Source organism: Myxine glutinosa, chromosome 1 (assembly GCF_964187855.1).
Source record: "Myxine glutinosa chromosome 1, kmMyxGlut1.1, whole genome shotgun sequence".
NCBI classification, from domain to species: Eukaryota; Metazoa; Chordata; class Myxini; order Myxiniformes; family Myxinidae; genus Myxine; species Myxine glutinosa.
This window is the reverse complement of record NC_136261.1, coordinates 163,365,670-163,488,066: the sequence shown is the minus strand read 5'-3', so window position 1 is coordinate 163,488,066 and position 122,397 is coordinate 163,365,670. Positions and strand designations below refer to the sequence as shown.

The window sequence follows — 122,397 nt, the reverse complement described above, 5'->3', positions numbered from 1 at the left end:
TAAGAGAGGATTGACTGTGACATCTTCATTTTTAAGCTTATATTCCATATGTTTTTCTTCATCGTCGTTTCTAATTCCGCTTCCACACTTCCTCTTTCTTTGTCATCGACTTTGAGAAAGCCAGTTCCATTCCAACTCGTTTGGTTCAGTTTTTTTCCTTCCAAACACATCTGGAAAAAATTCAAGTAAGTCATTATTTTCCTGTCTCCATCCTCAAAAAATGTTCTGTAAACTATGAATTCGTGAATATCACCTGCAAGGACCGAAAGGGAATAGTTCTGTAAGGTGAGGAGAAGTGGCCACATGCGGATTTGTGTGTCGTTGATGCATTCACACGTATGCCAACCTGTCGTGAAAACAAAATACTGACACCTGCATAACATTGTCAACCACAGTGTAACAAAACACGATGACAGTACGTTTTGGAAATATCAACCATTCTCAAGAAATGTTTAACAAGCTGCCAAACACGATTCCCTCCTTATTACTTGTTCTCAATATGTACAATCATACCTTTGTTTCATCCTTGTCCAATCGCAGCTGGCATTCTGCTCCAAAGTTAATATCAAGTCCGAGTGGTTTGTCAAAAAATATCTCGGCTTTAATACTGGAGAATGATGGTGCTTTTATCTGTGAAAACAAAAGAATGTCAGGCATGGAAATAATGGTCGATCTCAAGGCTCATCATTTAGTTTCACAAATGATTAAAAACGAGCAGGAGTGCCCGGCGTTGCCCAGTGATGTAGTAATCCTGTTGGCATTTTGAAGAAATCAATTTGTTTTTTTTCTATTTTTTGTAGGTGCCAAAAACACTACACCCAATAAGGAAATGTATATTTAATATATTACACACACACACACACACACACACACACACACACACACACACACACACACACACACACACACACACACACACACACACACACACTAATCGGGGATAATTTAATACTACCTTTCACATAGCTACAAAAGCTCAGGAACTATAAGTATAAAGCGATTTTTCAAAAATCCCCCAAAAACCGAACTTTTTAAAAATAACAATAGTAAGAAAAGTTTTTTGCCTAAAAAACACTCCTCGGGAATCACTGATGAACCTCTTAAAGTTTAATGAAGATCCGTTCAGCCCTGAGAAAGATGGCGACATAAAGACACGCAAAGACACAGACACGCACACACACAAACACACAGACAGACAAATCTTATCGTATAAATGAAAAACAAACACGCACTTAAGGACCAGTGCAATATGAAGCAAAAGTATTTTTAAGCTGAAAAAAGTAATTATTTTCTTCCTTATAAACGCGATCAGTATAAGGGACATCATGAGGGGCGACACGTTTTAGCTACCGCTCCATCTCATCTCTGGAGAGGTCTCGGTAAGGTTACAAAGGTCAAATTGACTAACCCCGAAGGAATTATGTACCGTGTCCCCAAAGGTGCAAAAGTGATCACTCAAATCACAAGGATTAGGCGAGCGATGATAGAAAATGTACTTTACATGAGCTCAACAGCTTCAATGGACATGAGAGGCAACCGTTTACAAAGAATAAACTAATTGTTCCATGATTGCATATATATTTACAACAATGTTCATATAAACACAAATGGCATCGTTATGTGTGCTTACACAGATCAACAAAAGTCATCTATGTAATAAGGAACTTCATCAGAAAATGATTTCACTTTTCTCTGGGTGTCTGCACAGATAAATATAAAGGTAAACAATGAAGACTGAAAGGGGCAAGTGCACACCAAAGTTAACGTTGAGGGTTCCCTTCAAATATTAACTACTATCCACACCTGGACCAAGTTGATCAACTGCAGCTTCAATTCCAATGTGTAAACTGAATTTTTTGTTTTGTTTTGTTTTTTGTTTTTTTGTATACAAGATCGAGGCTCGTGTGAGAGCTAACATTAATCACAAAAAGACAAACCGACACATAAAACATAAGATAAAGGGAACGGGAGACAAGATTGGGAGAGAGAGGGAAGCACACAAGTACAACAGCAGAGAACAGGGACAACGAAAGATCTGTGGGAGGGAGAGGGCTTGGGGAGAGGAGGCACGGGAAGGGGGGGGGGGGGTGGTGGTTGAGGTGTAAAACACTTGGACACTGCTAGGACTTCCAGGAAAGAAGTCGGAATTTCAAAAAAGTGGATCTGGGGTGAATTAACGGGGGTAGAAAAGATCAAGGTTTTGCATGGGGGGAGATAAGAGATGGTGGTGAACAGCTGTTTTATAGACCTGGAGGGAGGAGTGGGATTGAATAGAGTGAGGGAATTTGTTCCAGAGAAATGTTCCAGATTGATGGAAGAGAATGGAGAAGCACGTCTAACATTTGATTTGTATCTGTATTAACATTATCAGTCTGCTCGACGCCCGCCAACCGTCCACAACAAAAAACCAGTGACCTTCATCACATTTTACCACCGTGCCATTGACAGCAGTACCTGTATGTGGCGAAACAACATGACAACTACTAGTGAGGTACCTTATTAACAAAAATGCCAAGGACCGTTACACTGTGGACAAAAGCACAATTTTTTCACCAAAGCTTTGCCCATGTATAAGGATCAAAAAGAGGGTAAGCTCCAAAAAATCTGATGACAGGAAGTGTATTTAATGACGTCACAATAGACTAACAAGATATTAGCGCAAATTAATGTATAACATAAGGTTGTGAAGTACTGTGCCGAGATTTTGAGTCATTAATCTAATATTTCAAGAAACAGGTAATTGATATATAAGCCTTTTTAAGCTCACTATGTTGCAGTGATGTCATTACTCAAATGTGTAAACAAAAAAAAAAAAAAAAAAAAAATGAAAATAAAACATAAGAATTAGGGGATAAATGCAAGGGTGCCCGGTCTCAAATGTGATTTAAGACCATGTTCAAACAATACATTCCCTGGAATATACGTGATCTTAGTCTAGCTATTCAAATTTAGAAATGCAAGAAACCAATAAAAGTATTTATGAATTTTCTATCAAATTACAGCATTGGAACGTGTAATATTGGTTTGGATATTGTACTTTTTATGCTTATATGGACTATTTCCTTTCAATTTCAGGTCATCATGGATTGGAGTGCTTGCATAATCTGCAAGAAAACTACACCGGAAAAACTATCTTGTCCACAGAAAGGATTTAAACGTAATGCCAGAGGCGACAGATGGCAACTGATACGCTGCATTCCTGGGAAATGTTGAGGAGTTAAGAAAAATAAATGCACTGCCAGTTGATGTAGAATATGTAACAGAAGGAACAGTAGAAACTTTTGTGAAGAATAATGCCTCATGGCATCGTTCTTGCCATCAGAAATTCAACAATTCCAAACTCAACAGACAAGTAATGAGGGAAAAAACATGAAGCCGAAGCTCTTGAGATGCGACGGTCAAAGCGGCAGTCAGTATTTGATGCCAAGTGTGTGTGCATCCTCTGTGAAAAAACAGGCGAACAAAAATTACACAACTTCCAAACATTTGGCGCTGATCAGTCCCTCAGAAAGATGGCAACTGATATGCAGGATGACCAACCAAGTCTCTACCACTATTTCAAGAGAAGGCAGACTTACCAGCCATGATCAAGCACGCCATGAACATATTGAAGTCCATCACAGAGTTCCTCAACCCTGACCAGATTCCATCCAGTACTCACTTGTGACTGTCCAATTTTTGCAAACTGCAAGTATATTCAATGGACCTGGCCTGCAACTCACGGTGAAAATGAATTCCTGATCATGTTTGGCGGGTTCCATTTGGAGAAGGCCTTGTGGAATGCACTGGGAGATTTCCTAGATCAGAGTGGCTGGACTGTAGCTCTAACTGATTCAGGTGTAGCAACATCTGGTACAGCTAACTCTTTCATCAATGCCGCTCATGTGACATGGACACGACATGCCCACCAAGTGACTGCCTTAGCTCTATCACGGTTACAACAATAAGCATATGAGCAAGCTGCTGTGTCCAGTGAGACATTTGAGGCCTGGAGACTGGCTATGGCAAAGAAGAGTCCGACTTTCCAGTACTGGGACATAGTGCTGTGAACAGAGACCTTGATCATGATATTCATTCGTGTGCACAGAGAGAAAGACTTTCTTCTCTATGTTGAGTCTCTTCAAAGTCTCATGTTTCTATTTTTTGCACTGGACCACTACAACTACTGCTGTTGGGTTTCCGTCCACCTCCGAGACATGCAATCCTTGCCAGCCACTCTAACAAAGGACTTCCAGAAGCACTGGGTTGTGAACAAAACACAAAAGAGGTTTTCCGCGCTTCCCATCGATCAAGTCCACGAACAAGAGAATGCCAAAGTAAAAGGCAAGGGTGGAGACCTTAACGGACAAGGAGAACCATTGGCACGATTTGACTGTAAGATCTTTGATGGTGCCGCTCTGGTCCATGGATTGCCTACGTCCTCTGCGTCTACATTTGATGACTGTGCCAGAACAATTTTTCAGCCCTTTCTTCACCGTGAACTGCAAGGAGTGAAGAGACTGGATTTGGTGTGGGACAGGTATCTGCACAGCAGCATCAAGGAGTCCACTCGACAAAAGCGTGGCTGTGGTGTGCGCAGGAAGGTAGCACCTAAGACCAGAATGCCAACCAAATGGAAAGACTTCCTCCGAGACAGCACTAACAAAGAGGAGCTATTCTCATTCCTTTCGCAGATAGTGATTACAGAAGAGTGTCCTCATGACAAGGAGCTGTATGTCACCTCAGGTACTAATCATTTTCTAATCTATTCTCTGTTTAATTTGTTCATTATGATTGTGGTACTTATAATTCTAATAATTATTCATTTTAAGAAATAATAGACAAACAGATGATTTAAAATAATATAATAACTCAATACTTTACTCGTGTATAATTCGCAGGTACATCAGTGATTTCCAGAGGCGATTGTGAGCCCATGATGGACTGCACACATGAAGAAGCGGATACCCGAATCATTGTTCATCTTCATCATGCAGTGGACAGAGAAGCAGAGAAGATTCTGATCCGAACAGCAGACACAGATGTTGTAGTCCTTCTCGTCGGTCAGCTTCCAGCTTTGCTCCATGATCATCCCGACATTGATGTGTGGGTGGCTTTTGGTATGGGCAGGAATTTCTGCCATTACAATATCAACACTATCTGTCAGAATCTTGGAGAAGACAAATCCCGAGCCCTACCCCTTTTCCATGCGTTCACAGGATGTGACACTAATTCTTGCTTCCTTGATAAAGGGAAAATAAGTGCTTGGAAGGTCTGGAAATCTCATCCCGATGTGACAGGTGCATTCCTTCACATTGTAGAAAATCCATTTCAACCGGTCGACGTCTCATCAGCACACATCCAGTGTCTTGAACGATTTACAGTGCTTATGTATGACGTGACAAGCAATCTTGTCTCTGTCAACGATGCACGCAGAGAGCTCTTCTGCAAGAAAAAGAGAAGTTTGGAGAAGATCCCCCCGACTCAGATATCTATTAGGCTTACCCTCCTCTATTCATTTTTCTATTTATAAAGAAATCGACCTTTACTTTTCATGAAGTTATACACCAGTTTTCAAAGGCAATATTCAGTAACATAACCATCCTTGAACTGTGATTCTTGGTTAGTTGTATTCATTAATTGGTATGTAGGTAATATTCTCAGAAATTTAAATGAAAACTATGAACATTCCAACTGTAACATTTTAACGAAAATAAAATGTTTGAAACTTCAACAATTTTGTACATGACTGCAACAGCAGAACTGACAAGTGAATTCATTTTTATTCACTTAGGATGCCTTGCTCCAAAATATCAAGAGGGTGGTATACCAAGGTGGCATCTGGACCACAAGTCGTCAGGCACAGCCGACGGTTCCCTCCCCGGAGGTGTGGGGATGGACAATGCAGCATGTCCACTGGGTCCCTGTTTGGATGACCATCCCGGAAGCAGCTAAAGCATGCAAAGAGCTCATCAAATGTGTTTGCAAGTCAGAAGCCGGATGTGTCAGTCGTTGCAAGTGCACGAAAGCTGGTCTACCCTGCACAGAACTTTGTAGTTGTAACTGTCAGAAATAACTTGCTTGCAGCTACAGCTCATCACCGACACTATAGCTGTCACACTTATTCCAGTTCTGTATGTTTCTATTTTGAAGAATGAATTACTTGCGTGAGGAAGGGGGAGCTGTCACTGGGTTTTTAACAAGGTAATAAAAATAATGACAGAAGAAACAACATGTAGGCCGATATGCTAATATTCTTTCGCATATCAAGGAATCACTGCTACAAAATGGGACAGAATCACGAGTATTTGTATTTTTTATTTTTTTTAAATTTTTTTTATTACTGAATCGAGGCTCGTGAAAGAGCTAACATTTATTTCACAAACAAATCAACCAGACAAACAAAATATATAAAAAGAGGGAGCAGAAGACAAGATGGGGAGAGAAGGGGAAGCACACAAACACAACATTTGAGAGCAGGGAGAAGTGTGGGAGGGAGAGGGCTTGGGGGGAGGAGGCGTGGGAAAGGGGGGGGGGGGGAGAGGTATAAAACACAAGGAGACCAAGGACTTCCAGGACAGAAGTTGGTATTTCAAAAAAGTGTAGGATTTGGGTTGAAATTAGCGGGGGTAGAAAAGATCAAGGTTTTGGATGGGGGAAGGTAAGAGATGGTGGTGAACAGCTGTTTTAAAGACCTTGAGGGTGGAGTGGGATTGAAGAGAGTGAGGGAGTTTGTTCCAGAGGCGGGAGAAAAGAGGAATGAAGGAGTGAAGGTGAGCAGAAAGTCTTGATTTTGGCAGTTTAACCATCAGAGGGTTGCAGGCAGATCTTGTGCGACCTGTAGGAATATTTGGGGGACAGAGCCCAGAGAGAGAGCTGGGGGGGGGGGCAAGGCCGGAGAGGAGTCGGTAGAAGACGGAAAGACCACCAACCTGCCTGCGGTGAGTGAGTGAAAGGCCCTTGGAGTTATCTTCATCGCGGGAGATTCCAATGATTCTGAACGCTTTGGTTTCAACAGCGTGAAGACGAGCTAGGTCTGAGGCAGGAGCACCAGACCAGAGGGGAGAGCAGTATTCCATAGAGCTGCGGATGAAAGCCTTGTATGTGGTGAGGAGCTCAGGTGTGCCAAGGAAGGACTTCGCACGACTGAGGATGCCCAGTCGGCAACTGGCTTTGGAGGCCAGATTTGAAATGTGGTTTTCCCAGGAAAGATCATTGCAGATAGTGAGACCCAAAAGCTTGAATGACAGAACTTCTTGGAGAGGATTATTCAGAAAGTGGATGGGAGGGTTGTCCAGTCAGTCTTTTCGGAGAGACATCGTAAGAGTGTGAGATTTGTCAGGATTGAAAGACATGTTCCACTTGTTTGCTCAGTCTGTGATTTTGTCCAGGTCTGCAGAGAGTGAGGAGGCTGCAAACTGCCGATCTGAGGGATGAGGAATAGAGCGACAGAGAGTAGAGTCGTCAGCAAAGAGATAGAGAGGATTTTCAAGAGAGTCAGAGAGATCATTGTTGAAGACCAGAAAAAGCACAGGGCCCAGAACACTGCCTTGGGGAACTCCAGCCTGAACAGAAAGAGGAGATGAGAGAAACCCATTCAGGGCCACACGTTGACTACGACTAGAGAGGAAGTCCGCCAGCCATGCGTGGAGATTTCCATGGATACCAAAGGAGGAGAGTTTGGTGAGCAGAGCGGGGTGCCAGACCGTATCAACGGTATACATTTGATGCAACATATATAATTTTGTGTCATTTACCCCTTTATTAAACCAGCTCACGACATAATGATGAAGTGTAACTAATAATAGCTCAGTCTAAATTACTGAAAAAAATTCTCTAGTGGTGTTTTAAATTCTGTAACTCAACGGGAAGATTATTATGAACTCTAGATATGTGGATGTTAACTAATCAAACGAATTTGTGTGCAGACGAATCTAAGTTTTTTTTTTTGCTGGATGACGTCAGAATGATGTCATAAATCTTTTAAACATTGTCTAAGAAGAAAAATGACAATTGCGGTGAATTCCTTGACCTCGGAAACATATATTTCGATGTCAAAATACACTTAATAGCCTAGTTCTAACTAATTCATTTTTTAATTATGATTGCAAAATAATTCGCTTATGACGTCATAATGACATCATAAATCTTTTAAAGATTGTCTAAAATAAAAAATGAAAAGTGCATTGAAATCCTTGACCTCGGAAACATATATTTTGATGTTAAAATGCACTTAACACCTTAGTTCTAAGTCATTGATTTTTTTTAAATATATGATTACATAATTAGCTGATGACGTCATAATGACGTCAGATATTACACTTCCCATCATCATTATTTTTTGGAGCTTACTTTTTTTCTCGAAGGTATACCATGGAGATGCTTTGGTGAAAATATTGTGCTTTTGTCCACCGTGTAACGACATTTTCACTATGGTACCCCACTATACAGGGTGAATCATTTGCACCATTTTCCTTGCACCATGTGTGAATATTCAGTCTTCACTTCAACAATGAACACACTGGAGTCTGGAGATGAGGGAGAAGCGATTCGCTAATTGTGCAATGAGAAGTATAATCTGTTTGGTGTGGTGTTTAATCTGTCTCAATTGGCATTCAATTGTCCAAAAAAACGATCTTGTCATCATTTGGAGAGGTGCTTTGGCGAGTGTTAGTATCAGAGATGAGAACATTTTGTCAGATTGTCATGAAGCTGGCCCAACAGCAAGGTCCTAACTTCATCTTCATGGATGACAACATCTGTCCACATTGTGCATATGTTGTCATTGCTGTACCACAGGGCCCACAACATCACTTACATGGATACATGTGCAAGATATCCAGACGAAATATTAATTTAACATCCTTGGGCAACTTAGGGAGAAGTATTTGTGGTCACCAAGTACATCAATGGTCGCTTGATCAACTAGGAGTGCATGATCGAAGAATGTTGCAACGTTCCACAGTGAGAACTGGATTGTCTAATTTGGTCAAGGATAAGATGTGTACGAGCTTGTATTGGGGTCAATCCTACTATAATGGAGCCAATATGGATGTCACCGAAACTACAAAATTGGCATTTAACAGTTCACAATATCTGTTGCATAGAGGCCTTGGTGGAGGCTCCAAACCAAGTTCTACCTCTGCTTCCAACTCCAATTCTGGACTCACGTGGCCACCCAATACCAGCAGACGAGCATGTACTTTAGCCTTACTCCGGTGCATGTTCTCCAGCAAGTACTCCGGCCTGAGCTTTAATAAATTGAGAAAGGTGCGGGAATGCCCCCTAGTGGTGGTAATACACATTATTTGAACATTTCTACTGATGCTGGCATGTTTATAATCATTTATTCATAAACTTGTCGATGATCAAAAACAATATAAGCCTCAAAACCTTTCTTGCTTCATTTTTTGTGAAGAGGAAATACGTTAGTATATTTTTGTAAATATGCTGGCTTTGTTCCCACTCCCATGTGCAACCTTTGGTAAATGGTTGAACTTATGTGAAATAAACTTTTTGTCACAATTACAGGGTCCTAACACTTGGCTAATCCTTGTGAATGGATAACCACAAGGTATTTTGGACCACCTGGGCTGCAGTGGACAACTCCTATGAGATAGTCAATTGGATCTCTGGGTCTGTATGGAAACCCAAGAGTGCAACACGATCCATTTTGGCAGACAGGTCATAGTAAAGTGGTCAGGCAGACAACACATTATTCTTCAAGTAATAAATAAAATTCCACAACACGAAGGTACCTCCCAACTTCCAAAAGAAACATGGTGTACATGACCGTTATTTTCATTTTCTTGACCAATGTTAATCTTTCAACTCAAACAATGAGGCCTCCACTTCATTTTACCTTTATGGGGCCTGAGACATGTACAAGTACATGTATAACATGTACGTGTGTGTGTGTGTGTGTGTGTGTGTGTGTGTGTGTGTGTGTGTGTGTGTGTGTGTGTGTGTGTAACAAAAGAACCACCTTTAGAAGCCATTTTTCCCCGCAGAGCAGGGGTTGGCCTTTTTCGGGGACCTTGGTCCCATTTTTGAAGCAATGTTTTATGGCCGGATGCCCTTCCTGCCACCAACCCTGTCAGTCGCCTCTTGCGACATGCAGGGAATTACCAGCGAGCTGGTACTCAATTTGCCGACCTCGGAGGGATGACAGGCTGAGTCAACCCCCCTGGTGGTAATTCAGCAATCAACCGGGTTTCGAACCCAGGATCCTAGGATCCCAAGCCAGCACCCTAACCGCTAAGCCAACACCAGGCTGTGTGTGTGTTAAACTATTTTTCATCCTTGTTTGTCATAAAGTCTAAACATTGCTGAGTGTGCACCTACTTGTACTTAAATGTGAACACAGTGTTACCTTGTAAGTGTGATTTAAATTCAAAAATAAAAAATGCTTCCCGCTGTTTAATGGTCCATGGTATTTTCCTGACAATCGTAATTCTCCAGTGTTTTCCAGCTTCAGATTCGCACTTCCAGAGTACTTGAACTGTTGGAAAAATGTTCATTATCAACCAAAGTACAACAATAATTCGAAAGTGTACATCACCATTTCCAGTTACTACAACCAAGTCAACATTAAGATTTGATTAGTGGTATGTGTGGGGTATCAGGAACATTCAATATGACACAGATTTAGAGCGATCCTTGTCATTATCAGCAAGGTGAAAATTAAAGTGTCTTCAAGCAGTGAATTTACCACGACAATGAGTTGCACAGTTGAGGAGCATGGATGAAGAATGCTCAATAATCAAATGTCCTAATCATAATGCAAGGAACGAGACGTGATTGCTAGACTGTAGTATTCCTAAAACAACAAAGTATGATCAGATCAGAAATGGTGAAAGTTACTTTGCAATGTTGTATAATTTCCAATGCCTGCACAGCAGAGATTTCTGCACCCTGTGATGGAGTGGCTACTTGGAAAACGGGGTTGGTTCTTAGCTACAGAAACGATCGGGAGTTGTCATGAACTTTCCGACAATGCGACAAGAGAATTGGGACGTCCAGCAATACCTTGGTGAAGGTGAATGGTGTGAAGTACCAACATTATGGTGCAGGTGCATCTTACTATAATTCACCAAATATCCGTCCGTCCGTTCGAAGGTACCGCAAAAACGGCTCAAGCGATCGCAACGATATTTTGGGTAGGTATTCCTGGGACCCCAGGGAATAAAATAGGCTATATTGTTTTTCCAATTTTTCCAAGTTTTCCAATTTTCCAGTTTTTCCAAACACGATGGAATAATATTTACCGATATGAACAGTGATGTGGCTTTTGTTGAAATTCTACAAATACTGTTTATTCTACGTACCTGGAGAGAGTAGATCGACTCCTTCCTATATAAACGTGCGGCTCCGATGTAACATGGCAGCGTGTGCAAAGCGACTGAGAAACAGGTGTAGCGGCACTTCCGTGTTACAGATTCGGCGCGCACTCTTCACACATAAACGTGCGACTGAGAAAGACGTGTAGCGGCCGCTTCCGTTTTGCAAAATTCAATCTTTTTTCAAAATGTGCACCATGTACTGTTTAGATTTTGATGATTTGCATGTGATATGTTTCAACGGATGTTTATATGAATCGTTTAAAATAAAAGCCTTCAATTTCTGATATTTTGCCTTTTCATTTGGGCTTCCCAATTGAAGCGCCGCCCATAGGGCGGGTACGTTGCTAGTAATAGTCAATTGAAGGTTGTATGTTTAAGTATGCAGAAGTCCCATTAGCTAGTCAAAGAAAATAGTTGTATTCTCATCTCTTTTTCAGCTATATATTGTGGATCACGTTGTTACCTTCGCCACCAAAGGTGGATGTAGGCTGTGTTTTCACCCCTGTCTGTCTGTGTGTTTGTCTGTGAGCAGGATATCTCCAAAAGTTATGGGCGGATTTGGACGAAACTTGGTAGGCAGGTTCGGTGTGTGACAAGAACGAATTAATTTGATTTTGGTGAAGATCCAGATCCTACAATTTTTTAGTGGTTAATTCAAGTTCATAATGTATTTGCTCCTCATGCAATTTACAGAAAGTTATGAATCTTAGTCAAAGCAGGATTATTCACATTATCCTCATTCTTCATTTCTATCACCGTCTTTCATCAATAATATGCATTTAATTCATGCAGTTCATTACTTCAGTCATTCTCTCTCGGTAAGCAATGTTCTTTGTATGGCATTTTTGAACATTCTTCAATTTAATTTCACCTCCACCCTGTGCCTAATGTTTTTTAAAGCAATAAAACCCACCTGAGATTGCATTTTTCCTTTCAGGCAGAATTTGGAATTTTGAGGTAAAAAGTGCACTTGGAAAGGTTGCTTCATTACCAGACAAATCTGTGGGAAAAAACACATCATTAGTATAATCTTCATGGAAACAAATATTTATACCGATTCTTAAGTAGAATAGACAAGGGAATCAGCCTTTGGATGAGTATTACTCAAAGATTACCCTGTAACATAATCACCATATTTCGTTTGAACGAATTCCAGAAATTTTATTTTAATGTCAGAAATATTTAGCTTAATATGAGAAATCTTTGAACAGAAATCTTTGTTTGTTTTTGTCGAATAAATATACAGGATTAGTTACATTTTGGTTTATCATAATGATAAATGCTTCAATAATCAATAAGGAGCGATATCATTAGTAGTCGATGAAGTGCTTAATCCAAGCATCGCACCTCTGGATGACAGTTGCCACACGGACAATGAAGTTGGCGATGACTCGGCGAGGAACTAGAGCTGGTATGCATCTGATTTCCTGTCTGATGTTATTTTTCAACTTCTGCATTGTGTGGGTTGTTTTGTAGATTCTGGCTTTGAGGGACCCCGAGTAGTTGGGGGAGACAGAGCTGAAGAGTAGTGAGGTCATGGGTTGTCAATCCATCAATAAATTAGTCAATCATCTGAAACATGTCATCTCAAAAACTCAAAAGCACCATTAGATGTATGCGGTGTTGCACCATCTTGCTGGAAGATGACTGAACACATAGTGATGTCTTGCTTTCTTCCTCAGTGCCAGAATTGATCTTCCCTGCAGCACGTCCACATATCTATCTGGGTTGACTGTGGATGTTTGTCTGGCATCCTTCTCAAAGAAGAAAGATTCTATTATACTACTCCATCTGATAACACACCAAACCATTTTTTGTTTCATTTTTGTTTTTTGTTTTTTTTTCTATACAAGATCGAGGCTCGTGTAAGAGCTAACATCAATGACAAAAAAAAACGGACACGCAAAACATACAATAAAGGGAGCGGGAGACAAGATGGGAGAGAGAGAGGGAAGCAACAAGTATAACAGCAGGGAACAGGGACATCGGAAGATCTGTGGGAGGGAGAGGGCTTGGAGGGAGGAGGCATGGGAAGGCGGGGGGTGGGGGAGGAGGTGGGAGAGGTAAAAAAAAAACACATGGACACTGCTAGAATTTCCAGGAAAGAAGTCGGTATTTCAAAAAAAGTGGATCTGGGGTGAATTAACGGGAGTAGAAGAGATCAAGGTTTTGGATGGGGTAAGATAAGAGATGGTGGTGAACAGCTGTTTTAAAGACCTGGAGGGAGGAGTGGGATTGAAGAGAGTGAGGGAGTTTGTTCCAGAGGCGGAAGAAAAGAGGAATGAAGGAGTAAAGGTGAGCAGAGAGTCTTGATTTTGGCAATTTCACCAGAAGAGGGTGGCAGGCAGATCTTGTGCGACCCGTAGGAATACTTGGGGGACAGAGCGCAGATAAAGCTGGGGGAGCTAGGCCGGATAGGAGTCGGTAAAAGACAGAAAGACCACCAGTGAGTGAAAGGCCCTCGGAGTTAGCTTAATCGCAGGAGATTCCAATGATTCTGAAAGCTTTGGTTTCAACAGCGTGAAGACAAGCTAGGTGTGAGGCAGGAGCACCAGCCCAGAGGGGAGAGCAGTACTCCATTGAGCTGCGGACAAAAGCCTTGTATGTGGCGAGGAGTTCAGGTGTGCCAAGGAAGGACTTCACATGACAGAGGATGCCCAGTCGGCAACTGGCTTTGGAAGCCAGCTTGGACATGTGGTTTTCCCAGGAAAGATCATGGCAGATAGTGAGACACAAAAGCTTGAGTGACAGAACTTCTTGGAGAAGATTGTTCAGAAAGTAGATGGGAGGGTTGTCCAGTCAGTCTTTTCTGAGAGACATAGTGAGAGTGTGAGATTTGTTAGGATTGAAAGACATGTTCCACTTGGTTGACCAGTCTGTGATTTTGATTTTGATTGCTTTTGATTGATTTTGATTGATTTTGATTTTGATTACTTTTCCTACAGAAACTACTTGTTCTATATGTTTGCGTGGTTAGTAATCAGCCTAAGATTGCATTTTCTGTTTGTTCACGTGGCCACTGAGCAGGAAGTGGGCCTCATCACTAAAGACGATGTCTCAAAAATTTGGATCTTGTATGATCCGCTGGGCAATAGCGGCGTAAAATTTGAACCTCTCCCTCTTATTTATTTTGGTCTGGTGCTGCAGTAACTTTATATTGTAATGGACACAGTTTCAAATCGTCATGTATGATTGTCAACGGTCATGGGAGAAGTTCCCACCAGCTCGGCAAAGTCGGCGTGTCGACTTTTTTCGGAGAAGCCTGCAAAGCTTCTCTTACAGCCTCTATCTTGTTCGGTGTTCGCACTGAAGGTTTTTGACCACTATGTCCTTTAATTTGGTATTTCACACTTTCATCATCCCAAATCTTTTCAACAACAGGTTTTATGGTTTTGTATTGTGAAATTCTTGCAAATGGATAGAAACTACACAACTACCTTTCTGAAGAGAAATGTTTGACTTTGTTGCAAAAAAATCATAAAAACTATAGATAAAAAGCGACTCTGGAGCACATTGCTCAAAATGGATTGAATCTCTCTCAATCTCTCAATCTCTCTCTCTCTCTGGACCGTCTGCCAAACGTTTCCATCTACTTGCTTCACAATAATCTCAAAGAAGTTCAGTCACAACAACTTTTGGGTCTCACTATCAGCCATGATTTTTCTTGGGGAAACCACGTTTCAAAGTTGGCCTCCAAAGCCAGCCAAGGCCAGCCGACTAGACATCCTCAGTCGTTCAAAGTTCTTCCTTGGCACACCTGAACTCCTGTCCAAATACAAGGCTTTCATCCACAGCTTGATATAGTACTACTCTCCCCTCTGGGCTGGATCCCCTGCCTTACATCTTGCTCAGCTTCACACCGTGGAAGCGAAGGCATTCAATATTATTGGAATCTCCCATTGTGGAGCTGAGTCTCTCTGAATCTGAGCTGATTGTGGAACTATCACTTCGCCATCGCAGATAGGTCGGTGGTCTCTGTCTTCTACCACCACCTTTCTGGTCTTGTACCTTCTGCTCTTTCCATGCTTGGTCCACCTAGGTTTTTTCGGGCCACACATGGTCCACCATCAACCCCCCTTCTGGTGAAACTATCTAAATCCAGGATCACTGCTCACCTCCACTCATTTGTTCCGATTTTCTCATGCCTGTGGAACAAACTTCCACATTTCTTCATTCTAACCCTTCCCTCCAGGTCTTCAAGACAGCTGTTCACCACTATCTCAAATAGTCTCCAATCCAAAACCATGATATTTTCTACCATCGTTAACCCCCCTATCTCTCCCTAACCCCTCCTTCCAAGTATCCGGTTTCCCCTCCTGAGAGTCTCCTTTTGTATCCATGTTGTCCATCCAATGCATCCTCTCCTATCCCCCCATTCCTCCCCACATCCATCGTTAATCTGCCTCCCTCTGTCTTGGGCTTCAGCTCTGCTGCTGCCTCCCTTTTTTCTGCTGTTCCTTTTGTCCTGTTGCATCCCGGTCCATTCAGTGCACTAGTATTAGCTCTTCCACAAGCTTCGACTATGTATACAAAAAAATAAAAAATAATAAACCTCTTTATTGGAATGACAACAGTGAACCCCTGTGCCACACCACCACTTGCCACAAAGATCCTGAGCAATAGTGGGTGCCTGCCACACATCCATCCTGTCAAAATTATAGCATGTACACTATTTAACACACACACACACACACACACACACACACACACACACACTTAAGATATGTTATTAGCTCAATAACCAAATGCAATAAAGAAATATGATGTGCAAGAATCAAACACTTGTTGGTTCTCAAAATAAATAACCTTTCTTATGATCAAGCTCGGGGTTTTTGGATTGAGCTATTTACCTCGGGGTTTTTTGGTGAGGAGCCTAAGCTTAGGGTCGTGACAATTTTATTTTTATCAATATTTCCTTTTATGTCCAGTCTATACAACTTCTTCTTGTGGTCCACAGAGAATATCTGCTGCAGTTTGAAGTCCTTTGGCCCTGCAAATGGGTGACTGAAAAACAAAACAAGGTTTGTTAGAGTTTATTTTTTGTGATATTTCAATCACAAGACAGTAAATGAGCTGCAGAAATTTAAGCATCCATCAAGTAAAGGAAAATTGGTATATTTTAATGTCTTCAAAATTCTAAACCAACATCGTTAAACTTGACTTTCGGAAACAACACAATATGAGGATACCGTAAAAAATATATCCTCAAAAACAAGAAAATTTAAACTTTAAAGTGGTTCAAATGAAGTATCGTAATTAGAAATGGAATACAAAATAAATTTTCCAATAGAGAATTAAAAAAATTAATGGGATTCCATCCTGAATTAAAAATTATTTTACCGAGCTTGACCACCTGTCAGGTGCATCTCGTCATGTTAATTAATGGTCCAACTGCCTGCAGTGTTCTATGAGCCCAACAATGAGTCATCGTCAGTCATTGTTCAGTTAGGTTCTCATGAAGTGTAAAGAAGCATCTCAGGAGAAACTGACTTAAAAAGAGTTTAAAGAAGTCTTCCTGTGCTACAAGCTTGGAGTTCCTCTATAAGGCAGTCAATGAAATACGTATATATTGTTTCTTGTGCATATCTAATAGATTAGACCTTGTAACTGCAGACTTTGTGATTATTTGTTGAAGGTATTATACTAACTTAGGCCAAACAAACTAGAGTGACAACACAGTATTCACATATCACCTGAAGAGCAGAGTCGCACTATTTTGATAAGAGGTTTTCATTGCTTTCCTCCGTGCCCGCAGCAATGGCCGCTTTAAGTGATGATCTCTTTGTTTTTGGCGATCATCGAACTGAACACCCAGTTGAATAACTCTCTGCTGGCTTCCTTTGTGTGTCCAATCAACCCGGAGAGTGACATTCTTAAAAACCACCTTGAGTAAGACAGAGCACATCATTATATCACACAAACTTGCAACATGCACAATGGCAAGCTGCTACCTTTGTTGAAAAAGAATAAGCAAACTTTACGCATTAAATAAATGAATAATAGCAGGCTAAGTTGATTATTATTAGACTATGCCAGTGAAACATTGTCTCTTACAAACAAGTCTATATTTTTGTATACAAAATTTAGGCTCCACCTCCGAAGCAGAAATTGATTATAGTCACCATGCAGAAAGTCACAAAAATGTCATCTCAGCATTGCAAAAAGAGACAAGAAAAGCCGGAAAAAATCAGACGCAAAACGAAATTCAACAACATGTTTGTCACAAATAAAAAATATACTCAAGGCACGAATTTGAAAAGTCGTAGCTGAGATCAAAAAAAATAATAACGACAACGGCACTCAGTGGAGATCATACCTCTGCCTGTTTGGCCATATCACTCAATGGTGAAGAATCACTTTAAAAATTATACGAGCCGGATCCGGATCTTCACCTACATTGAATCGATTCTTCCTTGTCACACACACAACCTGTCCACCAAGTTTCGTCCAAATACGTCGATAAGTTTTTGAGATATCCTGTCATGTATCGTTTTTGGCCCTATCTCCCAATGGTGAAGTATCACTTAAAAAATCAAATAATTCTCATATCCGAATACATATTCAGATCTTCACTAAAATCGAACAGAATCGTCCTTGTCAGACACCCAACCGGTCCATCAAATTTCGTCCAAATCCATCCATAACTTTTTGAGATATCCTGTCATGTATCGTTTCAGGCCCCATCTCCCAATGGTGAAGAATCACTTAAAAATTCTAGTAGCCGGATCCGAATCCGGATCTTCACAAAAATCTAATCATTTCGTCCTTGTCACGTACACTACATCTCCGACAAATTTCGTCCGAATCCCCCCACAACTTTTTGAGATATCTTGTTCACAAACGGACAAACAGACCGACAGACAGGGGTGAAACATAACCTCCAGGCTCCATCCCATCCACCTTTGGTGGCTGAGGTAATAAATGCCCTCAAAGCTAAACTACTGTGGTACCTAAATTGTAGTGAATGATCATGTTACACAAAAAATTATCCACATAAAATAAACATTTGCCTTGAGGTATCAATCAGTCAAATATGTCAGTGAAAAAAAAATCAGTAAAAAAAAAATATATAAATTATTCTGTGCAGATATTATTTTGGCCACACAGCAGAGGGAACTATGTGAGAAGGAAAACATCAGGTGCTCTCGATAAGAGTGGTTACCCCAGTTGGTCTTTTTTAAAAGCGGAAAGTAGTAAGAACATCATCACATCCGGTGAACAACAACAGGACATGGATCAAGAAAACTTGACACGAGTGACCATTCTGTATGTAGCTGGGCTGTCTGAAAAAGTGAGTATGGAATCAGATGTGGAGACCCATCATGTACTGAGACCTACATAGGAGAAACTCGGCAAACTCTTAAGGCCCATGTGAACCAACACCGTCGTTCAGCTCATGAAGAGGCTTTGAACTCTGCTGTATATACTCACTTCAACCTGCATGGTCACAACTTGGATAACAATGAAGTGGTCATCTTAGAGAGAAAAAAGTGGTATGCTCATGGTGTAAGGAATCCATTTTGGGAAGAGTTGAATCACCATTTCTCAACAAAAGAAGCAGTTTGCGATTTAATTTGTCACAGATGTGGAACAAGGCTATAACATCTTTCCCATGTTATCTCCAATCATCACATGACGCCCAGATTGGTCTACAGACCAATTCATCCTCCCAACGGTAGAGGTCACGTGGGCGAATCTCAAGCTTCTTCTTCACTTCCACATCTGCCATGACCCATGCGAGTGCATTCTCACTGAAAAGTCAGCTCGACTGACTAGTCGGTCCAGCTTTTTAAAATTATAAACTTTTACTGAATAAATAAACTCATACTATCTGCAATGCTCATATTCCCCCAGAGTGCCAAACTGTTACATGGCTCATACTAATTTGTTGCATCACATTTTTTTTTTTTGTGGAAGATCGAGGCTCGTGTGAGAGCTAACATCAATCACTAAAAAAAACAAAAAAACAAATGGACACACAAAACATACAATAAAGGGAGCGGGAGACAAGATGGGGAGAGAGAGGGAAGCACACAAGTACAACAGCAGAGAACAAGGACAACTGAAGATCTGTGGGAGGGAGAGAGCTTGGAGGGAGGAGGCATGGGAAGGTGGGGAGGTGGGGTGGGGAGGGGTATAAAACACATGGACACTGCTAGAACTTCCAGGAAAGAAAGAAGTCGGGATTTCAAAAAAAAGTGTATCTGGGGTGAATTAACGGGGGTGTAAAAGATCAAGGTTTTGGATGGGGGAAGATAAGAGATGGTGGTGAACAGCTGTTTTAAAGACCTGGAGGGAGGAGTGGGATTGAAGATTGAACTACATTGTACTCTATAACACACACAGCATTTGCACTTACATTATCTGCATCAAAGTATCGAGCCACCACATTACTTTGAACTTTTGGGTGCTTCACAGAAAAGAGGAGCTTTTTTATCGGATAATTTTGCATCATCCAGTCAACAGTCAAAGGATGGGTACACCATGTTAAGAGCTTGTTTTGACTCTTGAGCAATGAAACGTCTTCATCCACTTTTGTTTTGGAATGCATCTGTAGAACAAAATAATTGCACAATAATACTGTTACCGGCCAATTGGTTCATAAAACAATGTGTTATAATGTTTACTTCATCTCTTGGCCTTGTTGTGTTTTAATTTGTTGGGTGTCGTGACTAAGGTAGTGTAGTAGCTGGTGGTACCTCATGAGGTGGTTCATATATCTTAGGATTTTTAATAGAGAGCTTCGTAAGCGAACCTCTATGGCAATTGCATGTATATGTAAATCCATTCAAAATTTCACTGTCATTCTCCATTCCCTAAGTAATAAAATTTCATGTTGTCATTTCAAATGTCCCTTCCATGATCCGCCATCTTGCTCACGTGATCTTGCTTTGCTGGCCGATCTCTCAAGCGTTAAACGAAGGCCACACGAAGAACGTGACGTATTTCCGTTTTATTTTCCTACTTCCGGCTTTCTTCAAATTGAGGCTTAATTTCCGTTACGTAATGACAGGAAACAATGCTGAATACACTTTAACTACCTTTAGAGTCGACACCACCACGGAGCTCACATCTCTCAACTAAACAATATAAAAAAGCGATCCTTATTTTGCGAAGGCTGCGTACTCGATCGACTGACCATTGTCGACAAAGCTCTCACTCTACGCAATGCATATTTTCATATTAATGAGCATATTTGTTTGATGCGTTTATTGCTGGTTAACTTTAAAATGATCCTTACCTTCAAAAGCGTCTTCTTGGGTGTTTTGCAATCTAGTAATATTTCCTTCACATCCTCCAGGTTTTTCAGAATGGCAGTAATTTCATAATCCTTATTCACTTGTGAGGTCTCCACGTGCAAGCGCGAGTAACTCGAGAAAAGCTCCTTCTCCTTGTGTTTCAATTTGAGATACCCCTGCGTGTTGAGCCACGGAGAGTCTACTCTCAAAGTACCTGCATAAACAAAGGTGCAAACATCATAATCATCACTACATCCACATGACGATATTATTGTTGCTGCTGTTATTGCTACTACTTCTAATAAGACCCTACTGCAAAGCTGCAATGAACCAGTCGAAGCCAAAGCCAAAGGATCCAGAAAAATCTGGCTTTTCAACATAATACGCGTTCATTCACAACACCGGCTTCGCCGGCTAAAATATTTTACAAATTCACTCAACAAAGTCACTCCATCATGTCTCAAAGTATTTTCATTACAAATTAGAGGTGCATAAGATTGTGAATCAATTTTGACAAATTCACTCAACAAAGTCACTCCATCATGTCTCAAAGTATTTTAATTACAAATTAGAGGTGCATTAGATTGTGAATCAAAAAAAGACGGGTGAAACAAACTCCTATTGAACTTTTTCGCGATTGTTTATGCATACTTCCGCATCCGCAAGATGGCGGCCTCCATGGAGCGATTTGGAGCGTCAAAGCTTTGAAATTCTCAAAGGATCCAGCAAAATCAGGCTTTTCAATATAATACGCGTTCATTCACAACACCGGCTTTGCCGGCTAATATGACGCTACTGCAAAGCCGCAATGATCCGGCGAAGCCAAAGCCTCAAAGTATTTTAATTACACATTAGAGGTGCATAACATTGTGAATCAAAAAAAGACGGGTGAAACAAACTCCTATTGAACTTTTTCGCAATTGTTTATGCATACTTCCGCATCCGCAAGATGGCGGCCTCCATGGAGCGATTTGTTGGGTCAAAGCTTCGAAATTCTCAAGGGATCCAGCAAAATCTGGCTTTTCAACATAATACGTACGCGTTCATTCACAACACCGGCTTCGCCGGCTCTCATTAGTCGTTAGGGCATTGGAGCTGCCATAGCAATATCAAGGAAAGGAACAAACAAAGTAGTTTGCTTTTACCTTTACAGTGGTCGGAGTGAGCACAGGAATTGTAGTTTTGGCCAGGTTACTGGCACACAATGGTATACCCTTTGTGAAAGACACTGTGGGATCTTCATAAGCCTCCAGCAATAATACTGGCAGACAGAACTTCAGCTTAATATGGCATCTGGTAGCTGTGACACTCACTCATACAAAAAAACAAAACTCCCTACCTTCAAAACACGTGGGTAACAGTTAATATACTGGGGAAGGGAATCAAACTGAGACGATATCTGTGAGCTGTCTCTACTACTACTACTACTACTACTACTACTACCACTACTACCACCACGACTACTACCACCACTACTTCTTCTACTACCACCTCTACCACTACTACTACCACAACTACTACCTCTACTACTTGTCCAAGATCAATTTTGGAAAATTAATGTGTAAATATTACCAATGGCCTATCAATATAAGGGTCAGTCGATTTATTTACATTTACAGTGAGAGTTTGGACTGGTGCTCAAGTAGTGAATATGCTGGAAGCAAGACAGCGGCTTAGATGAGTAGCTTTGGTATGCATTTCAGTCGTTATAAAGCATTAATTATTATGCCATGTGGATGACAAGATGGAGGAACCACTCTTTTGTGATATGTATGTTCTCTCCCACTCTCCTTGTCTATCTCTATCTCTCCCCTCATCATCCATCCTCCTGCCCCTCTCTCTCAACCCAGCCAACTCAATGCAAGCATTAATGTATAGTGCCTCCAGAAAGTATTGTCGCGTGAATGCCCTCGGTTAATACCGTGGGATCGCGGATGGCCAAACAAACGGGCTTTAACACCGAGGCGACGATCAATTGCGGATTTGACTAACAAGCACGGATGGAAGAAGGAAGAAGAAGAAGCAGCGAAAGCTCTTACCTGCAGCGATCTCACCGGCAGCTCCGATCCTGTAGGAAATGAACTCAAACGAACACGGGGGTAAAATGTACAAAAATAAACGATTTATTATGAGGTGGAGGATGAGGTGGAGGAGGAGGTGTAGGAGGAGGTGGAGGTGGAGGTGGAGGAGGAGGAGGTGGAGGTGGAGGTGGAGGTGGACGAGGAGAAGGTGGAGGAGGAGGAGGGGGAGGTGGAGGAGGAGGTGGAGGTGGAGGAGGGGGTGGAGGAGGTGGAGGAGGAGGGGGAGGAGGTGGAGGAGGAGGAGGAGGTGTAGGAGAGGGAGGAGGTGGAGGAGGAGGAAGAGGAGGAGGGGTGGATGAGGAGGTGGAGGAGGAGGAGGAGGAGGAGGAGTAGTAGTAGTAGTAGTAGTAGTAGTAGTAGTAGTAGTAGTAGTAGTAGTTTAACAAAAGTAGTAGTAGTAGTAGTAGTAGTAGTAGTAATAACAATAATAACTAGCCGAAACCCGTGGAACATCCACGAAAGGGAGGATGTGGTGTAGGGATAGAGTGTACCATTATGGATGGCATCGGGGAGCGCTCATGTGATCTTCTTCTTCTGTTAAGCTCCAATTTTTTCTCTTTAAGTTAAGTCCAATCAGTCCTCTCTGCTCGAAGTGCTCAGGCCATGCCTTCCCGCTCTCATACTTTTATTTCCGTTCGGTGTAGAAAGAGATTGACATATCGTTCGTCTGTTTTCAGCTCGTTATCTTTAAGCTTCCTTACGTCTCGCCACCTGCTACACCTCTCTGAGTTACGAGGATTTATGCAACGCACCCCGAGTATCGCAACGTCACTCCATTTAACTTTATTAAAATGACGATAAAGACGTTTCCTTATATATCCTAATTTAAAATGTTCAAGGGAATAAAAAGACCATTTGGTTCACACCACCCATGTTCACACCACTCGCAATCAGCGGACGGCTCGCTTCGCCTTCGCCCAGCAGACGCCAATACGATGGCGTCGTAAGATGGCGTCGTATCGGTAGTTAATCGGATGCTTTTGGGCCCCAACGTCGGCTAATTCAGATTTTTCGAGTATGGCTGTACGTGATAAACAAAGAGCGCGGTTCGTAGATCGTAAATCCATGAGAGCCGTGGGCATCGGGTCACCGGGTGCGGCGTAAAAGGGATAACAAAATCGAGTCCTTACGGTATTATTATATAGATAATAATAATAATAATAATAATAATAATAATAATAATAATAATAATTGCATTTCCTTGCCATTCCTCATAGTAATAGTATTTCCTTGCCATTCCTGGTAGTAATAGTATTTCCTTGCCATTCCTCGTAGTAATAGTATTTCCTTGCCATTCCTCGTAGTAATAGTATTTCCTTGCCATTCCTAGTAGTAATAGTATTTCCTTGCCATTCCTAGTAGTAATAGTATTTCCTTGCTGTTTCCATACCCAACTTCATTTCTTACAGATCCGTGGTCATTGTAGGGAGGAAACTCTTATCACAATTTTGAATTGTATATGTTCTGTGTTTATCTTCCATTAGGGCCAATTGGATTTACAAAATATTTGTTCAATATAACCAGTACGTCTTAATCCCTATGTTGAGTTGCAACTGATTCACATACAAATATCAACAATTGCTTTGGATGATTAATTGAAGGAACAGTCTTAATTACACAACTGGATGCTAAATGGCAAAGTGCTCCAGAAGACAGGGATGTTTCCTCTGAAAAAATATACTCAAAAAATATTTTACTTGCCACTATAAAATCGCTCATCACATATTTCTCGACAACTAAGCCAAATTTCATTCTTGTTTCACCAAATGCATGATTCCTCTGCTTATATGGCACCCACTATGTGTTTGACTTTGACCTAACTAATTGAAAGCAGGAAGTCAGTCATTTTTATTTCTGTCATTTATTACCCTGCACTTGCGAAGCGAAAAGCGGGGTTAAGCATTCAGTGCGTACGTGTGCAGTGTGCCGTGTGCCGTGTGCCATGCGTGTCTGCATTTTAAAAATTCATTTTCTCGGCAACCGGTCCGATTGGAATGAAATTTTCACCATAGGAGGGCCTCCTCCTGTAGAATATTGTAATGATTATTATGACGTCAAAGGACACGTCGTGCAGGCGCCATCTTGGAAAAAAATTCACACCTCTATCTCTGAAACTACTCCATCGAAAAATTTGAGACCTGGCTCATTGTCAACTACTCCCAATGGGGAATAAGATATGTTAATGATGATGTCATCGGTGCCTTCGTTTTGACGTCATAATTTGACAAACACAACACTTATACATCCGATCATTATTTTAAAAAATTCAGCAACTGTTGGTCTGATAGACACGAAATTTTCGCCAAAGGAGTGACTCCTCCTTTAGAATATTTTAATGATAATCATGACGTCATAGGTCATGTGGTACAGGCGCCATCTTGGAAAAACCAAAAAATGTTGCACCTCTATATCTCCAAAACCGCTGCATGGAAAAAATTGAAACATGGCTCATTGTAAAGAACTCCATATGGGGAATAGGTGTTGTTAATGATGACGTCATTAGTGCCATAATTATGACGTCATAATTCGACAGGGAAAACGCTTAGTCTGATCAGTTTGAAATGTATTGAGCGTGATCTATGCAATAATTATATTAGAGAATATAAATTTATGATGTCATCACTCACGTGATCTGGCAGCCATATTGGATCAAAGGAAAAAAATGTTCAAAAACAGAAGAGTTGGCTCGCAATAAGTTGACTGCGCAGGGTAAGTATTTTATGAATACCATCTCGTTCTCCCCAAGTTTTCATTTCGTGCTACCTCCCCACACCAAACATTATAAAACTACTTATTCTTCTACTGGATTATAGGAAAATTGCTTGCCCTCAACCACGTTATTTGTCGTCTCGTGAGATGGAATCAAGCTTACCCGATCATTCATGATAATAACGTGTTTTTCTACACTTTGCACACCAACAACAATGTCCATGGTGTTACATCCTTTTTTTTCCCCCCTTTTTTTTTTGTACACAAGATCGAGGCTCGTGAAAGAGCTAACATTAATCACACAGAAAGACAAACCAACACATAAAACATATAACATGGGGAGCGGTAGACAAGATTGGGAGAGAGGGGAAAGGACACAAACACAACATTTGAGAGCAGGGACATCGAGAGATCTGTGGGAGGGAGAAGGCTTTGGGAGGGGTCCGGGGGCTGGGGGGGGGGGGGGGGAAGAAGGCATGGGAAGGGGAGGTAGGAGAGGTATAAAACATATGGACACTGCAAGGACTTGCAGGAAATAAGTTGGAATTTCAAACAAAGTGGATCTGGGGTGAATTAGCGGGGGTAGAAAAGATCAAGGTTTTGGATGGGGGAAGATAAGAGATGATGGTGAACAGCTGTTTTAAAGATCTGATCCTTTGCTTTATTTATCGAAATTAAACAAACTTTTTCTGACCCTATCGCTTGACCTCCGAGTAAATCTCCTTGTTCATTGTTCTTGCAAGCATTTTATTTTAAATCTTTGTTAATTCAACTATTCAATATCACTCATGCAGGTTGTTTGTAAATAGGAAGGACTTGATATCAGCAGCAGTGATGAATTTCCTAAGTACTTATAATTGGAAGTGAGCTCATTGATCTGTAGTTGATATGAACTATTTTTACTCCTTTCTTTTGGAACGTTGTGGTCTTTGCTGACTTCCAGACAGATGTTAGGCAGCTAAAGGAAAATAACAGGCTGAAAAGTGCAGACAGAGCAGAAGAACGAGCAGCAGCATGGGATTCAAGAATATGGGCACTGATGCCATGTGGATCAAAACTGGCAAAATGTTATCTGACCATCTTTAGTGAGGAGAAAAAGTTTAATATTAAGTGGATGTAAAGGGCATTAAAGTGTGGACAGAAAGAAATGGGCTGAGAACATAGAAAGCGTATTTCTCCAAATAAAGTTCAAACTTTACCTTACCATATCAGTAATTAAATAACTCTCATTGGTACTAACAGAACCACTTGCTCAACATCACTTAGCATATATTAATGGTACAGGGGATGACAATCACAGACAAACAACACACTGTGTGTCTCGTTTTCAATTTTACTGAAAATAAGTTATTAGTTGGGAATTTCGGTTATGGTTAACTGTGTTACAGCAATTAAGCTTTTTATTGATTTTATATGTAGGTAAAAGTAAGAGCATTAAAAGTAAACTTTGATGAGTTAAAGCACAATTAACAGTGAGATTATTATAAAATATTAACAGCTTTGCTGATATAATGTGTAAGTTTCAGTAATTACCGTTCCAGAACCACATTGGATTCGAAGACGTCTCGTCCACTTGCAGTGATGCATTAAACACATTCTTGGAATTGAAAACAGCTTTTATAGATGTGTTAACACTGTATGACTTTCCCAGGGCATGAGCGTGTTTCAGTGAGGTGTGAACATCCAGATTTCTTGGTGGATAACGCAGGTGCCACTGGAAAAAAAAAGTTTCACAATATTTTTTAAAACTCCAATAGCTACAGGTAACATTTGCTTATCATTGACAAAACTAATATAATGTTACCTGTATAATGTAATCTGTATCTCCATTAAAACTGGTTCGATTTTTGAATTTTTGATTGAAAGAAAGGCGATATTTGTTTCCTTTCTCTTTCCACTTCTCACCATAGCTGAACTCCATTTTAGTAGATGTGCTGATCCCTTTGGTGTTTTGCTGAATGTTAAGCTTGAAGACGATAAAAATGGAAAAGTATTAAATGCAACATAGTCCAGCGACACCTTAATCTAAAACCTTTTCATTTATATTAAAGTCAAAAACATGTTCGAAATGAAGAGCAATCAAAATGTTTATAATCACTGAGTTTCTGAAATAAAATGATTGGACCTTGAATTAGAGAACAATGAATACCAATGTATGTTGCACTGACTACATTTTAATTGGTATTCATGACATACCTCACCCCAATATATATATTGAAAATAATTCTGGCGAACTTGCAATTTGTTTTACTGGATCATAATTGTGTAAATTATTCTGCATGCAAATATTGTTTAAATGAGTATTGGAAAGTGATTGATCAATGACAGAGATTTAAAGTTTTAACAATTGCTAAAATAGTGGGGGGGCCAATGTAGCAGATTGAAATGCCCGGTGAAATTGCTTGTTAATTTTTGGACACTGGTTGGGCTGTCTTTAGGGATGATATAAGTTCTAGAAAAAATATGTCTCCAATTGTTTCAAGTTCTTTATGGCGGCCATTTTGGATTTTCAAAACGGCGGATGTCGAAAACGTAAAATTCCATTATCTTGGCTTCTAAATGACCTAGAGTTTCGATTCTGGTGTCCAGTTGTACATTTTTGGGGATAGAGAATTGAATGAAACCTTCTTTAATAACCTACAAGGGATAAAAATAGGTTTTTATGGCACAGCCGAACCAGTGTCCAAAATCTAACTTAATGCACATCTATCTTAATTGTTATTTGTTATTTGTATGTTCCAGATTCGTGACCCTGAGCTATGATGGAGCCAAAAAGCAAGAAAACCAAGAAAGAAACTGATTTCACACTTTGCATTCAGTGCCAGGATCCCCAAGGTGCACTAGTGACTGAGCCAGCACTGGGCTCATATGCAAAGTTTCTCCAGTTCATCCAGGAGAGGGCACGATATGGTGATGCCGACTTCAAACAGATCAGCGAACGATTAAGCTGTTTCACTGCCACTGACTTGAGGAACAATAAAGCAAAGTGGCACCGGGCATGTTATGGATCTACATGCAACACTGCTCACCTGGAGCGTGCTAGAGTTCGCCACCAGAAAGCCTGCGAACATGGCGACACCCAGCATCTTCATAAGAGGTGTGGACGTCCTTCTTCTGCACCTGCCGCTGCAAGTACCTCAGGTTCTACGCAAGACGAGACTCTTCGCTTCACACGTTCATCATCAACTCCATTCAACAGAGACCTTTGTTTCTTCTGTCAAGAGGTCACTAAGGAAAGTGTACATGTTGTATGCACGTTCAACGCAGGTAAACAGCTGAAGAAAGCTGTTGAAGAAGGCAGCAACCACAAGTGGAAAGTTCAGCTGAGTGCTGCCATCAGTGCACATGATGCTCATGCGATCGACGTCAAGTATCATCTCCCATGCTGGGTGCAGAATGTCCAACGTGCTCCCAAGAGTGGGACATCAAGTGATGACAAAGAACACATACTGCAAGAAACTAATGTTATCAAAATAGCCGCAGACATTGAGTTTGTCAGCCTTGTTCGCTCTCTACTCCAAGCTGGTGAAATTCTCAACATGTCTGACCTGAAGTCGGTTTACTCCAGGATTCTTGACAATAATGGTGTGCACAATGTCCCATCACCTACTACCCAAGGCATGAAGGAGAAAATCAACTCTCACATTGATGACGTTCACTTCATGAAACCAAAACGTCGAAACGAGTCAGACTGTGTATTCTCCACTGCCGTGCGTGATGCAGCTGTCGAAGATGCAATGACGAAGACAAATGAAAAAAACATCGAACAACTGTTTGAGAGTGCCTCTGTTCTCCGCAGTGCCATTGCTTGTCAGAACAAGCACCCATGGCAATTTGAAGGAGAAATGAACACTGATGATGCTGAAAAGCATGTACCCAAAGTACTCTATGCTTTCCTCCGCTGGCTACTGGAAGGACCAGCCACGAGCATTGAGCCAGAGACTATGCACTCAGCCACTATTCATCGAGATGTTATAACCATCAGTCAGAACATCATGTACGGCTACAAGTCAAAACGCCAAGTCACGTACAAGCCCAAAGAGCCAGATGCACCATTCCGCCATCGCTTAGAATGGCCACAGCAGCTTGCCGTTGCCATTGTAGTCCATCAGTCCACCAGAAACAAGAAGCTTCTGGATTTCCTGCATGGGTTCGGTCTGTCTGTTGATTATAGTCGGATCTTGCGGTTGGAGACACAGCTGGCCAACTCAGTCATAGAGTCTACGACAGAACAGGGTGTATACTTTCCAAGAACCATGCGCATAGGGACGTTTGTCTTCTTTGCAGTGGACAACAGTGACTTCAATGAAGACACACCTGATGGGAAGCGGACACTCCATGCTACAGCCTGGGCACTCTACCAACGACGGGAACATGCACCCTCCACAGATGAACATAGAACACTGACACTACATGACCGAAAGGCCAGACACCGCTCACTCAAGGTTCTGACTGCTCCAGACTTTGTTCCTTGCCAAGCACCAAACAAACAATCTGCCACAGGTACCACGTATAGCTTCAAGACACGGTCAAACCCAGATGTCACCAAGCCGTACTCTGCGACGGACACAGTGTGGCTACTTTCACGCACAATCATGCGAACAGCTGAAGCTGAGGACGTACAAGACGACATCATCCCACCAGATGACCAGCTGCAAGCTGCAGAACCCCAGCATGCTGACCCTGTTGGGTCACTCGTCCACGATCCAAAACAACCACCTGGCAGTAGGATCAAGCATCACGATATCCCAACTTGGACAGCCTACAACTCACTGCTCTCCTCTTCGAAGCCTCTGACAGAGGTCAACGCCCTGCCATTGGTAGCAGCACCAGCCCATGAATGGCAAATACTGATAACAGTCTTGAAACAGACACAGCAAATCAACTGCTGAAGACGTAGAGCTGAAAGACGACAGGTCACTGTTTGCGCGCATGCTGATCGTGGCCCGCTCACGACCAGAGATCAACTTGAAGGATGCCATAGGTCAATATGAATTCACCGCGCTTCCACGAACCCTCTTTGCAATGGCTGGGACACTACTACCATGCACAGACAAAAGCAAGCTCATGGGCATCCTAGAAGATCTACCCAAGAAGTCAACTGGCACTGGTCAGCAGCCAGACGACGACAATCCTGAACATACTCCACCCCCTCCCAAGAAGGTGACTGTCATAGACGGCATGGCATTAGTGCAAGCAATGGGTAAGCCACAATGGGTCAAAACATGTGCCCAGTGGGCTGGCCATTTCAATGCAACACTGGACTGCAAGACCAACGGGTATGATGAAGTCCACCTCGTGTTTGACCGATATGATCTGCCAAATTCACTGAAAGAGGCCACACGGGAGAGGCGCCAAGGTGGCAAGCCGCCCACTGCTTACCACGTTCAAGACAGCACCCCGATTGGGAAACTGACAGCAAAACAGTTCCTGTCGCACACCAACACCAAAGATGAGCTAACTGTCTATCTGGCAAAGAAAGCTCTGTGTCACTTTGAGGGGACTACCAAGGTCTTCATCGTCACTTCAAGGCAGGATGTCTTCTCCAACTGCATGGATGTACAGCATCTCCGTAGCTCCCAGGAGGAGGCTGATACGAGGATCTTTCTTCACAGTCTAGATGCCGTCCGAAGAGGTGCAACACAGCTGTACATTCAGTCACCTGATACTGATGTATTCATCCTAGCACTCCACCGGTACCATGAACTATGCAAAGACACATACTTCATCACGGGTGTGGGGAACAAGAAGAGGCAAATCTCACTGGAACCAATAGTACATGAACTTGGTGTCAGGAAGGCTGCAGCCCTACCAGGATTCCATGCATTCACGGGAGCAGACCAGACTGGTCGGTTTGCCGGCAAGGGAAAGCTCACATGTTGGCAAGCCCTCAATAGGTGCTCTGTTGAGGTGGTATCTGCGTTTCATGACCTTGGGGCCTCTGAGGAGCTGAGAGCTGACACAGAAAGTGACATTGAGGCATTTGTATGCCAGCTGTATGAGCCTCGTACTACAGTTGTGGATGTGGGCAAGCTGAGGTGGAGACTGTTTACCAAGAAACAGCTAGAGGCACAGAAGCTGCCACCAACACGGGGAGCTTTACATGAAGCCATTGCTCGTGCACATTTCCAGGCCATGGTGTGGCATCAGGCTGATGTACCGGACCCCCAGCTTCCACAACCAACAGAACATGGATGGAGAGCAGAAGGAGATCAGCTGGTGCCCATCACAACCAAGGACCCTCCAGCCCCAGCTGCCATCACACATCTAATCAAATGTAACTGCAAGAAGACCCAATGCATGTCTCACTGCTCATGCAGGTCTCAGCATCTCAACTGTTCTGAGATGTGTATGTGTGGGGCAGATGAAGAGGTGTGTGGTAACACGGGTCAGGAGCGCCCCATGGGAATCGATAACACTGATGATGAGGAGGATGGAGATCCTTCAATGTAACAATGAACACTGCCAACTAAAAATATTGCACAAAGACATTATAAGTGTACATTTGAACACTAAAGTCCAGCCTTTATGTGATTTAGAAGTGAAAATGATGGAAAAAAATATATATATGTGTTGGCATAAGTGCGTGAAAATCCAAGATGGCTGCCATAAGAACCCTTTTGATCATATGTAGGTGTATAAATGTGTGTTTATTGGATTAAGTATCCGCAAATATGTACATTTGGACACCAAAATTAACACTCTAGGTCATTTAGAAGCCAAGATAATGACAATTTCGGTTTTCAACAAACGCCATTTTGATAATCCAAAATGGCCGCTATAAAGAACTTGAAAAAAATGGAGACATATTTTTTCTACAACTTCTATCATCCCTAAAGACAACCCAACCAGTGTCCACAAATTAACATTTGAATTCAACGGGAAAACATTGGCCCCCCCACTAAAAAGCAATAATAAAGCAATAGACCTGGGAGCCTAAAAGTAGAGAGGCACCAATTTTAAAGAATTTTACAAAGGTAAACAAATTTATCGAAATACATCGATAAATTTGTTTACCTTTGTAAGCAACCACATACATATAATTGCTATCTTCAATATTTTTGCATTTTGCTTTGGAATGCTATGTATATAACTACATGATCAGATGTGTGAGATAAATCATTACAATAAGCTTAAAAGCATAAACTAAACACAACTGGACCAGCATTGTTTAGTTAACAAGGATTTACTTGAAATGGCAGCAAAATAATTCAGCAGCTTAAATAGATTCTGCAAATAAGAATATAAAACTATTACTAGAAAGCACATGAAAATGCAAAGCCGATCCATGTCTGCTTTCTATTCAGACTTCTTCTTCTGCTTCCATATGCTAAATATGACGAAAACAGCAACAAAAAAAAACATACCAAAAAATAGACGATTTTAGGCAACCTTGACCTTTTCACATCAAAAGCAATAGGCTCTGTGCAAACAAACAAATGCAAACCCTAATCAAGTCAATCGGATGAAAATTGACGATTTTATGCAACGTTGACCTTCAACCTTTTAATCTAAAAATAAACAAAGCAATCGGCTTCTACCTTTTGATTGGTGAACCAATTCAGTGATCCAATATGCAAAATTCTTTAAATTTCAGGTTAATTGGATAAAAATTGACGATTTTATGTGATGTTGACCTTTGACCTTTTGACAAGTTTATTAATTTTTCTTCTCCATATTCTCATAATAAGGCTTTGTTGAAAATTTGATGACAAAATCTCAAATTATAAAAATGTTATGGCCTGGACAGACACACACAGACACACAGATGTGACTGCAAAACCATGTCTCCCGCTATGCTACGCGGGAGACGGGCTAGTAAGCAGCCCCACAATGTATTACCCCAAAACCAAACAATTCTTACATATTACCAATGTGCATTTGAGCATTTTTAAGCAAACTTTTTTCACTCGCCTGTTTTTATTTTTGTTTTTAAGATTCAATGACATCACTCAAATTCTCAATACTTTTCAATAGCATTTGTTCTGACACATTTTGGTTGCATATACATGATTTATTGGGAGCTTTGGGAGGATTGATCCATGGCAGATCGAGAAATTAAGGAGATGGTGGGAGCTTGAATTTGAAATAGTATCCAAATCAAGCAGTTACATTGCATAAATTCAGGAATTATAATTTATTTAAACAATACAGTTTTTATCAACAAATGCTATTTCGTTTCCTGGTTCCATCTGGAGTTCTGATCCATGGACAAATGCATCGGTTCCCATTTCACCCAAAATTCAGACCTGGTGTGGAAGCAATTTACTTGAAGTCCAAAGTAATAAAACAGGAGTTGAATTATTACAAGTCGAGTTGTTGGAAAATGCCACAAGTTGTTATATATTTTTTACAAAGCCACTTGCTGTGCTCGAAGCAGGAAATGCCAGGCACCTTGAACGCTGGTGTGACAATGCGCTAGCTCGCTGTTAAATAAACAGGAAATAGTGTTTATTGCTTTTAAACAATGAGTATAAAACCACACATGCATTTAAGCTCTATATTAAATCATATGAATGGAATTAGTACTTACTAGTGAGCTACCCGTGCTATGCACGGGTGGGAGGCCAGATGTAAACAGACAATGCAGAAACGGTGAATGCTAAACCATGAAACCAATAAATTCCACATTCCTGTTGCACCTTCAGTTGCACGTCAGACATGGACAGCAAGTTCGTGAAGGACTTCCATGAAAAACATACCCGTTCACAAACAAACGGGTACGTTTGTTCTATACTCAGTCAATGGCGAATCTGCATATGGCGATCCGCGAATTTCATGTTTAGAAAGTAGAAACCATCACGGCATTCCGTCATTCACTTGAACTCGATATCTCTTTTTTCATTCCAAACAGCACAACTCCAATCACAAATTAAATAGCATTAATATAAAAAATAAACTTTTAACAACATTCATGACATAAACAAATATTTAAATCCTGATGTGAAGTTCCGTACGGTTGGGTGAATACAATTACGAATTCAAAATCGTAATTGTATTCACTCAATTCCAATCATCAATTGATACTTTAACAAAACGATTAACACGATTAATGTTTAACGATTTAACATTACGATTGAATGACGGTTGTATTGGGATATTTTCAAACCCACGCATTGCCGTCATCTGTCCACTTCTGCATTCACGGCAGATTCATAATTCTCATCAAAATCTAAACAGTATTTGTAGAATTTCAATAAAAGCCACATCACTGTTCATAATCGGTAAATATTATTCCATCGTGTTTGGAAAAACTGGAAAATTGCAAAAATTGCAAAAACAATATAGCCTATTTTACTCCAAGGGGGTCCCAGGATTACCCACCCAAAATATCGTTGCGATCGGTTCAGCCGTTTTTGCGGTACCTGGGAACGAAAGGATGGACGGACATTTGGTGAATTATAGTAGGATAACTACAATAATTAAGGACTTATATTCTTTATAAACTAAGGTTACATATGTAGGCCAAGGGGAACAGAACAAAATGGATTAATACACAGGACATAGAGTCTCGAAGGAGAGACAAAATAATGTTGATTGACCTTAGGACAAGGACACCACCACACAATGCTCACAGCCATCTGTGCTGACAAAAGTTGAACAGACCTCTGGCCCAGTGGATGATTTGTGCAGGAATTCAGGAGTAAGACACAATAAATCAGGGGTGGTTCTGATTTCTGACAAGACTCCCCTCTCTCTGACGTCTTGCCCCATCCTTGCATTCTCACACGAGTTCCTACAATTATTTCTGATACCGGGCTGACGGAGATCACCACCTTGAAATAGATAGAGTAACTTGTGCCCGACATCCACCCGCCCTCACACCTGCACGTCCACATCCATCCCATTGTGTTGGAGTCCTGTAAAAGGCTGAACTCAAGAGCATTACTTCAGAGATTTCTGAGATTTATCTATTGTGCTGGTTGTCGTATTCTTGTGCTGCTTCTTTTATAATTGTGTTTCTTTTGTAATTGCTGCTGGTTTTCTTGTGATTGCTTTGATTTCTGGGTCTCTCCAATTAAACACTTCAACCCAACCCAGAGTGGACATTGAATTTGTCTCACCTCAGTTGGTGCCCAACGTGGGGCATACTTCACCCTAGTGCGGGTGAGGGAGGCTGCAGTACCCATGACTGTGAACCCAAAAGAGCTTGATTCTTAATAACAGGTGAGGATACCTTTCGAAAACCCAATTAAACAGTTTTCACTATCACGTGCTGTGCACCCCTCCTTCTGCCCAAACGGGTAACGTATGCCGAGATGGGTTGGGGTGTTTCATTGCTTGTAGATATATGTGCTGGTATATGTACTGAAGCTGGTATGTGTCGTGAATTTACTGCGGTGCAGTTGCGGTGGTTTTAATTGTTGAAGTATTGTCCTAATCAGACAAGCTAGGTGCTGCTGACTCCTCACAAAGTGGTGAGAAGAGTGTATGAGTTGATTGTGTGTTGCTTGAAGTTGTTAGCCGGAAATTATAATAGAGTATTGATTGATTCAATTGAGGATTGATGCTCCGCCCAGAAGCCGGAACAGAAACGTATTGAAATTTGATGTTCTTGAAGCGGAAGTAATTAGAGGTTGTGTACTCGTTGCTTGAATAGTGTTTCCCTGTATCTTGAAAATTTTTATCTTGTGGTCATTGTTTGGTATTTGTGCGTGAAGGTGTATTTTTTTAATTGCATTAATTTGCATCTTGGATCTAGTGTCGTATTGTGAAGTTGTTTTTGCCTGCATGAAGTGACATGGGTAACCGTCTGGGAAAGGAGAATGGAATAGGTAGGCCGGTGAGAGGTACAGTACCTGTGTGCAATTCATGTATGAGAATTTTGCCGAGTAATCCATCCGGGATGTCCAGAAATGGTGTCAGTGGACAGCGGAGCACAAAAAGGGTTTTCCCAGAGATGGTACTTTTGAAAAAGCTAGATTTGAGAGGTTAAAACAGGAATTGGAGCGGAGAGAAAAGCAGGATAAATGGCGTAAAGAGGTGTATTGGAAGCCATTTTTGATGTGGGTTACAGAATCTAGGAATCAAGAGTAAAAGGCCAAATTGGCTTATTTACAATATTATTTGGAAGAAGTTCAGAATCGATTGAAGAAAGTAACCACTCAAATGCCCCTCAACATGGGAGTGACGGTGCCATCAGCACCCCCATGCCCCAGGATTCCAAAGATGTACCCCCCTGCTGATGTATTTGAGATAAGTTGTGAAGAAGACACTCCACCTGGCAGACGGCAGGGGCCTCCCCTTGGTTATGATGCATTAGAGGGTCCGCAAGGGCCCCCTGGTCCCCAGGGGCCTCCTGGGGCACTGGCGGTTGCGCCTGATGGCCAGGGCGCAGCTGGAGGTGCACCTGGTCAGGTGCGGCTGCTTCCAATGAGGTACAGGTTAAGCGTGAGGACGAGGAGACAGGGGAGTCAGACAGTGCGGAAGGAGAGGTAGGTGCAACTGGACAACAGGTAGTGAGACCAAGTGAAGAGGGCAGCCATGATGCAATAGCAGGATCATCTGGTGTGGCACCGGCTAAATTCCCGTGGGCAAAGCAGCTTACAGTCGAGGATGTCCCATTGCCTCCGAGAAGGCAAACAAAAAAGAAAGAACAGGTTGTGACTCTTGACACGGAAGCAGGAGACAATGACGATACCCCACCCGATGTGGCTAATTATCCCATGAAAACGTATGCAGGGAGCGATCCGCAAAACCCGGAGAGAATGTATGGACCATGGATGCACTGGGACATACAGGATTTAAAGAATTGGTTACCGTCAATTAAAATTGATGCACATAAATTTGCAAGCGAATTGCAGCTGATTGTTGAAACTCAGAAACCGACCATATGGGATTTAGATATACAGTGTTGCTGATTTTTGAGATTGTGGGTCCCATCGGACTGCTCGCAAGTTTAAAAGCGAAAGCAAATTGTGTGTCCCCGTGAGGGGGAGAAGTAGATCTGGTGGACGCGGATAGAGATACACAGATAGGAGGAATGAGAACCACAATCGATAACCTACTCCCGGTGACTGATTGGACAAAGGTGACTAGTTGCAGGCAGAAAGTAGGCGAGGACCCGATGGACTATTTGGACAGATTGCGAGAGGTTTTCCGACTACATTCTGAATACAGGAGGAGCAGACAGGATTAGAATTAAAACTGCTACTTATGGAAGCATTGCTGCAGAAATTGCAGACTGAAGTGGGAAAACTGTGCATTGGTTGGGAAACAAAGCCCATAGAGGAATTAGTCAGTTATGCCGTCCACTGTACACGAGGATTGGAAAAGAAAAATACAGTGGCTGCTACAAAATTTATGCAATTGCAGACTCATGCGTTAATTGCTGCTGACGAGCACAACAGGTTTTCCTATGACCCAAGGGATGCACGGAGGCTGCTTCGCAAGGGAGAGAGATGGGTGGCACAGTGATGCCGATGCCTCGGGCCCTGTTAATGCTGACACCTCAGGTAAATGATGAACGATGTTTTAAGAGTGGTGAGCAGGGACATTGGAGTAGGCAGTGCTCTTATGTCTGCAGACGACAGGCGGCAGGCCGAGATCGACAGTTCCAGCATTTCCAGCCTGGACCTCAAACTCATCAGTACCAGCGATTTCAACTAGGACCTCATGCTCAGAGACAGGTATTTTCATCTTACCCTTTATGACAAGGCCGAGATAAGCTGGTGTCTGTGTTACCTATGGTTGCGGAGTCTTCTCAGGAAGAACCAAAGTTAAATCTGAATCTGAACCTAGAAGGCGACACCTTCTGAACCAAGCAACACCTAGAAGAAGTTAAGGCCAAGGTGACATCAAGGGTCTCGCTTATCCGACGTCTCGCTGGTACAACCTGGGGAGCCTCCGCCAAGACCCTACGAATATCCACGCAAGCCCTGGTCTTCTCTGCAGCCGAATACTGTGCCCCAGCCTGGAGCAGAAGCCCACATGTGAGAAAGGTTGATGTTGCCATTAACAACGCCCTCCGCATTGTAGCTGGTTGCTTGAAGCCCGCCCCGGCATTCCACCTGCCAGTCCTAGCGGGAATCGCCCCGGCCGGCCTCGGACAGGAGGCTGCTACCCTCGCCCTGGCAAGGAATGCCCAGAAACACGACTGGCACATCCTGCACAACACCACAACGATAGTGGCGCCTCCAAGCAGACTCAAGTCCCGCCATCCCTACAACAAGGCGGCACAAGAGATGCTCAGTTCTATCCCTGAGGACCTGTCTAGAAGCGCATGGCTGGCGGCATCTTGGAAGCAGGTGTGGGAAACGGCCGGGCCCACCCGCATCCACCGCTACATCTGGGACCCAGGAGGTGGCGTCGTAGGAGAAGACCTACCACGCCTGCAATGGACCTTGCTGAACCGTCTACGTACGGGGGTCGGCCGCTTCAAATCATCGCTGAAGATGTGGGGCCTGGCAGACAGCGCCACGTGCGAGTGCGGCGAGCCTGAGCAGACTGCCAAACACATAATTACCACCTGCCCCCTATACAGACCACCTTCAGAAGCCGGCCTCTTCGACGTAGGACCAGAGACGAGGGCATGGCTGCACGACACTGAGCTGGCCATCTGATGATACACGAAAGAAGAAAGTTAAATCTAAGAGCAAGTGGACAAGAAGTACCTTTCCTAATTGACACAGGCGCCACCGTTTGACGCTGTGGCGTGTTGATTTTCCAAGTGTTCCTTTGTCACGGTTGCAAATAAACGTTGTAGGTGTGTCTGGCATTCCCATAGCAACCCCCCTAACAAAGGAATAAAAAGTGCAGGTGGGTCCATTAACCGGAAAGCATTCTTTTCTTTTGGCAACCAATTCTCCGGTCAATCTGCTGGGACGAGACCTATGTGCAAGTTAAAATCTACTGTAAAATGTACTGAAAACAGTGTATACCTGGAAATGCCTCAGTATTCACATTAATCGGTCTTGAATCTGCTGCAGGTTACGGCTGAACCTATGGTGTACCAATGGAAAATTGAGGATTTAACTGTGACTGAAATTTTGAGTCGTGGCTCATAGAAAAGTGAGAGCAGAATTGAATGGAACAAAATGGAAAGAGGAACATAGCGATAGCGGAATAGAGGCAAGAGTGAAATCAAGGGGAGGAGGAGAAGGACACATGGGCAAACAAGCTGCAACACAGTAATAAGAGGAAGGTGAAAGCGGGAATGAAACAGAAAAGGAACAAACAAACCGACAACTTAGAAACGAAAAGAGGTGAGGAAGCTGAGGGAAAGGGGGGGATCGTAACCTGGAAAGGGGGTGCTGGGGAATGGGGTAATTTGGGGTAGAAGTGAGCATGATTATAGGTTAGGGATGACCTGAGGTGTTGGTGAACAGCTGTCTTGAAGCCCTGGAGAGAAGAATGGGACTGAACAAACTGGGAAAGTTGGTTTCACAGGTGAGAGAAAAGAGAAACAATTGAATGAAGGTGAGCAGTGAGCCTGGGTTTTGGAACTTTAACAAGAAGATGGTTACTGTCAGACCATTTGCGGCCTGAAGAAGATCATTAATGAAAATGAGGAACAAGACTGGGCCAAAGACACTGCATTTGGGATACTTCAGACTTGACAGGCAGAGGAGAAGAGAGGATCTCATTAAGAGCTACATGCTGACTATGGGAGTGGAGGAAGTCATTGGGCCATGAGATGAGGTGCCATTGGATGCCATAAACAGCGAGTTTGGAGATCAATGTGAGGTGCCACACTGCATCGAATGCTCAAGATATGTCCAGAGAGATGGCCCTGATCGATCTCATGTGTGAGATTAAGGGCTTCCATCAATTGTTGGAAGAGTAGAAGTAGCATGTCCAAGGTAGAATGACAAGATCGGAAACCAAACTGATGATCTGAGATCAGGCCATTTTCGAAAAGTAAGGATTTGATGTCAACTGCGATAATATATTCCATGAACTTGCTTGTAATTGGACACAATCTAGGAGGCCTGTAGTTGAGAGGATCCGTTTTTGCACCATGCTTGTGTATTGTCGTGATGTTGACTAACTTACAGGCAGATGTAAGCTGACCCAGAGAGAATGATCGAGTGAACAGAGCAGAAAGTGCATGCATGCCGAGCAGGTTTTTAGGACACATGCACTGATACCGTCTGAGCCTGTCTCAGAATCAGAGTCGAGGTTTGCCAGAAACCTCTCCACCTTCTTAGGTGTGAAAACAGTACCCATGAGCAGTTGGGTATAAGAGGGTAGGGTAGGGTAGGTATTGCGAGTGAGAAGTTTGATACACAAGATTTATAAGCAAACACACAATTGAGGCATTCGGCCTCTTCACGAGCAGTCAGCTGTGGGGCCATTTTGAGTGAGGGATGGGATGAAGGGTGAATGAACACCAGAGACAAACTTGACAAGGCACCCTCAGGTCTTTGGAGAAGGAGAAAGATTTGAGAGGTTGGCCTTGAGGTTCGACAGATGTTGTTTCTGGTTTTCCTGAGAGTGGATACACACTTGTTCCAGACGTTGTGGAATGATCTGAGGTCACTGTCAGTCGGATTTGCCTTCCAGGAAGAGAATGCTAGTTGTTTGAAGGCAACTGCCTCACCACAGGATTATGTGTATCAAGGTGAAAGGATGGGTATGATAACTGCAGACGAGACGGTATAAATATGCACCTAAGGGAAAGTAAGCTTGTGTGGAAGGATTCCCAGGAAGTATTCATATCAGGAGAGGTGGGAATGAAAGACCAGTCTTGACCTGGGAGAGCAGCTTGCAGTACCTGCCAGTCAGCTTAAGTGAAATGCCAGACTCTATGGTGCTGAGGCAGCTCTCTGACAAAAGCCAGAGACGTGTTGAGTCTCACAAGCACAATATCAGACGAACCATTTGGAGCAGAAAAGGAACAGGAGATATTCGGATGAAAATTAATCATTACAAAATCCAAAAGAGACGACGTGCAGACAGGGGAGAAAGACAGGGGAGAAAGACAGGGAGAAATCCGGATCAGAAAGTATACTGATTGGGTGAGGCCAATGGAGTCACAGAAGTTATTTTCTGCAATGCCAATGCTGATTGAAGAGGCACCAACACCCAGCCAATTGGCATAGTGACAGTTGAAATTCCTGCATATGAGGAAGAGAGAGAGTTAGGATGGGTGGTTATAAGATGGTCCATATTGACAGCAGAGAGGAGATTTAAATGGAAGTATTCCTGTCAGGAGGATGGCACACCACACAGACAAACAAGAAGTGTTTTTTTTTTTTTTGGTTCTTTTTTGTATACTGAATCGAGGCTCGTCAAAAGAGCTGACATTTACTTCACAAACAAATCAACCAGACAAACAAAATATATGAAAAGAGGGAGCAGAAGACAAGATGGGGAGAGAAGGGGAAGCACACAAACACTTGAGAGCACACAACATTTGAGAGCAGGGAGATGTGTGGGAGGGAGAGGGCTTGGGGGGAGGAGGCGTGGGAAGGGGGGGGGGTGGGAGAAGTATAAAACACAAGGACACCAAGGACTTCCAGGACAGAAGTTGGTATTTCAAAAAAGTGGCATTGGGGTGAAATGGGGGTAGAAAAGATCAAGGTTTTGGATGGGGGAAGATAAGAGATGGTGGTGAACAGCTGTTTTAAAGACCTGGAGGGTGGAATGGGATTGAAGAGAGTGAGGGAGTTTGTTCCAGAGGCGGGAGAAAATAGGAATGAAGGAGTGAAGGTGAGCAGAGAGTCTTGATTTTGGCAGTTTAACCATAAGAGGGTTGCAGGCAGATCTTGTGCGACCTGTAGGAATATTTGCGGGACAGAGCCCAGAGAGAGCTGGGGGGGCAAGGCTAGAGAGGAGTCGGTAGAAGACGGAAAGACCACCAACCTGCCTGCGGTGAGTGAGTGAGAGGCCCTTGGAGTTTGCTTCATCGTGGGAGATTCCAATGATTTTGAATGCTTTGGTTTCAACAGCGTGAAGACGAGCTTGGTGTGAGGCAGGAGCACCAGCCCAGAGGGGAGAGCAGTATTCCATTGAGCTGTGGATGAAAGCCTTGTATGTGGTGAGGAGCTCAGGTGTGCCAAGGAAGGACTTCGCACGACGGAGGATGCCCAGTCGGCGACTGGCTTTGGAGGCCAGATTTGAAATGTGGTTTTCCCAGAAAAGATCATGGCAGATAGTGAGACCCAAAAGCTTGAGTGACAGAACTTCTTGGAGAGGATTATTCAGAAAGTGGATGGGAGGGTTGTCCAGTCGGTCTTTTCGGAGAGACATCGTAAGAGTGTGAGATTTGTCAGGATTGAAAGACATGTTCCACTTGTTTGCCCAGTCTGTGATTTTGTCCAGGTCTGCAGAGAGTGAGGAGGCTGCAGACTGCCGATCTGAGTGATGAAGAATGGAGCGACAGAGAGTAGAGTCATCAGCAAAGAGATAGAGCGGATTTTCAAGTGAGTCAGAGAGATCATTGATGAAGACCAGAAAAAGCACAGGGCCCAGAACACTGCCTTGGGGAACTCCAGCCTGAACAGGAAGAGGAGATGAGAGAAACCCATTCAGGGCCACACGTTGACGACGACTAGAGAGGAAGTCCGCCAGCCATGCGTGGAGATTTCCATGGATACCAAAAGAGGAGAGTTTGGTGAGCAGAGCGGGGTGCCAGACCGTATCGAAGGCACGTGATATGTCAAGGGAGACAGCTCTAATTTCCTGTTTGGCATTGAGGACCTCCATCCATTGTTGAGAAAGCAGAAGCAGCATGTCCAGAGTAGAGTGACCAGGTCTGAAACCAAATTGATGATCAGAGATCAAGCCATTGGAGAAGAGGAAAGATTTCATATCTGAAGCAATGATGGATTCCATGACTTTGCTGATAATTGGGAGAAGGCTGATTGGTCTGTAGTTGCTGGGATCTGTTTTTGCACCTTTTTTGTGCAAAGCAGTGATGTTGGCAGATTTCCAAGCAGATGGCAGATGACCTTGAGCAAAAGATAGGGTAAAGAGAACAGAGAGAGGGAGTGAAAGAGCGGAAGAACAGGATTTTAGGACCCGTGGGCTGATGCCGTCAGGTCCAGTTGCAGAATCAGAGTCGAGGGTTGACAGAAACTTTTCCACCCTGTCAGGAGGAAAGGACACAGAGTCCAGGAGCAGCTGGGTATGACTGGGTATGGTGGGTACAGAGAGGGATGGGTTTTGGACACAAGATTTAGAGGCAAACACAGAGTTGAGGCATTCAGCTTTTTCACGTGCGGAGTCAGCCGTGTGGCCGTTTGAGGTGAGGGAGGGGATGGAGGTGGAACAAACACCAGAAACAGATTTGACCAGATGCCACCAGGATTTGGAAGAGGGAGACAGATAAGAGAGTTCTGTCCTGAAAACGGAGAGATATTGTTTCCTGGCTCTCCTGAGGGTGGACACACACTTGTTTCGGGCTTTGTGGAAGGAAATGAGATTTCCTTCCATTGGATTTGCTTTCCAGGAGACGAAAGCAAGTTGTTTCTGGGCAATAGCCTCACCACAAGATTCCGTGTACCATGGACAGGAGGAAGGGTATGACAACTGAAGACGAGATGGGATAAATCTGTGCATGAGAGAGCAATTTACTTTGGAAGAATTCCCAGGATAAGTTGATGTCAGAGGCGGTAGAGATGGGAGACCAGTCCAGATGATTGATGGCTGCTTGAAGACTGTGCCAGTTGGCCTGAGTGAAATGCCAGACTCGTCGACGCTGAGGAGGCTCCCTGAGAATGGTCAGAGAGATGTCCACTTTAACAAGCACATGATCAGATGAGCCGATTGGAGCAGAAGAAGAGCAGCAGACATTTTCAGGGAAGTTAGTCATAACCAAGTCCAGAAGAGAAGATGCTCCGTTGACTGAGATCCGGGTCGGAAAATTGACAGATTGTGTCAGTCCCAGTGAGTCACAGAAGTCCTTGAAATCACCACATATGAGGAAGAGAGTGTTGGGATGGGTAGATAGAAGTTGGTCCATATTATCAGACAGCGAGATGTAGATGGAGTCATTACTGTTTGGTGGATGGTACAACACACATATGAACAAAAGGTGGGAGCGAAGGGGAAGCCGTAGCCAAAGGTATTCCTGGGGGTGAGGTGGAGAGAGGGCAGTGCAGGGCGAGTGAGGAAGAGAGTTTTTTATAAAGACAGCAACCCCCCCTCCAGGACGAGGCTCAGGTCTATCATACCGGAGGAGGGAGTAACCTGGGAGAGATACAAAGGAATCAGAGACATCATGAAGGAGGAAAGTTTCTGTTAAGCAGATCACGTCTGGTTTGTCAGAAGCAACCTGTATGGAGAGATCAGTCAAGTTTGAGCGAAGGCCCCGGATGTTTGAGGTCCATACTGTTGAAGAAGAGGAAGGGGGAGCATCGGATACAGAACAGGGGGGGGGGGGAGCGGTAGGGTAAGATGTGGAAGAGGAGGAAGAGGAGGAAGAGGTAGGGAGAGCTGTTGAAGGTGTGTCAGATATTTCAGAATAGCTTGGAGAAAGGGAAGAATGGGGCAGACAAAAGGTTTGATGGTGATTGGGTGAGGCGCAGTGAGGTGTTATTTGAGGAGGGGGAAGAGTGAGGCAGAAGGTTGAGGGAGATGAAGGTGAAAGTTGGAAGGGGGAAGAAGCGGGGAGGACACTTTGAGGACGAGGGGTGAGAGGGGAGTCTAGGAGGAGAGGAGTGAGGGAGAGTCTCGGAGGGGAGGGGTGTGGTGGGAGTTTAGGAGGGAAGGGGCAAGGGGGAAGATTTGAAAGAGATGGGTGATGGGGATGATTTGGAGGGGAGGGGCAAGGGGGTAGATTTAGAGGGGAGGGGTGATGGGGAAGTTTTGGAGGGGAGGGGTGATGGGGAAGTTTTGGAGGGAAGGGGTGATGGGGAAGTTTTGGAGGGAAGGGGTGATGGGGAAGATTTGGAGGGGAGGGGCAAGGGGGAAGATTTGAAAGGGATGGGTGATGGGGAATATTTGGAGAAGAGGGGCAAGGGGGAATATTTGAAAGAGATGGGTGATGGGGAAGATTTGGAGGGGAGGGGCAAGGGGGTGGATTTGGAGGGGAGGGGTGATGGGGAAGTTTTGAAGGGGAGGGGTGATGGGGAAGTTTTTGAGGGAAGGGGTGATGGGGAAGTTTTGGAGGGAAGGGGTGATGGGGAAGATTTGGAGGGGAGGGGTGAGGTTTGGATTTTGAAAAATGTACGATTAATGGGAAACGAATATTTCTTGCAAAATGAGTTTCTTGAGACCTTCGAGTCAAAAATACGTTTGAGGACGCTGAAGGATGGGAGGAGTTCTGGAGAGTTTAGGGAATGTATGAAAGAGGCACTGTAACTGTAAGAGATGGAATTTTTTTTTGGAATGAATAGATTTGGTGAGCAAGTCGAAAGCATCCTTTTATAGAAGAAGAAGAAAAAGGTGTTATAGTATATGACAGAATACAGTTCTTCAGGGGACAGTTGAAACATTTTTTAATGACGTGAACACGTGATCACGAACAACGTGGTCGAAGAACGAACGAACAAATAAGAACGAACAACGGATAAGAACAGAGAAGGGAATTATTTTTTTTTATTTTTTATTTTTTGTTGAGTTGAGATGAAAACAGAGACAGAGACAGAGACCGAACGTGAAATGTGAAAAATAGAGACCGAAAGTAATTGTGAGCGCAATCGAAGAAACCGCTGAGACAGAAACAAAGCCTCAAGCCAAGGTCAGACACAGTAGCCTACTAGTACTACTCTAGGCCTCAGAATACGCGACACGAACTAACAGATGATTCTGTACACAGGTATGAAAAACTAACACCAAGAATACGATTAAAGACACACCAATAGTTACACACACGGAAAGAAAGATACAGTTTCGACAAAAACACAATTGTGAAAAGTTACTTAACTTCGAAAGCGTGTGCGCATGGACAGCTTTGAAGAGACGTGACCTCCAATCTTGCGCATGCGCAAGAAGGCAGTGGTTTGCAGATGGGAAAGCGCAAACAATGGTATTTTGAGGGTTAGGAAGGACAAAGGTAGTATAATGGGAAATACATACAGTGGAAAATGGATCTCTTGACATAAACAGCAACTCTGCCACTGGAGTGGGTTCAGGCACATTCAACGAGAAAAGACAATACCCAGGAAGAGATACAGAATTGGGGATATCCTGTGGGAGGAAGGACTATGTTTGGCCGATAATATAAGGTTTATCAGTGGCACCTTGGATTGAGAGATCTGTCAAATTTGAGTGAAAACCTTGGATGTTGGAGGTCCATAGAGTTATGGATGGGGGAGGAGACACTGTTGGCAGGGAATGGGAAAGAGGGGAGGAGGTGAGAGAGCATGGAGAGGGGGAAGGTAGGCTGTGGAATGGAGCACGTGGTGAGCATGTAGGGGGCGGGACACCGGGGAAGCAGAGAGGAGGCAGACAATTCACAGCAGTGTCATTATAGCACAAAATCTACAGCGCACAAAATCTACACGTCATTTTGAATGAGATAACAAAACATTTAAAATTGATAAAGTCATGCATTGGGTTGTAATCACACACTATATCGTATATTATCCTGAATAAATGGGAATGACAGTAAGAAAAACATAGGGGCAATACCTGGGCGCTCACCTGGTAGAATAAAGCAGTATACTACACTGACTAAAGGTATTTTAAACCGTATCATGGCATTTTTAACCAATTTCGATGGTTGCTAGAAGACAGGGCAACATGTACAATCATACTAACGTTATCATAAGACTTTAAACAAACAAACCAAAAAAAAAACGATTTTGGGGGGCAACCTCCCATCACTCCCCTGCCCCCTCCCCCCCCCCCCTCCCCCATAGACTACCTTAGACCCCGATTTTTTTTTGAATACCATGAACAAACTTTGGTACATCATGGGTGGTGAAGGTTGTGGTCAAGTTTCATCGTAATTGTGTTCATAGTTTCTGAGAAAAAAGCAAATACCTATTTTGGGGGGACAACTCCCCCAGTAGACCCCCTCAGGGCCCGATTTTTTTTAAATCCCGTGAACAAACTTTGGTACATCACAGGTAATGCTGGTTGTGGTCAACTTTAATCAGAATTGCATGTGTAGTTTCTGAGAATAAAGCAAATACCTATTTGGGGGGGGGGGGGGAGGTCAAACCTGGACCCACTTTGAACCCCCGTTGACCCCCTTAGAACCTGATTTTTTTTTTAATTCCGTGAATAAACGTTTGTCACAACACAACAAATATAATTTATGCCAAATTTGGTCCAATCCCTTCAGCGGTTTTGGAGAAGAAGTTGCAAGTGTTTACGGACTGACGGACGGACGACGCATAAGCTCCCCTGAACTTCGTTCCAAATGAGCTAAAAAGTACAACTCTATTGTGATGATGATTGTGATGTATAACATGCCCTCACCCTTGAAACTGAGGATTCGATATTTTAACGTCTTTAATTCAATAACTTAGATTTTTCCTCCACAATTGTGAGGCTCATGGAAGAGCAACGTCAAATTGACGGGAGGGTAGTGGGTTTCCTTCGTGCATTTTTACCCTCGCCAGAAGAGGGGGTATTGCATTTGAGTCCGTTTGTCCGTTTGTCTGTTTGTTTGTCCGTTTGTTTGTCCGCACAGAATAAATATGATTTTCTCTGCAACCGTTGGTCCGATTGACAGGGAATTTTCACCATAGGTGCAACTCCACCTGTAGAATGTTATAATGATAATTATGACGTCATTGGTCACGTGGTTCGGCCGCCATATTTGTTTTAACACAAAAGCCTTAATAACCAATGACAATACATCCTGGTGAGGGTTTGCAATCTCTGATTGCTCTTTTTCTTGCTTTACCTTGTGGGAGATGTCTTCCTTTTGAGTGCAATAGAAGTTGTGTTTCAATAGCAGATTCGGTGGCTGAGTCAACAGACCAAGTTTCAACTTTTCTTCCATCTGACACTCATGTGGAAGTTCTTTTGCTTCTCCTTCATAAAATAAAATACAATTTAGAATAAAAGAGTGAGCAACACAATAAATTAGTGAAAACATTTTAATGCTATTGCCATGTTCTATGAATTTTGCTTACCAAATAATCCATACTTGATTTTTAAACCAGAAGTCCAAAGCTGTTGGCGTTGCTGTAAATATCCTTTGGTCTCCGTGCCAAAAACTTTTGGCACATTGATGTTTATCTCACCAGAGTAATGTTCAGTATTACTTGGAGAACGCCGTGCCCGACTTCCTGGTTTTCTGTCTTGCTGAAGTTTAACTGCCAGATAAGAAATGAATGTGTGCATTAAAAAACATATCCTGCTAAGACTGACCGAATGCAACCCTCAACTCTTTTTATAACGCGAGTTGTAGCCGAACCTTTCCGACTGCACCCGTTAGCTCCAATTCTCACCTCCCCACCATCTCACCTTGCCCATGCTCCATTTTCAGTGCAATGTCAAGTCTTCCTTCAGCTACACAATGCCCACTGATATGTCAAAAGTGATTATTGTTGCTCACCCACCTTTCACAGAAGCTGGTCCATCAAATATGTTCTCCAAGGAGCTCACAATGACCAGGTGCTTTCCAGGTATGTGGGTATAATTGACTGAAAGCATGATTGGAGGTGATTTGGGGCTCAACTGTAACTTGCTTAGGCACTTCAATCTTGTGAACTCATCTCTGACAGTTGACAGGATAACTCCCTAAGTTAAACAAAAACAATTTATATTATATAAGCAAGGTAATATAATTGTTTGAAAAGTGACATCGAAACACAAAATATCAGTGAGAAGATTAGGCCGCAGGCAGAAAGACGGGCCAGCATTAATAACAAAATGTAAGATGGTGGGCAAAAAAGGGCGATAGCGTCAGATGGTGATACTGCCAGATGGCTACTATGTTAAACGAGTGGGGAAAAGAGTGAGAAGATTATAAACTCGTTCCATAGACAAAATAAATAATGTGGGGGGCTTTGCCGACGACAAAGAATTGGAGGTGAGCAGAGAGAATAGACCGAAAGAGGATAACATAATTGAGTGGGTTAGTGTGGCCAGTGGGCAGTGGTACTTGAAGGGAACAAAGACAGAAAGGGTGAGGGGGAGTTCATGAGAAAATTTAAGTGCTCTGCCCCAGGCTCCTGCTGAGACATCAATGAGTCCGAGGACCTGAGACTCCACTCCTTCCATGTAAAAATATATGACATGGAACTCCAGTCCATAAAGAGTTAGCATACTTTATCACCGAGTGGGTATAAACACCATGCACTCTGTTACAAACTGGGAAAGGCTAAGAAAGGACTTGTCTCAACAAATAATTTCAAGGGTGCATCTGACCCTGCAGCCTGCTATAAGGATATTACAAGCATTAAGAAAGGCTACAACTAATAGTTTAATGAAGGAGATGTAAAAACTAGACATGGGCTTGAGGTTGGTTCTTGAAGTAGACTGAAGGATTTGCCAATCGCTATTTGTTTAAAGAACGAAGTGAGAATGGTGCACGAAAGGTTATATTGCAGGCCATGTCCGAGTTCCTTATTTTATATCTGGTCAACAGACAAATATGGAGCAGTGGACTACCTATAAAATTGGTTTCTACAACTGTATACATCAGATAGAATCAACCACAAAGTGGCACCATTTATTTTGCAAGGTAGCACAGAGGGTATGTGTTATATTGGAGCAAATATATATTCATTGAGGAGGATAGAAATATTAATTATGGAATATAATTTACAATATTATTTGTAGAATTGATAGACATTGGATGTCATTTGCATATTGTGAGAACCGAAACAAAAATAGAAGATTATCTGACATTGTCAAATCCCTGTGTGAAAGTAGACGGTATTCATAGAATACTTAATCTGCTCGGTCAACTTGATGTGAGCCAAACTCTTATGTTTTTAAAGGGCTTTTTTCTTTGATACAATATGGCTGCCAGACCACGTGATTGATGACATTATAAATTTACATTCTCCAATATAATTGTTGCGCAGATCACACTCAATAAATTTCAAAATGATCGGACCAAGTGTTGTACTTGTCGAATTATTATGTCATATTTAAGATACGAATGATGTCATGAACAACACATTCTCCAGGCGGACTTCTTTACAATGAGCCATGTTTCATTTTTTTCCATGTAGCTGTTTCGGAGATAGAGTTGCAAAGCTTTTCCAAGATGGCGTCCATACCACGTGACCTATGAAGTCATAATTATCAATAAAAAATTCTACAGGAGACGGCGCTCCTATGGTGATAGTTTCGTGTCAATCAGATCAACAGTTGCCGAGAAAAAAATTCATACTGATTGGATCAAGTGTTGTACTTTTCGAATTATGATGTCATAATGATGGTACCAATGACATCATCATTTTTTGTATACTGAATCGAGGCTCGTGAAAGAGCTAACATTTATTTCACAAACAAATCAACCAGACAAACAAAATATATAACATTAACATTATTAACATTAACATTATTAACATTATTAATAGATCATTAACATATCTTATTTACTTTCCGGTACGTCACAACATACCACGTTTCTGAGAAAATGATTTTTTTAAATGCAGACACATGTACTACATACATACATACTTATACAAACAATCGGTAAACCTTGCTTTCCGCTTTGCGAGCGCAGGGTAATTACATATCCTGAAAAAGATTGATGAGGAAGCAAGTGTTGTATTAATTATCAATGTTGTAGTTCTGCAAATCGCATGGGAAGTATCACATCATGCTTGATATGTCAGTGGTCAGAAGGACCGACCACCGAAACACCCTCAGGATAATGCAATATTGTACACACATGTTGTGATGTTTATCAAAGAAAGTTTAACAGAATGGAGTCATGGGGAAGGTAAGTATGAATGGTTGGGTGAAATGTAGTACCAGCAGCAGAAAGAAAGAAAAATGGAGAGAGGGCTTCAAGTGTAAGTGTTTTTGCAAAATCATAACATATCAAAAACAAACCTTCATGAAGTATGCATCTTCATCCACCATAACCCCCAAATCTACTGTTTTCTTTTGTGCATAATTCTGAACATCACCTGAAAATAGTGCAAGCAGTGATCTCACATTCATTTATATACATTATGACAGGAAAAATATCATGAAACAAGTACAGATACATTCAAAGTCCACCGCCCCCATGCCAAATAATTAAATATCCGACAGCGCGGCATTGCCGGGGCGCCTCTGGCGCCCAGCAATACCGCAGTGCAGCTCATTGAGGCTGCATTGGGAGGGAGAGGTGGACGCTAATTGATTGATTAATCGTATACTTAAAATCAATAAAAGATTATCACAAAATATTTTCTTAATCAATTGGCTAATAGCATAACTAAACCACTCGTGCTTCATCCGAAGATGTATCTTTTAGAAATTTAATTAGATAAGTCAGTAATAAAAAAAATAATTCATTAATTGATTAATCAATAAATAATTAATCGATTAATCAATAAATAATTGATCGATTAAATGATTAATCAATAAATCAAAAATATCCTTGATAGCCACATCACTTGGTCACTGTTATGTCCAAATATTAGCTTCCCAGCTCAAAAGGTGCCTGAGATATTGGCCAAATGAGAAAGAAAATAAATAAATGATTAATAATGAAAATAAATAAATAATAAATCATTAAAAAATTAAATTATTAATCAATTCGGTCACACAACACATAAACCACCACCATTTCATCAGAATCTGTAACTGAAAAAAATATTATTTTTTTTGTAATTAATCAAATAATTAAATATTTAATCGATTAATTGATTAATCAATAAATCAAAAATATCCTTGATAGCCACATCACTTGGTCACTGTCATGTCCAAATATTAGCTTCCCAGCTGAAAAGGTGCCTGAGATATTGGCCAAATGATAAAGAAAATAAATAAATGATTAATAATGAAAATAAATAAATAATAATCATTAAAAAATTAAATTATTAATCAAATCGGTCACAGAACACATAAACCACCACCATTTCATCAGAATCTGTAACTGAATTTTTTATATTTTTTTTCAGTGATTAATCGAATAATTAAATAATTGATCGATTAATTGATGAATCAATAAATCAAAAATATCCTTGATAGCCACATCACTTGGTCACTCATGTCCAAATATTAGCTTCCCAGCTCAAAAGGTGCCTGAGATATTGGCCAAATGAGAAATAAAATAAATAAATGATCAATAAATTAATGAAAATAAATAAATAATAATCATTAAAAATTAAATTATTAATCAATTCGGTCATAGAACACATAAACCAACACCATTTCATAAGAATCTGTAACTTAAAAAAAAAAGTCATTAATCGAATAATTAAATAATTAATCGATTAATTGATTAATTAATAAATCAAAAATAGCCTTTGCAGCCAAATCACCTGGTCATCGGCATGTCCAAATATCAGCTTCCTAACTCAAAAGGTGCCTGAGTTAATGGTCAGAAGAGAAAGGAAATTTGATTAATTAAATAAGTACTTAATTAATCGCTAATAATGAAATAACTCCTCAATTAATTGATTAATCAAAAAACAAAAAATACCGTTTTTGAGAAAGGAATTGCTCACGATTGTCCAGAAATTTCAGCTTCCTAGCTCAAAGGATGGCTGAGATATCGCCCAGACAAACAAACAAACAAGAAAAAAACAAGAAAACAAGTACAGATACATTCAAAGTACACCGCCCCCATGCCAAATAATTAAATATCCTACAGCGCGGCATTGCCGGGGCGCAGCTCATAGAGGCATGCTTTGGGTAGGAGAGGTGTACGCTAATTGATTGATTAATTGTATCATTAAAATCAATAAAAGATTATCACAAAATATTTTCTTAATCAATTGGCTAATAGCATAACTAAACCACTAGTGCTTCTTCTGAAGTTGTATCTTTTAGAAATGTAATTCGATAAGTCATTAATAAAAAATTAAATAATTAATTGATTAATCAATAAATAATTAATCAATTAATCAATAAATAATTAATCGATGAAATGATTCATCAATAAATCAAAAATATCCTTGATAGCCACATCAATTGGTCACTGTCATGTCCAAATATTAGCTTCCCAGCTCAAAAGGTGCCTGAGATATTGGCCAAATGAGAAAGAACATAAATAAATGATTAATAATGAAAATAAATAAATAATAATCATTAAAAAATTAAATTATTAATCAATTCGGTCACAGAACACATAAACCACCACCATTTCATCAGAATCTGTAATAGGCTATGAGCCAAGGGGGTTGGTCGGTACCATACAGATGGAGTAAGGCTCATTGTGATTTTTAGCAAGATATATGTCCCTAGATATGAAAAAAAAGTGATAGCAGTGTATAACTCTCGGCCATCTCTGTGTTATCACCCGAAATATTATTATAGGCTATGAGCCAAGGGGGTTGGTCGGTACCATACAGATGGAGTAAGGCTCATTGTGATTTTTAGCAAGATATATGTCCCTAGATATGTGAAAAAAAGTGATAGCAGTGTATAACTCTCGGCCATTTCTGTGTTATCACCCGAAATATTATTATACGCCCGCTTCGCTTCGCCAAAAAATGTGATATTTGCTAAAATTGGAATAAATATGTTTTTAAGGACCACAGAGTGCCAATAATTTGCATACTGGATGCCAACTAATATAGTAATAGAAATATAGAACATTTGTGGGGGTTATTTATCAAATTTTTGATATAATGACAAAAAATATGTTAAATTTAGTGAAAAAGTGGTTGAAATCGCTTCGAGTTCAGAATTCACAGTGTACATTTTTGTCAATATTTCAAAAATGAAAACTCCCAGAGTAACATTTGACCCCTCAAAATCTTCGCAAGGAACCACTGCATTGGAATATATCATTACTTTGTAATATGGTGGTTGTTTGAGGCACATATTTTGGCAAAGTTCAAAATATGTTCAACCATACCCCCTAATTTTGATATTTTGGAACGAAACATAGCTTTTGAACATTTTAGGTTTATTCGTCTACTACTTTTGGTATCTCAGTGTAATTTTTGGTATTAGCTAGTATCCTAAAGTAGGTTTGTAACATTTTGATAAATATGCAAATTTGATAAATAACCTCCACAAATGTTCTATATTTCTATTACTATATTAGTTGGCATCCAGTATGCAAATTATTGGCACTCTGTGGTCCTTAAAAACATATTTATTCCAATTTTAGCAAATATCACATTTTTTGGCGAAGCGAAGCGGGCGTATAATAATATTTCAGGTGATAACACAGAGATGGCCGAGAGTTATACACTGCTATCACTTTTTTTTCATATCTAGGGACATATATCTTGCTAAAAATCACAATGAGCCTTACTCCATCTGTATGGTACCGACCGGTCAATTTGGGGGTCTGGCTCATAGCCTATAACTGAAATATATGTACATATTTTTAATAATTAATCGAATAATTGAATAATTAATCGATTAATTGATTCATCAATAAATCAAAAATATCCTTGATAGCCACATCACTTGGTCACTCATGTCCAAATATTAGCTTCCAAACTCAAAAGGTGCCTGAGTTAATGGTCAGAAGAGAAAGGAAATTTGATTAATTAAATAAGTGCTTAATTAATCGCTAATAATTAAATAACTCCTCAATTAATTGATTATTCAAAAAATAAAAAATAACATTTTTGACAAAGGACTTGCTCTCTACTGTGCCGAAATTTCAGCTTCCAAGCTCAAAGGATGGCTGAGATATCGCCCGGACAACCAAGAAAACAAGAAAGAAAACAAGAAAACAAACAACCAGAGTGAAAACCGAGTGCTCCCTTTCAGCGTGCGTCACTGCCGAGCCCCTTCGGTGCCCAGCAATGACGATTTGCAATGCCTGGAGATGGCATAGGAAAGGTGCGGTGTACAATGAAAACCATATTCAAAACTAGAACGACACTCGGTAGAGTGCATACCTCCACCAGGCGGAACAGTTTACGTTTTGTATCCCATTGATGAGTCAGATCTGGATTCGGACCTGAACAAAAAAAAAATTAATCACCTTGTTCGCGTCACCAAACCAACTCATCCACCTAGTTTTGTCAAAATCACTCCACAACGTTTTGAAATATCATGCTCTATATTGTTTTTGACCCCATCTCTCAATGGTGAAGGAATATTTAAAAATTAGAGCATCCGGATGCTGAGCTGCGCATCTCTGCCTCTGCCTTACCATCCCCAATCACTGTTCCCCCCAGATACTCAAACCTGTTTCCTTGTCTGATCTCCTTCCCCTCTAACTTGCTATTCATATATTTTCTCTGCTGCCAGACCCACATCACCTCCATCTTTTCCATGCTCATTTTCAGCCCATGTTTCTCAAATGCCTCCTTCCACTCCCCCAGTACTTCCTGCATTTTTCACCCACTCTTCACCACAACAACCAGCTCATCCGCATACAACATCCTCCTCAGAATATCTTTCATGCTTACCTTCCTGCTTACCAGCTCCATCACCATCATAAACATGAGAGAGCTTTCCTGTCTCAAACCGATGCTCACACTGAACTCCTCCAACATCCAAAGAGCAACCAAAAGCCTTCCCTTGTACATCCCTTCCACCAACCTAACTTCTGCTTCCAGCACTCCCATCCATCTCAGTGTCTTCATCACCATCTCTCTCAAGACAGTGTCATAGGCCTTTTCAATGTCCACAAATCCCAATGCCATTTCACCTTGTGCCTCCAACCTCTTCTCCACCATCTGTCTCGGCGTGAACATTCCATCTGTCATTGTCCTACCCTTTCTAAACTGCTGATGCTCTTCTCCAATCTCCTTCTCCACACTCTTCCTTATCCTCCCATCCAGAACCCTCTCCAGCACCTTCATGACAGAAGGAGCGTAATGCCCCTGTACTTCCCTGGATCTTGAACACTCCCTTCCCCAACCCCCTTCCCCTTCCATGTCGGCACAATTAACCCTGTCCTCCAATCCTACGGAATTGAACTCTCTCTCATACATACATTTAACAGCCTCTTTGTACAACTGACTCCGACTTCTGCACACACAACACTTCCTTCTCTGCATCTCCGCCACCTCGACCCTCTCCTTCATACATGAAATTCGTGCTTATTCAGCTTCCATCAATAAATGCTTTTCACAAAAATCACTCCGTTCCTTCACAAAAATCACAGTTCAAAAGTCACTCAGTTCAAAAGTCACTCAGTTCGACCCTCATGCTCGCGCAAAAATGCTCCTCGACTCTCACACTCGGCCCTCCTCAACTCCCACACTCTAGATCTACATTTTTGAAAACTGCCAAGCTTCACACTCTCGGTCCATCAGTTCCTTGCCATACAAGGTCGACCCACACAGGACAACCAAGCTGAGTCCACAAGCACAAGGACCAACCACAGCTCAATGTGCCGAGTCACTGCACTGTACTGCAGGCCAAGCCAGGTTCACAAGCACAAGGACCAACCGCAGCTCTATCTGCCGAAGCATTGCACGAAACCGTGGACTGAGCCAAGTCCACAGGCACAAGGACCAACCGCATCTCGATCTGCCGAGTTACTGCACTGCACCGCTGGCTGAGCTGAGTCCACAAGCACAACGATGCCTCAAAAAGGATACCTGTCTGAAGGATACCTCAAAAATTTGTTGACGGATTCAGACGAAATTTAGTGGACAGGTTGCATGTGTGATAAGGAAGAATTGATTCGATTTGGGGGAAAATCCGAATCTGGATACGACAACGTTTTAAGTCATTCGTTGCCATTAAGAGATAGGGCCAAAAACGATATATAGCACGATATCTCAAAAGGTTGTGGATGGATTCAGCCAAAACTATGTGGACAGATTTGGTGTGTGACAATAAAGAATTGATTCAATTTTGGGGAGGATTCAAATCCGGATCAGAGAATGTTTAAGTGATTATTCACCATTGAGTGGTATGGCTAAAACCGATATAGAGCAAGATATCTCAAAAAGTTCTGGACGGATTCGGACGAATTTTGGTGGACAGGTTGGGTGTGTGATAAGGAGGAATTGCTTCCATTTTGTTGAAGATCCGAATCCACATCCAGATATATATATTTTCTATTTCTAAGTGATTATTCCCCATGGAGTGATAGGGCCAAAATGATCTATAGCATGATATTGTCCAGTCGCCAGTGGTTAAGACCGCTGGATGACCGATAACTGAGACACCCCGTCTGAGACACTGAACTGAGACACTGAATAACTTTCAGATTCAGAAAAAATCTGAAAAATGGCGGTACTTTTGGCGCACGTGGAATGAAGGGAGGCGAACGTTTACCTGAACGGAACACACAGGTTTATTCCAAAACCACAAACAAGTAAACATGACAAGGAAAATTCAACAAATATGATTTAATAAAAAGAAATCAAAGACTGGAAATGAAGGCTGAGGTAAAACTAAAATTCTAACTCAGGTACCTCCACACACGGACTCAAAAACAATAGACAAGGGAAAGATAATTAAATAAAATGAAATCCCTTTTTGGCCGTCCAGCACTCAGCTTTGGCCTCAAATGGCCCTTTTTGAAAAGAGTGGTGGTGACGAGGCTGAGGAAGCACACAGATGGCGCCCAAGGCACCAAAAGTCGTGAGGCAAGTTGTGTAGACGGCCCTGTCTCGCTCTCCACTCTATCCGAAGCGCCAAGAGCCCCACAAACTGCAGCCTTTATTGCTCCTCGTGGTGCCACAAAAGCACTCCCAACTCCGTCCGGCTCACGATCGGCCAAACACAGCTAAGATGGCGCAGCTTCTTATTCAAGCAGGACCCAACGAGATGCAATCTTCCTCTTTTTCTCTCGAAGTTTCTCTATGACGTCACACCGACCAATGGCAAAGCTCTTTCCGAATCACCCCATGCCCTCCCGGGCAATCACATCATTCAGGGGCATGGCCTGCCGGCTCTTTCTTCCACGCCCATCGTACCACTCTGGGGGCATGGCCTTTTTCCTTATTAGGCCCATTAGGCGGGGCTTAGTTGCTGTGAGTGTACATAGGGCCGGCGCTGGTGATAAATGTTGTTTAATGGGGGTTTTCTTGGCCGGCTTTGTAAATGTAAAATACTAGGGAAAACTAGAGGGAAATCGCATACTGGGGAAAACTAACCTTAATCCCGAACTCGGCTTCACGCTGTTGAAACCAAAGCTTTCAGAATCATTGGAATCTCCTGCGATGAAGTTAACTCCGAGGGCCTTTCACTCACTCACCGCAGGCAGGTTGTTGGTCTTTCTGTCTTCTACCGACTCCTCTCCGGCCTTGCTCCCCCAGCTCTCTCTGTGCTCTGTCCCCCAAATATTCCTCCAGGTCGCACAAGATCTGCCAGCAACCCTCTTATGGTTAAACTGCCAAAATCTAGGCTCTCTGCTCACCTTCACTCTTTCATTCCCCTTTTCTCCCGCCTCTGGAACAAACTCCCTCACTCTCTTCAATCGTACTCCTCCCTCCAGGTCTTTAAAACAGCTGTTCACCACCATCTCTTATCTTCCCCCATCCAAAACCTTGATCTTTTCTACCCCCGCTAATTTCACCCCAGATCCACTTTTTGGAAATTCCAACTTCTTTCCTGGAAGTCCGTGCAGTGTTCATGTTTTATAGCTCTCCCACCTCCCCCAAGCCCTCGCCCTCCCACATTTCTCCCGTTGTCCCTGCTCTCAAATGTTGTGTTTGTGTCCTTCCCCCTCTCTCCCCATCTTGTCTGCCGCTCCCCTTATTTTTTGTGTTTTGTGTGTCGGTTTGACTTTTTGTGTGATTAATGTTAGCTCTTTTACGAGCCTCGATCTTGTATACAAAAAAAAAAAAAGAAATTATCACTGCTTCACCCCTCGTGTGAAGACACACAAACAATCTGAAGCTACAGTTTCCCGACTAAAGTGCATCGAGATTTCTCCTATGCGTCCACGGTCCATTCTACAATTATACAGTCCTACCTTTACTATGGGTTTCCTTCATGTACCCCCACAAACGTAACAATATATCAAAATGTTGTGGACGCATTATGACAAAACGAGGTTGATAAGTTGGTTTGGTGACAAGGACAAGATATGCGATTTTGGTTCAGGTCCGGATCTAGATATGATCTATCAGCGGGATACAAAACGTAAACTGTTCAGCTTGGTGGAGGGATACTCTCTACCGAGTGTCGTTCCCGTATTTTCTTGCAACACACTGGCAATTCCATTGCATCAAACCAAGAGAGGATGAAACAAATAGCTAGATCTTTTTTTTGATGACCTCAGTGATCAAAAATTGCATCATTCTTATAGACATAATAAAAACCGAAGAGTGGAGATGGTCCCTATTTATTTTGCTCGGGATTTTGGAACACCGATCTTTGCCCATCACTTTGTTTTGTTGATCCTATTCTAACCCTCTGACACATTTTCAGTTAGAAGTCCAATGCCTTTTATTACTTCATGCAGCATTTTACAAAGCTTCAGAACATGTTTATAAACGATCTTACCAAAAATCTTTATTGTTTTTTGTGGGTGAATGAAGTTTATCTTCAGTTTCATATCAGGACAGTTAAGCAGCACGTCCAATGAAATGTTTCGATTGATGTTCGACCCAGGTGTTCCCAGGAAGAAATGCATGTCTACCAGTTTGGGACAGAAGGATGTTTTCTGCAAAAATAAAAGAATGACAGTGAAAAATAGCCAAAACCAAATAAATACAGCGTATAACTTTTCTTGGTTGCTTTATACAGCTTTTTTGACTAGAAGAGCAGGGAGTTATATGGGTCGGTTGTTACCTCGAATTAAGGATGATACACGTGATATCAGGTGTGTGTGTGTGTGTATATACACACAAGTCCAAAAGTATGTGGACACCCAAACATCGAACATCTCATTCCAACATCATGGGCATTAATATGGAGTTGGTCGCCCATTTCCTGCTAAAACAGCCTCCACTCTTCTGGGAAGCCTTTACACTAAATGTTGGAACGTTGCTGCGGGGATTTGCTTCCATTCAGCCACAAGAGCATTGGTGAGGTGGGGCACTGATATTGGACGATTAGGCCTGTCTCGCAGTCGGCGTTCCAATTCATGCCAAAGGTGTTCGATGGGGTTGAGGTCACGGCTCTGCGCAGGCCAGTCAATTTCGTCCACACCGATCTCGACAAACCATTTCTGTATGGACTTCGCTTTGTGCACAGGGTCATTGTCATGCTGAAACAGCATAGGGCCTTCCCCAAACTGTTGCCACATAGTTGGAAGCACACAGTCGTCTAGAATGTCATTCTATGCTGTAGCGTTAAGAATTCCCTTCACTGGAACTATGGGGCCCAGCCCGAACCATGAAAAACAGCCCCAGATCATTATTCCTCCTCCACCAAACTTTACACTTGGCACTATGCATTCGGTATGGCAGGTAGCATTCGGCAGGTAGCGTTCTCCTGGCATCCGACAAACCCAGCTTCTTCCGTCGGACTGCCAGGTGGTGAAGTGTGATTCATCACTCCAGAGAACGCCTTTCCACTGCTCCAGAGTCCAATGGCAGCGAGCTTTACACCATTCCACCTGCCGCTTGGCATTGCACATTGTGATCTTAGGCTTGTGTGCGGCTGCTCGGCCATGGAAACCCATTTCATGAAGCTCCTGATGAACAGTTGTTGTGCTGACGTTGCTTCCCGAGGCAGTTTGGAACTCGGTAGTGAGTGTTGCAACCGAGGACAGACGATTGTTACGCGCTACGTGCTTCAGCACTCGGCGGTCCTGTTCTGTGAGCTTGTGTGGCCTACCACTTTGCAGCTGAGCTGTTGGTGCTCCTAGACGTTGCCACTTCACAATAACAACACTTACAGTTGACTGGGGCAGCTCTGGTAGGGCAGAAATTTGACGAACTGACTTGTTGGAAAGGTGGCATCCTATGACAGTGCCACATTGAAAGTCACTGAGCTCTTCAATATGGCCCATTCTCCTGCCAATGTTTGTCTATGGAGATTGCCTGGCTGTCTGCTTGATTATATATACCTGTCAGCAATGGGTGTGGTTGAAACAGCCGAATCCACGAATTAGAAGGGGTGTCCGCATACTTTTGGTCATGGAGTACATATATATATATATATATATATATATATATATATATATATATATATATATATATATATATATATATATATATATATATATATATATATATATATACCGGTATATATATAAGCTAGCAGACAACCCAGTTCCACAGGCTTTTCTAAGGGAATTAGTTCCCAATAGAGTGTGGAATATTTATGGAATTTGACAGGAATGTCCTTTGACAGCATAATGGCGGGCACTAGTGGAAATTCCATTCATGTAAAAGGAGATTTCGAGTCCTCAACTCCTTTCTTCTTCAAGTCCGCATCCCTCCTCCACCCCTCCCTACTCCAAGCGCACATCCTTCCGCCCCCAAGTCCAAATCCCTCCCCCTTCTCCCAATTCCAATATGGCATACCTCCCCCCTCTCCCGATTCCAATTCCGCATTTATCCCCCTCTCACAACTCCATTTCCACATCCCTCTCCCAACTCCAATTCCAATTCCACATCACTTCCCTCTCCCAACTCTAGATCCGCATCCCTCCCCTCCTTCCAACTCCAATTCCAATTCCAATTCCGCATCTTTCCCCCTCCCATATCCAAGTCTGCATCCCTTCCCCTCTCCAAACTCCAACTCAGCATCCCTCCGCCCTCCCAAGTCCACATTAAGGTTGGGGCAAAGAGGGCGGGGTCCCCGAGTCATGGCAGAAAATGGAGAAGAACGTCTAGAGGTGTAATAACTTGACCTTTAACTCAGAGGGGCATGATGTAAATTAAAAGTAAATGTGCCTTGTTCTCGGCTATCTAGGGAGTGCAATTTCGTTCTGATCAGACAAACCTTAGTCGAGTTATGGTGTCTATAATTAGGTCATGACCTTAAAAAAAAGTCGTCAAAAAATTATATCAATACCACATACTTTATATTCCCATTATTGTTGCAAAATTTCATTCCCAACATCCCAGCTGCTCCAAGATACAGCTCGGAAATTGGCAGAAAAAGAAGGGAAAAAAACCCTAAAATAATAAACCAATAGGGGGCACTAATTTTAGAAACAACTCCTAAGAATGGTCACTTCCTACTTGTTGCTTTAGTAAAGAGAATTGCATGAATGGTTGTAAAAGGAACATCATTTTTCTTTCTCCCATTTATCCATTTCTACAATCAACATACCTGTGGCTGGAAATTGTATTTGCCTTCCAACATATATTTCTGCAAATTTAAATCAGTCTTTTGGAGTTGTAGTGAAGCAACAGCATGGCCAGCAAGTGGAGAGAAACTGCCAGACATTGAGGTGGGATAGGACCTCTGAGAGCACAGCTTCCACCCAAATATGTCAGCATCTGTTAGGTACACAAGCAAATGTATATGGCATTCTTCCCACTAAAATCTAAATAATCATTATAATTGACATTATATTATGCTCAGACCAGTGAATGAAAAACATCATAAACACCCATTCTTACATTCACTGCTGGTGCAATACTGTTGGCCTGCCGCATTGCGCTTGGCTCTTGTGTCTACGATTGGCTTTCTTTCATCTCCACTCACCATGTAAAACTTGGAACTGCAAACGAGGCAGTATATTATCAGGAATCTGCTCCAAATAAACGTTTATAATGATTAATGTATTAAGGTTTTATGAGATGCTTTTATACAATTACCGTCACCTGAAACATAAACCTCAACACAAGAGTAGGTCATTAAGCCCATCAATGCCTGCACTAGTATTGCCAACTAGTATTGCCAACTAGCACTAGTATTGCCAACTTGTGGTTGTTTGCACATGCTCTATCCTTTTAAATGCTGAGCATCAAGAAGGAAGCAACAACCTTTATTGTTTAACCAGAGGAGTCTGGTTAAACAATAAAAAAGGTAAATATCGACTGAAAAAGTAATAAATCAACCTGACTTTGATGACTTCTATCTGCTTCTCTGGGGTGTTAAGGAAAAGTTTGAAGTCGTTTCTGTTCTTCATTTTCAAGCCACCTTTCACGTTAAAACTTGTTCGTGTAGTGCCCACCCACTCTAAGGCTGCTTTGCCAATCTCCCCCTCCACCCCCATTCGAGCTGACACCTGGACCTGAGCTCTGCAAGAACAAACAAAAAAAACATGGTGTGAAAAGCAGATAAAGAACAAAAAAACAATCGCATAAAATTACTAATCATAAATAAAGTTTTTTGTTTTTTTTACAATTTAGCATGTGAAAAGTTTAGCAGTTGACACTGTAATTTTCAATGGGCAATTATGTGGCTTTCACAGACTGCAAGCGACCCGTAAGTTGTATTTTAACTTTAATATCTTATTTCCCGGGTACAACTCAGAAACGTTGTTAACTGCATAATGGGGGTCAATACAGCTGTGACAGGGCACCCCGTTGGTCAAGACATTTGCAGCAGGTGCTGGTGTGGCATGCATGTTCATGGTCACCATGCAAGTTAAGAGGTGTCCTTTGGCTATAATCCCTCATGGGACAGAATGTCAGCTCAATTTGTGGGGGTGAATCCATCCCACGTTGAGGAAAGCACTTACATGGTCGAAGTATATTGTTCCATGGTCCAGGACCGGAGGACCCCTACCCTACCTCACCCCATCAACTCTCCTTTTCAAACTCACACCAAAACTGCCCCCCACCCACCCCCAACACCAAGTCGGTATTTTGTTGCTTTGTTTCTTGTCTTGTGATTGGTTGTTTGTCTTCCTTGTTGTGGTTTCAAATATATTTCTCCCTGCTCTTTATCCTGGATTTTTTGGCATAGTCTTCAGCCATGTGAAGAATTTTGTACTTCCTTTCTCGTTTTGTGTTTATTTTTACCCTCACCAAAGGAGAGGGTATTGCGTTTGAGTCCGTTTGTCTGTTTGTTTGTTTGTCTGCACAAAAAAAAGTGATTTTCTCTGCAATCGTTGCTCCAATTGACAGGAAATTTTCACCAAACACCACCTGTATAATTTTTTAATGATACTTATGACGTTATAGGTCATGTGGTATGGGCGCCATCTTGGAAAAAACCGAAAACCTTTGCACCTCTATATCTCCGAAAGCGCTGCATAGAAAAAATTGAGACATGGCTGATTGTAAAGAACTCTCCAAAGGGAATAAAATATGTTAATGATGATGTCATCGATGCTTCCATTATGATGTCATAATTCGACAAGTACAAAACTTCATCCGATCAAGATGAACTTTCTTGAGCGTCATCTAGGGACAAATTGGTGGAGGAAAAAATAATAATGACATCACCGGTCACGTGATTCGGCCGCCATATTCCTTTTAACACAAAAGCCTTAAAAACCACAAAAAACAGGTCCTGGCGAGGGTCTGAAATCTCTGATTGCTCTTTCTTGTTTACATTTGTGTTGCCCTTTTCCCTCATTTATATTTAAAAAAACAAAACTATTTTTCCTTGGTACCTTGATGAGTGCAGCCTTTGCAATTCCTTGCCCATGCCTCAACTATTTACGGTTTAAGTTATTAAGTTAGTCCGCTGTCCCAACCAACAAGACTTTCAGTAATAATGTTTTGGGGGTGTTTGGTGGGTCAACACTGAAGATTTATTTTGTCTGATCTTTTTGAAATGAGGCTTTGACTAATTTTTACAGGTAGTTGGAGGACTTGCCTAGTTCTGGTAGAGATTAAACTACCACTCAGTCAGCTTGGTTATTGACTGGTTCTCGATTTGAGGCTCTCTCAGAAACCCCTAATTGTGAGTCATAATAGTTTGCCTTTACTATGAAAGCAATAGTGACTGTAATGCTAAAGTTTCGCTGAGATGCTATGCCAACATATGGGGCACAGTATTACTTGCCCAGTACAGAATAGAAACTAAGACCCACCATGTCATGCTGCCGAAAAAAGAAAGGTGACATGGTTTGTCATATTCACAATAGGATCATGTTTGAGGTTGATCAAGGAAAAATAATTTATGCTGGAGAACCAAAATTGCAACTAGACTACCAAATTATTGGGTGTATTTTGAAGTATTGCAAGATATGTGGTCATTTTGAGGCACTGGAAAGAGCGCTGCACCACTCAGGTCCAGTGTAACCTTGTCGTACAGAAAGGCACACATAATATCACAACATGGTTGATCAGGTCATTGAAAGAATCAAACCGTGCCTCACCATTATGAAATTTCCTATTGTAAAATTTACTTCCGTAAGGATGTCTGGGAGGGAGAACAATATCGCAAGTCACAAAACTCCTTGGAGAGGGGGGATATTGTTTTGTAATAACATTAATAGTATGTTATTATCAATAGTGTTGTTATGACTTTTGATATTAAAAACAAAAGTATTGTTATTACTTTTGTTATTAGAAACGGCATTGGAAAAATGCCACAGAAAAATGCCACAGAAAAATGCCACGGAAGTGGCAGAAAGGGTCGTGCTGTTAACCCTTGTGGTGTATATTAGGTTACAGGAGATCTATGCTCAGGTCTGTTCGCTGACAGGATAAGTAGAGATTGCCTCACAGATGTTCGGATTCCTCCAAATTTATTTCAGTTTAGCGTAAAATAGCAGTCGCGACTGTTTTAAAAGGTAATCTTACGTGTTTGTGGTTTATAAAAATATTTTTACTTCTGGTGAGGGTTTTCCACAAAATGCCACGATAGGCTATTTATAAATGTTAACATGTCGTTTGTTAAAGGAGGAAACCCCCTGGGGAAAAGGGATATTATTAGTATTAATGAATGAAATATGAATGATCGTTTTAAGGCCATTTTCCCCGCTAGAGCGGGGGTTAGCCTTGCGAGCCCCATGACAATCATGGTTCCCTATTTGAGGCAATGTTTTTTTTATGGCCGGAAGCCCTTCCTGATGCCAACCCTTGGTTGCCTCTTACGATGCGCAGGGATACGGTATTATTAGTATTAATAATATTAGTATTAATTAATTAATTTATTCGTATTAATTACTTAATGAGTATTATTAGATATTATTAGTATTAATATTGTTTTGAAATAACATTAATATTATGCCATTATCATAAATGTTATTACTTTTGCTATTAAAAACTGCCTTGGAAAAACGCCACGATAAAGCTATCTTAATACGGCTATACACATCAACATACAATCGCCTTGGCAGGGAAAATCCCCTTGGGGTGGGGGCAAATTAAGTCACGACAACCTCCATTGTGTGACACTTCTTTTTTTTTTGTATACAAGATCGAGGCTCGTGTAAGAGCGAACATTAATGACAAAAAAAAACCGACACATAAGACGAAATAAAGGGAGCGGGAGACAAGATGGGGAGAGAGGGGGAAGCACACAAGCACAACATTTGAGAGCAGGGACATCGGGAGATCTGTGGAAGGTAGAGGGCTTGGGGGGAGGAGGCGTGGGAAGGGTGGTGTGGGGTGGGAGAGGAAAAAAAACACATGGACACTGCTAGGACTTCCAGGAAAGAAGTCGGTATTTCAGAAAAGTGGATCTGGCGTGAATTAACAGGGGTAGAAAAGATCAAGGTTTTGGATGGGTGAAGATAAGAGATGGTGGTGAACAGCTATTTTAAAGACCTGGGGGGGGGGTGAGTGGGATTGAAGAGAGTGAGGGAGTTTGTTCCAGAAGCAGGAGAAAAGAGTAATGAAAGAGTGAAGGTGAGCAGAGAGTCTTGATTTTGGCAGTTTCACCAGAAGAGCGTTGCAGACAGATCTTGTGGGACCTGTAGGAGTACTTGGGGGACAGAGCACAGACAGAGCTGGGGTGGCTAGGCCAGAGAGGAGTCGGTAGGAGACAGAAAAACCACCAACCTGCCTGCAGTGAGTGAGTGAAAGACCCTCACAATTGGCTTCATCGCGGGAGATTCCAACGATTCTGAAAGCTTTGGTTTCAACAGCGTGAAGCCGAGCGAGGTGCGAGGCAGGAGCACCAGCCCAGAGGGCTGGTATTCCATTGAGCTGCTGATGAAAGCCTTGTATGTGGTGAGGCGCTCAGGTGTGCCAAGGAAGGACTTCGCATAACGGAGAATGCCCAGTCGGCGACTGGCTTTGGAGGCCAGCTTGGAAATGTGTTTTTCCCAGGAAAGATCATGGCAGATAGTGAGACCCAAGAGATTCAGTGACAGAACTTCTTGGAGAGGATTGTTGAGAAAGTAGATGGGAGGGTTGTCCAGGCGGTCTTTTCGAAGAGACATAGTGAGAGTGTGAGATTTGTCAGGATTGAAAGACATGTTCCACTTGTTTGACCAGTCTGTGATTTTGACCAGGTCTGCAGAGAGTGAGGATGCTGCGGACTGCCGATCTGAGGGATGTATGGAGCGGCAGAGAGTGGAGTCATCAGCAAAGAGATAGAGAGGATTTTCCAGAGAGTCGGAGAGATCATTGATGAAGACCAGAAAAAGCACATGACCCAGAACACTGCCTTGGGGAACTCCAGCCTGAACAGGAAGAGGAGATGAGAGAAATCCATTCAGGGCCACACGTTGACTACAACAAGAGAGGAAGTCCACAAGCCATGCGTGGAGATTCCCATTGATACCATAGGAGGAAAGTGTGGAGAGCAGAGTGGGGTGCCAGACCGTAATGAAGGCACATGATATGTCAAGCGAGACAGCTCTGATTTCCTGTTTGGCATTGAAAACCTCCATCCATTGTTGAGACAGCAGAAGCAGCATGTGACCTGGTCTGAAACCAAATTGATGATCAGAGATAAAGCCATTGGAGAAGAGGAAGGATTTGATATCCGAAGCAATGATGGATTCCATGACTTTGCTGATGACTGGGAGCAGGCTGATTGGTCTGTAGTTGCAAGGATCTGTTTCTGCATCTTTTTTGTGTACAGCGGTAATGTTGGCTGATTTCCAAGCTGAAGGCAAACGACCTTGAGCAAAAGAGAGGGTGAAGAGATCAGAGAGAGGGTGTGAAAGAGCGGCAGAGCAGGATTTAAGGACCCATGGGCTGATGCCGTCAGGTCCAGTTGCAGAATCAGAGTCGAGGATTGACAGAAACTTCTCCACCTTGCCAGGAGAGAAGGACACAGAGTCTAGGAGCAGCTGGGTACGACTGCGTACGGTGGGTACAGAGAGAGATGGGTTTGGAACACAAGATTTTGAGGCAAACACAGAGTTCACTTGGTCTTTCTGTCAAGTTTGGTTGAAATTGGATAAATAATGACCAAATGTATTGCAGTCAGAAAGACAGACAGAACATTGCATGTTTTAGTGTGATGATGGATTTCCCTGTTTTTAAAATAAATGTCACCAATCTATTCGGATTGCAAATATTTGTGGAAAAATGAATGAACGACATACACAGACAGTTCATTCGGTACTTTTTAAAATAACAATGATTTGAAAAGGAAAGCTCCTTTAAAACTGTTATTATATACAAGTTTAGTCGCAGGTTTGATCAATATATAGTTCGCAATCCACTCCATGGAACCATAAAGAAAAGATAACCTCCAAAATAGAGGGCTTCAAATCTTACGTGGGTCGAATGTGTCCTTCAATGAAATACTTCGCAAAACTTCTCAGATCAGCATTTCCTTGTAATGTCGCATCCAAAAAGGAGGAGGCATTTACAGAAAGTCGCAGTGGAAGTCCAGCTATAGTAGGAAACACCACTTCTTCAGCTAACAGGAGGTTGCTTTTTTTAAACTCTACAACCTCACCCTAGAGGATGTACATAAAAAGAAAAAATGATGAAGTTAACTGCATTATTATTTGATAATGACTATACAAAACTCTTCAAGATGGAGTGATTATAATATTGCAAACAAAAGGAAGAGAGAGTAAGCCCACCTTGAGAAACTTTATTGCTGTGTCAGCCAAATTCAACGAGTAGTATTTTGCTCGTTGAGACCAATTCTGACATTCGAAGTATGAAAGTTCATTCCCAAAGATTTTCAACCCCAACGAACAAGACAATAATTCCTTTTCCACCGTTTTCTTCGACTCCTGTTCAAATGATAAGAAAGCATCAAATCATTGGCAGCATTTTATTTCAACAAAATCAAAATCATTTTCAAGGTTGATTAATAAAAAAGACATAAATTGTGTAAACTACACTAATGAACAAACACGAATCAATTTGCCAAAATTATTCTCTATTCTAAATCTCAAATGTATTTCAGACATTGCTTTTAAATAGTATTCATTCCGTTAGTTAAAAGAATGTCATACACCACTTAGATTCAGATGGGGCTGATCCAACTTATCAAAACGAGAATACGTTGCATCACATTTGATAGTTACCGTAGGCTGGGTTGATGAAATTATATGGTTCATGCTTGAATTCCTGAGAAATACTTCATTCCAGCTCGTTAAACAGCTATGCTTTACTTCTCCGTTCTCAGTAAAATGGGGGAAAAAATTCCTATTCGTCCTTGCATGTACACAAGATTTTTTCTGCCGGTGTGGGTTTTCCCCATGTACACTCTTCTGGGTTTTCTCTTTATTGTGCGGAAAATATTTTTCCAACATAGTTTCCAGGTTCTCAACATGCCCTCCAACCTGCAAAAGTGCATGACAAAAGAACAACGATTCTAAACAGCTAGCCAATAATTTTCACTTCAAAACCACAAGCGCTTGTAATTTCATCAGTAATCATCCAATGATGAGCATTTCATGTGTGATGCATCAGACAAGTCATTTACATAACAAGCTGAAACTGAAACCTTCTGCAATTTTTACCAGTTTTCCATTGAAAATCCCTTAACACAACATCACTAGAACATCTAACATCCAGCATTCAAAATGCAAAATATTCTAATCTCCAGTATTAGTGTCTAAGTTACAATGCAGTAACTAATAGATTTCACAAAGCTGGGAATTTATTTGCAAAACACAGACTGCCAAGAATTTGCTTCCAAGCCTCTGTTTGCTCAAGCTTGTTAGTGGAGGATGAAGAAAAAGGAAGAGAACAATTCAATAAATGTACAAGTGGACACGAGTAGGGGTGGGGGAGGGAAGCTGGAGGGAGGGGGAAGTTAATTAATGAATAGAAAATGATATTTTGATCAATATCAACATTTGAAACAACAGTTGAAAGAAGCAATGCATCCGTGAAAATTTGTACAATTAAAAGAGATGAACAAAGAGTCACTTCAATGACACTTGATTCATGACTTTTAATTTTACATTTTAATACTATTGCATGCACTGCATGCATCTTCCAATGGAATGAGAAAGAAAAAAAATCTTATTAAGCAATCAACCTCACAATACAATTGAGAGTTTGAGCCAATAAAAAGTCAATTCAAAATAAATCGGTGAAAAATATAATAACCAAAAAAAACCCAAAAACAATGAAAGAAAGAATTAGAGCAAATGAAGTAAAACACAATAGAGATAAAATGACGTCATAATGTCACAACACAAAAATATAATTTCAAATGAGAGTAATAGAATTTACATGAAAAAAAATGGCAGACAAAAATTGAAATAGGAAAAATGTTAGAGAAATTAGAAAGAAAAGAAGGGAGAAAGTTTTTAAAGAAGAGGGAGGATAGATAGGTTAAAGAAGGAACAAGGTAGAATGATAAGAATGAGAAGGAGAGTAATGGAAGAAAAGGAAGAAGAATTTGAGGTTAGAAAAAAAAGAAGAAAATGACGATTTATGAACATGTATTCTGCCAGACAAAAATGGCAGACAAATACAATTTGGGAGAACTATATAATAAGAGAACAAATAGTTGAACTCCAATGAAGCAGTTCATGTCAAATATTGTTACCCCATAAAAAAATAGTTGGAACCACCTATTTGCAACAGGGTATTTCAAGATATGTGACATTGAAAAGAAGGGGGTCAGGGTGATAACAGGAAGCAAAGATTTTCAAAATAGTAAGACACTATGACTATACAGTGCCTTCAGAAAGTATTCACACCCCTTGACTTTTTCACATTTTGTTGTGTTACAGCCTCAATTTAAAATGCATTAAATTGAGATTTTTTTGTCACTGATCACGATAATGATAAAGCCAGATGTTTTGAAGGTCACATGGAGTCAATAGGGTAGGATACTAACTTATCATACATACTTAAACTAATCTTTAGTAGCCCAGCAGATATGTGAAAAAATTGTGCTTTTGGTGATACAAGCATGAAATTTTGAACACTGATAGAGCATACTACTAGGAAGATTTTTGGATATAGGGGCATTCAAATCTTTTCCTAGGGACAAAATGGCGGCCATTTTAAAAATGGCCGTTTACGGATAATAAGATACACAGTACCGATGTCTATAAAACTAGATTTACTTATTGCTCAAGCACACCTATGATGTTTTTTTCACGTAAACAGGTTGTAAGATCATAATTAAATGTCAACAAACTCACATAACATTTATTTGGTCCTTATTCTTTACAAAAATAATTACTTTTTGAGCTATTTTGAGCAAACTCCAGAAACACAATGGAAATGAAGTGAAAATGCCACATTAACGCTGTGGAAGTGACTTTCACTATAAAACAGTCTACAAAACAGTCTTCCACATGTTTGTGTATATGTAACAGGTGTGTTACTCCTCCTGTATACTATCGTGTGCACTCCCCTGCACAGTGACACAGAGCTGAGCACTGGAGTGCGGCCTTAACACACTTGCACTGTTTCCTGCAACCCTTCTTGCATCCACATCTAATCAATTGTCGGCATGCCTCAGTTGCCTCTGTGAGGGTTGTCCAATATATCCCCCAGCCGTTATTACTCTGTTTCCAACCCCATTCACTTGGCGATGGGAGCTCAGGTGCGCAAATCATCATCTGGCCCCAACAAAAGCCGGCTTGGTAGGCAGCTCTCTTGATGTGTTGTCTGAGGGCTTCTTGCGTTGGTGGGATAGCCTCTATTGATCTACCAGTCTGGGTGAAGAGATGCTTGCGGGCATCGTTAACATGTTCCTGGCTGCTTGTTCGATCGTAGAGCAGAACAACAAAACGCTCCAGTGGATCCATGTTGTCATTTGCAGTTGAAATGGTTGGTGTGGCAGCCAGTGCGCAGAAAGCTGAGGTGACCTCATCATAGGCTTTCCATGTTTCCCATGCTGTTTTCTTCCCCCTTCCGCCGAAGCAGGACACGGTGTCACACCCAGTGAAGGCGTGGAAGAATGGCAACCCTCGGCACTTGTTTGGTCCCAGTGCCACAGCCATCTCGTGAGCTGCCAAGTGCCTGAAATTCTTCCCTGTGCCAAAAGCAACCCAGAGTTCATCGATGTCAAGATATCCAGTTGCTGCCACTGCAAGGATCAAAACATCTGTGTCCACTGTGCGGATTGACACCTTGGTATAGCCCTGTCTGACTGCATCTTGGACATGGAGTAGTATCCTTGTATCTGCCTCCTCGTGACTACACGGGGAAAGACCAGTAACATCTCGTGGCTGTGTACAAAAAACTTCTTTGTGGTTTGTGGTGACGATTTGCTTGTCAGTCTCAATGTTTGCTATCCTCGTTGCTAGAAAGTCAAACAACTCCACCTTGTTCTCGTCTATGCGAAGGAAGGCCTGCCAGTTTCGAGGGATGGAACTAGATGGCTCAACTCGTCTCCTGGTGCCTTTACCCCTCGTCTTCCTGGTGTCGGCTTTCAAACTGTCTGGGAAATATTCATCCCAGATAATATCAACCCTGCTCTTATTTTGTATCTGAGATGTGATGTATGGCAAGAATACTAGTGATGCATACTCAGAGAAGGTCTTCGCATTACGAGGTGCCAGCATGTTCACGATGGCTGCTCCATCCAGGATCATGACTTCAACAGGGGGGCTTACATCATCATTTTCCCGTGAGGTGATCAGATCTTCTAAGCACCCAACCAGATCAGACTTGGTTCCAAGCCGGATTTTGCCCATTTGTGACAATGCAGGGGGACAAGCTTGGTTTTCATGTGCAAAGAATTCATCAAGATCTCCATTCCGTGTCTGGGATGCAATAAACAGCCTGGAGAACAGAACGCAGTCATTCTTCAGAGATACCACCTTCAACTCTGTTCTTGACTTCTCTCTGACTGGGGGTCGGCTGAAGAGAGGGAGATTGTTTCTTTTTATTGGGTCAGTGATAGGCTTTGTCTGATGTACAAGCCTCTCGTTCACATATGTGTCATACTGTTCTTTTCCCAGCTTCTCGATCTGGTAAAGGGTGTTGATGACTGCTGGGTCTGCCAGGTCTCTGCTGTCTAGCACCAAGAGATCTTTGCTGTCGTCACAGAATGGGTTCCCCATCTCTCCTATGACACGGGTGAGTGCTCTCACATCTCGAGCAAAGGCTACCTGCGTGTGCTTTGTCTGTTCATGGTGTTTTAGTTCAGTTTTCCTAATTCTTTTTTCTGTTGTGGCCTCGAACTTATAGATCAGTTTGGCCATCTCTGGACCAGACACCATCCATCGGCGCAAAGCTGCAGCATTCTCCGTAAGACCTACAGCCCCTCCATCACCTTTCACCAATGCATTATTTTGCTCGTGTGCCTGGTCTAAGGCTATGGCAGAGAATGCACGTGTAGTCTTCTTCATGGTGAAGTTTCCTGCCAGAAACTGTGCGTATACAGTTGGATGCTTTGTTGCAAGTGTCACCATGTCGCGCAAGTGAACTGGGATCCACCTGGCATAGTTTGTATGTCCCAAGGTGAAGAACCATGGTACAAGCTTGGTCAGAGCATCAGTGTACAGTTGGAAGTTTCCTTCACGGACGGATCTCACATAGATCAGGACTGCCAGTTCTAGCTGCATAATTAGGAACCAGAACTGAAACTGTGGACTTGCATTGGCTTGTTCACCGCACCAGTCATCTAGTGGTATCGTATCCTGTCCCTCATCTAGTCCACTGGTGTACTGGCTGTAGGCTTCCTTCAGGAGAAGATAGAGAGTACTGGCTGTGACTTGGTGTGCTCGTCGTGTGCGTGTCACATGGGTCACTTTCAGGAAGGAATCAGCAGTACCACTTGTAGCAACCCCTGCAAGCACCAGAACGCCTGTCCACCCACTGCTATCCAGAAGGTCACCGAGGGTTTTCCATGCTGCCATCTCAATATGGAGTCCACCAAAGACCATGACGAAGTGATCTTCTCCGTGTGTTTCTGGCCATCTCCATTGGATCTGTTTGGCAAGTGTGTACAGTGGCTGATCAAGTGTGATTACAGGGATCTGACCTGGATTCAGAATATCGATTGCTTTCTTGATGACATCCATGGAGTGACGAATCATTGCCACAGATTTTGCCTGGTCATAGAAGAGAGGCAGCAATGAAGTTAAGGCCACACTACACTCTGGTTCTTCTGGAATAGACTGCTTGCTGGCATGGTATCCAGCCCATGATACTGTCTCGTCTCCCTTAAGTGGTGTGTCAGATAGCACTGTCTTCTCCATCTGCTCCAGCCACCTGTCAAAATGCAAGATAATGAACACAATTAAGAACAAACAAGTCCACACAAGTTAACAAGTCTTGGTTATTTAGGTACACATATAACTGTCCACAGTTCAAACACAATAATCAGTTACCTGTACTCAATCTGCATTGCTTCAGGGATGAGTTGGCAGTTGCTTTTGTTGGGACCCGCTAGCTTGGGTACCGGTGGGTCACATTTACCCAGAACAACAGGAGGTACGATGGTGTATGACTGTGGCAGGTGTGCATCTGTTGTTGATGTGTCATCTGGGTTTACCCGTTGAACTCCACGGCTATCGCTATTTGGGTGCTGGAAAAGTGAAATGCCAGTGCCATGGAAGGAGTCGTGGGCACTTGTTGAACTGGGGTTATGATCAATGTTATCCACTGCCCCAGTTGTGAAGAGGTCACTTTTTAGCTCAGGGGGGCAAACTGTACCCTCATTTTGGAAGAAACGGCAGATTCTGTTCCCCAAGTCCGTGGAGATGCTAAGCACCCTGTCATAGGAGATCGAGAGACCCAGGTTGAACATAGTATCAACCAGGTCTCTTTTTCGAGTCTTTGTGTGGATAAGGGTGCCCAGGTACACAGGCAGGGGAGTCTCCCGATTGTGACTGTGCCTCGTGGACGTGGCAGTACTGCTACTCTCTCTGCGGCGTGAGTAACTGTTGAACATAAGGAGTTGTGAGATTGTGAGAGTAGGTGTTGATACCGACGAGTGGCTTGACTGCTCTTGGATGTTAGGACCATTCAAGATCATAGAAACTAGTGATACAAGCGAATTAGGTACCGAATGTTCTTGGCAGTGGGCTTCAAATGAACCACTAAATGTTGAGTTCATTTTCAACATGTCTCTACGAACTATATTTGCGGCTCTAGCAAGACAAACTCCATCACTGTCAGTGTCGTGATCACATGCCTTCTGAAGGGCTGAGCCAACATCCTGGTTGAAAGCAAGCAGAATATCTCGACCGGACATGTGCTCCTCTAGGTCTGGAAAATATGTCATGATTCGATCTTTGAGTTTGGTGGAGTGGACACGCCTGGTCAAGACTGTTCCAAGCTGTTCCAGCCTGGTGGTGTATAGTCTTGCTAGGTCTACCAGCTTGAACACTGGTGTCACAAGAGCATCTGTGCGGGCATCATCGATGTAGGACACTAGCTCTCCAAGTGCTATACCGTGATTGATATCATCTTGTTCATTCAGTGTTGTGCTTGTGGCCCTTGCTTTGTTATAAAGTGACACCAGACACTTCACGTGGTACTGTGCATCTTGTGCTATAAGGTCACCTGCACTCAGTTTAGCAAGAAGTGCCTGATCTCCTAGTTTCAGGGCAGCTGTCCTGACATGTTTATCGAGGTCGAAGGTGGAAGCTTTTCGCAGAGAATTAGTACCCGCTGGTTTGTCACAAAAGAAACACTTTTCAGGCTGTGGCTGTGTGTGGTCTACATGTACTCTGTGACGGGTGTACTTTCTTGAGACACTTGCGGTTTCTTCACTAGACGTTTCTCTTTTTTGTGCCCGATGCAGTTCAGTTTTGTTGTATTTCAGTCTGCATGAATCATGCCACTTAGCCTTGTGGCTCTGGAAGGTTGACTGGATACCTTCACCATCGTCCAGGCGGGACAGTTCTAGAGATTTTGGCAGGCAGCCCATCTGGCTGAAGGTGAGGAGATAATCTGCAAGAGTTTGGTATCCGGACCCTGTGGTTCGCTTGGAATCAGCTGGACAGGCAAGGGCCTCATCGGTGACCTCCTGACATAACACACACTTCTCCCAATCTGTCAGATAAGGCATGTTTGTTCCAGATGTACTAGGGCTTTGGGGGTCTAATAGCTTGAAATTTTTGTTGGCCATTGTCAATTAAGCACTATCCACCACCACCATCCAATCAATATACAAATTGGGAACCAAATCTAGGTAGCTACTACAGTCAATGAGCGAAGGTGCAGTGCAGTCAAGTTATCATCTGAAAAAGAAATACATACATTATTATCATAAATATAGTAATTCGCTTTCGTAACTTTTCACTAGCCTTGCATTGTTCCTTATAGTCACCTAGTCTATGATAGGAAAGTTCATAAAGCTACATCAAAGTTGTTCATATAAAGGTATTGAACCAAAATTACACCCAGGAGAAATCAGATAGTCATGCAAAGTTAAATAATTAAACCGCTAGACCAGTCCTGTCTATTGCAATGGTAAACCATTTGTTCTGCCCCTTATAGGCCACCGTAGATTCCAATTTTGAACCCAGTATGAAGGTATTGCATAGCATGTACATGACAATTTATAATATGCTCATTACATTGTGTTTCAATAGCAGCACAAATGACAAGTCTGAAATAATAGGTAAATATGTCCTTCTTAGCCGCCATTTTGGGCCAAGGAGAAATCTGGAATGCCCCTACATCCAAATTTCACTGTAAGGGTATGCCCTAACTGTGTGCCAAGTTTCATGCTTGTATCATCAAAGGCACAATTCTACCACAATTCTTCACATATCTGCCGGACTATAGGAGACTGACACACAAGAGAGAACAAGACAACAAAGGTAGAATGAAAGAAGTTGGGAAGAAGAGGAGGGTAGGCTTTCTCCCAGCGGAGACTGGCTCCACAAAATAAATTTCCAGGGTTTTACAGGGTTTCAGGGGTTTTTTTCACACGAGATATCTCAGATGAAAGGTATTCGCAGGGGAGTAATTTTGCCAGAAAAATATTTGGGGGGGGGGGGGGGGAGGGTCTATGGAGGCATCCAAGAACTGGAATTGATATTACAATATTTTTTTATGGGGTCTCTCCAGAGGGTAGGACGGTGTATGTTATACCAATCCAGACTATTGATAGATAGCATTTCACACAATGTGAGATCATAAAAATAACTACCCTTTGAAAACGGATTTCATGCTAGTACTGATATAAAATGAGGAACCGTTAAATGATGATGTGCAGATTTTTGGTGGCTTCACAATAACACCATGCTGTTGTAAATGCAGAAAATCCATTTCACACACCATTTTCCAATGGCTTCCAAAATACAGTACCTCATAGTCAGGAACGTACTCACTGCAAAGGGAAATCCCTTGGAGTGAGATTATAGGAGTGATTACTATTATAAATTTGATAATACAATTATACAGCAATGGAGATTGATTACACTACATTGTACAAGACTTTTCCCAAGTCCAAGGCTCTTTTACAGCCACAAATTCACAACTCTGTCTTTGTTGAGGCAAACTTTTAGAAGGCACTCCCACTGTTGTAATCAGCAATGATATTAAAAATTGTTCCAAAATACCACCTTCATGGGAACAAAATATAACCATAAGACTCACCTCAAAAAGGTTGATGGACTTTCCCAGAACATTAACAGTAAAATTAATCATCAGTGAACGTGGTATAAATGATTTCGGAGAAAACACAGCAGATGTTTCAACATTTGCACTAGCTTCCAAGCGCTCTGCATGACAAAACAAAATCACAACTGAAACTATTTTTAAAAACATATTGCATCAAACATTTCACTGTCACTTGATATAATTCAAATGAATGTTTTTATTCTCCTACAAATAGTCAATATTTTACAAGTCATAATGTTTTATGTCATACCCTTTCCATCCTATTCATTCAATTTAATTTACATATCTATATATATATATATACAGGACTATACTATATAAATAAAATTTATAAACATTTATTTGTTTTATATACAGGACTATACTATACATATATATATCTATATCTATATCTATATCTATATCTATATCTATATCTATATATATATATATACTGGCAGGAATACCCGGCATTACGGGGGGGGGGGGGGGGAGGTGCTAGCAGGAAAGGGAGGGGTGAGAAAGGGAGTGGGGGGAGTGGAGGGGGAGTGGAAAGATATTCTACATTGTAGTGAGCGACACACACACACACACACACACACACACACACACACACACACACACACACACGGACAGACCAGCGGCTCTCTTATATAGCACAAGCAGAAGTACCCGGCATTGCTAAGTGGGGGGGGGGGGGGAGGGGAGAGGAGGGGTGGAAGGTGGGGAGAGGGAGAGGGGGAGGGGGGGAGAAGGTTAAGGGGAGGAGGAGGGAGAGGGGAAAAGGGGGGGAAGGGGAGTGGAGGGGGAAGAAGAGGGGAGAGGAGGGGGGGGAGGCAGGAGATGAAGGGGGTTCATGTATATGCTGGTGGGTGAATGTGGCTCACGTTTCTGAGTTAAGTGTGATGCCGATCAGGAAGAAGAAGAAGTGGTACTACCAAATTCGTACACTTCTAGAATTGTTTGATTTATTTGTATTCAAATGTCTGGTGAATGTTTTGTATTTATTTATGCGAATGTGTACTTGTATATAACTGTCATTAATTTTTAAAAGCTTCGGCACTATCGAGCGATTTTTTTTTAAGTCCAAAAAAACGATCTTTTTGGGGGGGGGGGGGGCTAAAACACTCCCAGGCACTCACTGATAAACCTCTGAAAGTTTGACGAAGATCCGTTCAGCCATATCTGAGAAAAGTAGCGACACAGATAGACAGACAGACACACACACAGACGTCTCTCTTATATAGTAGATATATATATATATATATATATATATATTTTTTTTTTTTTTTTTTTTTTTTTTTTACAGGACTATTATTTTCTTATATACAGACTTGACATTTAATATGGAATATTTTTTTTGTGGGGGTGAACTTACTTTTCAAGATGTCTTGGAACCAAAAGTTAATTGGAATTATGTTGAAATTATTCTAGATTTTGTTAATGTGACCTTTAAAAGAAACAAAAACCACATTTGACATTTTGAAACAAATAAATTGATCCTTGAAAGTGATGTAAACTGATATCGAACTCAATGCGTGGACAGTACTGTGTTAAACTTATTTACGTTTTCCAGAAGTATCTCTTTATTTTGCACATTAGCCAAAATTTTTTTTTAACAAAAACAAAAGTTAAATTACGACTGGGATTACGGACAGTAAAATTACAGTTCAGTACTTCGTGTAACCCCCACGAGCATTCAGGAGAGCACATACACGTTGAGGCATGCTGTTCACGAGATTTGCCAAGGTTTGGACATGAATCGCTTGCCATGCAGTGACAATAGCCTGCTGCAATTCACGCACAGGGGTCGGCTGCTGGTCCAAGTAGTCGATTTGACGCGTTAATTCTGCCCACAAGTTCTCTATCAGATTCATATCCGGGGACATGGCAGGCCACTCCATATGCTCTACACCACGGTCAGCAAGAAAGTGTTAGATCATGCGAACACGATGAGGCCGTGCATTGTCATCTTGGAAGACAAAGTTTCCTCGAAAGGCTGCACGAGCAAATGGAAGCAATGTTTCTTCCAGAATGGCCCTGTACTTGAACTGGTTCAGGTTTCCATTCAGAACAACCAGGTCAGTTTTGCACCCTGCATGAAAAGCAGCCCAAATGGTCACCCCACCACCTCCAGCTTGGACTCTTGGCACTATACAATCTTTGTTGTAGGCTTCATGCACTTGTCTGTGCACTCGGACATGGCCATCTTGACGATAGACCAGAAATCAAGACTCGTCACTGAAGATCACGTGATTCCAGTGTCCTGGCTGCCATTGACGGTGCTCTCTGGCCCACTGCAATCAGCGCTGGCGGTGTTGTCTGGTCAGGCGTGGCTTTCTCAGGGGACGCCTGGCACGATAGCCTGATTGAAACAGTCATTGGTTGACTAGCCTTCTGGATACAGGCACATTTGTCAGTTGCTGCCACTCAGCCCTAAGCCGATTAGCTGACTTGGTACGACCATTGCGGACTAACCGGTGCAGCTGGCGATCATCCCTCCTTCTGGTTCTGCGGGGACGTCCTGGCCTCGGTATTGGAGTAGGGACATCCCTCTGAGCATTTCGTTTCAGGATCTTTGACACCTGACCTTGAGTGATGCCATACTGCCGAGCAATAGCACGCTGTTTCATGCCGTAATTTCGTAAAGCCACCACTCCATGACAAACAGCATTGTCGAGTTGACGGACCATCTCCAGAGGAAGCGGCAATAACTTTTGGAGACGTGCAGCAGTTGTTTTCCACGAATACAGAACGCAACAACCCTTGTATACCCGACTGTGAAGCCAATCATCAAATGCACCTGTCCGTACATTTTGCCACGCCACCTGTGATATAATCCTGTTGTTGACTTCTTGCTGTGACAGACAATCAGTGACATGGTTCTTTTAACAAATAAATCACCAAAGTGTGAAAGAAATTCACCAGATTGATATACTGAGTTAAGAAAGTAAACCCAAGTCAAGAAAATAAAAATATTCCATATTAAATGCCAAGTCTGTAGAATAAAGAACAGGCAAAATAGAATAGAGAATAGGAATGGTGTTACAGTCATCATCATTATGAAGGAAATCGTTCTGCCAAATCCTTGTCTCTTACTTTCAGAAACAGCTTAACAGCTTAACATGGACAATTATGCAGTCAACCACCTAAGATGGATTATTTTAAGCATTGTGCTTACCAGAGTATACAGTGGCATCATTGTACCAAGAATAACGCCATGGCTCAAGTTTGAAATCCTTGCTCAGCAAATCTGGTGTGAGCATCTTTTTGATATCAGTCTTCAACAAATCGGTTGTTTCCATCAGCTGTGTCAAGTGACTCCACACAAAGGAACCAACTGCAACACAATTTGAAACATGCTGCACCAATACTATGCAGGTTTCCAGCCTCCAAAGCAACAACAAAAATTATATCAGTGAAAATCTATCAAATAAGCAGGAAGAAAACGTTTTCTTACGGAATAAATGCCAATTCTCTTCTTACTATAATTCACCAAATGTCCATCCGTCCGTTCGAAGGTACCACAAAAACGGCTGAACCGATCGCAACGATATTTTGGGTGGGTAATTCTGAGACCCCCTTGAGTAAAATAGGCTATATTGTTTTTCCAATTTTTCAAATTTTCCAATTTTCCAGTTTTTCCAAACACTATGGAATATAATTTACCGATATGAACAGTGATGTGGCTTTTGTTGAAATTCTACAAATACTGTTTATTCTACGTACCAGGAGAGAGAAGATCGACTCCTGACGAACTCTTCCTATATAAACGTGCGGCTCCGAAGTAACATGGCAGCGTGTGCAAAGCGACTGAGAAACAGGTGTAGCGGCCGCTTCCGTGTTACAGATTCGGCACGCACTCTTCACACATAAACGTGCGACTGAGAAAGACGTGGCAGCGGCCGCTTCCGTTTTGCAGAATTCAATCTTTTTTCAAAATGGGCGCCATGTACTGTTTAGATTTTGATAATTTGCGTGTGATATGATTCAACGGATGTTTATATGAATCATTTAAAATAAAAAAGCCTTCAATTTATGATGCTTTGCCTTTCCATTTGGGCTTCCCAATTGAAGCCCCGCCCATAGGGCGGGTACCGTTGCTGGTATGAAAAATAGCAAGTGTCATGACAAGCTTATTTTGCATACCAATTCTGGTAACTTTCACCGATTTTCAAAAATAAAGACCCTCATACAAAGTTTCCAACCTCTTTTTAGAAAACCAAATAGCTTCATTGCTTTGCAAGGTGTGGTACTATTATATCATATCTTCTCAACACGAATGGATTCCTTCATCATGCAGTCCATAAACAGAACTGCTTTCCTATTTTAGCAGATAAATGGTTGAAGAAGTTACTGAAAATGCTGCACACATTAGCAACTGCACAGTGTCAATCTAGGCCAATAACCTGGTAGTTTTACTGCACTCGGTTATAGTATAACGCATTGTGCGACAATATTTCATCGATCAGCAATGGTTGTGCCATTTTTGTGCAACAAATCATACTTTGGAGCAAATGTAGAAATCTTTGAATAAAAAATAAAACATGAGAAAGTAATATTTTGCCTTGAACAGTGCCGATTAATGTATTTGCCTGATGCTTTCTGTTAATCTAATGAATAAAATCAAGTTTGGACCAAATTTGACTAACCACTTGCTCAACCTCAATTAATTACAGAACCTTTAATTGTGATGCAGGACCAGTAGTAAGGGAAACATATGAAAATCTGTTAACTAAATTGTTACCAAAAAATTTCTTCACCAATATGTTTGTAAAGGTGTGTAATAACATGTGTTAAAATGTTGAAGGTCAACTCCCATGGGAAACCCAGAAAAAAAGCTGTTGAATTCGGGTACCGAAAAATTATTTTCGAGAATTTTTATTTTTTTTAATCGGCCCTTAAGTAACTTATGAGGGGTCAAATAAGGGTTTTTCATGATTCTGAGTTGATTGTTAACATTTATATTTCACCACAGATACTCCTTTGTGGAAAAATAATTTCTAAATATATCTCATTTTCTACTTTGCAGGACATGGAGTCTAGCAATATGGATGAAGACGTTACTCCACCTGTGCTCAATTGCTTCATCTGTGCACGCTCGGATACACCAGCTGAAAGGCTCATACATGCAACTCCAAAGGGATACTCAACTTTATTGAAACAAGCAGAAACTGTCGAAAATGTTACTGTTGTGGAACGTATGAAGGAGGCTCAAAAGGAAGGAAAACTGAGGTACCACCAGAAGTGTAAAAATGATCTGTACAACAACTTTGTTGCAACCACCAAGAAGTCAGCTCAAGCATCAAAGGCAGAGAAAGAGTCATCAAAGTTGAAGAGAAGACGCACTACTTGTGAATTCAGTTCATCAACTGGCTGCAGTTCTAGAAGATCACAGTCAGTTGACCTCCTGTATAAGGATGTATGCATTCTTTGCAACCAACCAGCCCAGCTCTACAAAAATAATCCAGCACAAGCTAGAAAGAAATACAGAGTGCCAGATAATTTGACTGCAGATACACTGAAGGCAAGCTTGCTGAAGACAGCACGGAGTCGCGGGGATGACTGGGGCACTGAAGTCACTGGACGCCTGGAAGGGATCAACGACTTGGTAGCAGAAGAAACACTGTACCATTTGCGATGCAAACTTATGTTTGCGAGAGGTGACAGTTTGTCCAAGACTGATGAGGAAGGAAAAAGGAAGAGAGGACAGAGGAGTATTGATGAGGAGCGAGAGGCAGTTTTTATTGAATTCTGCGAATGGTTAGACTCAGAATTAGAGCATGGGGTAATGAACATGGACCAAGTCCATGAAAAGCTGCAGGAGTTTGATCAGTCACCAGAGAAGAGCCTTTCTTATTCAAAGCATTGGCTAAAGATAAAACTTCCAGAGAAATACGAAGACACCTTGTATTTCACAACACAGGAAAGAAGGGCAGATGTACTCTGTCTCAAAGATGGCACCGACAATATTCTGCGAGGGCATCATGCTAATCTTGACCATGGAGATGAGAAGACTCAGATCATAAAGACGGCACTCAAGTTCATATCCAATGATATTGCCTTGATTGATTTAGGTCCAAAGTCATACCCCACCACACACAGTATGACTGACATCGATAGTCAGCTGACACTTGTTCCTGCAAGCCTTCAGATGTTCTTGAGACCGATTGTCAAGACAGACGAAAGAGTTGCCGTTTGGGGGCAGAATTTTATTAAGGCCTGTCGACCTCGGTCTGGAGTATTGCCACACCAAATGGGGCTTGCCATACAACTTGATCATAGATTTGGGTCAAAATGGATGCTCAACAAATTCCACCGGCTGGGATACACTGAGTCTTACACGGAGACACAAAACTACAAATACTGCTTCCTTAATAGTAGGAGTGGAGATGATGTTCCAGATACTTCTGGCACTCTTGACACCATTGTGGAGGAAACCGATGAACAGATCAATGATGAGGTTGCGGTTGATGCTGCGCTTGAGGATCAATCAGTGATGACAGCCAAAGTGCCAGCCAGTGAAAGTGAATTGTCAAGTAATGATCAGGTGGTCTTTATTGGGGTTGGGGAAACAAACAATGCAGTCACTCAGTTTGTTGGAGACAATATAGATTTAAACATTGTCTCTATTCACGGAAACACTCCCTTTCACTCAATGGGTTGGATCGAAGTCACCTCTCCGGCACCACCTTTGCCAGATCCACAGACAACAGCAGCTTTCCCCCGGGTGAAGTTGAAGGCACTCGACAAAGCTAAGATCCTGAGAGGAACTGAAGTAAAGATTATTCCATTTACGAACAGGAAACAGATAGGAACGAACGCGATCATGTTTCTCCCCCTCGCTGAGCTTTCCTCCTCCCTGGCTCATGATCAGCCACTCCTCACTCCAGGTGACACACTCTGGGCAGCGGGGTGGGTGATCAAAGCCAACGATCCTGAGTTCCCACACTCCAACTGGAATGGCTGGATGAAGAGAATCCATGCTAATGATGCAAAGCAGAGCACACAGATTGAGTTCCTCCCAGTTATTGAAGGAGACCCTAATGACCTCAACACCATCTTCACCACTCTGAAAGAGTGCATACGGCGTGCTGGGGTCGCTATAGTGACCTTTGATCTTGCGATTTGGCTGAAGGCTGTGAATATAATAAAGCAGGCAAATCTACCCGTCATTCCAAGGTTGGGTGGTTTTCACCTGCTGAAGTCTTATCTTGGATCAATGGGTAACATCATGGAAGATGAGCCAGTTCCAACACTGAACCCCACGGCTCCTGAGGAGCTATTGCAGTTCACGAGCTGTAATTGTCATGGAGATTGCAGCAACCGGCGATGCAGCTGCAAGAAGAATGGGGTCACGTGCATCTCGGCCTGTGGAGTCTGTAATGGCATTACATGCAGAAACTGCAGTCATGATGTTGTTGAGTCTGAAGAAGACATAGACAATGACTGTTGAAACTTCTGACATTGTGAATGAGAAATAACTTGAGTATTATATATGTATGTGAAATAAAAGCTACTTTGTGTGTAAATGTAAAAGTGAAAATATAAATGTTAACAATCAACTCAGAATCATGAAAAACCCTTATTTGACCTCTCATAAGTTACTAAAGGGCCGATTTAAAAAAATAAAAATTCTCGAAAATAATTTTTCGGTACCCGAATTCAACAGCTTTTTTTCTGGGTTTCCCACGGGAGTTGAACTTCAACATTTTAACACATGTTATTACACACCTTTACAAACATATTGGTGAAGAAATTTTTTGGTAACAATTTAGTTAACAGATTTGTGAAATATCTCATAAAATGCCCTTACTACAGTAGTCACCAGCAATGTATTTGTTTGTAAAGGTTAAAATGCCCTGAGTAGTGATTACCTCCACAAAATCGCATGAGAATGCCCCAACTAGGTATTAAAGTAAAAGATTGTTGTGCATAGCATGATGCATGCAAAATCCAAATAAACATTAGTTGCCATGGAAACAGCCATTTGGTAATTTGGAAAATTTGAGAACGTTTTACATGATGGAATGTTGTGCATAACAACTTTGGTTGATACATTTTCTAATTGCCACCTAATAAGTGTTTGACATTTTTTGGATGGCATTGACCTTGATCTTTGACTAATATAGACCAGATTTTATACCTATATACCATAGTGTTGGTGCTAGGGTGCCCTGGTGTTGGTGTTGGGCTAGCGGCTAGGGTGCCGGCTTAGGATCCAAGGATCCTGGGTTCGAATCCCGGTCGATCGCTGAATTAACGCCAGGGGGGTTGACTCAGCCTGTCATCCTTCCGAGGTCGGCTAATTGAGTACCAGTTCACTGGTAATTCCCTGTTTGTCGTTAAAGGCGGCAAAAAGGGTTGGCGTCAGGAAAGGCATCCGGCCGTAAAACATTGCTTCAAATAGGGGACCGAAAAACAACAACAACCACGGTTCCCGAAAAAGGCCAACCCCCGCTTTGCGGGGGAAAATGGCCTCTAAAGGTGGTTATTATACCACACATGTGTACACATAAGCTGTGTAAGCTTAAATATTGTCGTGTCCCCGGGGTTAAGACCCCAAGAGGACGAATGACCGAAACGAGCTTCAACTCTGAGGCGTACTCCAAACCTTGGTTGGATTGTCTTTGGTGCACGCGGGAAGGCCAGAGCCTTATCTAATCGGGAACACACGCAGGGGTTATCCGAACCAACAAACACAAAGACGGGACAGCAAAATCCACAATACAAGAAAAGTAAGATTCGACAAATAATGATTTAATGAAAACAAGCGTTACGCATAGGTCCCCCGTCGGTGAAGTGATGTGAGTTGACAAAGTGGAAGACGCAGAAAACATGCTATGATATGACATTTCGCTCACAAGGTTCAGACATACATGGAGGCGGCCATCTTGGATTTTGACGTGGCCACCCAATTTTCAATAGCGTTCTTCCTAATGCCTAGATACACCCACACACCAGATTAGAAGTTGGTACTTCGCTTATTTTTCAAGATATTCCGCTCACAATGTTCAGACATACATGGCGGCGGCCATCTTGGATTTTGACGTGGCACCCCAATTTTCAATAGCGTTCTTCCTTGTGCCTAGATACACCCAAACACCAGATTAGAAGTTGGTACTTCGCTTATTTTTCGAGATATTACGCTCACAAGGTTCAGACATATATATGGTGGCGGCCATCTTGGATTTTGACGTGGCGACCCAATTTTCAATAGCGTTCTTCCTTATGCCGAGATACAACCACACACCAAATTAGAAGTTGGTACTTCGCTTATTTTTCAAGATATTCATCTCACAAGGTTCAGACACACATGGCGGCGGCCATCTTGGATTTTGACGTGGCGACCCAATTTTCAACAGCGTTCTTCCAGATGCCGAGATACACCCACACCCCAAATTAGAAGTTGGTACTTCGCTTATTTTTCAAGATATTCATCTCACAATGTTCAGACATACATGGCGATTTTGACGTGGCGACCCAATTTTCAATAGCGTTCTTCCGTATGCCGAGATACACCCACACACCAAATTAGAAGTTGGTACTTCGCTTATTTTTCAAGATATTCAGCTCACAAGGTTCAGACATACATGGCATCAGACATACATGGCGGCGGCCATCTTGGATTTTGACGTGGGTTGCACCCACACACCAAATTCGAATGCGGTCCTTCTCTTACGCATGCACGCATGCCCACACGCACGCACGCACGCATGCCCGCACGCACGCACGGACGGACGAATGGACGGACACACGGACAGAGGGGAAAACCATAGTCCCCCTTTCGCTCCGCTGTGCGACGGGGGACAATAAATGCAAGTAACAATGAAAGGTGAGGTCAAAAATTAAATTCCTAATTGAGATGTCTCCATTCAGACTCGTATACAAACATGGGGAAATATACAGTAAAAATAAATGATGTTTCGTTTCGAGCCGACCGGCACTTCGCTTTGTGTCCCCAAATGGCTGGTAAGGCTGGCTGTTCTCTACCTCAAACTACAGCGCGGGAAACGCACAAAATGGGGCAGAGTCGCACTCCTCGACGTCCCAACATGAGGTCCTTCTCGCGCTGCCGACTGCCCTGAACCTCTCTTGTTCAGTCTCTTTCCACAAGCGCACCACACAAGCCAAAGATGCGCCACCACCCACAACCAAGCCAGAACAACAAGGAAAATGTGAACACAGCCGTTCTCTTGAAAGCCAGCACACAAGGGAAATGTGACCACCTCCAACAAATGTCAGGACAAAAGAGACAAAAATGGCGAGACAGCTTCTCTTTCCTTCTGCTCTCAAATGTTCCACGCTGACGTCACACTCTGTCCAATCACCGAGCCCTACTCAATCATCCCATCGCGCCTCCACCAATCACGAAAGCCAGGATGTGGCCTCCTCGCCACATGTCGTCGGGGGGCGGAGTCTTGTCGCTGTTTGGGAATGTTCAGATGACGTCGGCAGTCGTGAGGCGGGATTTACGTACCGATTGGCAAATGTGCTGGGTGTTGGTTAGCCTTTGCGGTGTTGTGAGCGAATGGAGTCATTTGTTATAGTTATTGTTTGGCGGGCTTTTTAATTGTAACAAGCGTTACGCCTAGGTCCCCCGTCGGTGAAGTGATGTGAGTTGACAAAGTGGAAGACGCAGAAAACATGCTATGATATGATATTTCGCTCACAAGGTTCAGACATACATGGAGGTGGCCATCTTGGGTTTTGACGTGGCGACCCAATTTTCAATAGCGTTCTTCCTTATTGCCTTATTGCCTTATTGCCTTATTGCCTTATATTGCCTTATTGCCTTATTCCTTAAAGGTACACCCACACACCAAATTAGACGTTGGTACTTCACTTATTTTTCAAGATATTCATCTCACAAGGTTCAGACATACATGGCGGCGGCCATCTTGGATTTTGACGTGGCGACCCAATTTTCAATAGCGTTCTTCCTTATGCCTAGATACACCCACACACCAGATTAGAAGTTGGTACTTCGCTTATTTTTCAAGATATTCATCTCACAAGATTCAGACATACATGGCATCAGACATACATGGCGGCGGCCATCTTGGATTTTGACGTGGGTTGCACCCGCACACCAAATTTGAATGCGGTCCTTCGCTTACGCACGCACGCACGCCCGCACGCACGGACGGACGGACGGAGGGGGAAGCCATAGTCCCCCTTTCGCTACGCTGTGCGACGGGGGACAATAAAGACGGAGGGAAGATCAAGGGGAAAATTACACACTGGGGAATTAATCTTTAAGGCCTAGAATTACTTGACACAAAGCCACGCCCCTCATGGCGACATGCAAACGCTCTTACCCGGACAGACGACCTACTTAGATACATCGAGATTCCTCTATGCGACACTCAGAGATTTCTAATCTACACGATCCTATCTTGACTAAGGTATTTCATTGTTTGCCCCCATAAAAGTAACAATATGATATCTTGAAAAATTCCTGATGTTTGACAATAATAAAATCACAAAAATATCCCATTTCATTTATAATGGGGTGAAATTGTTGTCATGGACACCATTCTCTCTTTGCCACATTCTTTGCCACTTTTATCTCTGCCACGTGGGACTTTTATCTTTGTCACGTGGGGCTTTTCTCTTTGCCACGTGGGAATTTTCTCTTTGCCATATGGGAATTTTCTCTTTGCCACGTGGGAATTTTCTCTTTGCCATGTGGGAATTTTCTCTTTGCCACGTGGGGCATTTTTCTTTGCCACATGGGGCTTTTTTCATTGCCACGTGGGAATTTTCTCTTTGCCATGTGGGATTTTCTCTTTGCCACGTGGGAATTTTCTCTTTGCCATGTGGGAATTTTCTCTTTGCCACGTGGGGAATTTTTCTTTGCCACGTGGGAATTTTCTCTTTGCCACGTGGGGCTTTTCTCTTTGCCACGTGGGAATTTTCTCTTTGCCATGTGGGAATTTTTCTTTGCCATGTGGGAATTTTCTCTTTGCCACATGGGGCTTTTTTCATTGCCACGTGGGAATTTTCTCATTGTCATATTGGACTTTTCTCTATGCTACCAACGAAGATCAGAAGAACTGGAACAAAAAAAAAAGAAAGCGAAAATAAATAAATAAATAAATTCTATTTTGCACCCTCTTGGCTTGGTAGTGTGGAAGTCTCTGTAAAGACTCCCAGCTGATGGTCAGATCTCATCTGGTATTATTTGTCAAAAGTAGGCGAGTTATCGCCGACCTTCTGACTGAAATTTGAAAGGAAGTGTTTGAAGTCCTATAGAGGCAATGGCAACCCATTTAATGTAATCATTCAGTAACTGTTAATAACACTGTTCCTTTTACATGGAGTGATTCACAATGAATACTGTGTGAATTGTGTGGTGATAGTAATAAGGTTTACATTGAAATCTGTGCAAGGGTGAAATACTATATTTTGCAGAGTATTGATGTATGCAGAGAAAAGTCACCTTGTACCAGGCATCCATCCATCTTGGGAATGAATCTGTCCTGCAAAGGTCATTGACCATAAATTTGCATTCGGACAAATGCTTATCTCCCTTCAAGTTTGAAGTTATTGTATTATTTCGTGTAGTGTTTGTCTTGGGGCAATATATGTTTTAAATTGAGTTTATGAGAGTTTTAAGACGTCACACGAACCTGGTTGGTGCCCGGATGAGAGAGATATGGCAGATTAAATGCCACACAGGATTGCCCCCTCTTTGGTCTGAATCATTTGCAGCTGCTTATCTTTTCTTTATAGCCTGTGGTAAAATGCGAAGCAGATTTCCATTGAATTATTGTGGCTCCAAGGATGTCTCACTCCAAACCATGTGCCCTCGGTCTGGGCAGCTGTGCAAATAATCCCTCCCACCTGTTAAGGACGATGAAGAAATATAAGAGCTGCTTCTTGAATGAAGAGGAAGTGCGGATCATAATGAAGATGGTCACTATGTTTCCTAACTCCGGAAATAAATTATGCTTTGAATGCCTCTTGAGTTGATGAGAGCTGAGCCTTTCTTTCGACAGTAGTGAGGTGGTTGACCAATGTGGGAGCCTATTGATTACGGCTGGTGTCCCTCAAGTGTTACTGCAGAAGGAAGACCCTCAGACAGATGGTCTAATGGAGCCAACATGGCCTTAATGCTGGAAGGGTTCTAATGGGGTCTATAGGGTCGAAAGGGTCCCAATGGGTTATCGGGGTATTGAGGTCTTAAGAGTATTAGGGATTCAATAGGTTGTTAGGGGTCTTGGGGGTCTAAAGGGTGTAAAGGGTGAAAGGTTATGAAAGGTTATGAAAGGTATAGAACCGCTTTTAGAGGACAATTTTCCCCACAGAACGGGGGTTGGTTGTGCACCGTGGTTCCCTTTTTGAAGCAATATTTTATGGCCGGATGCGCTTCCTGCCGCCAACCCTGTTAGTCGCCTCTTGCAACACACAGGGAATTACCAGTGAACTTGTACTCAATTTGCCGACCTCGGAAGGATGACAGGCTGAGTCAACCCCCTGGCGTTAATTCAGCGATCGACCGGGATTCGAACCCAGGATCCTAGGATCCCAAGCCAGCACCCTAACCGCTAAGCCAACACCAGGCTATGAAAGGCTATGAAAGGGTATGAAAGGTATAAAGGTGATGAAGGGTATTAAAAGGGCCAAAGGGTATAAAATATCTAAAATGGTCTGAAGGGGTATAAAAGATCTAAGGAATCTACAAGGTGCAATTCCTCTAAAGGTCAACATGTCTCAAAGGTATATTCCAAAAGTCTGTGATTAATAGAGGTAATTAATAGACGTAGTCAAGGTCCAAGAATACATAATTAATATACGTACTCACGGTCCAACTCACGTTCAAACAGTATGTAATTAATAGACATAGCAGGGTACCTGTCTCTGATGGATTCGTAGATGTCTCACCTCAAATGAGTAAATTTTTGGAGTGTGTATTGGTAGCAATGGGAATTCAACGTAAACTGATGATGTGGACCATGACACGTGGTACACGTTTACCTCATCGACAATGGTGGTGCTCTCAAAAGAAGAACTATCGTTAGTGATTAAAATTGGCAAATACACTGACTGCCATTTCATGTTAGATCGTTTTGTAAATGGTATCATGCACAGCTTCAACATTTTGTCGTCAACGTGACACCAGTAATGAAAATGTTTGTAATGGTTAAGATGCCCAGATCACCTCCACAAAATCATGTGAGAACGTCACAACTTGGTATTGAAGTATAAGAAGACAGAGTATAGCCAACATTAAAAACACAGGTCGAAAATCCCACAAAAACCAATAGAGACCAGTAGGACATTTATATGGGTCTCAATTGGAAATAACGGTTTCTATTTGTTTCTACAGGAACCAGTAGAGTTTCCAGTAGAAACCAAATCAGATTCGGTTGAAATCAATCAAAACCATTAGGTGCAACCGGTCTGAAACCCAAAGACCCCAATAGGAACCTTTAGGTTCAACTGGTCCTGGAGAAACTATTCCAGTTAACTGTTCTAAAACCCAAAGAGCAACAAAAATACTCTCATTATATTTTGCTATAAACAAACGGAAAACAAACAGTTCCATATTGAATTGAGTTCTAGACATGTTTTCTATAACAGGTGTTACATATTTATGTGAATGTATGTGAATTACCATGCAGGTGTTTGCTTCCGTGTGTAGTATATTAAGTTGTTGTGTAGTTGTTGTGGTTGGAGGGTCAGGAGCCCTTCTGAAAGAGTGGCAGGAAACGGAAGTGGCCGGAAGCGGAAGTGACGGGAAACGGAGGAGAAAAGACACGAGGGAAAGGAAGGCTTCTTCTTCCTCGCCCCGCGACGACGAGAAGGGGGAATCGACCTTACGCTGCGCGGAAAACGCGCCGTTGCGAAACGTCTGGCGAGAGGAGTTACCTGGGCGGTAAATACCTTTGGACACGTCCAGTCACTGTGAGTTCGTGCACGAAACCAAGCGTCCGGGACAGTTTGCCCCGTCTACAAAGACGCGTACGGGTCCGCACGTTGGGCCTCGCTCGCGTCGGAAGCCGCGCTGGGTTTTGCCCCGTCTACAAAGACGCGTACGGGTCCGCACGTTGGGCCTCGCTCGCGTCGGAAGCCGCGCTGGGTTTTTGCCCATCGACAAGGACGCGTAAGAGTCGCACTTGGGGCCTCGCGCACGTTGGACGCCGCGCTGGGTTTGCCCCGTGGCTTGGCAAGGAGGTGCGCTGCAGCCGCGGCCCCAGTCCGAGACGGCACGTTTAGAGCACGTCCGCCCGGGGCTCGTTCAACCGCCCGTGTGCGGAGAGGAGAGACATTGACCACGGAGGGAGTCAGGAGTGGGGCTCACGTGAGGAATGTATAAGATTAAGATGGCCATCTTAGAGTTTGTGTAGATGAGTTCACATGGTTGTAATATTGATTGTGCATTGTTGATGGTTGTTGATTGCTCAGTGAATATATTATTGATTATTCCGGATCCTTGGTGTGGGGTTTCTTCTTGACCGGAATTCATATTGATTGCGTTACGAAAGCGTATAAACCATATATCTTTCTGGCGGGGTCCCTCCCACGGTCCGGGGGTCACCAAGACCAGGTAGTTACCGGGAGGACCACGTAACAGAATTGGGGGCTCGTCCAAATTACGATTTGCGGTTTCGCAATTGGGTCTACGTCCGGGATCTAAAAGTGTATAAAATAATAAAATAATAATATTTTTGGTAATTAAAATTTATTAATTAATTATTAATTGGTAATTTTTTTTTTTTTTGAGAAATTGGGGAAAGTCTTGGGGTGAAGGTTAACAGGTGTTAACGATAGGCACCATGGCGTTTGTGGCACAGAACTTTGGGGTAACCCCGAGTGAGGCACAGTTCCGAGCGTTGCTAAAGTCGGATCTCTTGAAATTGGCCAAACATTTTAACTTGGAGGTCCGAACTAATTTGAGGAAGGCAGAGTTGCAGGCCACGGTGATACAATCTATGGTGGGATTAGGAACATGGGACGAGTTAGCCTGGGAGTGGCTACCCGAAGAACCAGAAGACGTGGAGCTCCGGAAACTGGAGTTGCAATTACGGAGCCAGGAACGGATCAAAGAAGAAGAAAGGAAAGCAGAAGAGAGAAGAGAAGAGAAGCAAGCAGAGGAAAGGAGAGTGGAACGAGAACTCCAGGAAAGGTTAAAAGAAGAAGAAAGGAAAGCAGAAGAGAGGAGAGAAGAGAAACAAGCAGAGGAAAGGAGAGTGGAACGAGAACTCCAGGAAAGGTTAGCAGAAGAAGAAAGGAAAGCAGAAAAGGAAAGAGCAGAAGAAGAAAGGAAAGCAGAAAAGGAAAGAGCAGAAGAAGAAAGGAAAGCAGAGGAGAGGAGAGAAGAGAAACAAGCAGAGGAAAGGAGAGTGGAAAGAGAACTCCAGGAAAGAAGAGAAAAGGAACAAGCAGAGGAAAGGAGAGCTGCAAGGGACCTCGAAGCAGAGGAGAGAAAAGCGGAAAGGGAATTAAAGGAACGTGACATGGAGCTTCAGCAAGAAATCAAAGTCAAGGAGCTGGAGTTAATGAGAGAACGGGGAGAGGCACCACCCTTGCTGACGGGGTCGACACCTCACCAGAAAACCTGGGATGTGGGCAGACATGTGAGGCTGGTTCCACCGTTCAGTGAAAAGGAAGTCGCGAAATTCTTCCCACACTTTGAGAAAGTGGCTCGACAATTAAACTGGCCGGAGGAGGCCTGGACCATACTCGTACAAAGTGTGCTGGTGGGGAAAGCTCAGGAAATTTATTCGGCGCTACCAATGGACCAATGTGCAGATTATGAGGTACTGAAGAAGCACATCCTCAAGGCCTATGAGTTGGTTCCGGAAGCTTACAGGCAAAAATTCAGGAATGCCAGGAAGAGGGAGAGTGAGACCCATGTGGAGTTTGCCAGAGTGAAAGAAAACATGTTTGATCGGTGGTGTGAGTCAAAAGGAGTCGGGAAAGACTTCGAGACATTGCGGGACTTGATCCTGGTGGAGGAATTCCAGCAGTGTGTCCACGAGGACATCAAAGTGTACCTGCAGGAAAAGAAGGTACCAAAGTTGTGGGACGCAGCCACCATGGCAGATGATTATGCCTTAACCCACCGAATAGGGGTCCACGAACCTAACTCCTCGCCTAGATCTCCGCAGGGGAGGTGGGGAACAGCAGGTGCGGAGAACGACCATACATGGCGGCGGCCTCGAGATGATTATGGGGACAACTATGATACCCCACCGGTTCGAAATCAGAGGGATGCGGGCCCAAGACAAACTTATAGTTCGGGGGGCCCGAGGCAGACCCCGAGTTTTTCCTCCGGGCCTACTTGCGCGTTTTGCAAAAAACCTGGACACTTGATGTCCAGTTGTTACCTCATGAAAAGGGACAACCCAGAGCGGAGTCCGACTATTACAACTCCGAATGCGATGGCTAGCGTAAGAAATCGCCATCAAGAGGGTTACCAACCATTTGTTTCCGAGGGGTTTGTGTCACTGGATGGAGCCTCGACTAACCGGAGACCGGTTAGGATATTGAGAGACACAGGGGCCCATCAATCTTTAATGCTTGAAGGCATTTTGCCATGGTCCGAGGAGACGGCAACGGGGGATAGTGTTCGTTTACAGGGGATCGGGGGCGGTGTTAGTGCTCCCCTTCAGGTCATCCAGTTGGAGTCCGATTTGGTGTCAGGACCGGTCACCGTCGGTTTACAAGCCACGTTTCCTGTAGAGGGTGTATCTGTGGTTCTCGGGAATGATTTGGCCGGGGGTCAAGTTTATGGTAACCTGAGGGTTGAGAAAGAGCCCAGCAGGGAAAATAACACCACACCAGCTCGGGATGGTGACAAAAGTGCCAAGTTATTTGTAGGGGGACTGAACTTCAAAACAGAGGAAGAAGTTCTGACCTCTGTCTTCAACAGATATGGGCCGCTGGTGGAAGTGCGGTTGGTAAGAGACTGGGAAACGCAACAGTCAAGAGGGTTCGGCTTTGTCACGTTTGCCAGCACAAAAGACGCCAGAGAGGCAGAGAAGAATTGGAATGGCAAGGATTTGGAGGGTCGGACCATAACAGTAGGGAAGGCATTTCGTAGGCGTCGAGAGGTCTACAGGAGAGGACAACTGGGCGGTAGTTTTGGTGGTGGCCGCAGTCAATATTATTATGGAGGCTCCCTGAGTTACGGCCGCTCCCGAAGGAAGAATTGGCAAAGTAGTGGCCGAGAAGAAGACCGGTATTCAGGGGACTACAGGGACCAGTGGTCCCACCCTAATTATTAGGGACGTTCCGAGAAGTTGAAGCACTGAAGGCGGCGGAGCCGCCGAGCCAAGATTCCTACACGAATTAACCGTGAACGCCGTTCCTAAAGGCGCCCATGTAGAGAACTTTCCTGCACGGACTAACCGTGAACTCCACGTTCCTCAAGGCGCCCATGTAGAGAACTTTCCTGCACGGACTAACCGTGAACTCCGCGTTCCTAAAGGCATCCATGTAGTGAATACTCGGCTTGGCCTCCCGGAAAAGTGCTATCGAGTGGCTTAACTGGCTTTATTTTTAAGTGATAACTGTGCCCGGGGGGAATTGATAATGTGGGGGGGTTGAGTTATCTGGTTTATTTCTCCAAATTGGCCGGCAAAGAAAGTTTTCGCTGGGTTCAAACTTTCTTTCTTGAAGGGGGGGAGTGTTACATATTTATGTGAATGTATGTGAATTACCATGCAGGTGTTTGCTTCCGTGTGTAGTATATTAAGTTGTTGTGTAGTTGTTGTGGTTGGAGGGTCAGGAGCCCTTCTGAAAGAGTGGCAGGAAACGGAAGTGGCCGGAAGCGGAAGTGACGGGAAACGGAGGAGAAAAGACACGAGGGAAAGGAAGGCTTCTTCTTCCTCGCCCCGCGACGACGAGAAGGGGGAATCGACCTTACGCTGCGCGGAAAACGCGCCGTTGCGAAACGTCTGGCGAGAGGAGTTACCTGGGCGGTAAATACCTTTGGACACGTCCAGTCACTGTGAGTTCGTGCACGAAACCAAGCGTCCGGGACAGTTTGCCCCGTCTACAAAGACGCGTACGGGTCCGCACGTTGGGCCTCGCTCGCGTCGGAAGCCGCGCTGGGTTTTGCCCCGTCTACAAAGACGCGTACGGGTCCGCACGTTGGGCCTCGCTCGCGTCGGAAGCCGCGCTGGGTTTTTGCCCATCGACAAGGACGCGTAAGAGTCGCACTTGGGGCCTCGCGCACGTTGGACGCCGCGCTGGGTTTGCCCCGTGGCTTGGCAAGGAGGTGCGCTGCAGCCGCGGCCCCAGTCCGAGACGGCACGTTTAGAGCACGTCCGCCCGGGGCTCGTTCAACCGCCCGTGTGCGGAGAGGAGAGACATTGACCACGGAGGGAGTCAGGAGTGGGGCTCACGTGAGGAATGTATAAGATTAAGATGGCCATCTTAGAGTTTGTGTAGATGAGTTCACATGGTTGTAATATTGATTGTGCATTGTTGATGGTTGTTGATTGCTCAGTGAATATATTATTGATTATTCCGGATCCTTGGTGTGGGGTTTCTTCTTGACCGGAATTCATATTGATTGCGTTACGAAAGCGTATAAACCATATATCTTTCTGGCGGGGTCCCTCCCACGGTCCGGGGGTCACCAAGACCAGGTAGTTACCGGGAGGACCACGTAACACAGGGTTTCCCTGTAGAGTCTTTGTTGAATATGTGAATGCAAGTTGCGGTGCTAATGATGTGCAAGTTATTTACAAAACAGCAAGACATGTATGGCAGTCGATTAACTGGTTCCATATCTGGAACTGGTCTTAGACTGGTCCAATTAACCTATTGGTATTCTCAATCAACATATGCCGTCTCAGATAGCTCAGATGGAAGAGCACTGGTATATGGTTCACCAGAGGACATGGGTTTGATTCCATGTATGATCATGTAATTTTCCCACATATGTCGATTGATTAATTATTTACAATCCTGTTCATTTATATATTGGTATTATATTGGTCACCTCCTGGTCCCATTGACCTATTGGACTCTCTACTGGTCGCATTGACCTATGGGTACCCTATTGATTGCAGTTTCCCTTACTAATCCCATTGACCTACTGGTTTTTATTGGTATTTTCTACTGGTCCAGTATTTCACTTTCCTTATTGAAACCAGTATCACACTCGTCCCATTTCGTATGGGATTTTATGGGATTTCGCCTATGGGTTTTGTATAGGATTTTCCAACTGAGAAGGGCTGACTGTCATGTATCCCTCCGATCAAGATACAATTTATGGAGGCTCAATCACTTTTCACCAAATGGATTACTTCCGACCAGAAAGAAAATGCATTCATACCTTCACATAATTGAAATAGTAGAACCTATTATTGTTACTGTAGCGGCTACCGCTGGGTTTACACAATCGCCTTGCACCTACCAAGGACGCGGAGCGATCACCATGCCGGGCTCGTCCAGGACGCCCGGGCAGGCCCGCTCTCAACTTGCCAGGCCTCGGCCGGGACGCCCGGGCATGCGCCCTCGACTTGCCAGGCCGCGGCCAGGACGCTCGGCCACGCTCCCTCTCGCCTTTCCCGGGCAAACGCTCAAGGATAATGTGTGTATATATATTGCTGCCCGATAAACGGGCTTTTCAGAGTACCCGAGTATTTCTGTGACAATAAAGAAACTCGGACGAATTCCAGCTTTTTGTCGCGTCCATTTTCCGAATGACGTGGGAGCACGGCTCCTACATTGGTGACCTACCGACATGGACACGGCAGTTGCCCTCAAACTGCCTACCTTCTGGGAGGCTCACGCGGCGGTTTGGTTTGCCCAGGCGGACTCCCTGTTCGCCCTGCGAGGCATCACGGCCGACGACACCCGCTTCCACCATGTGGTAGCAGCGCTCGGTTCAGCCACCGCAGCCCACGCCCTGAGCCTCCTCGAGAGCCCGCCAGCCGTTGACAAATATGGCACGATTAAAAAGCTCCTCCTCGACGCTTTCGCCCTCTCATCGGCGGAACGCGCACGGCGCCTGCTCGACCTGCCCGAGCTCGGCGACACGCGCCCGTCCGAGCGAATGGACTACATGCTTTCGCTGCTCGGCGAGCACTCTCCGGCATTCCTGTTCCGGGAACTGTTCCTCCGTCAGCTGCCTAGCCCGGTACGCCTCGCCCTGGCGAGCACGACGATCACGGATCCCCGCGCCCTCGCCAGGGAAGCCGACAAGATCTCCGCGGCAGGCCAACGCATTGCAGCAGCGACCTGGGGCCCACCGCCGTCCGACGCAACGCCCATGGCGCCCGAGCACCCGGCACGGTCGACGACCAAACTGCCGACGCAATTGGCGGCCGCTACGCCGAGCCAACCACCTCCAGCACGACGACCGGGGCCTCCACCTGACCAAGCGTGGTGTTACTATCATGCCAGGTTCAGACAGAAGGCCCGGACATGCCGACCCCCGTGCACCTTCGGCAGGCCGGGAAACGGCCGGGCCGGCGTTCATTACCAGCCATGAGCGCCGGCCACACGGGCAACTTACTTTTCATCACAGACAAAACGTCCGGACGGCGCTTCCTGTGCGACACCGGCGCCCAACTGAGCATCATACCCGCCTCTGATCAGGACAGGCAGTCCGCGGTTTGCGGCCCCTCCTTGGTTGCGGCCAACGGATCGGCCATCCGCACCTTCGGCCCGCGCAACGTCACCCTCTGCTTCGGCGGCCAACGCTTTACTTGGACGTTTGTAACCGCAAGCATGCCCATGGCTCTGCTAGGCGCCGACTTCCTCTGCGCACACGGACTGCTGGTGGACGTCCAACGGCGTCGCCTCATCAACGCCGAAACCTTCAGCTCCCTGGTATGCACATTGAGCAGCTCCGCTCCGACCGAGCTGGCATGCGCCCTCCCGGCGGCGAAAGAGTTTGCTCGCCTGCTCACGGAGTTCCCGGCCCTCACACGGCCGACGTTTTCGGCCGTCGCGGTACGACATGGGATCGAGCACCACATACCAACCACGGGCCCGCCGGTCTACGCCAGAGCCCGCCGCCTTGACCCAGCCAAGCTCGCCGTGGCTAAAGCCGAGTTCGACGCTTTGGAACACCTCGGCATCGTGCGGCGCTCCGATAGCGCGTGGGCTTCGCCACTACACATCGTCCCAAAACCAGGGGGTGGCTGGCGCCCATGTGGCGACTACCGCCGCCTTAACGACGCTACCACCCCTGACAGGTATCCGATCCCGCACATCCAAGACTTCCCCGCCCGTCTGGCAGGACGGGTCATTTTTTCAAAAATCGATCTAATACGGGGATATCACCAGGTACCTGTCAGGGCGGCCGACGTCCCTAAAATGGCCGTCATCACGCCGTTCGGCTTGTTCGAATTCCTGCGGATGCCGTTTGGCCTCAAGAACGCGGCTCAGGCGTTCCAGCGCTTGATGGACGGCGTGCTGCGTGACCTGCCGTTCCTCTTCGTTTACCTGGATGACATCCTCGTCGCCAGCACGTCCCGGGCCGAGCACCTCCTCCACCTCCGAACACTGTTCGGGCGCCTCAGCGAGCACGGCCTCATCGTCAACACGGCCAAATGCCACTTCGGCACGACGGCCGTTGATTTTTTGGGCCACCACATCACCAAGAACGGGGCCGTGCCGCTGCCAACCAAGGTTGAGGCCATCACCACGTTTCCGCGTCCCCGCTCCATAAAGGCCCTGCAGGAATTCCTGGGAATGGTGAATTTCTATCACTGCTTCGTGCCCCGCGCTGCTCAACTCATGCGGCCCCTCTCCGAAGCCCTCCGGGGCAAGCCGGCCAAGCACGACGTCGTCTGGTCCGCAGCAATGGACGCGGCCTTCAACAGCTCAAAGCGGGCCCTCGCCGACGCAACACTGCTCGCCCACACGGTGCTCAACGCTCCCATCGCCCTCACCATGGATGCCTCCGACTACGCGGTGGGCGCCGTACATGAGCAATGGGTGAACGGGGTTTGGCAGCCACTCGCTTTTTTCAGCCGGCAGCTCCGGCCGAACGAGCTCAAATATAGCACGTTTAACCGTGAGCTCCGTGGTCTACACCTGGCCGTTTGCCATTTCCGCCACCTCCTGGAGGGCCGACCCTTCACGGCGTTCGTCGACCACAAGCCGTTGGTTTACGCAATGGCCAAGGTCACGGAGCCGTGGTCGGCCCGCCAACAGCGCCACCTCTCCGCCGTGTCTGAGTTTACCACGGACATCCGGCACGTCGCCAGGAAAGACAACGCCGTGGCCGACTGTCTTTCTTGGGCCAGCGCGAACGCGGTCCACCTTGGCGTGGACTTCGCGCTTATGGCGGCGGACCAAACCACCGACACCACGGTGCAAGCCCTCCGGGCGGCGGACACGGGCCTCCGCCTGGCCGACATCCCCTTCGCGGACACTGTCCTGCTCTGCGACGTCTCCCAAGGCCAGCCTCGCCCCATCGTGCCCATTACCTGGCAACGCCGCATCTTCGCCTCCCTCCACGGCCTTTCCCACCCGGGCCGGAAAGCTTCCCAGAAGCTGGTGTCGGCGCGATTCGTCTGGCACGGCCTTCGACGGGACGTCCGCGATTGGACCAGCACCTGCACAGCCTGCCAACAGGCCAAGGTCCACCGACACACCCAGGCCCCGCTGGCACCTTTCACCGTGCCCGAACGACGTTTCGACCACGTCAACGTGGACGTGGTGGGCCCCCTCCCCCCATCACGGGGGTTCACACACCTGCTCACCATGGTGGACAGGACCACCAGGTGGCCGGAGGCCGTTCCCCTCGTCTCCACCACCACCGCCGACGTGGCGCAGGCTTTCATCGCCACCTGGGTCGCCCGCTTCGGCGCACCGGCGGACATCTCGTCGGACCGCGGACCGCAGTTCACCTCCGAGTTGTGGGGCGCGGTCGCCCGCAACCTGGGGGTCAAGCTTCACCGTACTACGGCCTACCACCCCCAAGCCAACGGGTTGTGCGAGCTATTCCACCGCTCCATGAAGGCCGCGCTCATGGCCGGCCTTCAGGACGGCGGTTGGGCCGACCGGCTGCCGTGGGTCCTTTTGGGCCTCCGCACGGCCCCCAAGGAGGAGCTCCGGGCATCCACCGCCGAGCTTGTCTACGGCCAGGCGCTTCGCGTCCCGGGCGAATTCGTGCCCGACGCTACCAGTCCCTGGTCCGCAGCTCACCAGGGCTCGGACCTCCAGGAGGCCGCCCGATGGTTTGCCCCCGTGCCAACGTCCCACCACGGTGACCCCCAGTCCTACGTCCCCCAGCGCTTCGCACAGCGGAGTACGTTTTTGTGCATCATGACGCACATCGGGGGCCACTCCGGCCGCCGTACGACGGACCCTTCCGGGTCCTGCGACGGGACGACAAGTCGTTCGTCATCGACATCGGCGGCAGGTCGGACCGGATTGCGGTGGACTGCCTCAAGCCGGCGCACGTGGACATCGACCAACCGCCACGGTTGGCCCTTCCGCCGCGGCGAGGCCGCCCCCCGTCCACGGTGCCCCCCACTCGACTGCCCACCACCACACCGGACCCCCCCCCCCCCACGACCCGCCAGGGGTCGCTTCGGCCGGGTCATCAGGACCCCCCTTAAATTGACCCTGCCGGTGCAGGTCGATTCTGGGGGGACGTGTGTAGCGGCTACCGCTGGGTTTACACAATCGCCTTGCACCTACCAAGGACGCGAAGCGATCACCATGCCGGGCTCGTCCAGGACGCCCGGGCAGGCCCGCTCTCAACTTGCCAGGCCTCGGCCGGGACGCCCGGGCATGCCCGCCCTCGACTTGCCAGGCCGCGGCCAGGACGCCCGGCCATGCCCCCTCTCGCCTTTCCCGGGCAAACGCTCCGGGATAATGTGTGTATATATATTGCTGCCCGATAAACGGGCTTTTCAGAGTACCCGAGTTGTTTTGTGACAATAAAGAAACTCGGACGAATTCCAGCTTTTTGTCGCGTCCATTCTTCCGATTGACGTGGGAGCACAGCTCCTACATTACATTAGAAATTACATACGTTTGAGGTTGTTAACTTAATCTCCTAACAAGTACACATACATTCAAAGTACACCGCCCCAAAAATACCGTTTTTGAGAAAGGACTTGCTCACTATTGTGCCGAAATTTCAGCTTCCTAGCTCAAAGGATGGCTGAGATATCGTCCGGACAACCAAGACAGAAAACAAGAAAGAAAACAAACAAGTACACATACATTCAAAGTACACCGCCCCCATGCCAAATAATTAAATATCCTACAGCGCGGCATTGCCGGGGCGCCTCAGGCGCCCGGCAATACCGCAGTGCAGCTCATAGAGGCTGCATTGGGAGGGAGAGGTGTACACTAATTGATTGATTAATTGTATAATTAAAATCAATAAAAGATTATCACAAAATATTTTCTTAACCAATTAGCTAATAGCATAACTCAACCACTAGTGCTTCATCCGAAGATGTATCATTCAGAAATTTAATTAAATGTCATTAATAAAAAATTAAATAATTAATTGATTACTCAATAAATAATTAATCGATTAATCAAGAAATAATTAATCGATTAAATGATTAATCAATAAATCAAAAATATTCTTGATAGCCACATCACTTGGTCACTCATGTCCAAATATTAGCTTCCCAGCTCAAAAGGTGCCTGAGATATTGGCCAAATGAGAAAGAAAATAAATAAATGCTTAATAATGAAAATAAATAAATAATAATCATAAAAAAATTAAATTATTAATCAATTTGGTCAGAGAACACATAAACTACCACTATTTCATCAGAATCTGTAACTTTAAAAAAAAAATTTTTGGTCATTAATCAAATAATTAAATAATTAATCGATTAATTGATTAATTAATAAATCAAAAATATCCTTTGCAGCCAAATCACCTGGTCATTGGCATGTCCAAATATCAGCTTCCTAACTCAAAAGGTGCCTGAGTTAATGGTCAGAAGAGAAAGGAAATTTGATTAATTAAATAAGTACTTAATTAATCGCTAATAATTAAATAACTCCTCAATTTATTGATTAATCAAAAAATAATAATAAGTTTTTGACAAAGGACTTGCTCACTATTGTGCCGAAATTTCAGCTTCCTAGCTCAAAGGATGGCTGAGATATCGCCCGGACAACCAAGAAAGAAAACAAGAAAGAAAACAAACAAGAAAACAAACAAGAAAACAAACAAGTACACATACATTCAACGTACACCGCCCCATGCCAAATAATTAAATATGCTGCAGCGCGGCATTGCCGGGGCGCCTCGGGCGCCCGGCAATACCGCAGTGCAGCTCATTGAGGCTGCATTGGGAGGGAGAGGTGTACACTAATTGATTGATTAATTGTATAATTAAAATCAATAAAAGATTATCACAAAATATTTGCATAATCAATTGGCTAATCGCATAACTAAACCAGTAGTGCTTCATCCGAAGATGTATCTTTTAGAAATTTAATTAAATAAGTCATTTATAAAAAATTAAATAATTAATTGATTACTCAATAAATAATTAATCGATTAATCAATAAATACTTAATAGATGAAATTATTAATCAATAAATCAAAAATATCCTTGATAGCCACATCACTTGGTCACTCATGTCCAAATATTAGCTTCCCAGCTCAAAAGGTACCTGAGATATTGGCCAAATGAGAAAGAAAATAAATAAATGATTAATAATGAAAATAAATAAATAATAATCATAAAAAAATTAAATTATTAATCAATTTGGTCAGAGAACACATAAACTACCACGATTTCATCAGAATCTGTAACTTAAAAAAAAAAAAATTTTTTGTCATTAATCGAATAATTAAATAATTAATCGATTAATTGATTAATTAATAAATCAAAAATATGCTTTGCAGCCAAATCACCTGGTCATTGGCATGTCCAAATATCAGCTTCCTAACTCAAAAGGTGCCTGAGTTAATAATGGTCAGAAGAGAAATGAAATTTAATTAATTAAATAAGTACTTAATTAAACGCTAATAATTAAATAACTCCTCAATTAATTGATTATTCAAAAAACAAAAAATACCGTATTTGACAAAGGACTTGCTCACTACTGTGCCGAAATTTCAGCTTCCTAGCTCAAAGGATGGCTGAGATATCGCCCGGACAACCAAGAAAGAAAACAAACAAGTACACATACATTCAAAGTACACCGCCCCATGCCAAATAATTAAATATGCTGCAGCGCGGCATTGCCGGGGCGCCTCCGGCGCCCGGCAATACCGCAGTGCAGCTCATTGAGGCTGCATTGGGAGGGAGAGGTGTACACTAATTGATTGATTAATTGTATAATTAAAATCAATAAAAGATTATCACAAAATATTTTCATAATCAATTGGCTAATCGCATAACTAAACCAGTAGTGCTTCATCCGAAGATGTATCTTTTAGAAATTTAATTAAATAAGTCATTTATAAAAAATTAAATAATTAATTGATTACTCAATAAATAATTAATCGATTAATCAATAAATACTTAATAGATGAAATGATTAATCAATAAATCAAAAATATCCTTGATAGCCACATCACTTGGTCACTCATGTCCAAATATTAGCTTCCCAGCTCAAAAGGTGCCTGAGATATTGGCCAAATGAGAAAGAAAATAAATAAATGATTAATAATGAAAATAAATAAATAATAATCATAAAAAAATTAAATTATTAATCAATTTGGTCAGAGAACACATAAACTACCACTATTTCATCAGAATCTGTAACTTAAAAAAAAAAAAATTTTTTGTCATTAATCGAATAATTAAATAATTAATCGATTAATTGATTAATTAATAAATCAAAAATATCCTTTGCAGCCAAATCACCTGGTCATTGGCATGTCCAAATATCAGCTTCCTAACTCAAAAGGTGCCTGAGTTAATAATGGTCAGAAGATAAATGAAATTTTATTAATTAAATAAGTACTTAATTAAACGCTAATAATTAAATAACTCCTCAATTAATTGATTATTCAAAAAACAAAAAATACCGTATTTGACAAAGGACTTGCTCACTACTGTGCCGAAATTTCAGCTTCCTAGCTCAAAGGATGGCTGAGATATCGTCCGGACAACCAAGAAAGCAAACAAGAAAGAAAACAAACAAGAAAACAAACAAGAAAGAAACCAGAGTGAAAACTGAGTACTCTCTTTCAGCGTGCGTCACTGCCGAGCCCCCTTTGGTGCCCGGCAATGACGATTTGCAATGCCTGGAGATGGCATAGGAAAGGAGCGGTGTACAACAAGTACACATACATTCAAAGTACACCGCCCCATGCCAAATAATTAAATATGCTGCAGCGCGGCATTGCCGGGGCGCCTCCGGCGCCCGGCAATACCGCAGTGCAGCTCATTGAGGCTGCATTGGGAGGGAGAGGTGTACACTAATTGATTGATTAATTGTATAATTAAAATCAATAAAAGATTATCACAAAATATTTTCATCATCAATTGGCTAATCGCATAACTAAACCAGTAGTGCTTCATCCGAAGATGTATCTTTTAGGAATTTAATTAAATAAGTCATTTATAAAAAATTAAATAATTAATTGATTACTCAATAAATAATTAATCGATTAATCAATAAATACTTAATAGATGAAATGATTAATCAATAAATCAAAAATATCCTTGATAGCCACATCACTTGGTCACTCATGTCCAAATATTAGCTTCCCAGCTCAAAAGGTGCCTGAGATATTGGCCAAATGAGAAAGAAAATAAATAAATGATTAATAATGAAAATAAATAAATAATAATCATAAAAAAATTAAATTATTAATCAATTTGGTCAGAGAACACATAAACTACCACTATTTCATCAGAATCTGTAACTTAAAAAAAAAAAATTTTTTTGTCATTAATCGAATAATTAAATAATTAATCGATTAATTGATTAATTAATAAATCAAAAATATCCTTTGCAGCCAAATCACCTGGTCATTGGCATGTCCAAATATCAGCTTCCTAACTCAAAAGGTGCCTGAGTTAATAATGGTCAGAAGATAAATGAAATTTAATTAATTAAATAAGTACTTAATTAAACGCTAATAATTAAATAACTCCTCAATTAATTGATTATTCAAAAAACAAAAAATACCGTATTTGACAAAGGACTTGCTCACTACTGTGCCGAAATTTCAGCTTCCTAGCTCAAAGGATGGCTGAGATATCGTCCGGACAACCAAGAAAACAAACAAGAAACCAGAGTGAAAACTGAGTACTCTCTTTCAGCGTGCGTCACTGCCGAGCCCCCTTCGGTGCCCGGCAATGACGATTTGCAATGCCTGGAGGTGGCATAGGAAAGGAGCGGTGTACAACAAGAAAGCAAGAAACCAGAGTGAAAACTGAGTACTCTCTTTCAGCGTGCGTCACTGCCGAACCCCCTTTGGTGCCCGGCAATGACGATTTGCAATGCCTGGAGATGGCATAGGAAAGGAGCGGTGTACAACAAGAAAGAAACCAGAGTGAAAACTGAGTACTCTCTTTCAGCGTGCGTCACTGCCGAGCCCCCTTTGGTGCCCGGCAATGACGATTTGCAATGCCTGGAGATGGCATAGGAAAGGAGCAGTGTACAACAAGAAAACAAGAAACCAGAGTGAAAACTGAGTACTCTCTTTCAGCGTGCGTCACTGCCGAGCCCCCTTTGGTGCCCGGCAATGACGATTTGCAATGCCTGGAGATGGCATAGGAAAGGAGCGGTGTACAACAATACTCTGCAGAATACTTTTAACACCTCATTTGCTGGTTTTCTGTCTGGTCAGCTCTTTCCAATTTTTCTCTTGTGTGTGGTTCTTTCCTTCATAAATTTTCCTCTATCCTCGAGCCGATGGCATTATTAGTCCCCTACCGGTGTACACCAGAAGGGACTATAGGTTGGCACGCCGTCCCTCCGTCTGTCCGTCCGTCAGTCCGTCACGCAAAGAACTGCTTTCCGGACTTTTTTTCGAAACGCTTAATGCTAATGATTTCAAACTTGGCACATGGTTTCCGCATGATAAGTTACAGATCAAGTTCGAACTTCACGACGTTTCGATCATTTTTGACAAAGTTATGGCACTTTGAACTTTGGGAATTCTGATAATTCTGATGATCCTTAACTGAGTGCCATTTTAAGTTTTAATTTCCTTGAAAAAAGATTTTCTCTACAATAATAGGACCAATTGAGATCAAATTTTCACCATATGAGGGACTCGGTCTGTAGAATATTTTAATGGTAATTATGAAGTCACAGGTCTCGTGGTTCGGCCGCCATATTGTTTTTCGTGAAAACACAAAACCCCTTTTTCTCTGCAACGGCTGAACAGATCGAGGCCAAACTTTGCAGGCAGAATCGCATACCCATGACGAACAAAAAAGTCAGCGAGCATGACGTCATGCATCACAAGGTTTCAGAGTTATGACGTTTTTAGGCATGAACCTTTAAAACCGAGCTCCTCCCTCATTTTTGATCCGACCGAGGGGAAACTTCACAGATCTGTTCAGCATGTCAATCTACTAAAATGTCCTTTTGGAATTTGTGATAGGGCACGTGGTTTGGCAGATATCGTTAATTAAACGAAAGTATTGAAAAAAATGGATATCTCTTGTTTATTCTAGAGTTCTCCTCAAGCCACACCGCACGCCCTCAGCCTCGTCTCGCGAACGTCAAAATAGCGACCAAGCACGCGCTTTCGTGAGTGGCGGAGCCAAGCCGAGCAACATATATATACACATCGATCATTGATCGTGAACCGGAAAATATAATAAATTACTGATATTTAGCGACTCGAAAGGTTCTTTATCAACAACTTATTTATGGTGCTTCTGCTGACCTGTCTGGACGGTGTATAAATCGAAGTCCCGAGTGCGAATCACAGGTGAGCCCACCCTGAGGTAATTAGCGATTGGGAACAATTCAGAACCTGTGGGTGAATAACCCTTTTTAATTTCCCCAACAGTTTTCTGGACGACAGACTGCCGGTAGGGGACATGTATTGCAGCACAATACTCAGAATTCTTGTTTCCTTTAAAAAACATTTTCTTTGCATTAATTGGACCGATTGAGATAAAATTTTCACTGTAGGAGGGACTCGGTCTGTAGAATATTTTAATGGTAATTATGACGTCACAGGTCACGTGGTTCGGCCGCCATATTGTTTTTCGTGAAAACATGAAAACCCATTTTTCTCTGCAACGGCTGAACAGATCGAGGCCAAACTTTGCAGGCAGAATCGCATACCCATGACGAACAAAAAAGTCAGCGAGCATGACGTCATGCGTCACATTGTTTCAGAGTTATGACGTTTTTAAGCATGAACCTTTAAAACCGAACTGCTCCCTCATTTTTGATCCAATCGAGGGGAAACTTCACATATCTGTTCAGCATGTCAGTCTACTAAAATGTCCTTTTGGAATTTGCGATAGGTCACGTAGTTTGGCAGATATCGTTAATTAAACGAAAATATAAATAAATAAAAAATGGATGTCTCGAAACACGAGTACCTCAGACCGTGAGTTGGTAATTATATAATTCACACAGTGCAATACGTGCAGGCCGCTCCACGGAGTGACCTTGTGGGCTTATCAATGAGGCAAGGCATGACACACTTGTGTCTCAGCATACCTCAAATCAAGTTTGAAAACCAGCATCAACCATGCATAAATTTGCATATTCGATCATTTTTGACAAAGTTATGGCACTATGAACTTTGGTAGGGGACATGTATTGCAGCGCAATACTCAGAATGCTTGTTTCCTCTTCAAATCCGACTGGAGACGTTCCTGCACCCCATCTATTTAGGCCTCACCAATCTTTCTGAAATAAACAATCAATCAAACCAAAACAGCCCATGCGGAGTTTATAAACTACTGTGTGCTCACGTTTCCATCCACAACGCGCATCAACTTATGTCATTGAGGCCAAAGTAAAAGCACTGATGCTAGCAAGCAAATAAAGCTGACATATCACAGTGACTTAAATGTAAGGCTGGAAATCCACTTGTGGTGATCAAAACGAGTACTCTTGTTCTATTTGACTTGTCAATGTTTCCGAAAAGACACACACCTTGAGGAGAAGGTTCTTCCCTCAGCGTGGCTTTGACAGTCTGAAGGAGAGCAGAAGTAGGGCATTTCATTGCTTGAAAATATGAAGAAATCCTTATTTCTGGATTTTCCTGCACATCTTTGTACAATTCCATGAGCACAGACCTCTGCCAGTAAATAAGTGAAAAGGCATTAGAAAAGCTCAAGTATAAATAGTAGAAACAAAACACTGAAATCAACAGAACCATTGCAGAACCGTGGCCCATTGTACTTAATACGTCATGATGGAATCAAATGTTATTAAAAAAAGTTAATAAAAGGCCGAAATTCTTCCCAATTAAAATCGAAAATGTCAAGGCGATAATTGTTGCAATTGAAGATTACGTTATGCCATTAACAGATTAAAGTACGGTTTGCAACTCTTACATCTGTCTCGCATGGTATACGACGGAATGCTTCCAGTCCCATAAGGCGCAGACTTGTTGGAGTGGATGTTTCAGCAACACACCTTGCCAGGGGACCAGCCAAAGAAGACATTGCTTGGCCGCCATTACCTATCGCCTTCAAAACCAGCACCAACTGAAATGTGCGATTTGGGAAGAAAGGGAAGAGGGAAGTGAAACAAATGTGAAATTTCTGTCAAAAATGTGGGAAAAAACTAATGCCATGTCTTCTCTTTGTATCAAAGTAATATCCTGAGATATGTATGCGTGGTTTTACTGGAGCATTATACTTATGAATGTATTTATCAGGATTTTTATGCCTCCGCCGACGAAGTCGCCGGAGGCATTATGTTTTCAGGTTGTCCGTCCGTCAATCCGTCCGTCTGTCCGTCCGTCCATGATAGGTTTTCGTTGCCGCGATAACTTGAGAACGGCCCAATGGATCTTAGTCAAATTTGGCACAGGTATGTATAATGAGGTAAAGATAAACTGATTAGATTTTGGGGTCACGAGGTCAAAGGTCAAAGGTCATTTTAGGTAAAAAAAAATTGTTGCCGTGATAACTTGTGAACCAGTGATGGGATTCTGACCAAATTTGGCACAGTTATGTATAATGATGTAAAGATGAACTGATCAGATTTTAGGATCAAAGGTCAAATCTGTAATAGGTCTATAACTTGAGAACGGCTGAAGTGATCTAATTTAAATTTGGTACAGGTATGTATAATATTGTAAAGATTAAGTGATTAGATGTTGGGGTCAAAGGTCAAAGGACAAATCTGTAATATGTCTATAACTTGAGAACGGCTGAAGTGATCTAATTTAAACTTGGTACAGGTATGTATAATGATGTAAAGATTAAATGATTAGAATTTGGGGTCAAGAGGTTAAAGATTAAAGGTAAAAGTCTGTAATAGGTCTATAACTTTCCTATAACTAATACTCTATAATAACTAATAGGTTACGAATAGGTCTATAACTAATAGGTTCTATAACTTGTAATATAAAGTCTTTCCACAGATTCGCCATGGGATTCAAGTCTGGGCTTTGGCTGGGCCACTCAAGGGCTTTCATGTTCTTTTTCTGAAGCCATTCCAGTGTTCCTTTGGCTTGGGGTCATTGTCCTGTTGGAATGTAAATCCTCGCCGCAGTCTTAGGTCTTTTGCACTCTGAAGCAGGTTCTCCGCAAGGATTTGTCTGTATTTGGCTGCATTCATTGTTCCCTCTATCCTTACAAGTCTCACAGTCCCTGCTACTAAAAAGCTTCCCCATAGCATGATGCTGCCACCACCATGCTTCATAGTAGGGACAGTGTTAGATGGGTGATGAGCTGTCATCGGTTTCCACCAGAGGTAGTGCTTTGCATTCAGGACCAAGAGTTCAACTTTAGTCTCATCAGACCACAGAATATTTTTCCTCGTGCTGTCAGTCTTTCACGTGCTTTATTGCAAACTCCAGACGTGCTGTCAAGTGTCTTTTTCTCAGGAGTGGCTTCCATCTGGTCACTCTCCCATAAAGCCTAGATTTGTGAAATGCTGCAGAGACTGTTGTCCTTTCAGCAGGTTCTCCCATCTCAGGTGAGGAAGTATCTAGTTCTGTCAGTGGTCATTAGGTTATTGGTCACCTCCCTGACCAAGGTCCTTCTTGCCTGATTACTCTGTTTCCTCGGACGGCCAGCTCAAGGAAGAGTCATGATAATTCTATATTCTTTCCATTTCGTAATGATGTTGCCCCTGTGCTTTTGGGAACTTTAAATGCTCTAGAAATTGTTTTATACCCTTCCCCAGATCTAAGCTTCCTCACAATTTCTACGGACAATTTCTACGGACGTCACCCTGTGCTCCCAGACCTTCCTAACACGTTCTACGGACAATTCCTTGGACTTCATGGTGGTGTTTTTGCTCTGCCATGCACTGTCAACTGTGGGACCTTATGTAGAAAGGTGTCTTTCTTTATTAATCATGTCCAGTCAATTTAATTGGCCACAGGTGGACTCCGATCAAGTTGTCGAGACATCTCAAGGATGATCAAAGGAATTTAGATGCACCTGAGCTCAATTTTCAAAAGTTGTGAATACCTTCTGAAAGCAGTGCATAACGGTCCATACGAACATAAGCAGTGCATAACGGTCCAAAAAAGGTCCATACGAACGTACACTTCTTTCTCCTGCTGTCCCTACAATAATTCCTAATTCGTCTAGCTAGACTCACAAGGAGCACCAGCAATTATAAAGACCTGTTGGTGACTTGCCTATTGATCCTTCTGGGCGAGGCTTCACAAACGCACCTCACATTTTCCTCTCAGCATGCATTGCCCACATTGTCTCACTGGCATTCACACCCTCTTGCTTTCCCTACCCCTCCTTATCCGACATGTTTTCCCATTTCGGGAATGGCTCACGTCCCGTCGACGTGTGCCGCGGTGAGTCGAAGGCCGAACCGACTACCGGCTCCACATCTATCTTCTTTCTTCCTATCTACTGTTACGGATTCGTCACTTCCGTCTTTGTGGTTTTCATCTATTTGAAGCATTTTTAGTTTCAGGCACTATTATTGTTATGGTTTCGGTGTGAAATGGAGATAACTGTCTTCAAAGATAACTTTCCTCTCCAAGAAGTTCTGTCACTCAAACTTTTGGGTCTCACTATCTGCCATGATCTTTCCTGGGAAAACCACATTTCCAAGCTGGCCTCCAAAGCCAGTCGCCGACTGGGCATCCTCCGTCGTGCGAAGTTCTTCCTTGGCACACCTGAACTCCTCACCACATACAAGGCTTTCATCTGCAGCTCAATGGAGTACTGCTCTCTCCTCTGGGCTGGTGCTCCTGCCTCACACCTAGCTCGTCTTCACGCTGTTGAAACCAAAGCGTTCAGAATCATTTGGAATCTCCCGTGATGAAGCTAAATCCAAGGGCCTTTCACTCACTCACCGCAGGCAGGTTGGTGGTCTTTCCGTCTTCTACCGACTCCTCTCCGGCCTTGCTCCCCCAGCTCTCTCTGGGCTCTGTCCCCCAAATATTCCTACAGGTCGCACAAGATCTGCCGGCAACCCTCTTATGGTTAAACTGCCAAAATCAAGACTCTCTGCTCACCTTCACTCCTTCATTCCTCTTTTCTCCCGCCTCTGGAACAAACTCCCTCACACTCTTCAATCCCACTCCTCCCTCCAGGTCTTTAAAACAGCTGTTCACCACTTATCTTCCCCCATCCAAAACCTTGATCTTTTCTGCCCCCTCTAATTTCACCCCAAATCCACTTTTTTGAAATACCAACTTCTTTCCTGGAAGTCCTTGGTGTTCTTGCGTTTTATCCTGCCTTTTATCCTGCCTTTTATCCTGCCTCCCCCCAAGCCCTCTCCCTCCCACACATCTCCCGATGTCCCTGCTCTCAAATGTTGTGTTTGTGTGCTTCCCCTTCTCTCCCCATCTTGTCTACCGCTCCCCTTTTTATATACTTTGTTTGCTTGTTTGTTTGATTTGTTTGTTTGATAAATGTTAGCTCTTTCACGAGCCTCGATTCTGTATACAAAAAAAAAAAAAAAAAAAAAAACTTGAGAGTGGCTAAAGGGATCTAATTCAAACTTGGTACAGATATGCTTTATGATGCAAAGATTAATTTGTTAGATTTTGGGGGTCCCGAGATCAAAGGCCAAAGGTCAGAGGTTATGTCAGGTAAAAATGTGAGAACTTGTGAACAGCTGAAGGGATTTAAATTAAAAAGTGGTACAGGTTTACACGTTATAATGTGGTTAACGTGTGGTAATGAAATTTACAACGTGGTTATATTTTAACGTTTTAATTTAATATTTTTAATTTTTAATGATTTAAATTAAATAATAATTTTATAAGAATATAATAATTTTTAAACGTTTTAATTTTAAATGTTTTGTTTAATTTTAACATGTGGTAATTAAAACGTGGTTTACATAATGATATAAACATGAACTGATTAAATTTTGGGGTCAATAGGTCAAGGGTCAGAGGTCATGTCAGGTAAAAATGTGCTAAATTGGGCACAGCTGAATGGATTTAAATCAAACTTGATACAATTATTATAATGATGTAATAACATGGGCGGAGGCATATCAGTCGACGTTGTGCCATCGAAGAGTGCCATTGTAGTTATAGAATATAAATAAAAAAGGGTAAAATAAAAAATTGCTATTTCAAATAATAAATATCAATGTGTTTTAGTCATTTCATTGTAGAGCGCAAACCTCCGACAGGCTGAACAGTTAACATTGTATATCCACTGATAGGCCGGATCTGGATTTGGATGTGAACTAAAATCCAATTGGCTTGTGCTTGTCACCTAACCAACTCATCCACTAAATTTTGGCATAAGTCGTCCACAACTTTGACATATCGTGCAATATATCGTTTTTGGCCCCATCTCTCAATGGTGAAAATTCACTTAATTGGACTCAAGTCACCAATAACAGTTGATCCAATAACATCCAATAATAGTACAAACATAATAATGCAATCTAATTGTAATATAATCCAAACATAATAACATCCAATAGCAGGTGGATTCCAATCATGTTGTGGAGACATCTCAAGGATGATCAAAGGAAATTGGATGCACCTGAGCTCAATTTGGAGTGTCACAGCAAAGGGGTTGAATACTAATTGGCTCAAGACATTTCAGCTTTTCATTTTGCATTACTTTGTAAAAGATTCTCAAAAAAAAGTTCCACTTTGATATTATGGGGTATTTTGTGTAGATCAGTGACAAAAAATCTCAATTGAATCCATTTTTAAATCAGGCGGAAACACAACAAAATGTGAAAATGTCGAGGGGTGTGAATACTTTCTGAAGGCTATATATATAAATATATATATACAGATGTCATTTTGTTCAATATAGTGAACATTTTCATTTACAATATAATGGTACACTGTTAACTAGAGAGAGACCTCTGGTGCACACTTTCAAGTGACTGCACATAACAAGAGCTGAGCGAGTTGGAATGGGGTGGGTGGTGGGAAATCGTGCCCACCTTTTCTGCCAGGAGAATATTGCCCATTCGTATTCTGTATGCAAGTCTTTAAAAAACAAAAAATTGTTGAACGATCCCACCACTCCCTTCCCTTCCCTAGCTCTCGCTCTCTCGCTCTCTCGCTCTCTCTCTCTCTCTCTCTCTCTCTCTCTCTCGATTTTCAAACCTTCATGTGGTGCTTCTCATTGTACGGCTGGCATCCTTCCTGTAGTGTCTTGCCAAAGATTCTGGCAGCATTCTGCACAGGCGCCATGCTCGCACAGGCAGAATGCCTCACACAAAACTGATTCAGCATCGTAGAGACTGACAGAAGTGTTGCCTGGTTCACCAAAGAGAACTCCAACAAAAGCTGGAAAAAAAGGTTTCGACTCAATTGCATATTGGTATACACATGCAGCAACTGCTGTAAAGGATTCACAAAAACATTGCTTTATTCATTTGTTTATTACATAGATGAAGGCTCAGGGGAGAACTTGACAACAAAAGGTTAGAGGTCAAATCAATGACATTGGCAGGTGAACAAGCATCACAGACAAAGTTAAAGAACAGAGAATTATGTGTGCCAACAAGGGATACAAACACAGCAAAACACAAACACACCCAGGAATCGAAGGCCTTTCATGGCGTTGGAATATCATGTCGGAGCTGAGTTTCCATGTCAGCTTTTTCACTCTACAAAGGTTGTTGGCCTTGCAGTTATTTTATCGCCAAATTCTAGTCTTGCCCCTCCTGCCCTCTCACCTCTCTGCCCAGCCTGTCCCTATCCCTACAGATTGTATGGGTTCTTACTGAAAAGATTTCCTTGTGAACCTCCACAAGTCCAAGCTCAATGATAACCTCCAGTATTTCACCCCCAATTATTTTGCCCATGGAACTGTCTTTCTGACTCTGTCTCAAACTCCCCCGGAGTCTCGAACAGTACTTTAAGTCTGCTGACCACAGCTACATTATGGTCTCTTACATTTCCACTACTGCACTTAACTACATCTGCTGAAACCCTGTTCCCACCTTCTTCTGAAATTCGTCTCTTTGTGCTGTCGTGTATCTGGTTTGTTTTTGTACCACTATTTTTCTTCTCCATTATTTTCTTGACGAACTTTATTGTCTTTTTAATTTAACTCAGGAGAACATATGAATGATCGTTTTAAGGCCATTTTTCCCCGCGAGAGCGGGGGTTAGCCTTGCGGGCCCCATGACAATCATGGTTCCCTGTTTGAGGCAATGTTTTTATGGCCGGATGCCCTTCCTGACTCCAACCCTCAGTCGCCTCTAACGATGCGCAGGGATACGGTGTACCTATTCTAAATCGGGGTACACACCGGGATCATTCATCCCAGCAAGCTGGTACTGAATTTGCCGACCTCGGAAGGATGACAGGCTGAGTCAACCCCCCTGGCGTTAATTTAGCGATCGACCGGGATTCGAACCCAGGATCCTAGGATCCCAAGCCGGCACCCTAACCGCTAAGCCAACAGGAGCACATAATGGTAAATTATTTAATTGCCGTTTCATTTCATTCCAATGCAATGCTATGAAGGTATACAAATATCTAAATCATTGGTAACATTCCCACGGGGAAGCTACATCCAGTACTGCTCAAACCTAATATTGAAGACATTTTAGGGGCTTTGATTGATTACTACGAAGAGCTTGTCAAATACTCCAATACTTCTGTCCAAGTTATATTTTCCAAAACTCACCACTGCCCTGTTCAACATGTCTTGAGTGGGCTCCGGGATAAAGGCCAGAGAATGAATCCAGGCCTCTCTCGTCAGTTGGTTGACTTGACTCAGCTGGTCAAACATGAATGACACACACACACTGGTTCTACACATTGGCAATGCATCCACCAGAGGGTTCCTGTGGATACAGAAGGGAAGAAACCAATTTAATGAACCTTAAAGCCTATCCAAATTGTATCAAAATGAACTCCATTTCTACTGCAATGTCAGGTTTAAATACAGCTCCTACCTGATGCTCTTACAATATTAAAACACTGAGTATGTCAGGTAAAAATGCAGACAAATATTACATCTCATGGTAGCTATAGCTATCGTGTGCAGCCATTTTATCTGTTGGTCTGCCATCATTTTTGGGGGCGTGGGGTTGTGCCACTGATGCAGTGCCCCTATTAATACCAGTAAGCTGGTACTCATTTCGCCGACCTCGGAAGGGTGACAGGCTGAGTCAACCCCACCTGGTGTTAATTCAATAGCCAACCACAATTCAAGCTCAGGATCCTGGGATACCAAGCCATCCACCCTAACTGTTAAGCCTTATATCTCATGGTGAGAGTGATGAATAAAAACATTTCATATGGAATGTGGAATAAGATTCTTGCACAATATGTAATCAAGTTTCAACACTCATTTAATGACTGCTTTTCACCTATTAGTATGCTATTTGGTAATTTCTCTGAAGATTGAATTGTGCAATATGTGTAACAGCATGAAATCGCTTCTGCAAAGTTATGCGTTGTTGCACATACTAAATATGATACTGTTTGTGTGATCATTTTACTTCTATGGACTCCAGAACCACTGGACAGATTGAGTTGAAAACTGGTGATTACCCTCGAGGTGTTGGCTTTAGGCAGTAAAAACAACGGCCCCTGGGGTACAAGTTGATGGGAGGACCCCGATTGTCTCTATGAAAATGTGTATCATATAGCATTACTTGCTGGAAGCCGGTAAACAAAGTCATAATAAAATACACCAAAGACATCATAAAATTGGGGGAATTAACCTGTCCGTTCAGGCAGGTTCTTTCCTACAGTATTATATTATTACCAACACTTAAGATATAAGCCCTTTGCTGGTTCAAACTCTACCTGAGCTTCTCCACAGCTGCAGGCATTGACACACAGCACATGCAAGAAAACCCCAATACTAAAGGACCTCTTCAGCCACTGCACAAGATATTGTAGCGGTTGCTGGATTCAGACCAGTTTCCTGATACCAATCCTGATGAACTAAGGTAACGATGGACCGCCCGGTGGATGCAAAGTCAAATCCTCCAACCGAACGATCACAAATTTAGTGATGGATTGTTCTCAGAGACCATACGCCGTCTGCCAGGAAAGTCAAACAGGTTTTACTTTGGTCACCAATGTAGAGACAACTCTTGGAAGAATCTATTGCTACAGCCGGTTTTATCCACCGAATGGGATGTGCCAAGCAATTGCACCCAAGGCAATCCAGTTGTGGTTTCATAAGACCTCCTATGGAGGTTTGGTGCCAATTCCCAATGGTCACGGGCTTACTCACGCTGATGTTATCCTACGATTAATTTCCAATTGATCACTGGCTTTGACACCAATACAATTTTTTTTAATGGACCCGAGGCATCAAAAAACTACATATATCGAAAAAACAGTTTCAAATGGAGCACCGCGTCATCATGAGAGCATTTAAATTGCATCAGATGTGGCAATAAATGTGAATTGTTGCTCCCAGATCGCCAGCTCGATGGCAGAAGACGCCATTTGCATTTTTGCCGCCTCCATCCCGACCCAGTTTAGAATCGCGTGCGGACACAGGCAACTTGCTGGTAATTCCAACCAACGAACCACGTTCCAGGCCAACATAAAGTCAGTAAAAATAGGTATCATAAATAGTAGGGGAAGAATGGGAGAACAGAGAAACATATATTACAATTAATTTATATGTCTCAATTATAAACCCCCATGCACACGATACCTCAATCAGCTTATCACGTTTATCTTATGTTGCTCACTTGACAAATGATAAAGACAGATGCGGAATGACAAGATAAAGAATCAAGAACCATGACCCCCCAAAACAATGCCTGTGTGAAGTCCTTTGGAATGTCCACTTGGGGAGCTACCAATGGCAGAGCTCTCGGTGGGCAAAGACAGCTTCATTAGTGTCATGTCCAGGTTCTGTCGCCTCCTCACAAACTTGAGGTATTCCCAGCGCTGCTGTCTCTGGGGCTGGCTTCACAGGACGTCTCTCTCCAGTGCAGTCTGAGCATATCGAGCTCTTATGCCAAACTGAACCAGTGCGAAACTTAACCCCAAACTAAACCACCGATGCTAAACCCTCTCCTGAAATGAACCATGACCCCCCCCCAAACAATGCCTGTGTGAAGTCCTTTGGAATGTCCACTTGGGGAGCTACCAATGGCAGAGCTCTCGGTGGGCAAAGACAGCTTCATTAGTGTCATGTCCAGGTTCTGTCGCCTCCTCACAAACTTGAGGTATTCCCAGCGCTGCTGTCTCTGGGGCTGGCTTCACAGGACGTCTCTCTCCAGTGCAGTCTGAGCATATCGAGCTCTTATGCCAAACTGAACCAGTGCGAAACTTAACCCCAAAGTAAACCACCGATGCTAAACCCTCTCCTGAAATGAACCATGAGCACGACATGCCGTGATCTCATCACACGAGTGTTAAACCCCTTCACACTAATGTGCCCCATGACCACACACTCATTGGCTTTCCTTGTGACCCGCATGCCACGATACGCCCACTGCTGCTGGCAGGAAGTGACGATCCTCATCGCGGCACACAGCTGAGAGGGTACCATCTTGTCCTCCAAAGGGATCTGCTTGGTTTACAGAGCTGGGTTGACAGTTCATTATTAGAAAAACACAGACAAATAACGAAGGAAGGATTTAAGAGGTTAAGAAGGAGAGAGACATACGGATGGGAGGGGGAGCACGATTAATATCTCCTGAATAGAATTCGACATGTGTCCTCTCATTTTACACAGATACCGTACGCTTACATTAAACATCTACGAATGACATAACTAGGCTATTTTACACCCATTACCCCCTACCACGTTCCCACGAACAAAATATTTGCAGTTGTCAGAAGAGTCAAAATAATTATGACAAAAATATTAAACTCCACAAATAAATACAACACAGGCTTCAAATATGATGCAAAACAATCACAAGATATAAAACAGTGTTTGAAACCTGAAAGATTGCATCACACACCTGGGGCACATTTGCAAGGTACTATCCCAGAGGATTTTCAACTCAGATGTAGACAATTCACTAATTTGGAAAACCAACAATGGAAAGAGATTTGAAACCTAGAAAAAAAGAACAATTCCAAAAGTTATATTGTAATCTGCTTGGTCTTCATTACATCTCATTCTGTATGCCATTTTATTAATGTCACACATACACACTTAATATAACTTAATAACACATACACACATTCAGGTAATATAATATTGTTACATTCGGGTAAAGGAGGGGGTGGAGTAGAATTAAGGTTTTAGCATTGGCACATTCACAGTAAGGATTTGGAAACATTGTTTTATGTTTAATGTCAAGTAATCTAATGTGCAGGAGAGGAGGTGGGCTTGATCCCATTTAATGCCTGGACAGGATAAGAATGTCTCGTCTGGTATTCCCCTTCGTCTGAGACTTTTTTTTTCTTTTTTTTTTGTATACAAGATCGAGGCTCGTGAAAGAGCGAACATTAATCACACAGAAAGACAAACCGACACATAAAACATATAACATCGGGAGTGGTAGACAAGATGGGGAGAGAGGGGGTAGGACACAAACACAACATTTGAGAGCAGGGACCGAGACATGGAGACATCGAGAGATCTGTGGGAGGGAGAGGGCTTTAGGGGGGGGGGGGCATGGGTAGGGGGGGTGGGAGAGGTATAAAACATATGGAAACTGCCAGGACTTCCAGGAAAGAAGTTGGAATTTCAAACAAGGTGGATCTGGGGTGAATTAGTGGGGGTAGAAAAGATCAAGGTTTTGGATGGGGGAAGATAAGAGATGGTGGTGAACAGCTGTTTTAAAGACCTGGAGGGAGGAGTGGGATTGAAGGGAGTGTGGGAGTTTGTTCCAGAGGCGGGAGAAAAGAGGAATGAAAGAGTGAAGGTGAGCAGAGAGCCGAGATTTCGGCAGTTTAACCATCAGTGGGTTGCTGGCAGATCTTGTGCGAACTGTCGGAATATTTGGGGGACAGAGCACAGAGAGAGCTGGGGGAGCAAGGCCGGAGAGGAGTCGGTAGAAGACAGAAAGACCACCTACCTGCCTGCGGTGAGTGAGTGAAAGGCCCTCAGAGATAGCTTCATCGCGGGAGATTCCAATGATTCTGAAAGCTTTGGTTTCAACAGCGTGAAGCTGAGCTAGGTGTGAGGCAGGAGCACCGGCCCATAGGGGAGAACAGTATTCCATTGAGCTGCGGATGAAAGCCTTGCATGTGGTGAGGAGCTCAGGTGTGCCGAGGAAGGACTTCGCACGACGGAGGATGCCCAGTCGGCGACTGGCTTTGGAGGCCAGCTTGGAAATGTGGTTTTCCCAAGAAAGATCATGGCAGATAGTGAGACCCAAAAGCTTGAGCGACATAACTTATTGGAGAGGATTGTTGAGAAAGTAGATGGGAGGGTTGTCCAGTCGATCTTTTCGGAGAGACATAGTAAGTGTGTGAGATTTGTCAGGATTGAAAGGCATGTTCCACTTGTTTGACCAGACTGTGATTTTGTCCAGGTCTTCAGAGAGTGAGGAGGCTGCAGACTGCCGATCTGAGGGAAGAGGAATGGAGCGGCAGAGAGTGGAGTCATCAGCAAAGAGATAGAGAGGATTTTCCAGAGAGTCGGAGAGATCATTGATAAAGACCAGAAAAAGCACAGGGCCCAGAACACTGCCTTGGGGAACTCCAGCCTGAACAGGAAGGGGAGATGAGAGAAATCCATTCAGGGCCACACGTTGACTACGACCAGAGAGGAAGTCCGCAAGCCATGCATGGAGATTTCCATGGATACCATAGGAGGAGAGTTTGGTGAGCAGAGCTGGGTGCCAGACCGTATCGAAGGCACGTGATATGTCAAGGGAGACAGCTCTGATTTCCTGTTTGGCATTGAGGACCTCCATCCATTGTTGAGACAGCAGAAGCAGTGTTCAACAGGACTTCAGCGGGTTTGGGCCTGGTAGCCACGTGTGATGGCGGTGAAACCTGGTACTCCAAGCTTCTACATCATGGGTGGCAATTGACTCGTTAGCAGCCTTCATCGCTGGCAGTGAAATTAGGGGAAAGAGCACCTGTAAGCCGGGCTCCTATTAGTCCGAGACATGCAGAAGGGCAAAG

General features: G+C 43.2%; 2 protein-coding genes across 2 annotated transcripts; one reads left to right on the top strand and one right to left on the bottom strand.

The window, feature by feature from the left end:
- The first annotated feature begins 3,404 nt into the window (after positions 1-3,404).
- LOC144890620 (uncharacterized) lies at positions 3,405-8,536 on the top strand. Its single transcript, XM_078771223.1, has 6 exons — positions 3,405-4,725; positions 4,881-5,441; positions 5,607-5,626; positions 5,774-5,983; positions 6,067-6,146; positions 8,431-8,536. The coding sequence occupies exons 1-6, from the start codon at positions 4,065-4,067 to the stop codon at positions 8,534-8,536; spliced, it is 1,638 nt and encodes a 545-aa protein (XP_078627349.1). The 5' UTR covers positions 3,405-4,064.
- Positions 8,537-15,593: 7,057 nt separating this feature from the next.
- LOC137431291 (uncharacterized) lies at positions 15,594-111,614 on the bottom strand. Its single transcript, XM_078771211.1, has 24 exons — positions 111,558-111,614; positions 110,297-110,449; positions 109,893-110,037; positions 81,073-81,231; positions 77,889-78,013; positions 69,440-69,697; positions 68,987-69,142; positions 68,673-68,857; positions 63,153-63,335; positions 62,712-62,812; positions 62,419-62,588; positions 59,695-59,854; positions 51,211-51,287; positions 48,756-48,936; positions 48,327-48,509; positions 48,095-48,225; positions 27,155-27,316; positions 26,884-27,064; positions 20,563-20,774; positions 19,681-19,872; positions 17,015-17,205; positions 16,172-16,325; positions 15,924-15,990; positions 15,594-15,841 (listed from the first exon to the last, which is right to left on the bottom strand). The coding sequence occupies exons 1-24, from the start codon at positions 111,612-111,614 to the stop codon at positions 15,594-15,596; spliced, it is 3,831 nt and encodes a 1,276-aa protein (XP_078627337.1).
- Positions 111,615-122,397: the final 10,783 nt, after the last annotated feature.

Coding starts and splice junctions, on each gene's coding strand:
- LOC144890620 (XM_078771223.1), top strand. CDS start 4,065: ATGATATTCATTCGTGTGCACAGAGAGAAAGACTTTCTTCTCTATGTT. Junction 4,726..4,880: donor GGAGCTGTATGTCACCTCAG/GTACTAATCATT, acceptor TATAATTCGCAG/GTACATCAGTGATTTCCAGA. Junction 6,147..8,430: donor TTGAAGAATGAATTACTTGC/GTGAGGAAGGGG, acceptor CCCACTATACAG/GGTGAATCATTTGCACCATT.
- LOC137431291 (XM_078771211.1), bottom strand. CDS start 111,614: ATGAAGCATGGTGGTGGCAGCATCATGCTATGGGGAAGCTTTTTAGTA. Junction 81,232..109,892: donor GGAAGAACCTTCTCCTCAAG/GTGTGTGTCTTT, acceptor ATTGTGTTGCAG/TTGGTTCCTTTGTGTGGAGT. Junction 62,589..62,711: donor GTATTGCACCAGCAGTGAAT/GTAAGAATGGGT, acceptor TGTACCTAACAG/ATGCTGACATATTTGGGTGG.